Source organism: Lycium barbarum, chromosome 7, assembly GCF_019175385.1.
Source record: "Lycium barbarum isolate Lr01 chromosome 7, ASM1917538v2, whole genome shotgun sequence".
In the NCBI taxonomy this organism is placed as follows: domain Eukaryota; kingdom Viridiplantae; phylum Streptophyta; class Magnoliopsida; order Solanales; family Solanaceae; genus Lycium; species Lycium barbarum.
Genome location: NC_083343.1, coordinates 2,754,721 through 2,878,835, shown reverse-complemented (window position 1 = coordinate 2,878,835; position 124,115 = coordinate 2,754,721). Strand labels below are relative to the sequence as shown.

Below are 124,115 nucleotides of genomic sequence, written 5' to 3'. Positions count from 1 at the left end.
AAATCTCAGGACAACGAAGAAATGACGATAAAGATTCATCGTCCGTAATTGGCATCTCACCATAAATTGGTGAACCATCGGCTATAAATGAACTTGGACATCGTCCGGTTATAACCACCGATAGTTCAGGATCATTTACGAACATTTTACTCCTTAAGACGCGTTGCAGACGATCATATTTTAGGGAAATTGGAAACCTTTGCCCTATTTCAGGACCACAGTTGTATCTAACCGAACCTGCTTCATACACAACTTCACCACCCCAAAATAAATACACTTTAACATGAGTTTCCGTCATCTTTTATGAAATATATGAGAGAAAAAATAAAAGTTGAAGGATATGAAACAGATAAGAGAAAAACAATAGATGAAAGATATGAGATGGATAAAAGAAAATTGAAAGACTAAGGATATACCATAAGTAAAGATAGGACAATATTTATAAACGGAGAAAAGTAAAAAATTTCGCAAATTAAGTCACGAAATGTAAAAGATATTATTTTGACAAATATTCAATGCTCGTCTGAAACTGATTGAACCAACAGAAATGAACAAAAAAATAAAATTAAAACCATAGCGATATAGAGAGCAGAAAAACGGTAAAACAAAAGGGGGGGGGGGGGGGGTCGTTATATACCTGCGAAATGGAACAAAACATTTCGTTGGTATATAAACGGGAAAAAAAATATATATATATATATATTCATCCTATTTCATTGGTATATGAATGAAATAATATATATATATATATATATATATATATATATATATATATATATATATATATATATGTATGTATTCCTATTTCGTTTTTATATAAACAAAATGAAAATAAAATTATTTTCCTATTTTTATATATAAACGAAATACAAAAATACGAAATTATTTTTTATCCTATTTCATTTTTTAATACACGAAATGCAAAAAATAAAATAAAATATAATTTCCTATTTCGTTGGTATATCAACGAAATACAAAAAAATATATGTATTTTATCCTATTTCGTTGATCTACCAACGAAATGCAAAAAAAAAAAATTATATATATATATATTTTCCAGTTTCGTTTTTAGATGAACGAAATAAAAAATAAATTCATATTTCGTTTTTTAATAAACGAAATACAAAAAAAAAAAATACTATTTCGTTGATATACCAACGAAATGTAAAAAAAAAAAAAAAATCCAATTTCGTTTTTGTATGAACGAAATAAAAAGAATTCATATTTCGTTTTTTAATAAACGAAATACAATATATATATATACTATTTCGTTGATATACCAACAAAATGCAAAAATATATATATATATATTTGTTACATTTCGCTACAAGTGTAGTGAAATGCAACTAAATATTCCGGCTATGAACAGTGCTAATTGTGGGTATTTTGTTGGATAACCAACGAAATACCCATTGTGGTATAAAAAAAAAAAGGCATCCTATTTTGGGTTATAGCTCCAAAAACAAGCCATTTTGGCTCCGGACTCAAGAAAGTTTATTACTACTTTCTGTTTCTCTCACACTCTCTCTCAGTCTCTCTCTCATTTTTGCTACTTTAATTTATTGCGCTGCTTTTATTTTATAACATGTTATCAGCACGAGACTTTACCTTGAGCACTTATTTTGAAAGATCAAAGTGTTACAATGCTACGGAGAACAAAAATAATGCCAGAAGATATCACAAGTCATGATTTGCTATGCTCCTGCCATTTAAAGAAAAAGATACTAACATATGCATATAAGATTCGTTGGCAACCTGCTGCCTGCAGGTATGATTCTTTAACAATTTATGAATTTTGATTTGTATGTTGTCTTAATCTCTTTCACGCTATTAAAATTTCAAAAGCATTAATTGCTCCTGAAGAGCAATACGTGATAAGACATCAAGAAATATTATGCTATTAACATCACGATCAGAAGTGATGTTATCATGTGTACAGCCATCAGAAGTGGTAATATCATGTCTTCATTAATCACTAGAAGTGATAATATTTTCATAGGCTTGTACTGGCAACAAGTGAAGATATGTTAGAGAAAGATTCTATAAATTGTATGTATGCCTCGATTTGCTCGTGAAGTACCAATATCTTAAAAGAAATTCTAAGCTATCACAATTTGATATGCTTAAGGCCTGCACGTTCAGATGATTGTGTTCCATTTTGAAGAATGAGAACTTTTGATATAAGCTATAAATATAGATTCATTCCCTGAAGTGAATGTGATAATATGTAGTAAAGCCTATAAATATAAACGTGCATTTGATTGTGAAAATATCATGATCCATCTCCAGAAGAGATAGAATAATTGAGAAGAAATATTCTGAATATTATATGCTTTTCTCCCGAAGTACTAAACTCATAATTTTGCTCCACGAGTAGCAAACTTTGAATTCTACTCCAGAAGTAGTAAGCCTATGTATTTTACTCCGGAAGTAGTAAGGCTTTTAATTCTACTCCTGAAATAGTACAACTCTGAAATCTACTCCCGAAGTAGTAGAATTCAGAAATTTACTCCTGAATTAGTCAACCTTTAAACTTTACTCCCGAAGTGGTAAACTTGAAACTTTACTCCCGAAGCAGTAAAACTCTGAAACTTTACTCCTGAAGCAGAAAGAATTACCAAAATATCTGAGAAATACTCTGAAGCAATGTCTTCTTGTGTTTGAGCAAAATAACGAGCTATTGATGAGCGTCGTGTTTCAAGCACATTTAAATAATCAGGTTTCATTCCCCGTAGTGAATGAACAAATACCACAACTTATCTCCTGGAGGGATAAAATACAAGGAATGTAGATGTTATATTTTTGTGGTATGAAATTCAAACATTGCTACACGTACCTGTCGTACGTCGAAACATATTAAAGTATCATTCTAAGGCAAAAGGAAGCAGAGTAGAATGCTTTCTCCTCTAACCACATTAATACATTATGGTTAGTTTTTATTGATTTCCTTGAAGGAAATAACAATTAATGTATCTCTTTATGAAGGATTTGATTATTATGTGTTTGAGCTTAGATACAAAATACTCAGTTAATGATGAATCTCCCTGAAGGAGATGTTTGAAATATTGAAGTTTAAAATTCAATATTTATTTCGTGACACCAGTAGTGTCGAAATTTGCTTTCATGGTACCAGAAGTATTTAAGAAATATTTGGTAATAGAAATTAATGATCAAAGGCTCCAGAAGAGCTAATTATTTATTTACAAGTATCATGACACTAGCAATGTCCAAATAATATCTGATTACGATAAATAAATTGAAGTCTCTTAAAGATGTTATATATGATAATACCCTTCATCGTAGATCTTAATTGGTACGATTAGAACACTGTAGTAGACCTGAAGTTTACTAACAATAAAAATGGTTATCATATTGAGACTACAAATGATCGGAATATTAAATATCTTCAAGTTACTATGGGTAAGAAATACACAAGTGAAATGTTACCCAAGCATGATGAGATCACATACAACGATAAACCAGAAGTTTATTGATATAAAATTTCATGCAATAGTAAACCAGAAGTTTATTAAAAGAAATAGCACTTGTCATGGTAAACTTGAAGTTTGCGGGTACAGATAATTTTATCAGTTGACAAGATCATTTTGATCGTCCTGATTTAAATCTGATGTGCTAATTGAGTATTAAAAACATATTAAAGAACTAGAAGATTCTTCAAGAATTTGTTTGTGTTGCTTGTTCTCATGATAAGTTGATTACACCAGCTAATGTTGGGACTGAATCCCCAAAATTCTGAAAAATATAAAAGGTGAATGTGGGCCCCTTCACCTGCAATGTGATGTCTTAAATAGATGCATCTATGAGACGGTCACATGTATGTTTATTGTCAACTGGCAGTTTGACATTTACGAAGTTGCTTGCTCAAAATGATTGAGTTGGAAGCACAATTTTCAGAATATGTAATCAAGACAATCATCTTGATAATGCTGGTTTATATCTAAGTTGGTTTGGCATTAGATGCCTTCATAATACAGCTAAACCATTGCTTATGAGAACAGAGTTTCAGATGTTGGTCTGAGATATGATATATTGCATACAACAACACTTGTATGTTTCAGATCAATAAATTTTGATAAATTCTCCCCTCATATTTGGTTCAGGGTCAGGAACTAGACATTTCCATCTTTTAGCATTTGATGTGCGGTACATGATTAATGGATACACCATATGCACACAGATGGATTTTCCCAAAGAAAATGGGGACATATGTCACTAAAATAAAGGGGAGAGAATAAGCAGCTAAGAAATATGTTGTGAATTATCATCAGTTTGATCCTCAGATAATTCAAGTCAAATGCTGGAAGCATTTGCTGACCCAACTATTTCATATTTTATCTGCAAAATGCTCCTAATTTCCCTGAAGGACAGAGTCTACAACATGCATGGAGCATAGTAGACCAATCGGTTCCAAATATAATAATCCTTGAAAAAAGGGAGGAGCAAATGATCATAATAAGGAGGCAAAGTGCTCTTGAAGAGCCGACGACATAACATTTCATGAAACCTTATGCGAGGTTCAGGTACCTGAAAATAATGAAGTGATGAGATCTCAGTAAGTTATGTCGAATTGCGAACCGATACAACATGATATCTTGTTGACAATATTTTGATACTATATAGCGCGCAATATTGTATAAGGTTGTGAGGATTTGATTTCTACGTCTCTTAAAGCATGTTGATGTAGAAATAATTACCAAGTAAAATGATGCATCTTGGTAAACGTAATGTTCATTGGGCCAGCAGTCCAAACATCAGAAAATGTCACATTATTTATAATGATGGAAGTTGTCACAGCCTATATGGCTTACTTGACAAAATTTATATGAAAATTTCTGAAGGATTCAAAATGCCTGAAGCATATACAAATTCTTGGGAAACTTGTTTATAATCCTTAAATGGATTAAATGAATTAAGGCTGATGTACTGAAATCGCCTTAATGAATATTTATTGACGAAGGGTACAAATAAGATCATGTTTACCTTTGTCTCTATATGATAATCAGAACCTTTCATATTATTATGCAAGTTGATGACTTGAATATTATTGGAGCTCTTGAAGAGTTTCCAAAAGCACTTGATTATATCTGCTGAAATGGGAAAATTGAAATGGTCCTGAAGTACCATATATTTGTGCAGTTGATGCATTTATATATCTTGCTATAACTACATGCATGATATAATTTACTCCAACATGGAGTTATTGAAATAGATCAACTGCATATTGCAAATGAAAGCCCTGACATGAATGTATTTGTTCTAACCAATATTGTCAAGTGTTTTGGACATACAGGGCATTCATCTGATCGACATAAGAATTCAATCCAGATGTGTTATCTATTTCCATGAAGGATTATTGTCATGACAGTCAAATCATAGAAAGACAACAACAGATTATGAAGCAAGTCATGATGTACTTGTCCTGATTGCAACAATATTATACTGCGATGATGCAACTCTATCTGAGAAAGGAAGATGCAGATCATCAACCAATTCGTCAAATGATCATTTGACAGATCTGATAAAAGCTCTGTCAATCTCAAGATATGATAAGTTGGTATACAAGATTTGTTACATCATCGTCAAGAATTATGTGATGCTTTAATCAGGGGGAGCAAATACGCATTGTACTCTTTTTCCCTTTACCAAGGTTTTGTCCCATTTGGGTTTTCCTGGCAAAGTTTTTAATGAGGCAGCTCTCAAAGCATATTACTAGATATGTGTACTCTTTTTCCTTCATTAGGACTTTTTCCCACGGGTTTTTTTTTCTAATAAGGTTTTAACGAGGCACGTCATCTATTAATGGACATCTAAGGGGGAGTGTTGTAAATAATAGTGGATGCCCATGTAGGGGCCACACCACTGTAGCATGTATATTTCCCCAAGTTACACCACTGTAGTATGTATATTTCCCCAAGTTTTGTAGGCTTATAAATATAGCCTTAGATGGAATATAATAGAGATACCTCAAAAAGGGAAAGAAAGTTTATTACTACTTTCTGTTTCTCTCACACTCTCTCTTATTACTACTTTCTGTTTCTCTCACACTCTCTCTCAGTCTCTCTCTCATTTTTGCTACTTTAATTTATTGCACTGCTTTTATTTTATAACATAGTTATTATTAAAAAAATATCACTAAGCATACATAGTAGGTTTATTTGCAACTTGATTGATACAAAAATAATGTAATCCTAATAATTATCACGAAAAAATAACCAAAATCTGTTTAATAAACCTTATGATAAAAATAACTAAGAGAGATTATAAGTCTATCAGTTTAAGATTACAAAATTGGAACTTTCTTTAATTATAAATTGTCAGAGATTCTAGCTCCCTTTTTTTTTTTTTTTTTTAAGTAATCCTTAATTTTTTTAAAAATTTCCCTCTAGAGACAATAAAATGGTCAAAAAACCACAATTCACATTATAATATCACATAGGTTCTAGGGCTGTTTATCCGGCGGATTGGGCGGATAACTATGTTTAACGGTTTGGCTTAATGGTTATCGGCTTTTAAAAGTACTAATCCGCTAGCCAACCGATAAGATATTGATTGGTTCGGTATCGGGTTAGCAATTATCGGACGGTTATCGGGCGGTGTATCGGTTAAATTACGTAACTACTATTTTTTTTTTTTGCCTTGAAAGACAAACGTTTTATTCATAATTTAACAACTAGGAAGTCAATTAAGCCCCATAGCCACAGGACAGGACTTAACAGTTAAGAATTCACAAGTTTAATCTCAACCCTTCCGATGGTGATCACTTCACCACCTTTCTCTGGAACCACAATTATTGCAATAGTAACTTCCAACACAAAATAATAATAATAATAATAATAATAATAATAATAATTTATGGTTAATGGAAGAGTTTACCAAAGATAATTACTGATGGTTCAAACTTTTCACTTTAGTGCTTTAGCTTTAGATTTTAGTGTTTTAGGTTTACAATACATATTTTATATGTTTAGGGGTAAAAATATAAATATGATAAATTCTTAACGGGTTAACGGTTTGCCCAATAAGAAAATTGTGTAATCCACCCCCGCACCGATAAGCCGTTAACTACAAAATTTTAATTCATTCCCCATCCGCTAATCCGATAGCCCACTACTAATAAGTCAATAAGCTAATTTTACGGTTGGGTTATCGTGGTGGTTCTGTGTGACCTACTCCTCTTTGCTACTTAGTTGGATTTTTTCATTTCGTTTCAACAATGAAAAAAGAAAGAAAGAGAAATTCCAGCTTTTTCCTACTAGATATAATTAACACCTAAAAGAGATTTATGCCAACTACTCCCTTCATCTCAAATTATCTATATTTTTTTTTTAACACACTCCTTAAAAAATAAAAATTAGAATGGATATTTTATTACTTTTCCCTTATTTATGTCTATGTTGTATCTCTCTCTATTAATTATTCACTCTATTTATGTGTCAAAATGGAAGAAAAAAAATTATTTACTTGTTAAACTTCTAAAATGATGAATAATTTAAGATAATCATTTATATTAACTACGACAGATAATTTGAAATTTTATTTTCGTATTTATTTTATTTACTTTTAGTTTCTTTAGGTCGGTTAGGTTAACTTAAAATATACTTTCACATAATTAAATGTCCCCTAAAAATAAGCAAAATGGACCCCACAACCAAAACCTTTAAAAGCCAAGTTTACCATTCTTTCTTCCCCAAAAATAAACCTTTTTGTTTTTTTGAAATTGAAACTCTTTTTTTTTTTTTTCATTCTTGTAAATCCACCGCCCTTCAAGATTTCAATATTTAATGCTTAATTAGTGTCTCCTAATTACTTTTTTCACTCCCTTTAATAGTCTGCAAAAAGGTACCTTCTTTTTTTCTATTTTTGAAATTTTTAGATTAATCAAGAAATGATTATATTGTTGATTTTGGTATTATTCTATACTTTTTTGAGAAATTTTCAAGTATTATATCATGGGTATTTGAGTTTTTGATGTTTATTGGTATTTTTAGACACACATATGGCTTTTTTCTTAATAATTTTTCTACTTTTGCAATTTTTAGATTAATCAAGAACTGATTGTTATGCTGTTTATAATGGTATTATTGTATTTTTTTTTTTTGTGTGTGTGTAATTTGTACATCCAAAACTGGTTATACATCCAAATCAAGAATTAGTCTATATATATATATATATATATATATATATATATATATTTTCTTGAAGTTTTCTATGTTTATATTTAAAAGAAATTGAGTTTATTGTGTATTTAAGGTTTGTTACTGTAATTTTTTAGTCTTTATTTATAGTTGTTAGTTTTACTCTTTTTAGTCTCTTTAACAGTCTGCAAAAAGGTACCTTATTTTTCCTTTTTTTTTTAAAAAAAAATTATATTAATCAAGGACTGATGATTTTGGTATTATTCTATCTTTTTTGGGAAATTATCAAGTATTATATTCTGTATTTGGTTTTTGATGTTTATTTTGGTATTTTTAGACACCCAATATGGCTTGCTTAAATTTTCTAGATTAATCAAGAACTGATTATGCTGTTGATTTTGGTATTATTCTATTATTTGCTAAGTATTATATTATGGGTATTCGAGTTTTTGATGTTTTGCTCATTTGTTTATTGCCATTTGATTGCTACTTATATTTGTTGGGCCGTTGTACTTTGGTTATCTTATTTATCTATAGTAGTTAATGCTCCTTTCTTTCCGGACTGTTCTACCATGACTTTCTCGCTTTTGTTATTCCTTGTTTTGATATTGTTTTCGATATGCTTGGTCATATCTGACCTTTTGTCTTGTTTTCCCCTCTTGTTTTCCTCTCTTGAGCCGAGGGTCTTTCGGAAACAGCCGCCCTACCTTTCAAGGTGGGGGGTTAGGTCTGCGTACACTCTACCCTCCCCAGACCCCACATGGTGGGATTATACTGGGCTTGTTGTTGTTGTTGTTGTTGAGTTTTTGATGTTTATTGGATTTTTAGACACTCATATTTTTTTTTTTTTCAAAAAGGTACCTTCTTTTTTCTATTTTTGTAATTTTTAGATTAATCAAGAACTGATTATGCTGTTGATTTTGGTATTATTCTATTATTTGCTAAGTATTATATTATGGGTATTTGAGTTTTTGATGTTTATTGGATTTTTAGACACATGTTTTTTTGTTTTTTTTTTTTTCCAAAAAGGTACCTTCTTTTTTCTATTTTTGTAATTTTTAGATTAATCAAGAACTGATTATTATGCTGTTTATTTTGGTATTATTGTGTTAAGTATTGTGGTCTGGGTATTTTAGTTTTTGATGTTTATTGGTATTTTTAGACACCCATATGGCTTTTTTCTTAAAAAGTTTCTATTTTTGAAATTTTTAGATAAATCAAGAACTGATTATGCTGTCGATTTTGGTATTATTCTGCTTCTTTTTTTTTTTTTTTTGGGAGTTTTTCATATATGGTCTGAGTTTTCGATGTTTCGTGGTAATTTTTGGATACCTATATGGCTTTCTTGAAGTTTTCTATGTTCATTTTTTCAAAAAAGTTGAGGTTTTGTGTTTTTAAGGGTGTGTTAGGTTACTGTAGCTTTTATTTGTAGTTGTTATGAATTGTATGTGAATTTGAATCATATATTATACATTAAGACGAGGAGAATGTTTTTTGTCTGTGAACCTGTTGGTTATTTGTGGCAGTATTAACCCCCTGTTTGGATGGTGGTTTCCCGTGGTTCATTAATGTATGGTTCTCTATGAAACCATGTTTGTTTTCATTGTTCTTAAAATTATGTGGTATGGTGTTGTAAACCCGTGGTTCATCCCATGGTTATATAACCATGAAAAGTCCCAAGGATTTGGTGATTTTTCCGTGGTTACATATTTCATTTCTCCATTATACCCCACCCTCCACCATCCATCCCACCCCACCCCCACGCTACCACTCACCCCCACCCCACCCTCCACCATCCACCCCACCCTACCACTCACCCCCACCTCACCCCCGCCACTCACTCCCACCACACCTTCACCCTACCACCCACTCACTCCCACCACACCTTCACCCTACCACCCACCCCACCCCCACTCCCAACTACCCCACTCCTCTGCCACCCACCCCAACCACCACCCACTACCCCTCACCACCCCCTAACCCCACCCCACAACCACTCACCCCCACCTACCACCCACTATCCCCACCCTCATCCCCCAACCACCCACTCCTCCACCACCGCCACCCACTACCCCTCACCACCGCCCACCCCCACCTTACCAGTTACCACCCATCCCACAACCACCCACCTCACACCACCCACCCCTCCACCACTCCCACTCACTACCTACTTATTTTTTAAAGTTCCTGTTTTGTTCTTTACCTGAGTTTTATTAATATATATAAACTAATTTCTAATTAAGAGTTAAGGGTATTTCAGTAAACTTGTAAGTAAGTGTAATAATCTGAGAATAGGATTAACTGGTGGATATAGTTAATAGAGACAGCCATATAAGTCCTGTTTGATTCTCATAGGTTTTGATAGTGATCCTTTTTAGATGTAATAAACTAGATGATTTATTGGTTGATATAGTTAATAGAGACCTGTCCTATAAAAATTTGCAATGTTTTTATGCCAACCTTTTGTTTCTTTGTAGCAACAACAACAACAACAACAACATACCCAGTGAAATCCCACAGTGTGTAGCAGTTTTGGTTTTAATAATTGGTAACAGTATTACTTGGTGGGTAATCTAATAAAGGGAAAAACTTAGTGCCTATTATGAACAATTTTTGAGCAATTGATTCATTTATAATCTATGTTTGGACTGTTAGCAATGAATAATATGCATGTGCTGCAGATGCTATTAGGGTTGTTTGGTTGCTGGTTAGAGTTATGCAGGGATTAGTTATCCATGTATTAGTTATTCCACCTTCTACCCTGCATAAAAGAATACATAGATTCCTTCGTAACTTATACATGTATTAGTTGTGCGGGATTGTAAACTGGTAACCAAACACCGTACTTGTTGTGCTGAATTTTATACATAGCAACTAAAATGCTACCAAACATGGTACTAGTTTAATACATGAATAATTCACTTCCTGACCAGCAACCAAACGACCCCTATGGTTTTACATTTCAGCAATATGTGACCTGTTGTTGTGGTTATTGCAGCAGCAAGAAACAAGTCTGTTGTGGATCCATTAAAACTTGGAGGGCTGTTGTTGCTGAGGTGATTGGGGCTTACATTAGCTTTTTCATTGAACGAAGCATTTCAAGTTCATCCAACCATCGAACATGGTTGGCAGCCCTTTAAGTCGGAAATGTAAAATGAAAAGCTCCATATGTAGTGAAGTTAAAGAAAACCAGTTAGAAGGAACACTTCCTACTTCGGTGTTATCTGTTGGGAGATCTAGCAAGAAGGACGCCCAAATTCTAAAGAAGAATTCATCACATGCTTTAAGCACAAAAGCTTTGTGTGGAACAGAAACCGAAAGCACACGCGAGTTGAGTAGCGCTGAGACAAAGAATAGAAGTTCATTTTCCTCTCCTACAATTAGTTCTTCCAAAAAAACTTATACAGAAAAGCAAAAAGGTAAGAGTAAATTTTCTTTCCTCTCATGCAATATACTTTGATAAAGCATGTGTAGTTGACTATAGCTTAGCTCTTGTCAAGCATGACTTTTTATTTTATCAAATTACTTGTTTGTTCATTTCGGCATGAAGGTGTTAGCCTTTAACTACAGATGACATCTTCTCTTTTTTGCTAAAACTCTTTGTGCAGTTACATGAATATATTATCCCTTGAAATCAGCTGAAATTTATAATCATACCATCATTTAGGTGCTAGTGGAGAAACAGAGATATTCCTATAATTCAGTCTTGATTTATGTAAAAGGGGGCAAGATTTAGGTAAAAGGGGAGAAATTGTTATTAGTGAGGGCACTACTATGACTTCTTAGTTTGTTTGACTTCCATATCTTTGGTTGTGAGACCTTATACTATCCGTTTGCTTTCCTCGATCAACAGAGACATTCTTTTTTCTTTTTTGGGATAAGAATGATAAACACAGAGATGTTCCTATAATTCAGTCTTGATTTATGTTTCGTTTTCATCCTCCGAAATGTTCATGTCTGGTGCTAGGCAACATACTCAGAGAAAGTAGAGTTCATATTAAGGGGATACATGAATGATATGGTACTTGAGGGTGTCTCTAAGCATTGATTTGCATTTTTTTTTTCATTATATAAATAATCTATATCCGTCTAACAATTTCACTTGGTGAGTTTACATATACTCATAATTGTTATGATTAAATTGAGAAGGATCTTTTCGTTGAATTTTTTTTTCAAGTATAGAGCAAAACTGGGGATGAAATTATTTGGAGTATTTTGTTCCAACTATTGCTTCAGGAGATTTCTAACATTAATTACTAACTACTGGTGATACAGTCCAAGTCCAGCAAATCAAGCCAAGGTTAAAAAAAGATTTGGAATCAGAAACAGCTAAGACAAGCCAAGTGAAAGATATGCCTGCTCCTAGAAGACCACCCTTGCCTGTACCTAAGAAAATCAAGAAGATTTCAGCTCCGCCTCAGGTCCTAAAGGAAATAACGCCCATCAAGACTTCTATCCATCAATCACCAGAAACAGCTAGACATACAAAGACACAGAGCAAAGCTCCCGTCCTTCAATCCAAATCTCAAAAGGCTCCAACTTCACAGCTTCCACAGAAAAGGATCCTCAACCAGAGTTCTGTAAGGCAATCTGAGCCATCTAAACAATATGTTAGAAGGTCTGGGACCCAGAAAACATCGGTTCCTCCCCAGGCTTTGGCGGGAAAGACAAGGATTCCGGCCTCCATCGGGAAGTCTAAAACATCCACAAGTACCAAGGAGCCTTCAAGAATTAGAGAGACATACTTAGGACATGAAGAGCCCAAGCCCGTTCATCATATTGTGTGGGAAGGTATGTCCAAGATTTTCTCTCGTCATCTGTACTTGTAAATGTTCAAGTCAGTGTTTGTAAAGAGGTTTTTAGAGACCACCATCTAGGATAGGAAAAAGCTTAATTTTATTCTTAAGCAAACTAGAGGCGGAGCCAAGATTTTTAATTAAGGGGTTCTTGACTATAGTCGTTTTTGCTTACTGGGTTCTGAATAGATTACTTATACATATTAAATGATTTTTTTAAAATTAATATAGAGCTTGAGCCAAAGTTATTGTGTTCTGCCGAACCCGTAAATACTACATTGGCTCCGCCCCTGAAGCAAACAGGATTAGCAGGCTTTTTACAGAATTCTAAGCAATCCTAAAGCTATTGATTGTTAGACATCCTATACACAGTCATACTATAGATTATGTGGCAAAGTTGATTTGCTTGGTTTTTCTGGGATGTGCACAACGAACAATATGATTTCAATTACATGAATCCTTGTGCTGCACCATGTTAATTTGCTGCTTTAGTGCAAATTCTGTTTTCTGCTTTAGTGCAACTTCTGACCAATAATTTGTAAATTGCAGGTCCAGAAGAAACATTTCATTCCTCTGGAATCATTTGTCCGCTATGCGAAAATGATATCTCTGACATGCCTGATGAATATGAAGATGAATATTATGACGATATTGAGCCTTCAGTTTTCCCGAGTGTTGCTATTTTGCCATGTGGACATTCTTTCCACGCCGAATGCTTGGAACGCATTACCCCTGAAGAGAACTCTAGTGATCCTCCATGCTTTTTTTGTCTCAGTTGCATGTCTTGAGCCTCAATCAATTTGTTGAGGGTATTCTTGAATCAGCTTGAAGTAATTTTGCCAAGTGTACAGATCCCTTATAGTTTAAAATCAGCTGCTCATTTTGTTCTCATTTTTTGTCAATATATAAATAGAAACATTCTACAGGCTAAATTTTCAACATTATTTGTGAGATTTTATATGCTTATTGAAAAGTTTTCAGTGCTTCAGTTTTGGCATGAGTTCTTACTTTCTTCATTTCCTATTAACCATGGTTTTTGTTTTGTACTTCTAGAGTTTTTATGACACCCAAAATCTGGTGTAATGTGTGGCTATTGACAGTATAGTTGTATATAGTGATGAGGTTATTTGTTAAAAGTCATGTAAGTAGTGTACAAGCCTTGCAAAATAGAGTTCTTTTAAGGATTAAGAGTAGATCAGTGGGAGAATCTTGAGTTTGGTTAGGTCATTTTGATGACTTCCCTGTTTGTTTAGGTCGTTTTGATGATTTCCCTGCTAAAAGTGTTGCTCTTTAGGAGAGTATAATGGCAACACTCCAAGCAGTTAGGAGTTTTCTTCTAACAATTCTTTATTTGGAATTTACTCTTATTAACAATCCCTTAATTGATATGTCAACAGATTTCCGATATGGAGCATAGATATATACGTGAAAATCTACAAACATTTCAACAGAACTGAAGTTCGAATCCATAATTTTGGAAGCACAATGAGTTCGATGCTAAGAACTTTAAAGGTTGAATATATCAAATTTAAATCTTGGATCAATTTTGTGGATGGAGAAAGTCATTGATATTTGATATTAAGGTATCAAGATGATCGAAGGAGGAGGAAGATATACAAAGAGGTCCTTTGATGTAGAGCAATATGGATTATTTCCATAATTGGCATTACAGGGTCATGAAACACAAATTCATGATTATCGGAGTTTTTCCTATGCATAGATTTTTTGAACTTCGGTCGGCAGCTCTGATTGGCCTAAAATTTGGTGGGTCCATCATAAACGGTCTGATGACCAATACCCATAGCTTCGCTACAACTAACTTCGTTTTTGGTTTTTGAGGTCATGAAGCACGAGATAGGGGTAAGGTCTGTGTACACTTTACCCTCCCTAGATCCCACACTTGTGGGATTTCCCTGGGTACGTTGTTTGTTGTTTGTTTTTGAAGCACGAATTCATGATTATCATAGTTTTTTATGTATTAGTACATAGGTTTTTCGAAATTTGGTCGACAGAATCCTATTGGCCTGAAATTTGATGCGTCTATCAAAAACACCCTAGTGACCTATATTCATTGCTTCGCCACGACTAACGCTTTTTCTTTTTGGCATTTCGGGTCATGAAACATGAAATCATGATTATCAAAGTTTCTCACGTGTATTAGTACATAGATTTTCCAGTATTTGGTCTACGAACTCCGATTGGCTTGAACTGTAGTAGAACTTAGATGTGCAATTATTCATCTACATGGGAACTTTCAAAGCTATCAATTGTTTTATTACTAGTATTGATTGGAATAAACGTGATATTAAAGGAGGATATACTAGAACTGACATTAGGTTATATAACAGTGCAAAAAATTGTTCTGACATGAATCAAACAATGCAGCACTCCATTTATTTCTTACGTTCTACTACTAATTATTAGTTGCAACGTAATTGCATATTCACAAAACGAGTTTCAACAAGTAAAAGTACTTTTATACACTTAAAGCTCATCAACTGCTTTAATCAACTAACACAGATAGGTTGCTGATCTAATCATTCTCAAAGTAAAGAAATCAAATTCTCCAACGACTATGATAAAAGGGTAGGAGGTTATATTTCACGTATTCAAATAATAACTAAAACTTTTCAGAACAAACATCCCAATGGGAACTTATCCCTAAACTGGGACAATGACAATAATTTATATTAATTGACCTAACCCATGTACAACAATATAATGTTGTGCTCTTCAGCCAAAGGTGAAAAACATAAATCTTACAACTATGACACAGTTATGAAGACAAATTTTCACCAATCATCAAAAGAATCTTCAAATCCCAGTTTTTCTCCATGTATAATGTCCTCCGAATCCAAAGGAATGCGCCTCCAACTGATTTCCTGGGAGCACTTTAGTACATTTTTCAACAAAAGAATCGCTATCTGGCCTGGTTTTCGTCATCTTCAGCAATGTCGAATAGGAACTTTGGAAGGGATGCAATACGAGGAAGATGAAGGAGCAAGTCGCCAAAGGAGTCTCTCCTTGGAATACTTTGTGCCGGCTTACCACCATCAAAATCCTTGGTGTTCTCTTCGTCATTTCCCTTGCTGCTCTCGCATGCAGAAGAGCTACAAGCATCGTTAGATTGAACAGGTTTTTGCAGATGATTTTCTCCACTAGGATCCTGCAAGAGGCAGCACAGAGAGTTGACTTTCTTCATGAGAGATTTCTCGTCTGAAGCAGTTGTATATTGAGTGTCGCTCAGCCACATCTGTGCAATGTCCTCCAACATGCCCTTGCACTCTAAGGCGTCATCAGACTGCAAACTTCCAGAATTAATCTGTTCTGAGATGCAGCTTTCAATGTGGCTAACAAGGTCTGTCATAGACATTGATGGATGAAGTCCTGGCACCTTCAACTGCTCCAAGTTCCGCATCCCGTGGGAATCATATCCTACGCTGTTTGCATTCTCCCCAACAGTACATGTATCCATCACTGAAGATCAGAAGAATAATCATCAGGGACATATGGCATAACAGCTTCCGTCACACAGAAAATCTACTAATGTACATTAAGTGTAAAAACAACCTAGTATCCAAATACTTAGTACCCTAACTTCAACTTCTTCCATTGGAGAATCTCACACGCACCGGTTGACATTTTTGAAGGGTCCGAGCAACAGCATAACATGGAATGCTAGCTATCTAATTTCATTTGTTATCTAAACCTCTTTTTTTTTTTTTTTTTTTAAATCAGGTAAAAGTGTTAAATAAGCCTCTGTTTAGCAAACATGTGCAACTTTGGATCAATCCAGTCCAAGAAGTTACAAATTGTAGGGAAATGTCAACATCAACAAATTATAAAAGGCACATGCATTGTCACCTATCTTATTTTATTTGATTGTCTAATACCTCGCAACTTCTGATCAATCCTGACCCAGAAATTACAAATTGTAGGAATGACAAAGAAATTTTAAACATAATCTTACAATTCATGAACTTAAAGATCAAAGTAGAATGTCACACGATCTCAAAAACCAGTATTCAATCAGAAAGATAAATTTATATCCATGTTTAAAGCAACAGATTATCTTACCCATCTCTCAGAAATTAGACAAAGATATGAACAGAGGAAAAGAAGATGGCACAAGTAGTCCATGAAGAAAAACTACATAGAGAGGTGGAGAAAAATGGGTCTGAAGATGGAAATGGAATGGGCATCAAACGTTATAGGGGTGGAGGAAAGGAGTTATGGAAGCCCAGGCGCACAACTAATTATCAAATGCATGCATGTAAAATAACCAGTATATAGAACATATATACCAGATTACTAGGCAATAGAATGGTTAGGATAGATGCGCATTGTACAAAGCTTAAATTGTGGTAACGACACTTCAAGCATGATTCTGACAAATGCATCACATTACCACTAACATAAAAAACAGTTTGTTAGCTTTAAGGTCTTTTCCCGCACTTTTTCATGATTGCTATACATTTTCCTCAGAATGATGGCTACCAAGGTTGTAGCTTAGAATAAACAATCTACACCTGGAATAATAAGAACAGATAGGAAGAACTATTTACCTGAGATTGTAGAAGGGTAATCCCTAGCCAAACGTGCAGAGGCTGCACCAAGGAGATCAGGTTGTTCAAAAGACACTGACGACGACTGCGCAGCAGCAGGTGATCCTGCATCTTGGATGCTTGATAGTGGGGAACCCTTACCAGAATCAACAGAATCTAAGCCATGGGCATTCAATTCGTCAAGATTTTCAAACACGGTAGCTTTTTTATCAAAATACGGAGATTCCAAAGCTAATTCAGGCTGTTGGCTCAGAAGGTTGAGTCGCACGTCACATTGGATCAATTTTTCATAATGCTTATTCAAGACACCAGGTGCACACTGTAGAAAGTGTTGCCTGTACAGATCAAAAAAGTTATCACCAACAGCATTAGAAGCTAAACTACTGAACAGTGGTATACATAAGATGATTCAGTTATTCAATGTTTGGGGGATTTTTAAGGTGGGGAGCACACCCCATTGCTGATCTGGTTCCTCGATATATTGGGCCTAACAGGGCAATATTCAATCCCGTTTTGGATGAGGAGCAGCTGTTGCGATAACCCTACCCTACAGATTATGCAGAAACGTTACCCCTTCTCTCAGCCACTCCACTTTCAATTAGATTCAATATTATTATTAAAGATAATTATAGTATAACCGTCAAGAAAAATAATATTGGTCTATTACAATCTTACATGTAATTCTAGGAAAGAACAGTAAATGTTATCAAATATAAGTATAACTTGAATCGTGCAATGCACTGTCCTACGAAACTGTTTCAGCAGTGTGAAAGTTTCTTAGGATTAAACAAGCCTTCCTCTATCAAAAGGAGCAGGACCAAAAAAATTTAAATAAAGAGAGTAGGTATGGTGAAGTGATAATAACACTAACTATTGGTATTGAAATAATGACGACATAGTTGAGTATAATTATAGGTGTAGGAAATGTGGTCATTCATTGGAGACAAGTGCACTATGACTAATCTCCTGTGCATGATACTTGCCACATTCTAGACAAAAGTTGAGGACACTTGCCAAAATCAAGATAAGTGTCCAATGACTAATCCACAAGCTAACGTTCTTTTGACATTTGTCCAATAACCAATTAATTTGAAATATTTTACCTTATCAACAATTCCTACATATTTCAAAAGAATTTCGGGTTAAGGGTCAAAAACACACCTCCAGTATCACTTTTTTTTGAGTTTCCTACCTAAACTATCACCAATTAATTTGCAAAACACACCTCAACTATCAGTTGTTCATTTCCTACTTCATTTCCTACTGAACTATCACCAACTAGTTTGCAAAACACATCTCAAAATTGATAGTTAAGGTATGTTTTGCAAACTAGTTGGTGATAGTTCAGGTAGGAAAAGCGAATAACTGATAGTTGAGGTGTGTTTTGCAAACTAATTGGTGATAGTTTAGGTAGGAAACTCAAAAAGAGGTGTGTTTTTTACCATTATCTCAAGAGTTTTTCAAATCAAAGGATAAGACTTGTCAGATTTGTATGGTCCAAATGCAATCAATTTGGACTATGAACCAAACATTGACCAATAAGATATGCGTATATCCCTTGTATACAGCTAGTTTGGCCATGTGTATGAATGAAAATACCTTTACTTGATAAATAAAAAATTGAGTAAAAAATTATGGATGAAATATAATATTTTTATGAACCAATAATTCTTATTGTAAGTCGGAGATTTCATCAATCACATTTTGAGCCCCAAAATTTTGTTGTTTGACGCAGTTTTGCGCGAATCAGCCATGGACATGCCTCATCATTCATGTGAGCTCCACAGACTTGGACAAATCTCATAGGAGTGGCACCACTACACTCTCATATAGTGCTTTAAATACACTGAATTCATTAAGAGTTATAACTCATCTTCTCAATTAATAGCAGTCTCATCTTTTAGTACTTCAGTATCAATATCGACTTGTTTACCCATACAAACCTACTTCATGGGATTTCCAATCACATACGTCAGGTTACCAGCTCTATTGACATCTTGTTGGCATTAACCCCATTTCTTTCGAGGTTTGAAGAATTAATTTTCTTTGCATAGGTTTTTTTATAAGGTAAAGTTCTATTAGTAAAGTACCGAGATGGTACAAAATAGTACATGACTGAGCATCCCATAACCAGACAAATCTACATATTCCCACCCAACAGATGCAAGAAATCCAAGTATTTATCCATACTCTCTATTGTGCTACATTTACACCAGAAATAAAAATTTCCATTAAGTTTACTTCTGATACTTTTGCAGTTATATGATTTATTCATAGTAATAATAGTAATTGTTGCTTGACAATCACAATGTATGGTGGTTTTGTTATTTGAATTTTAGTGTTCCTGCTCCCTCTGTTAGACAAAGGCTGTTTAATCCCAGGAAACAACGCTGAAATAGCTTCTTAGGACAATGCATTGAGCAACCTTTTTTTTTTTTTTCCCAAATCCCAGTAGAGATATAAAACACTAGGTGTTTTCTTCCCATCTATCTAAGCCTTGGTGGCCAGAGTTACCCGAAACATGTGTTGGTGGAAGGTAGCTACCCTATGGAATTAGTCAAGGTGTGCGCAAGCTATACTGGACACCACGGTTATAAAAAAAAATGCATTGCACAACTCAAGCCATACTTATATTTACTCATAAATAAATTAACATTTATTGTTCCATTTTCCCCTTGTATTACTCCATCGAACCTACCCTCTTCCATAACTTGCTCGTTCCATTACTTAAATTTTATTGCTCCTGCTCCCTCTGATTAAGGGAGTGTTTAATCCTGGGGAAACTTTTTTCCCTTGGATAAATAATCTAGAAGGTCCGATCCCAAAACCCAAAGAAAGATTGCCCACATGGAGATGGTCTAACTTGATGAAAATATTTTTGAAGGTGGTTAGTACACACGTATCCAGCATGTGAATAAAACAACAAGATAAGACAAAATAATAATGGTCATTTCTTAACAGAAAGAAAAGATTATTTACCTATTCAAGCTAGCCTGGCCTTCAGTGAAATCTGAAGTCGCTTGCCATAGAGTATGCTTTCTGGGTTGTGGATTTGTCTCCCTGAAGAAGAGGGGCTGTCGAGACAGCTGAATCACAGAAAACCATAAGCTACAGACTGAAGATAACACTACAAATTCTGACGTAACAAAAGAAGAACTAATGCCAGTATAATATTCTTTCAAACATTAACAATGTTCAATTCACAGGATGAAGTATTTTTGCCTCGAAAGGTTCTTTTATAGGACATTATCAAAAATTCTTTTGTAGGAAAAAGAAGTATTCAGTATGGTGAAATTTGATCTTTTACTTATCTATTTGATGATGGTAATAAAAACACTTAAAATTAGGCACTTAAGAAATTAGTTTGGAGAGAGCACCCAAGGGGTGGCCTAGTGGTCAATGAAGTGTTGAAAATCATGAGGTCTATTTCAAAAAAAAAAAAAAAAAAAGGTTGGAGACTTAGCCTTACCACAATAGTCAAACTGCCTGTACCATTCTCTGGACAGTTCGCCTTCAGCCCCATGATATCTGACCACTGAATCTCAATTTTACTCTTGAGCCCACCATCAAGAATTTCCCAAACAAGCTTATGCTTGGCAAAGTAACACTTTGCCACCAAATCACCTTCATATCTAGATGCATACTAAAACGAAATAAAAAATTAGCCAAAAGCAAATTATTCACGGATATTCAGATTACAGCACAGAAAGTTCATGGCAATTACTTCCCAAGACCCTATCCGTAGGAGTGAGCCCGAAAAATTTGACGCCTTCAGCTTGTCAGTTGCTACTGAAGTGGCTGTACCCCTTGTTTCCTTATTGCTTACAGCAGTAGGGTTTTCAGGTGCTGAAGGTGCAATGGAGGAAGCATTGTTTTGCGACAGCCTCATCTGGATTAAATCTAACAAAGATGGACTCTTTCTCAATCTCAGTCCTAAAGGACTTGGCTCATCAAGTGGATTGTATTCTGGGGGAGGAACGGGAAATTCATCATTTCCAATATCCCACTGTTAAAAAAGCAGGAGATGAAGTTAGGTAGCTGAAAAATTGGAGCCCCTCAGTCACAAGTTCAATGCAGATAAAAACAAGTACAAAATAATATCCAGGAGACCACCTTTGCAACACCTGAAAACAAACTTAAAGGGTCGCGAAAACTTGGAAAAACAACTTCATAAAAAGACAAGGACTTCTTTATCCCCGTAGAGCTAAATTATGCTGCATGTACCATAAAGCTAAGGCCTTATTCTCGATTCAAATACTAGACATCATGAAAGAGTGGAGTATGGTTACTCATATGAGCTTCCACTGTTGGCCTCCTACAAGCAAGAACTTATGTATCTCAACAAGACATTAATATCTGTTCCAGTATTCCAGAAATGTTGGAACCCCTTTGGCCACTTGCTTATTTATTAATGGTTGCTTCACACATCGGATAATAGTGGAACCTCTTCCCTCTTTTTCCGAAGCCAAAAAGACTTTGACAGTAAAGTATGAAATCATATTCTCCCCTCATCTAAAACATAATAACTCCACAAAAACAAAGAGTGAAATAATAACTAAATTCTTAACCAAATACCTATGAGCTATCCTTTAAAAGTCATTGCTTCCAAGATTAGATCCTGAAAATCACGTCTTTCAATGCTAGTACTCAAATAAAGTACTTTCAGCTTGTTCTTTGCAAAAGATATCCTTCTGATTTGGTGAAATATCAAAAGATGACTGTCAATAAAAGAGTCTCCTCTTTTTTCGTCTGTGTGGTGAGGGCAATGCATATTGCTAAAAGAATCTAAAAAAGGTCATACTAATATGAACCGACAATATCCTAAACCAAAAACCAACCAACTCTCTTCGTAATACAGTTGAATTTCAATCTTATAACAACTAATTGATTACTCATGCACTCCAGACAGATCAATTCAAAAACATCCAATAAATTGTATCAGCTCTCTCTGAACTATTAAAAAACCATCACAGCCATTTCCTCACCTAAAATCACTTTCTTCTACCAGAAAAACAAAATTGACACTTCCAAATCAAATGACAAGAATACACAATAACACCAAACAACAACAACATACCCAGTGAAATCCCACAAAGTGGGGTCAGGGGAGGGTAGAATGTACGCAGACCTTACCCTTACCTTGGGAGGCAGAGAGGCTGTTTCCAGTGGACCCTTGGCACAAGGACAAGCAATTTAAAGCATTATAAAAAGTCATGGCAAAATATTATAAAAGCATGATAAAGATACCTGAAAAAAAGGAGTCGTAACTACCACAAATTAATACAAGAAACAACAAATAGTGTCAAAAACACCAAACAACAATAAACTAAAAAAAAAATTATTTTATAAACTCAAAACCGACCAACTCTGTCTTCATTAAATAGTTGAACTTCAATCAAATAACAACTAATTCCTCATGCACTCCAAGATAATCAACCCAAAAACATTCCAATTAGTTTTACCAGCTCTTTGAACTTTACAAAAACCACAAGAACCATTTCCTCACCTACGCTTTCTTCCACCAGAAAAATAAAATCGACACTTCCAAGTCAAATGATAAGAATACACAATAACACCAAAAAAAAAAAAACTTTTCTTTTCTATGTTATAAACTCAAAAGCAACGTCCTATTAGTTGCCATGTTTTATTTGCTGTCGTATTTCCTCTGTCTTAACTACTTTGCTCTACTGAACTCGAGCTGAAGGTCTACCAAAAACTTCCTCTCTACCTCCACGAGATAGGGGTAAGGTCTGCGTACACTCTACCCTCCCCATACCTCACTTATGGGATAACACTACATATGTTGTTGTTGTTGTAAAACCAACATACTCAGTGTTCATTAAACAGTTGACTTCAATCAAATTACTACTCCCTCCGTCCCCAAAAAACTGTCTTAGTTTGACTTAACACGTAGTTGAAGAAATATGTGGTTCAAAACAAGTCTTACATATTTGTATCATCTCAGTTAAATTATTAATTATTTTTAAATACAGAAATGTACCAATCTTTTTAGGACGAACTAATAAGAAAAGTAAGAGAGAGTACTATTTTTTTGTAATGACAAGGAAACCCACAAACACTACCTTTCGAGTACACACATGATAAACCCCACTCCTCTACAATAGCCCACAAATCACATAGAAGAGATAATAACCTTCACTAAGTAAGAGCCTGTTTGGACGCGCTTATGCTTCGCAGCTTATAAGCTAAAAAAAAAAAAAAAAATTGGGTAGTCTAATTTTATTTTATTTTGGCTCAGCGTATAAACTGCTTTAGATAAGCTAAGTCAAATGGGCCCAATTATTTTTTTAATTTATTTTAAGCACAAAATGACTTTTAAGCTGGTCAGTCAAACACTCAAAAAAGCTAAAAACAGCTTATAAGCAACTTATAAGCCAATCCAAACGGGCTCTAAGCCCCGTGCAAGGACTTCAACCAAGAAAGCAAATCCCCTACTTTCGTTGGCAGGGAGTTTCGAACCTAAAACCTCCGTTATAAAAACCTCATGCTCAACCAACTTAGCCATCCTTGCCGGTATTACTACTAATTCTATTTTATAACTAAGAATACTTTCAATCATTTAGTGAAACATTTACAAAAAAAAAAAAAAAAAAAAAAAAAAAACCTGATTAAGGTTGGAAGAACACTTGGAACGTTTAGTAAGAGGAGCATGTTCATCTTCAAGAGAATCTTCAACTTCAAATTTTACCCCAAACGATTTCATCATCAACTCTATCATTAAAATTTGAAAAAAAAAAAAAATGGAATTGGTTGAAGAGAAATTGAGAATTAAAAGGATACTGATAAATTTGATATCAGCGCCTAGGATTTATTGGATTTGATTTTTTAATTTTGTAAAGTGTTAAGAATCCAAAAAACCCTAGGAGCATATAAAATTTGGGATTCTTTCTTTTCTTATTGAAAAAATGTGGAAATGTTATTTATTTTTTGACGTATATATAATAAAGAAAGTTTAAGTCCAATAATTGACTCAAACGTGAGAAATTGACTATTCTACCCTTTTCGTACCTTTAGGATTATTATTATAATTATCCCGGAATTTAATTTTGTGACTAATTTATTTTTATACGGGAGGTGAGATAAAATAATTTCAAGGTTAATGGAATAAGGTGTGATATCCCACCATGAAGTTTGGGCGTAATTTTATATTTCGTTCGGTAGAAGGTATAAATTAATCTCAGGATAAATTTTATACCTTCTACCTAATATTGTACGAAATTAATCTCAAAGTTAGTGTTGAGATATCTCATCTTATACTGTGTACCAACGACCCCTACCAACTCAACTAAGCAAGGGTGGGCATAGTTTGATCGAACCTGAAATCTAAATTGAAATCTGAACTTTTTAGAGATTTGGTTTGGATTTTTGGATTATGGATTGAATTTAGGAATTTATTTGTAAAATTTATGAATTGTGGATTGGATATCGGATTTAGTACTATTGATTTTTAGATATCCGAAATTTCGATTTTTTTATGCCCTATAATCTTATTTGTAAAATTTATGGATATGGATTTTGGATTTGATATCGGATTTAGTACTGCTGATTTTTGGATATCCGAAATTTTTATGTTTTATAATCTTATATTCAGCCCTACTTATATCATATGTGTCCAATACTAATAAATCCAATTTTCAAAGATCTGATAGATTAGAACCCTTATAGTATTAAGTTAAATAAGAAAAAAATATTAAGTGAATTGAGGTTGTTGATCGAGTATTGTAACGGGAAATCCATTATACATTTTGTGCATGCACACAAAATAATAAGTACATGCTATACAAGTCTTTTATAGAAGATTCACGACTGAAATATGTCAATAAATAATAAGTATGTATGTGACGTATGTTCATTGAAAGTTCAATATGTCTACAAGATGAATGTGGAAAAAAATTCAAATGTGGCGTGCAAGCATACAATTAGACAAAGATTAAATGATCATGTTCAATAAAACGTGCTAAAAATACACATAAGATAGAATCTCATAAAGTTTATATAGACCAAAAGAGAAATTAAATATGGTACAAAGAAAGAAACAAATATATACGTCTTAGAGAACATTTTTTTTTTTTTTATCAGAGATTTGTTAAAACAAATTATTTTATGTAATATTGGATTGATGTGCATAAATAAAGTGATATGGACAGTAAAACATTCATTTAGGGAAAAGGGTAAAAAATATTCCTCTACTTTGAGAAAAAGGTTAAAAATATCCTTCCAACTAATTTTGGGTTAAAAATATCCCTCCCGTCATTAAAGTTTTCAAATATACCCCTCTCTTAATGAAAATTCCCCAAAATAACCCTATTTCATTTTTAAACCCGCTTCGTTACTTAACCCGACCCAACTAAATAATAACTTATACTATCCCCTCATTCCCCTCCAATTCTCTCAAAGAAATGAAATCGGGGTTATTATTAGTTGGGTCGACGTAAATAATGGAACGGGTTTAAAACATAAAATCGGCTTATTTTGAAAAAATTGGGAATTTCCGTTAAAAGAGGGGTATATTTAAAAACTTTAATGGCAGGAGGAATATTTTTTTACCCAAAATTAATTCGAAAGATATTTTTAGCCCGTTCCCCGGTATTTTTGACCCTTTTCCCTTCATTTTATGGTATACTATTAATGGGCATTCTTGTAACTTCACAGCCTATTAAATATGCACGTGACAGGTTGGCTTAAAAGTTGGAACTAGTAGGTGGGGTCCATACTCTTTACATCAGACGGGTAATGATTAGTTGGAAACGACACGTGTCATCTGATGGTGAAGTTACTTCTCTTACTTGGTTTTCTCTACTACTTTTCACGTTTTTTTCCTTCTTTTTTCATGTAAAAGAAAAGTGTCAAATTCGCCTTTGCTATCAAATATTGAATAATGTTGTCTTTCCTTATAATTTGAGTCTAATTTTATCTTTAAGTATTATTACAAATTTTACTTTTGCCGTTGTTTCTAGCCCTTAAATTACATTGGATGTGTTGTGTTTGTTGTTTGCCCTTATTTCTTGCGGAGTTATAACATAAAATATAACGTGTAATTTAAAATTATAACTTAAAGTAAAGAAGTAATTTTGATCCCTTTTTCTTGAAATATTTTGATACGTCGCATCATTAATTTTACGTTGGGGTTTTATCATTACAACAAATATGAGACAGATTTGCTTACGGTAATGAAGGTTTATTTACTTATTTAAAACTTAGCACTTGTTTTATTAATGACTCCCGGACTATGATATTCATGAATGAAGTCCATCCGACAGAATTAGCACTTCTTAGATCAGGCTACACCTCTCCACCAGAGCTGGGTGCCTTGGATGCGCTAGCGAATGGCACAAAGGGGATTAGTTGCCTCAATTTCTTAGTTTGGTATATTACACCTCGTGTTCATGATATCTATGTTTAAGTGTGCCCCGGATACAAAATCAAAGCACTAAAATATGACGAAGGGTAAACTTGACAGTATCAAATTATATATGATAACCTCATTAAAATGCGTTATTTTTTCAATTTTTCTTTCCACATCACTTTCTTTTGGGGGTTGAATTGACAGTTAGTGACCATTGTGGCATTGTTATTGTTCTTTTTCAATTACGTTTTCATTTGAAGAAAGAAGTGTATGGACCCAACTAATGAGACTTTATGAATTAGATCTTTAATTTTAATTTTTATATATATGGAGTCAATATGTATAAAGATAAAGAATAGATAAGAGTCATAATTTTTAAAAAGGCACTATCCAATAATCCAAAGTAAGCGTTTGGATCATTTGGAAAATGACGTAGCACACTAAAAATTTTAAAAAATGAATAGGAGAAAGATAATGTTAATTCCAAAAGTGTTTTTTATGGCTCCGCAATTTAAATTAAATTGTTGATAGTATCATAATGATTGTTGAAGCATTACGACAAGGAAAACACTAAAATAAGCAATTAACAAGGAGGGTTCAAGACAGCAAATTTCTAATGTCAGTGAAAATAACTTTTTTTTTAATTAATAACTAAGAAACTCCTTAGGATAAGGATAAATAATTCCGGAATTATATTTGAGATGAATTTATTCCACATTTGGTTGGGATAAAATGACGGTATAACTAATTCTGGGATTACAGTGTTATTTTATTCCTGTGGGAGGGTGTGATAAATAATCCTGGGATAAATTATCCCGAGATAACTTGTTTCCAACCAAACGACCCCTAAAGGTGTAAGGTGTGAAACTCGAATGTTCAAACCCATAACGTGCACCTAACAGCCTTAAATAAACAATTAACAAGAAGCGGACAAGTAAATGAATTTACATTATCAGTGAAAATAACTGTGGGCCAGCAACACACGATCCGAAACTCGGCGCATTCAAACCCGCGACGTGAGCTAACGGCCCTAACTCACATATCACGTGTTACACTCTTGTCACTAGACCTAAGCCCTTGACCAAATATAACCTAAATCCTTATCTTTATAGTAAACATCTTGCACAAGCATAATCGCAATCTATGTATAACAGAATAGTCTATCATAAAAGGCAAGTTAAGAAAACAGAATCTCACTTGCACAAAAAACTTACAAATGATCATTATAATTAGTTGATTCTGAAGAGTTTCTAGTGAACATACAAGGGAAAAAGAAACAAAGTGTACTGGTGCTTAACAGGTCTAAAGAAAAATCATTAGTACAAGAATTTGGGATGGATTTAAGTTGGAAAAGGGTATGAAGCAATGGTGTTCTTCATCCTTCACTCAAAAAGAGAGAACCTCAGTCAGGCTCCACGACTTGATGAAGAGTCTGTTTTTTCATCTTAGTTTCTAATCCTATCTCACCTAGTATGTCTACACATTCATCTCAACATCCTCATTTTCGCTACTTTCATCTTCTAATCGTGCGAGTTTTTGACCGGGCAACACTCTCTGCCCCGCCCATACAACATATAGTTTGGTCTAAAAACTACTTTCTAAAATTTACCTTTAAGTCTTGGTGGCACATTCTTATCACACAAGACACCATATGCCAATCTACATTTCATCCACCCCGAGCCAATACGATGTGTAACATCATCACCAATCTCCTCATTTACTTGGATTATTATAAGGATAATTCTGATCTGTTTTCATAAAGTAGTTGACATGTGGAATATACATTTTATATGTCAAACCTATTATTAATGACAAGGGCAAATAGAGATGATTTGCTGCTAACAACATTCACATCAATGGACCCAAAACATAACGAAGGATAAAATTATTCAAATTTCGAATACTTTTCCCTCATAAAATATGTGATTTTTTCAAAAAAAAATCTATCACTTTCTTTTTAGGGGATGAAATTGACATTTAGTGACTTTGTTCCTTTTGCAATTGTTTTGTTCTTTTTAAATTATTTTTTTCATTTGAATAAGGGAAGTATATGGACTTAAAAAACAAAAAAACAAAAAAAAATCACACTTTCAACTAATGGGATTTTATGAATAGATTCTCCTTTCTTTAATTTTATCTAAATGTAGTCAATATATATAAAGATGAAGAATAGATAAGAGTCAAAATTATTAAAAGGCACTATCCAAAATAAGCATTTGGATAATTTGGAAGATGATGCAGCATATCTAAAAACTTCTAAAAAATGAATAGTGGAAAGATTATATTAACTCCAAAAATGTTTTTTATGGCTCCCCAATTTAAATTAAATTGTTGGTAATCTCATGATTGTTGGCGCATCACTATAAGGAAAACACTAAAATAAGCAATTAGCAAGGAGGGGAGAGGAATAGTAACTCACCTATTGTCACATATTAAATTATAATGATAGTGTAAAATTTATGCCTTTTTTAAAAAATTAGTAATCGAGAAATCCCCGAGGCGCAGCGCCATACGGTTCAAAACTTGAAGGATTCAAACCCGACCCTAACTCATACATCACATGTTACGCTCTTACAACTAGAACAAAGTCCTTGAGCCAAATATAACATATGATGCTCAGACTTTCTAAAAGAGTTGGTGCTTGTGTTGTATCCTCCAAAAATGTATAACTTTTGGAGGAACCGACACGCACCAAACAACATTTTTGAAGAGTTCAAACGACATAAAATAGAACTTAAATCCTTATCTCTATATGGTAATATCCTGCACAAGCATAATCACAATCTATGAATGACCAAAAATAGTCTTATCATACAAGGCAAGTTCAGAAAATAGAAGCTCACTTGCACAAAAAACTTAATAAATGATCATTATAAGTTGATGCTTGAAGAGTTTCTAGTAAACTTACAAGGGAAAAAGAAACAGAATTTACTGGTGCTTAACAGATCCTAATAACTTGAAAAAATCATTAGTACAAAGAACTTCAGGTGGATGAAAGTTGGAAAAGTGTATAAAGCAATGGTGCTTCTTCATCCTTTACACAAAAAGAGAGAACCCCTTCGAGCTCTGGCAACTTGATGAAGAGTCTGTAGCTAACTGCATCTTGACCTAGTTGGCCCGGTTTACCTTCAAGTACGGCAATGCACCGATTACATTGTTGTAGTCACTGCGGTCAACTTGTACCTGTGTACACAAATATCATATGATGAGTCATCTGTCTTTGAAAGCGTAGAAAATCTTACAGCAAAAGTTAGAAAGTTCGATTTGCCAGAAAATAGACACGTTTCCTTCTTCCTTTTTAGGCTTTAAGTTGTAAGTATCTGTTTATCTTCTATTTTCTTAAATCAGCACTGATTTTATCCTGCACTAAGAATAGCCTTTCAAGTTTCCAGAGAAATCAAATGTATGATTGATCTTGCCTACTCAAAGAGTACGTGATACAATTAGTTTTAGAAAGGTAGCATGGCACACATATAAGAGGTCCACCCGCTAGTTGCTAAACTCAACTAAGCCTTAGAAAAAGTACTGTTGGTCAAAGAAAAATCTATCACGAAAAAAGCAAATGCACACCAAAAAAGGACAAAAAAGACTAACAAAAAGATAAATGATAAAAAAGACTCAAGGGAGCTAGATTTGGTTGTTGAGTAATCCATGCATCAATTTGTGGCCAAGAAGCATCTATAGCACGATTTCTCGTAGTATATGATAAGAGGCCCCAATAATATTAAGCAAAAGCCGAGTATCATCCATGGAGGAAATTCCATAGGCACACAGATTAAAAAGGACAAGAAAGATATTACAAAGCGGAGGGAAGGAAAGAAAATGTGTAAGCTCTCTTCCTAAAATTCCATTAGCACGAACTTTATTGAGGGTTCAAAACAGATATAAAGATCTCACTTTGGACGGTGGTAAAAGTTAAGAAGTTGGTCAAAACCATAATCAATCTCCTCAATTCCACAAAGTGGCTCCCACAATTTCGAAAATATGAAAGAAGTCCTTGCTGGCTGATTTTCATTTCTGCAACTAATGTATCCTCGCGTAAACTGTCATCCATTCACATAGAAGAATAGCAAGACAGCACACAGAAGAAAGGAACGTTACCAGAACAAAGAGGGCAGAAGATGAAACCTGTCATCAAACTATCGGAAAATCTTACTCTGAAAATTACCTTTGACTAAGACATCTAGAAAGTTCTGGTGCATACAAATATAATGATTTATAATCATAATCCTCTAACTCTTTCTGTCCCTCTGTGTATTTGTGCAAGTGTATTAGCGCACACATATCATCTAGATTACAACTATAGCAACACCATTTGAGATGTGGTGTTAGCAGAGAAAGATAGCACAATGATACACCAGTGGAAGATTATGTTAAAAGAGCTAATAAAGGAGGAGATGTTGCATAGGGAACTGCAAATCAAGCAGCTGCTCTATCTTAATATTCATCAGATAAATGTTGACAACAATACGGCAAACGGAAAAAGGTGTTACTAAATGGTCAGGATATTTATCTAAAACAAGTTGTTTTGTTAGATATACGTAGAAACTAGAGGTATAAGGGTGCCAAGAGACTTCTTTGCCATTTGTCCTAAAAAGTGAGATACATCATTATTACACAATTCCTGTATACAGTGGACAACCATTACACTACATCAAAGACACCAAAGCGACCACCCACCATGGGTGTTGCGTTTAAAGAAAAAAAATAAGACACCAAAAGCGTGTGCTAGATCACAGGTGTTCACAAGCATAATTGGACCATTGTGTTGGAATAGACAGACGTACAGGGCATTTCTAGAGAACGGGGCTGCTATAAATAAAAAACTTGTACTTTATATGTCAAGCACATTCACAGGAACTGGACCAAATATCATGCAATCATGGGATCGAGATTTATTTGAATTAAAGGGAATCAATCTACGAACTGTTTGGAGTTATCTTAACATCAAGCATCTAAAAAATGTGTAAATGACTTTCTAACTTCTTCAGTAATAAATATTTTAATTACCAGTAAACCAGCAGTAGATATTTGCACACAAGAATTCTTTCTGAGATATTTCACATGCTTTAGCATCTCTTTTCATTATCTTATCGATACAATATAAATATGTAGTATCTTCCCAAATTCATTGATCAGTACTACAATATTTGATAAATTTTTAATTTAAGTAAGGATTTACAACAGAATTTATGAGTCTCAGAGACAGAGGTCAAACCGTTTTCGAGAGTCTATTCTTCCTCTTGGTATTCTTCTTCCCAAGCAAATGCTGCTTCCCAGCTCTCCTCCTCATTATCTTCCCAGTACCTGACACCTTAAACCTTTTTGCTGAAGCCTAAAATTTCCAAGATTATCACAAATTCAAACACCCAAATCAGCAATCTCCACAGAAAACCTCCACGCATATCACAAACCAAACACACACACACACAAAAAAAAAAAAAAAACAAGACAAAACTAGTGAGAAAAATGCAATCTTTACTTTGTAGGTCTTCATGTTGTACCCTTTGGCACACACTACAGTTAAGGGCTATGGGTTGAAATTTTCAACATTATCACAAATTCAAACACCCAAATCACAATTCTCACAGAAAACCTCCACAAATATCAAAACCAAACAAACACACACACATGAAAATGGTGAGAAACATGCAAACTTTAACTTGTGTATCTTCATTTTGTACCCTTTGGCACACACCCAAATCATAATTCCCATAGAAAACCTCCACATACATCAAGTACAAATACACACACAACAAAAAGAAAAATAGTGAAAAGAATGCAAACTTTACTTTGTGGGTTGGTACACACTACACTACTACAGTTAAGGGTTGTTGATTGAAATTTTCAAGATTATCACAAATTCAAACACCCAAATCACAATTCTCACAGAAAACCTCCACAAATATCAAAACCAAACACACACACACATGAAAATGGTGAGAAAAATACAAACTTTAACTTGTGTATCTTCATTTTGTACCTTTTGGCACACACCCAAATCATAATTCTCACAGAAAATCTCCCCATACAACAAAACCAAACACACACACGCACAAAAACAAGACAATAATAGTAAGAAAAAAGCAAACTTTACTTTGTGGGTCTTCATTTTGTACCCTTTGACACACACTATAGTAACGACGCGACCACACAAAATCAGTTGTTACATTAAATGGGACAATTTGTCCGTTACCAAACTATAACTTAACGATACGATACAATAAAATTTAAGTACAATCAAAACAAACATTGTATTTAAAGTAACAATACAAGATAAAATTCCAGCACCCAAATCAAAATTTCCACAGAAAAACCCCACATATCAAAACTCAAACACACACACACACACACACACAAAAAAACAAGACAAAAATAGTGAGAAAAATGCAATCTTTACTTGGTAGGTCATCATTTTGTACCCTTTGACACACACTATAGTAACGACGCGACCACACAAAACCAGTTGTTACATTAAATGGGACAATTTGTCCATTACCTAACTATAACTTAACGATACGATACAATAAAATTTAAGTACAATCAAAACAAACATTGTATTTAAAGTAACAATACAAGATAAAATTCCAGCACCCAAATCACAATTTCCACAGAAAAACCCCACATATCAAAACTCAAACACACACACACACAAACAAGACAAAAATAGTGAGAAAAATGCAATCTTTACTTTGTAGGTCATCATTTTGTACCCTTTGATACACACTACAGTTAAAGGGTTGTTGATTAAAATTTCCAAGATTATCACAAATTCAAACACCCCAATCACAATCCCCACAGAAAACCTCCACAAATATCAAAACCAAATACACACACAACAAAAATAGTGAATTTTTTTTTAGAAAATTTACTTTGTGGGTCTTCATTTTGTACCCTTTATGGCAAACTACACTCAATGTCTTTGAATTTCCATTAGTGGGTGTTGCAGCAAAAGAGACTTTGTTCAAGACAATTGGGGCAAACATTGATATGTTTCTTGAAGAACTGAGATTAAGTGAAGTTTTCTTGGTAATTGATGGAATGGTAATTGAAGTAAGGCAAGTAAAACCAGTTGTTTTTCTAGGGGAAAAGTTTAGAACAGATGAGAATAATGAAGTTGATAATGAAGTAGCCATTGTTAGTGTCATTGAGGTTTTTTTCTTTTTTTCTTTTTCTGAAGAGGCTAAAGAGTAGTATGTATATGGATAATGTGAGGATTGAAAAGGGCTCCTTCTATCCTCTTGTGGTATTTTTTTCTAAAGTTTTATGGACCTCAATTTAACTTATGGAAATATTAAAACCACCCTTCTTGTTTATAAAAATAAAAATACACTTGACTCTTATGTCTAGCAATAATATACGGCGTTTTGCTTTTAAAAAAGGAAAAAAGGGTTAAAAATACCTCTCTATTTTGGGAAAAGAGCTAAAAATATCCTTCATTACAAATTTGGATAAAAAATACCCCTCCCGTCATTAAAATTTTAAGTATACCCCTGTCAAAAATAACCTGATTTTCATTAAGATAGGGGTATATTTGAAAACTTTAATGACGGGAGAAGTATTTTTTACACGGAAGATATTTTTAGTTCTTTTCCCAAAGTAGAGGGGCATTTTTTACCCTTTTCCCTTTACGAAATTACACTTGACTGTAGGGATCGTTTGTTTCGCGAGTTAAAATATCTCAAGATTATAGTTAAACGATTATAATTTTTGAACTAATTTATCCTAGGGAGATGCGGTTAATCTCAGACTTAATCCTGAATGAATTTATACCGTCAACTAAACACAGTATAAATTTAATCCCACACTTAATTTTGAATCTGCGTACCAATCGACCCTATTGCTTTTGAAAATTTGATTGGATTGTCTAAATAAATAAGTAGTCATTAGATTAACTGATTAAGAAATAATCTGTTATGAAATATTAAATGTGGATGTCCATCACTCTAGAAATAAATTCTCACTTCCACTACACAAATATAATGTCTCTTCCATTATCTTCCACCATCTTAATGGTTCTTTCATTATCTTCCACCATTTTAATGGTTCTTCCATTATCTCATATTTTGAATGACATGTTTATTGTTACCCTTTTATATGCCTCTATGCACCACTATAAATAGAGGCATAGGGATTACACTTGAATAACACTTGAAATATATTGAGATGAATAAGAAAGCTCCCATCTCTTGTCTCTCTTTATCTCTTTATTGGTCTTGCTTCATCTTTTGATATATTGTACTAACTCTTTAGAATGATTTTATAACATAATCATTATTATTGTTGAGTTGATACGTATCTTTAAATTTAAAAAGTACTTCATATAACAAAGACACCTTATTAATAAAATTGAATAGTAAAATAATTCAACCTAGCAGAAGCTAAAGAAAAGTAGTTCTAGTTCATACTTATTGGTTGGTTTGAATATTTCATTCAACGTTTGCTACATGTCATTAGTTCAATTAATTCTTCAAGTTACGTCATGGTAAGATTAACCACCAAGGGATGTAGACGTGTAGTGAGATGGTTGTTATCCTTTCACCCTTAATTAGAGGTTTCTGGTTCAAGCTCTGAAGTAGAGAGTGTCTTTATTTTATGAAACTTGCGCGATATGTCTAAATTAGTCAGAGTTACTGACAGAAAGCACTTTCCTATATAAATTAGTGGCACCCATGGTTGCTTCATTTTCTTCTCGAGGACAGAACATGGCCAGTCCTGGAATCTTGAAGCCTGACATTATTGGTCCTGGTGTTAACATTCTTGCTGCTTGGTCTACTTCTGTTGAGAATAACACCAACACAAAATCTACCTTCAATATTATTTTCGGTAATATCGGCACCTCTATGTCTTGTCCTCACCTTAGTGGAATAGCTGCATTTGCTAAAAAGTGCACACCCCACTTGGTCTCCTGCAGCTATCAAGTCGGCAATCATGACAACGGCTGATACAGTAAACCTCGCCAACAATCCCATTCTAGATGAAAGGCTTCTTTCGGCAAATATCTTTGCGGTTGGTGCAGGACATGTCAATCCGTCAAGAACAAGTGATCCGGGACTAATTTTGATACCCCATTCAAGAGCTACTTACCTTATTTGTGTGGTTTGAATTACACAAATCAAGAGGTTTGGAACCTTCTACAATGCAAGGTGAATTGCTCGGAAGTGAATGAGTATTCCTGAAGAACAACTAAATTATCCTTCATTTTCCATCACACTCGGAGCGAATTCTCAAACATATACAAGAACAGTGACTAACGTCGGGAAGGATAAATCATTTTACAGTGCGGAGATAGTTTCACCACCAGGAGTTTCCGTGACTGTTAAGCCCTCTACTCTAAAATTCTCCAAGTTGAACTAGAAGTTAACATACCAATTGACCTTTTCTAAAACAACCAACAACTCAAACAGTGATGTCGTTCAAGGATTCTTGAAATGGACTAGTTATAGGCACTCTGTCCAATTGCAGTTGTGCAAGTCTAGAAAAGCTATAAGAATATTGAATTTCTAGTTTCTTTTATTTCTAATGATTGTTCCTTGTACAATAAATATGTATGGATGAGGCTCCCCTCCACTTTTTGTTGCTTAAAAATCAAAGGGAAAAAGCTCATATATGTCATCGAATAAATGACTCGTTCATGTCACTCGTTAATAGTTGGGTCTATTTATGTGATCGCCGTGACCGAAATGGCACATTCATGCCACTTATCATTAATAGCTCAAATGTTTGGTTTTAAAATACCAGAATTGGATACATGGCCTCCAATTAAAGGTCCGCGTCATGAATCGGTACCACCAAATTCCTTCACATTGGGAGTTGCCTCTACAAGAATCACTAGAGCCTCTACAAGAATCACTAAAGAATTATCTGGTATCTGTATTGGCCGAAGGTAGCAGGTAATTATTGAACTGCACGCAAACTTATCTAGACACTACCATCATAAAAAGAACATTAGAAGATAGACATTTGACAGAAGTGTCATGAAAAATGAAGAGTAGTCAGGCTCTTTAAAGATGTATTAGGGTGCACACAAGTTGGCCGAACACCGCGGTTATCAGGGGTGGAGTGTGTAACACCTCGTACCTTTAACCTAAGCTTTGCCCATGATCCTAGACTTAGAAAATCAGATAAAGAATGTGGGAATTGGAATTTCCCTGTTCAGTTGTAAGATGGGGGTTTACGCCCACGAATAGTGACCGTATTTTAGTATACGGGTCGTATTTCAAAACGTAAACTGGTACCAAAAATTTCTGAGCATTCTGGAATTTGGCATTTAGATGTTACATTGTTAAATACGGACCGTATTTCAGAATACGGTCCGTCTTTAAAAACGTATTTAGAATTTGAGAAAACTTCCTTGATGAAAGTTGTAAAGCTTTGAAATACCTTTCCAATGGCATATTATGGGGGTCAAACGGACATCTGTGCAAAGAGTTATGGCCATTTTACTGAAGAGACGCAGTGCAGTCCATACGGAATACGGACTGTATTCAAAATACGGCAAGTATTTAACTGGGTGTAAAATTCAATTTTCCAGAACAGTATATATTCGTCCATATTAGTTCAAAGCATTATTTTTCATTCCTTCAAGCCCTAGAACGATCTCCTACCCTCTTCCATCATCAAGAACACCAAGGTAAGTCTACTCTAATTATTCCAAGTCAATTTTAATACATATCCTTGTAATCTAAACAAAAAATCATCATTCCTAAACTAGGGTTTTCAAGAAAACCCATCTCAAGGTTCAAGAATTCAAGATTTTGGAAATCCTCTTCAAAGTTAGAGTCTTTAATTCAAGTTTGGAACATTACCAGGTATGTAGAGTTACTATCTACGTGTGGTAACATCATTGTTTCTTCCCCACGCCTCATAATCCATAAATTATGATTCTCTACTAAAACTAGAGTTTCTATACCATGCTCATAATAACCCTAGGTCCATGTCCATGATTATATTATGTATGAATTGTTATAATTCCATCATTGAGTTCTTAATATTTCTTTATGATTATTGAGAATCCGTCTGTAATCCATGAAAACCCATATCTTGTATTCCCTGGGTTCTTGCATGCATGTTTTTAAATAAAAATGTTTATTTCATGAATATTCTACATGTCTACAAGTTTTCATGCAATTGTATTATATAACTATGTTCATGCCATGACTCAAGATACATACATGCTAAATACAAGTTATTTCATGAAATCATGATTACAAGACAAGTACAAGTTAATTCACGAAAATCATGGGCTTCTTAGCCAATTATATCATATTCATGTTTTTGGGAGTTGCACGAATTACCGAGAAGGCTCAGATAACCTGAAACTACGTAGCCACCGTAGGACAAGGATCGCTCCGCCCAGTTTTGACGATTCCTTAATTTCACACTGAATGGATCCATCAGGCACGTTACCACCTTATGCCCTGGCAAGGTATGGGGGCTCTGCTGGTCCGGCAAGATACTAGACTCCACGTACCCACTTGGTGATATCATGTTGTCGGTTTATGAAATGCTCTCCCTACTTATCATGTTTTACTTATGTTATATATATGTATCCATGCTCATGCTCATGCTCATGTTCATATCCAGGTTTTCAGTTTCAGTTTTTATCATGTTATTCCATGTCCCATGTTATTTCTTTCAGTTGCCTTACATACCAGTACATTCAATGTGCTGACGTCCCCTTTTATTGCCCGGGAGCCTGCATTTCACGATGCAGGTACGGATTTACAAGACGACGCCTCTGCTCATTAAGATCTGCACGTACCAGCTTATTGGTGAGCCCCATCTCATTTGGGGTTTAGACATTGTCTTTCTTTAAATAGTTTTGCATCTAAAAGTATGCTGGGGGCCTTGTCCCAGCAAGTATGTTACGTGTTTCAGACTCATGTTAGAGGTTTCATAAACAAGACAAGTGTCATGTTAGACTTCCAGAGTTGGTTAGCCGACTTGGCTCATTTATGATATTGTCCGCATTCATGACTTAACCAAGTACTTATGTTTAATATTATGACTTACTATGTTTTATAAAAGCTCATCATGCACTTCACGTTATATTTCCGCTTATATATGTCTCATGATAATTCAGCAAGCCATGTGATTCGCTCGGTCACATGCAGTCAGACACCGAGTGCCGTGTTACGCCCAGGTCATGATTCGGGACGTGACAAAACTTAGTATCAAAACCTAGGTTCAAGTGTCTTTAGGGAGTCTATGAAACCGTGTCCAGTGGGATCACTTTTATATGTGTGAGGGCCCCATAAATTGAATGCTGCTTGTTTAATTGACTGCTGTATCACTATCTTAGCGGTTGCCTCAACAACTATGTATTATGCCAAAATTCAACATTATGTAAGAACCCGAAGAGAAATAGATAATATTATCAATTCCTGTTCTACAAAATGCCTAAATTGCATTGTAAATCTTTAAGATTTGCCAACATTTTTCCTTTACAGAAACACACTTGCTCATAATTAACAGATGGCCAACACTAAAGGGCTTAACCATACAGCAAACTCAAAATACAAGGAAGATAGCCCACAATATAGCTAAAGTTCTCAACTTCACAAGCAGCAGTCATTCAAAGCCCTCAGCTTCATAAGCAGCATTCAAGACCTTGTCAAGATGGCTATGGACTCCCACTCCAAACTACAAACAATGTCCTGCAAAGTTCTTGATGTTAAATAAGCACAGAGATGAATTCATAGGCGTTCGGACAATATTTGCCGCAAAAAGGAAAGCAAAAAATATTTGGAGTTGCAGTCGAAAAGACTATTTGAAAGTTGAAATGGTGTTTGGACAATATTTGGTTGAGGTTGGAAAAAGAAAAAGTAATTGAGGTTTGAGTAAAAAAGAGTATTTGAAAGTTGAAATGGTGTTTGGACATGAATTTCACTTGAAAGAAGTTTGAAGTTTTGGGAACCATTACATCTCTCACTGAAATACTCTCAAACAAGTTTTCAGATATTCTTTCACCATTATTTAAAATACTGAACTTCAATATTTGCAGATAATGAAGTACTATTATTTGCGACCAAACATCTTGAAATGATGCTCTTAGAAGGCGTAACAACATCAAAGTTAAGGTTTCACATACTGATGGGTTTTGTCGATCAATGTCAAAGCTGTTGATGGCACAAGGTTCAGCAAGAAGCTCGACGGGTTCTTCACCTGGGGCAAACCAAGACGAACCAAGCCATCATAAACAACAAAAAAAAAAAAAAAAAAGGAAAAGAAGGTCTAGATGTGTTCTATACCTTGTTCAATTACAGCAAGAATGCCATCCTCTGAGCAAATCATGGCAGGAAGAACACGTGATTCTGAGATGTTTCGATAGTTGGATGAAGTAGTATAGTTGTCATACTGGACCTCCCAAACATCACTTTCTGCTGGTGAAAGAGTGGACAAATCACTGGTTCCAACACCAGAAAGCATTATAGGCTGCTGTTGCCAGCGAAGATCCCATGCAAACACAGTACCAGAAGAACCTCCTGCCTTCAAACACAATACAATTAGAATAGTGAAACTGGAAACGACCTTGCAAGTCGAAGAAGCAAAGCATCCAAGATTCTCAGACATAAACCAGAAAAATAACCATTCCTTAGTAGTTTACATGGTCCTTTTGCTTCTAACGGTTTCCAATTCATTCCCCTCACATCCCCAACTCCATCTACCCCACCTCCAAACAAGAACAAAGGAAATATAAAAAGGAAAAAATTCAATTAATTGGTCCCTTGGGTTTTCGTCTTCAGCTGATTTCTTTGAAATGAACTGCATATAAGAAGTTTTTAAAAGGCAGGCCCTCAGAAGTCAGATCAATCACGAGTTAAATAAAATAACATTGTCATGCAAGACATCTTTATGGTTATGCTTTTAGCTACAAAATTTTATGAGAGAAATATTTTGCTAGCCTGGTTATGATGAAGAACAGCATTGATGCACTGCTAGTCAGTGTTTCAGCTTATATTTCCCTCACTCCTTATACATGTTCCAACCATATTGTAAGTGGTACTATGTTCAATTTTATTAGGAACAGAAAGTCCAGGAAGTCACAAGCTTCCTTATCTAAATTACCACACTGTTCTTTTCTAGTTATAAGTTCGCCTCCTGCCAGCTAATAAAACGGAAAATGAAGTTTTGTGGTTCGGCGTGTTCAGGGAGGCAACGAGGGGTGGCCAAGATGTCAAACAGCTGGAGTGACAACCTTGGAAACAGCGGTTCTAATCACAACAGATGCGACATTAGTGAATTCTTCCCGTCCACCCAAGTCTTGATAGGCAGAGTTACTAGGTACCTCTATTGATGAGAACTAACAGGTACCCACTTGACTAGTCTAGCTAAGCGCAAGTTGCATGGACAGCACTTCTATCAAAAAGAAAAGAAAAGAAAAGATAGGGAAGAAGGGTTGAGAAACACTGTCAGTTAAGAGAAGGCAGGAATAGCAGCTTACAAGACAAGTGTGCTTTCTTGATGGATGAATATCAATCGAATGTACAATGCCAGAAGTAATTCCATGAGTCCTGCAGTGTCGCCAAACACATTTTCAATAAAAGGAGCTTACACAATACATAATAGCATTCTTGGCCTTTTAAAGGATGAATGTCATAGAATCACAAAGAAACACTTTTCCATGGAACAACAATCACAAACTCCAAATTAATCCTCCCATCTTCACCAAAAATACCATTACCAATTCGCTTTAAAATGCGAAACAGGTCCACCAGGGCGCCGTTGATCCCACCATTGAAGTCCAAACCCCAATCCACCACTCACAAACTCCACGGGCGACGCCCATTTCACCGCGCTATACGAAACCAATCCATTCCCATAAATAACATTCCTACCCTTCAACAAAATTCACCAAATTAATCCTCCCATCTTCACCAGCAATCACAAACTCCAACCTATTTTCACTCACATCAATCCCATTAACTAAGATTTAGACCTATAGGTGGGAACTGAGGTGCCATTCTAATTTGTTGTACAACGCCAGTGCCTTTACATAAAATTCAGTTCTTGTTATCAAAATCAATAAAAGGAATGCAAAAATGAACAACCAATAATAAACAATGGATATACATTCATGAACATTCAGTCAAAAAGCTCTGACAAATAACTCGGATATCAATATACACAACAAATAAATAGCAATGCAGCTAAAAAAACCATTACCAATTCGCTTTAAACTGCGAAACAGGTTCACCCGGACGTCGTTGATCCTACAATTGAAGTCCAAAACCCAATCCACCACTCACAAACTCCACGGGCGACGCCCACTTCACCGCACCATATGATACCAATCCATTCCCATCAAAAACATTCCTACAACTCAACCCCCCAATAACAAAACTCACCATATTAACCCTCCCATCTTCCCCAACACTCACAAACTCCAACCCATTTTCACTCACATCAATCCCATTAACCCGACCCGAATGAAACCCCACCTTTTCGGGCACGGAATCAACAAATTCCAACGACCCATTAACTAAATCAGCTGTATAAAGCAGTAAAGAACCCGAAAATGTGGAAGCAGCAACAAGGGGTTTATTGGGGTGGTTATTCAGTTACTTCATTACTTATCAAATATTCCTCAACTAAGAATTATATCAAACTCAATCAAAGAAATGCAAAAATGAACCACAACCGATATATCATGGATATACATTTATATACATTCAAGATTCCACCAAAAAACTTGGACAAATAACTCGGATATCAAAACACACAACAAATAAATAGCAATGCAGCTAAAAAAAACCATTACCAATTCTCTTTAAACTGCGAAACAGGTCCACCAGGGCGCCGTTGATCCCACCATTGAAGTCCAAACCCCAATCCACCACTCACAAACTCCACGGGAGACGCCCATTTCACCGCCCCATACGAAACCAAACCATTCCCATAAAAAACCTTCCTATAACTCAACTTCCCTTCAACAAAACTCACCAAATTAACCCTCCCATCTTCACCAACAATCACAAACTCCAACCCATTTTCACTCACATCAATCCCATTAACTAAGATTTAGACATATAGGTGGTAACTGAGGTGCCATTCTAATTTGTTGTAAAACGCTAGTGCCTTTACATAAAGTTCAGTTCTTGTTATCAAAATCAATCAAAGGAACGCAAAAATGAACCACAAACAACAGCATGGATATACATTCATAAACATTCAACCAAAAAGCTCAGACAAATAACTCAATATCAATATACAATTATACACAACATATAAATAGCAATGTAGCAAAAAATCTCATTACCAATTCGCTTTAAACTGCGAAACAGGCCCACCGGGACGTCGTTGATCCCACCACTTAAGTCCAAACCCCAATCCACCACTCACAAACTCCACGGGCGACGCCCATTTCACCGCGCCATACGAAACCAATCCATTCCCATCAGGGGCGGATCCACCCTAAAGGGTGGGTAGATTAATAATTTTTTTATATACTTATGTTGTAATTTGCTTAAATTAGGTTAAATATTTGATCCTGCCACCCCAAGTCTTAAATTAGACAAAGGTGCCACGGCTGGCAGACACAAGTTTGAATCTATCTTGAACATTTTCCGACTCTCGTTTTTCTTTGTGCTTTTTACTTCTTTTGTACCAGTAATTCCCTTTTCGGCTCTCCCAATTTTCTATTTATCTTTTTATTATTTATATTGTCTTTCCTCTTTTCTACTATTTTATCCGTGATCTCTAGCGAGAACACACAACTAGAAACTTCAAATCCCTTAAATTAAGCATTTCTCTTAATCTCAAATTTGTGAGTATTTAAATCAAAAAACTTGGGTCTCAATGGGAATTTTGGATTAAGATCAAAATTCATTTTTTTTTTTATAATTTCTTTATTACTCCCTCCGTCCATGTTTACTTGTCTATGTTTGACTTAGGACACTCTTTATAAGCAACAAAAAAAATGAGAAATGAATTGGAGTACTTAATAATAAGGGTAAAATAGGTATAAAATGGTAAATTATGTCTTGGTTTTTCAAACTATATAACTTACAAGTAAAAGTGGACATATATTTTTAGTATAATGGACAAATAAAAATGGATGGAGGAGTGTAGCTATTCTATAATTGTTAAATTCAATTTAAATCACTTTACTAGTTAAATTTTGATGGAAATTTCGTAAGCACTGCTTAAAAAAAACATGAAATTTATGATTTATTTTTGAGAACTTGTAGTTTATCTAATTCTACATTTACTTATGGGGTGTATTTACCTATTGAAGAGTTTTTCTATTATTTTTCTTATTTTGATCGGTGTAATTCCCTTATTGAAGATGTTATTTTACTTTTGCAAATTCATTTTTTAATATACATAAGAGATGCAAGTTCCTTGGTGAAAATGTTGATTTTACTTTTGTTGTTAATGGGTGTGATTCCTTGTTTAAGATGCTAATTATGTTCGTTTCTTGATTTTTGAGATGTAATTTCATATTTGCAAATAAAAAAAAGCCTATTATGTTGACCCGAATAAACTAAAAAGAGATAAACCTGACCCAAATACACGTTCCTAACAAGATGTACATTGAAGAAAATTGTGGCACCCGCCACCTTCAAATTCTAGATCCGCCTCTGATTCCCATCAAAAACTCTCTTATAACTCAACTTCCCTTCAACAAAACTCACACAATTAATCCTCCCATCTTCACCAACACTCACAAACTCCAACCCATTTTCACTCACATCAATCCCACTAACCTGACCCGAATGAAACCCCGCCTTTTCCCCCTTTTCGGGCACGGAATCGACAAACCAACGACCCATAAACTAAATCAGCTGTATAAAGCAATAAAGAACCTGAAAAAGTGGAAGCAACAATAAGGGGTTTATTGGGTTTTGTGAAGTTTTTAGTGAAGTGATTCTTGATGGGGTTGTTAGTGATGATTGAAATGTGAGTTCTTGATTTGAAGTGTTTACTTCACTGCTTATCAAATATTCCTCAACTAAGAATTATATCAAACTCAATCAAAGAAATGCAAAAATGAACCACAACCAATATACCATGGATATAAATTTATATACATTCATATACATTCAAGATTCAACCAAAAAGCTCAAGCAAATAACTCATTATCCAAATATACAAAAAATGAACAACATTACAGCAAAAAATCTCATTACCAATTCGCTTTAAACTGCGAAACAGATCCACCGGGCCATCTTTGATCCCACCATTGAAGTCCAAACCCCAATCCACCAGTCACAAACTCCACAGGCGACGCCCATTTCACCGCCCCATACGAAACCAAACCATTCCCATCAAAAACCTTCCTATAACTCAACTTCCCTTCAACAAAACTCACCATACTAATCCTCCAATCTTCACCAACACTCACAAAATCCAACCCATTTTCACTCACATCAATCCCATTAACCCCACCCGAATGAAACCCCTCCTTTCCAGGCACTACCGAATCGACAAATTCCAACAACCCATTAACCAAATCAGCTGTATAAAGCAGTAAAGAACCCGAAAACATGGAAGCTGCAATAAGGGGTTTATTGGGTTTTTTCAGTTACTTCATTACTTATCAAATATCCCTCAACTAAGAATTATATCAAAGAACAAAAATGAACTACAACCGATATACCATGGATATACATTCAAGATTCAACCAAAAAACTTGGACAAATAACTCGGATATCAAAACACACAACAAATAAATAGCAATGCAGCTAAAAAAAAGCCATTACCAATTCGCTTTAAACTGTGAAACAGGTCCACCAGGGCGCCGTTAATCCCACCATTGAAGTCCAAACCCCAATCCACCACTCACAAACTCCACGGGAGACGCCCATTTCACCGCCCCATACGAAACCAAACCATTCCCATAAAAAACCTTCCTATAACCCAACTTCCCTTCAACAAAACTCACCAAATTAACCCTCCCATCTTCACCAACAATCACAAACTCCAACCCATTTTCACTCACATCAATCCCATTAACTAAGATTTAGACATATAGGTGGTAACTGAGGTGCCATTCTAATTTGTTGTAAAACGCTAGTGCCTTTACATAAAGTTCAGTTCTTGTTATCAAAATCAATCAAAGGAACGCAAAAATGAACCCCAAACAACACCATGGATATACATTCATAAACATTCAACCAAAAAGCTCAGACAAATAACTCAATATCAATATACGCAACATATAAATAGCAATGTAGCCAAAAATCTCATTACCAATTCGCTTTAAACTGCGAAACAGGTCCACCAGGGCGCCGTTGATCCCACCATTGAAGTCCAAACCCCAATCCACCACTCACAAACTCCACGGGAGACGCCCATTTCACCGCGCCATACGAAACCAATCCATTCCCATAAAAAACCTTCCTATAACTCAACTTCCCTTCAACAAAACTCACCAAATTAACCCTCCCATCTTCACCAACAATCACAAACTCCAACCCATTTTCACTCACATCAATCCCATTAACGAAGATTTAGACATATAGGTGGTAACTGAGGTGTCATTCTAATTTGTTGTAAAACGCTAGTGCCTTTACATAAAGTTCAGTTCTTGTTATCAAAATCAATCAAAGGAACGCAAAAATGAACCACAAACAACACCATGGATATACATTCATAAAAATTCAACCAAAAAGCTCAGACAAATAACTCGGATATCAATATACACAACAAATAAATAGCAATGCAGCTTAAAAAAAACCAGTACCAATTCGCTTTAAACTGCGAAACAGGCCCACCGGGACGTCGTTGATCCCACCATTGAAGTCCAAATCCCAATCCACCACTCACAAACTCCACGGGCGACGCCCATTTCACCGCGCCATACGAAACCAATCCATTCCCATCAAAAACTCTCTTATAACTCAACTTCCCATCAACAAAACTCACCAAATTAACCCTCCCATCTTCTCCAACACTCACAAAATCCACCCCATTTTCACTCACATCAATCCCATTAACCCCACCCGAATGAAACCCCTCCTTTCCAGGCACTACCGAATAGACAAATTCCAACAACCCATTAACCAAATCAGCTGTATAAAGCAGTAAAGAACCCGAAAACGTGGAAGCAGCAACAAGGGGTTTATTGGGGTGGTTATTCAGTTACTTCATTACTTATCAAAAATCCCTCAACTAAGAATTATATCAAACTCAATCAAAGAACAAAAATGAACTACAACCGATATACCATGGATATACATTCAAGATTCAACCAAAAAGCTCAGACAAATAACTCGGATATCAATATACACAACAAATAAATAGCAATGCAGCTTAAAAAAAACCAGTACCAATTCGCTTTAAACTGCGAAACAGGCCCACCGGGACGTCGTTGATCCCACCATTGAAGTCCAAACCCCAATCCACCACTCACAAACTCCACGGGAGACGCCCATTTCACCGCGCCATACGAAACCAATCCATTCCCATAAAAAACCTTCCTATAACTCAACTTCCCTTCAACAAAACTCACCAAATTAACCCTCCCATCTTCACCAACAATCACAAACTCCAACCCATTTTCACTCACATCAATCCCATTAACGAAGATTTAGACATATAGGTGGTAACTGAGGTGCCATTCTAATTTGTTGTAAAACGCTAGTGCCTTTACATAAAGTTCAGTTCTTGTTATCAAAATCAATCAAAGGAACGCAAAAATGAACCACAAACAACACCATGGATATACATTCATAAAAATTCAACCAAAAAGCTCAGACAAATAACTCGGATATCAATATACACAACAAATAAATAGCAATGCAGCTTAAAAAAAACCAGTACCAATTCGCTTTAAACTGCGAAACAGGCCCACCGGGACGTCGTTGATCCCACCATTGAAGTCCAAATCCCAATCCACCACTCACAAACTCCACGGGCGACGCCCATTTCACCGCGCCATACGAAACCAATCCATTCCCATCAAAAACTCTCTTATAACTCAACTTCCCATCAACAAAACTCACCAAATTAACCCTCCCATCTTCTCCAACACTCACAAAATCCACCCCATTTTCACTCACATCAATCCCACTAACCCGACCCGAATGAAACCCCGCCTTTTCGGGCACGGAATCGATAAATTCCAACGACCCATTAACCAAATCAGCTGTATAAAGCAGTAAAGAACCTGAAAAAGTGGAAGCAACAATAAGGGGTTTATTGGGGTTTTGTGAAGTCTTTAGTGAAGTGATTCTTGATGGGGTTGTTAGTGATGTTTGAAATGTGAGTTCTTGATTTGAAGTGTAGTTTAGGATTTGCAGTGAAGAAGTTGAGGATTCTTGATTGAATGATGAGAGGATTATGTGATGTTGAAAAGCTGAGAGTTGTGGAAGCCAACGAAGAGAATCAATGTAGTTGTTTTGTGGGAAATGGTGGATTTGGACACCCATTGTTGTGTGAGGGTTTTTGCTTCCAGGGTTTTAGCAAAGTAAGGACTATTTTGGTGTAATTTTCTCATTTTGTAGTTACTTTTTGAGAGAAAATGACAAAATTGTCCCTTATTATTTATAGTAAGTAGGTTGAAAATAGCTTGTTAAGTAACAGGTTTTTTGGCGAGTGGTCTGGGAGGTTAGAGTGTATGCAGATCATACCCCTACCCTGACTACCCTGAGAGGTAGAGATGTTGTTTCAGATAGATCGTGGGGTCAAGATTTAATTGAACTGTGAAAATAAAGAATATTTAACGGGAACTCATATTTGGAAGTACAAATTTTGTAGTTTTATGTTATTTTTTATCTATTTCGAGTCTCTGGTGTAACTTTTTGAAGTGCAATTTGTGTTATTTTTGATCTGTTTGTTTGTGTCTCGTGTAGTTATTTATGTTGCGATTTCTTGTATTTTGACAAAAAAAATTGTAGTGTTTCTAGTTAATTTTGCTTTTCCATGGTTCCTATTAAATTTAACAATTAAAGTTTGATAAATATTTGACGGACACCGAAAGTGCTCACTTATGACAAACTTAAAGGACCAACAAAAAACATGGAAGCAGCAATATATAAAACGTGGAAGCAGCAATACATAAGGGGTTTAGTGAGTTTTTAAATGAAGTGATTCTTGATGGTGTTGTGAGTGATGATTGAAATTTGAGTTCTTGATTTAAAGTGTGGTTGAGAATTTATAGTGAAGAAGATGAGGATTCTTGATTGAAAGATGAGAGAATTATACGATGTTGGAAAGCAACGAAGGGAAAACAACGTGGTTGTTTTGAGGCAAACGATGGACTTGGAGATTTTGAGAAGCCATTGTTCCGAGGATTTATGCTTTTGAGGGGTTTAGCAAAAAGTGAGGACTAGAAGGTGAAGTGTTGGTGTGTTTTTGCTGCATTACTATTTGACTAGAAGGAAAAAAGAAAATGAAAACTAATGTATTAACTTTTTTTTTCTTCTTCAATTTGTCTTCTCTTTTTATACGTTGGAGTGGACACGAAATTTAGAATGATTTTTCTTAAACTTATGATACAAAATATCATTCGGAAATAATCTTTCTGCCATCACAAGGTTAGGATAAGGTATGCCTACACTCTATCCTTCTCATACCTCACCTAATGAGATTGTACTTCGTATGTTGTTGTTGTTGATAATATAAAATTTAATATGATATGATAATTTTATAAATTATATTATCCTAATTTTATAACCATAAATTATATTATTTGGATAAAATAAAAAAATCTAAAGTTAAATAGTTTTTAAATGGGATAAGGCATTATTACCCTTTTGAACTATACCCGAAATTGCTACGACACACCTTACCTTTCCCTGGGTCCTATTACCCTCCTAAACTTATTTAAAACCGAATAATTACCCCTACAAACACTGATGCTCACTCTCATATGGAAGAGATACATACACTCTCCTTACCACATGTGTATTTATTTGTTTTCTTTTTCTTTTCTTTTTTTAATTTTTTCAGCTTACGTGTCAATTTTTTTTAAAAAACTGATTTTTATTTTAAAAAATTATTTTTAAAACCCTTTTTTTTTTAAAATGAAAATTTGTTTTTTTTTAAAACCCTTTAAAAAAAACTGAAAATATGGATTTAAAAAATGATTTTTAAAACCCTTTTTTTTAAAAAAATTGAAAGTTTGATTTCTTTTAAAACCCATTTATTTATTTTTAAAAAATAAAACTGAAAACATGAATGTTTTTAAAATATGGATTTGTTAAAAATATGGAAAACTTGATTATTTTTTTAAAATGTCTTAAAAAATTCTTGATTTTCATGATTTCATTTTCTTAGGACAATTTTATTTTTCAAATAAAATCCGGAAAAAGTGTTATTCTTGTCAAAATGTGAAAAAACTGAATTTTTATAATATTTTGAAAAAATTAATTATTTTTTTAAAATGTGAAAAACCCGTTTTTTAAAACTAAATTTGGAAAACTAGATTTATTTTCATATTTTAAGAAAATACATATTTTTAAGAAAAAAATTAAGTTTTTCCTTTTTTTTTATGTTTATGAGAGAGTGAAACACACTCACCTTGCCACGTCAGCATTTAGGGGGGTAATTATTCCGTTTTAAATAAGTTTAGAGGGGTAATAGGACCCAGGGAAAGGTAAGGTGTGTCGTAGTAACTTCGAGTATAGTTCAGGGGGTGATAGTGCCTTATCCCTTTTTAAATGTATAAAGTTTCATTTTTAAAAATAGATTAAAAAAATTTATCATGTAAAATAGGATAAAGAGTATTCTATATTAAAGACCGAGAAAAGAAAGGAGGAAGGGAAGAAAAAGAGAACAATAATAATTGAATTCACATTTTGATTAGGGAAGGTTCATGATTTTTTTGACTAGCAAATCATCGAGAATCCTAAAGAATTAGGAAAAGAATATGTGTTTGCTTCTAACTCCTTGAAGGTTGATTGACGTTTCTGTTCTCTTGATTGTGAACTTGGAGCTTTTCCTTTCAACTTTTACTTAGTGTAAATCTTGATACAAATACTCCAACCATCACGTATTCTTTAATTTGGATATATCATACGAAAAAGGAAATGGCCCTAACGAACAGAAAATGACTTGATACATATATAGGGTACAAAATAAATTATTACATTCAGGTAAGCTAAACGGGAAAAGAAAAAAGAAAATATAGTTCTTGAAAATGAATGCAAAATTGGAAGAACTAGGTGAGTTGGTTTGGTAAAGTTACAACTGGGCATGTTTTATGGGCTAAGGTATTGTCACCCAATAATGGGCTTTTTAAAAGAAGCCTCAACTAAACAAGAAAAGAAGCTTTCTGGTTCTATTTCAACCAGACCCCTAACCAGATAGTCCCACATCGACTAAAAGCTGAAACTCTCTTCCGTTTATATTGCAAAACCTTAACACCTGTGTTTGTCCCTTCGGGGACATCTGATAAAATTGGAATGATACAGAGAAGATTAGTACGGCTCCTGTGTAAGGATGACATGACATGCACAAATCAAGAAATGGTCTAAAATTCATGTTTTTTGATCTGGCCTCTCCTTTGAAGTTGTATTTTTTTATTGCATTCTTCATTTGGGTAAAATTTGGCATGCAGATTTTAAGTAGACTACTAGAAAGGGTCGCCTGGCGCACGAAATTACTAGAAAGGGTTGTCTGGCGGCGCACGATATCATCTCGTGTTCACTTAGGGTTCCAGTAATGAGAAAATTGTCCCTTGTGTTATTTTTTTATTTTTTTTATAGTAGGATGACACACACAAATCGAGAAATGGTCCAAATTTTTTTGACAATTAAACGTGTTTTTTGATCTGGCCTCTCCTTTGAAGTTGTATTTTTTTATCTGCATTCTCCATTTGGGTAAAATTTGGCATGCAGATTTAGAGTAGAATACTAGAAAGGGTCGCCTGGCGCACGAAATTACTAGAAAGGGTTGTCTGGCGGCGCACGATATCATCTCGTGTTCACTCAGGGTTCCAGTAATGACAAAATTGTCCCTTGTTTTATTTTTTTATAGTAGGTTGAAAATAGTTTGTTAAGTATCACTTGAGCAGTTTTTATGGTAAGTGGAGTCTGGAGAGGGTAGAGTATGAAAATTGGCTTCGATAGACCGTCGAGTCAAGATTTAATTCGAACTGTGAAAATAAAGAATATTTAACGGGGAACTCACATTTGGAAGTACAAAATTTGCAGTTTTTACATTATTTTTTATCTATTATAAGAGTCTGGCGTAACTTTTTTAGGTGCAATTTATGTTATTTTTGATCTATTATTTGTGTCCGGTGTAATTATTTATGTTGTGGTTTCAGGTATTTTGACAAAATTTTTGTAGTGTTTCTAGTTAGGTTTGCTTTTCCGTGGTTCCTGTTAAATTTAACAATCAGAATTTGGTAAATATTTGACAGACACCGAAAGTGCTCACCTATGGCAAACTCAAAGGACCAACAAAAAACGTGGAAGCAACAATATATAAAGGGTTTATTGGGGGGTTTTGTGAAGTTTTTAATGAAGTGATTCTTGATGAGGTTGTTAATGATGATTGAAATGTCAGTTCTTGATTTGAAGTGTAGTTTAGGATTTGTAGTGAAGAAGTTGAGGATTCTTGATTTAATGATGGGAGGATTATGTGATGTTGGAAAGCCGAGAGTTGTGGAAGCCAACGTAGGGAATCAATGTAGTTGTTTTGTGGGAAATGGAGGATTTGGAGATTTTGAGAAGCCATTGTTGTGTGAGGGTTGTTGAAAATCTTACGGAAAATACTTAATCACGAACACTATAAGGAAATCTTGCAAGCTTGAGGCATGTCCGAAGACACTGTCCTTAAGGATATTTCACCCAGTATGAGTGTATCTCCAGGATTCAACAAGCTCTTCTAGTATAAAACTAGGAGCCAGAATGTAACAAAGATTTATCTCAAAAAGAAAACTCAGCACAATATAATTTGAGAAGAAGAATTTCTCTTGATTTTTGTGTATCTTCAAAGGAAAAGAATTGACATTATATAGAAGTAAGATTCATAGGAACATTCTGATAGTTGCAATTGTTAATAACGTCTCTTATAGAATAGTAGTAATTGTAGAAGACAATTACAATTCAATATCCTTCATGGCTGAAAATCAATGCTGATAACGGTAGGAATTTTATTAAAATTATGACTAATCAAGGCTAGGTATTCAACCACAATAAATACCATTAACAAGACTTTAATAGAATGAACCTAGACAACAATTTTGAGTATTTCTTTTTGAGATATTTAATTATTTTTTCAACAAGGGTTTATGCTTTTGATGGGTTTATTAGAGCTGTAGAGAGTTTGGGACTACAATATATATAACTCTATGGAGAAGGTGAGGTTTTTTGCTGCATTACTACTATTTGAATAGAAGGGAAAAAATGAACATTATATTGGTCGTGTTTGTTTGGGTATGGAATTTAGAAAGGAGTTTTTTTTTTTCCAGAAAAACAGTTATGATACTCCCTCCATTCCATAATAAGTGACTCTTTTAGCTCATGCACACCCTTTAAGAAATTGCTCACTCCTAGAAAATTAGGAGTATTTTTACCAACTTACCCTTAATTATATTTTAAGTTAACATTGGGTATTGAGTAGTTGGTAATTAAAACTTTAGTTGGATGAACAATTAATGAGGGGTATCATTAAATCTTCAACTAACAAAGCTTAATGACTTCAATGAATTTTTTTGAGTATGTACAGTTAATAGATGAAACTTTAGAACAAAAATTACAAGGTGTAAAAATTTCAATAATAAATCTAGATTATGAATGAGAATTTAAAATGACTCTTCAAAATTTATTTTCATGGAGTGACTACTACTTGTTTTGATATATAGGAGAAGAGTTATGCTAGCATGATACTACGTATAATGTGAACACCATTTCATTTGACATAAAATATTGTGCTTATATAATTAAATGCCTAGAAAAAGAAAATGTAATTAATGAATCTTGATTATTTAAACAAGTGCAAATTTGAAAGAATCTGTCCAAAATATTCTTGAAATCCTAAAACGTCACTTATTTTGAAACAAAATAAAAATCCTAAAAGATCACTTAGTAGGGAATGGAGGGAGTATTAAATTTGAATATGATATTTTTGTGGTTTTTAGTGTCAGTACTTTTATTTCTTCAATATTTTCATTATAGCTTTTTACTCTTTCACTTTTCTTAAACTTGTTTTGAAAATAATTTTCTCGAGCGACGGTCTATCGAAAGTAGCTTCTCTACCCTCGCAAGGTAGTGGTAAGATCTCTGTACACCTCACCCCTCCCCAAATTCCACTTGTGGAACTATACTGACTATGTTGTTGATATTTTTTTGGTTATAAAATTATATCACTAATAATAAAATAAAATTATATCACTAATAATAAAATAAAATGTTTATAATTAAATTATTTTTAATATATATAAAGGTATCGCTTCTTTTCAGACAGATTTAAAAATGTGTCATGTAAAATAGAATAGAGAGTTTCAAATCTAAAAAGACAATGGCTATTTTAAAACAAGATCGAAAAGTGGGGCTATTATTTGTTATGGTACTCAATAAATATCTTAATACGTGCTTAAAAAAAAAAGTCAATCCGGTGCACAAAAATAATACGTATAAAAAAATATAAAAATAATTTATTAAATTCACGTGAATTTATAGGTTTAAGCTGGATGAGCCTCTATACCTAATTGAAAATAAAAAAATAAAAAAGGAAATATAGTGCTTGAAAATGAATGTAAATTGGTGAATTAGTTTGGTAAAGTTACAACTACAGATTTTACGGGCTAAGGTAGTATTGTCATCCAATAGTAGCCCATCTCGTAATTGGGCTTTTAAGAAGCCTCAACTAAACAAGAAAAGAAAAAGCTTTCCGGTTCTATTCCAACTAAGCACCTAACTAGATAGTCCCACATCGACCAAAAGCTGAAATTCTGTTCAGTTTATATGGCGGAACCTCAACACATGTGCTTGTCCCTTCGGGGACATCTGATAAAATTGGAATGATACAGACAAGATTAGCATGGCTCCTGCGCAAGGATGATACGCGCAACTTGAGAAATGGTTCAAATTTTTTTGACAATTAAATCTGCGTTTTTTGATCTGGCCTCTCCTTTGAAGTTGTATTTTTTTTATCTGCATTCTCCGTTCGGGTAAAATTTGGCATGCAGATTTAAAGCAGATTACTAGAAAGGGTTATCTGGCGGCGCACGACCATCACGTGCCTGCACCTCCAAAGGTGTAATGTAGGCAGTCTATCGTGACGTAAGTATTAGTGCCTGATTTCGTGGCTTGAACTCGTGACCTATAGTTAATGAAAATAATTTTATCATTGCTCTACGATGCATCCCCTGTTCACACGGTAAAATTAGTTTTACTGATTTTTCTAACGAAGAGATCTCATTTCACATATATTGTAACTGTGAAAATAAAGAATATATAACGGGAACTCATAATTGAAAGTACGAAATTTGTAGTTTTAGGTTTTTTATTTTATCTATTTCAAGTGTCTGGTAATTTTATGAGGTACGATAGAAATTAGGAAAACGGAGTATTATTAAAGGAAAGTGATTCGAACTTTTTGTTTCTAGTTAAGAGCATCATCGGAATGAAACGGCGGAGCGAAGAAAAGAAGTCAGAATTAATTGAAATTTGTACATTATTATTAACCCTATAACAATTAAATCGTTGTTAGTCACGGTATAAACAATTCCTCTACAAATAATATGAAATTGGTCATATTATCGTATGAGTTTTTGAAATTAAAATTTAGAATTGATTCAAATTCGTCACTTGCAACTTTAAGAGATAATAGAAATATGAAAAACGGATTGTATAACTCTATGGAGAAGGTGAGGTTTTTGGTGTAATTTTCTCATTTTGTCTTTTACATTTTTGAGAAAATGTCAAGATTGTCCCTTAATTTTATAGTAGGTTGAAAATAGTTCGTTAAGTATCACTCAAGCAGTTTTTATGGTAAGTGAGATCTGAAGAGGGTAGAGTGTGAAAATTGGCTCCGATAGATCGTCGGGTCAAGATTTAATTGGAACCATGAAAATAAAGAATATTTAATGGGGACCTCACATTTGGAAGTACAAAATTTGTAGTTTTACATTTATTTTTATTTTTATCTATTATAAGAGTCTTGGCGTAACTTTTTTAGGTGTAATTTATGTTATTTTTGATCTGTTTGTTTGTGTATGGCGTAGTTATTTATGTTGCGGTTTCTGGTGTTTTGACGAAAATTTTGTAGTGTTTCTAGTTAATTTTTCTTTTTCATAGTTCCTGATAAATTTAACAATCAGAGTTTGGTAAATATTTGACGGACACCGAAAGTGCTCACTTATGGCAAACTTAAAGGACCAACAAAAACGTGGAAGCATCAATATATAAGGGGTTTAGTGAGGTTTTTAATGAAGTGATTCTTGATGGGGTTGTTAGTGATGATTGAAATTTGAGTTCTTGATTTGAAGTGTGGTTGAGAATTTGTAGTGAAGAAGTTGAGGATTCTTGATTGAAAGATGAGAGGATTATGTGATTTTGGAAAGCTAAGAGTTGAGGAAGCCAATGAAGGGAAACAATGTAGTTGTTTTGAGGCAAACGATGGATTTGGAGATTTTGAGAAGCCATTGTTCCGAGGATTTATGCTTTTGAGGGGTTTAGCAAAGAGCGAGGACTAGAAGGTGAGGTGTTGGTGTATTTTTGCTCCATTACTATTTGACTAGAAGGAAAAAGAAAATGAAAACTAATGTATTAACTTTCTTTCTTTCTTTTCTTCAATTTGTCTTCTCTTTTTGTGCGTTGGAGTGGACGCGAAATTTAGAATGATTTTAAAAAAAAGTTATAATACAAAATATCATTCGGAAATAATTTTTATGTCATCACAAGGTAAGGATAAAGTTTGCCTACACTCTATCCTTCTCATACCTCACCTTATGAGATTTTACTTCGTATGTTGTTGTTGTTGATAATATAAAATATAATATGATAAGATAATTTTATAATTATAAATATATTATCCTAATTTTATAATTATTAATTATATTATTAGGATAAAATAAAAAAAATCTAAAGTTAAATAGTTTTTAAATATATAAAAATTTCATTTTTTTAAAATAGATTAAAAAACTGTATCATGTAAAATAGGATAAAGAGTATTCTATATGAAGATTGAGAAAAGAAAGGAGGAGGGGAAGAAAAAGAGAACAATAATAATTGAATTCACATTTTGATTCGGGAATGTTCATGACTATTTTGACTAGCAAATCATCGAGAATCATAAAGAATTAGGAAAAGAGTATCTGTTTGCTTCTAACTCGTTGAAGGTTGACTGACGTTTCTCTTCTCTTGATTGTGGACTTGAGCTTTTCCTTTCAACTTTTACTTTGTGTGAATCTTGATACAAATACTCCAACCATCACGTATTCTTTAATTTGGATATATTATATGAAAAAAGAAATGCCACTATAGTACAAAAAATGACTTAGATACAGATATAGGGTACAAACAAATTATTACATTCAGTGAGCTTGTAGGTTACAAGCTATATCGACCTCTATATAATTGAAACAGGAAAAGAAAAAAGAAAATATAATCCTTGAAAATGAATGCAAATTTGGAAGAACTAGGTGAGTTGGTTTGGTAAAGTTACAACTGGGCAGAGTTTATGGGAATTTGGCACTGCGTGATAACTTCCACACATAATTGGCATATATTAGCCAAGTTATTAGAATCTGGCAGAAAACAGCCCATATACACGTTTTTGGTCAAAAATATTAGCACATCATGACCAAAAACTTCTTCAGTTAAAATAGCTTCTCTCTCCTATCTTCTCATTCTCTCTCCTACCTCTTATAGGATATTTCTCAATCTCTTAGCAGTATACCCGTGTATACATAAAATTGTATACATATTATTTCAGTGTACATAAAATTAGTATACATATTATTCCATGTATACAGTAGACCCATGTATACATAAAATTGTATACATATTATGTCAGTGTACATAAAATTAGTATACATATTATTCCATGTATACAATAGACCCATGCGTATACTAATTTTATGTATACATATTATTCCATATGTATCTATTGGTTTGTATACACGTATGTACATTAGTATAATGAATAATATACATAATGAGTTCTACACAAATTAAGGTATAAAGGAAAGGTATGAAGTTAAAGACAACTTTTATTGATATGAAAAAATTTCAATGATGCTGCAAAAACATGAAATAAGGAAAACAAAATATTTGATTTCCTAATTTTAGGGATATCTAACATGAAATAAAGGGAAAAAATAATTAGACTATTTTAACTAATACTTACTCCAAAGAAAAAGGAAAAACATGAATAACTAGATCCCTAGTTTTAGGAATATCCAGTAACCAAATAAGAAAAAAAAAATTGAATCCTAATTTTAAGGATACAATAACGTGAAATAAGAAAGGCATTCTCCCTATTTTGCTCAGGCAAAATATACGGATGAAACATTTTGGCCACGTTGTGCCTATTTTTTTAGGCTTAAATTTTGCTAAACACTTTTGGGTTAAAAGTATGCCAATCTTATGTAAGAGCCTGTTTGGATGGACTTATGCCTATAAGCTGTTTGCAGCTTATAAGCTAAAAAAATAAGTTGGGGTAGTCTAACTTATTTTTTTTGGCTTATAAGCTATTTTCAGCTTATAAGCTGCTTTAGATAAGCTAAGTCAAATGGGCCCAATTATTTTTTTGAGCTTATTTTAAGCACAAAATGACTTTAAGCTGGCCAGTCAAACACTCAAAAAAGTTGAAAACAGCTTATAAGCAACTTATAAGTCAATCCCAACGGGCTCTAAGTCTTTTACTTACATGTCAATTCCCCAGATTTTATGGGATAAGGTATTGCCATCCAATAGTAGCCCATTTCGTAATGGGCTTTTTTTTTTTTTTAGAAAAAAGAAGCCTCAACTAAACAAGAAAAGAAGCTTTCTGGTTCTATTTCAACGAGGCCCCTAACTAGATAGTCCCACATCGACCAAAAGCTGAAACTCTCTACAGTTTATATAGCAAAACCTTAACACATGAGTTTGTCCCTTCGGGGACATCTGATAAAATTGGAATGATACAGAGAAGATTAGCATGGTCCCTGTGCAAGGATGACACGCACAAATAAATTGAGAAAATGGTCTGAATGTTTTGACAATTAAATCCGCCTTTTTTGGTCTGCCCTTTCTTTTAAAGTTGTATTTTTTTTATTTGCATTCTCCATTTGGGTAAAATTTGGCATCCAGATTTAAAGTAGATTACTCGAAAGGGTTGTTTGGCGGCGCATGTTATCATCGCGTGCCCTCACCTCTAAAGGTGTAATGTAGGCGGTCTACTCTGATATGAGTACTAGTGCCTGATTTTATGGCTTGAACTCGTGACCTATAGTTAATGAAAATAATTTTATCATTGCTCTATGATGCATCCTGCGTTCACACGATAAAAGTAGTTTTACTGGGTTTTTTTTTCTACGAAGAGCTCTCATTTCACATATATTGTTAGTATGAAAATAGTTACCAATTGAAACAATTTCAGAAATATGTGAACATGAACAATAGTTAATTCCCAAGATATTCCCTTATTGGCTCAAGGAAAGAGAGATGAAAGATAGCTTGGGAAGTACAAGGCTGTTTCTCTGTTGAACGCTCATATACATCTTTTCTTTACATTTAATTCCCGAGATGATCATCTAAATTTATGGAATTGCCTCCAAATATCATTTTATTTCTTTTAGGATAACAAAATCACTCATCTATCACAATTTTCCTCAAAATATGTTAAACATCTCAAAAGTCTTCTTTTTTCCTAGTTGGCATGCCACGTCATTAATTTTTTTAATAATAGACATATTTAACTCATCAAACCCATTTAACCAAACTCATATTTTATACCTAATCAAATATGATCCAGTTTATTTTTTCAATTTAAAAAAGTCACGTGGCTTATTATGATTGGCCGCATATATTATTTAATTTAAAAATTAAATCCACTCATTTTTTAAATCCAAATTCACTGACCCGTTTCTTTTTAACCTAAATTTTAATTAGATATAATTTTTTCCTTTACTAGATAGTTACTTTGTTTCTTCTTCTTTCGTTTCCAAGCATACAGTAATTATTAGTATAAGATTTTTTGTTCCAATGCGATAGAAGATGTATATACTTAATTATGTGTACCCAAATAGTAGTTACTACTTTGTTTCTTGTTCTTTTTTTTCTAAATGTATAGGCTACCGTAATTATAGTAAAAGATTATTATTTTTTCAATGCAATAGAAAATGTACGAAAAAACTGCCAAATTTTGTGTGTAATTTCAACAATCTTTTTAACAAATATCTATCAGATTAAATGGCTAAGAGGGTTTTGGAAAAAATATGATATTTAAAAATATTTGAAATTAAATAGAAAGATAAAATTATTTAAATTCAAATATAAATTTGAAGGTAATATATTTGAATTGAGATAAAAGAATCTTAATTTGAAAAAGCGGCTTAATAGAAAGTATGGTTTAATTCAATTGCTTTTTAATTGGGTCATATTTGATTGAGTATTAAATATGAATTTGATTAAATGAGTTTGATGAGTTTAATAGGTATATTATTCAAACAATTGACTTCAATGACATGGCATGCTAACTAGGAGAGAAGGAGGCTTTTGAGGTTTTTGGTATATTTTGAGAAAAATAGTGATAGTTGAGTGATTTTGTTGTTCTAAAAGAAATAAAAGTGATATTTGAAGTCAATTCCCTAAACTTGGGTGATCATTTAGGGAATTAACTCTATTTGATTTTACTAATTCATCTCATCATCCTTCTACCTTTAAACCAAAGTTCGGGTTCAAGTTCTAAAAATAAAAATTAAATTGATGACTCTTATTAGCGTCCCACATTGGTGTGGGGTGCATTAATTTGCTTTCTTTAATGATGTTGGACAATCTTTACCTTATGAGGTAGTTTTATGAGGTTTAGATCACCTATTTTCAAAATTATTGTAATTTCTGTAGATTAACAGAGTGTTTGGATTGACTTTTTGCAAGTAGCTTATAAGCAGCGGCAGAGCCAGGAGTTTTACTAAGGGGGTTCAAAAATATAAAAGAGTAACAAACGAGGAAGCCAAGGGGGTTCAACATATACTATTTATACATAAAAAAATACTTTTAACCTTGTGTATATATGGTAATTTTTTGCCGAAGGGGGTTCGGGTGAACACCCTGACCACCACTTGGCTCCGCCCTTGCTTATAAGCTAAAAGTCATAAGTTGGGAAGACCCAATTTTTGAATTTTGGCTTATTTTTCTACTTTTTTGGTCTAAAAGTAAGTATTTAAAAATACTTTTTATCTTTTTCAAATATTACAAAAAAATAAAATAGAGCTTAAAAGTCAATAAGCACTTCAAATAAGTCAATCCAAACGCCCACTAAAAGTGGTTTGTAAAGCTACAAAGTGTGTTTTCCTACTAGCCCAAGTTTTTCATGCTGGTATAGTCCACAAGCAGCCCATTTCGTAATGGGCGTTTTTTTTTTTTTTTTTTAAAGGAAGCATCAACTAAACAAGAAAAGAAGCTTTCTGGTTCTATTTCAACGAAACGCCTAACTAGATAGTCCCACATCGACTAAAAGCTGAAACTCTCTTTCGTTTATATGGCAAAACCTTAACACATGTGTTTGTCCCTTTGGGGACATCCGATAAAATTGGAACGATACAGAGAAGATTAGCATGGCCCCTGCGCAAGGATGACACGCACAAATCGAGAAATGGTCCAAATTTTTTTGTGGTTTATACAGACCAAATTCAAGTGTTATACGGTGTTGGAAATTGATCTTCTATGTATAATCTAAAAAATAATGAAGGCATGAAGGCTTTGTTATTTTTCAGTCTTAGCTGCACACAGAAGTTCCATGCATGCAAACTGCTAATGATGCACCATTTCATTTATTTTCGTGCGATTATGCTGATTCTGTTCATTTTTGCAGTTACATGCATGTATCTTTAGTACCGTAGCTTCATCAGATATTAGGTTTTTTTTTTTTTTTTTTTTTGTGTGTGTGTGTGTGTGTGAGAGAGAGAGAGAGAGAGAGACTAATCTAATGTAGCAGTGTTTCCATGAATGATATATCTTGATTGTCTTTAAGCACTGAAACTATTAATAGACGCGAAGGCGGATATATAATTTAATTCTATGGGTTCAGTAAAGTCGAATCAACTCAACGTTTGTAAGATTTTCAAACTTCAAATAGCTAGCTAATTACTTTCTGTATGTTTTAATTTCTAATTTAATGGCTCAAAAAAAGTTCTTAAATATTGTACAATTAAAATTTTATATTTTTCACATAGATCGTGCTAAGTATTTTGGGATAAACGCACGTTCCCTGAGACAAGTATAATTAAAAGGGGAAAAGGAAAAAGAAATATAATGCTAGAAAATGAATGCAAAATTGGAAGAACTGGGCAGATTTTATGGACTAAGTTAATGTCATCCAACAGTAGCCCATTTTGTAATGGGCTTTTGAAACAAGTCTCAACTAAACAAGAAAAGAAGAGGCTTTCCAGTTCTATTCCAATGAGTTCCCCTAACTAGATAGTCCCACATCGACTAAAAACTGAAACTTTCTTCATTTCATATAGTGAAACCTTGACACCTTGGTCTGTCCCTTTGGGGACATCTGGTAAAATTGGAACGATACAGAAAAGATTAGCATGGCCTTGCGCAAGGATGACACGCACAAATCAAGAAATGGTCTAAATATTTTTGATAATCCAATCCGCCATTTTTTTTTATCGCTGCTTATCCCTTTAAAGTTTTTTTATTTTTATTTCTGCTTCTCTGAAGTTTTTTTTTTCTTAATCACATTCTCCATTTAGGTAAAATTTAGCATGCAAATTTAGAGTAGATTACTAAAAAGGGACGCCCGGCGGACGAATCATGTCGTGTTCACGACTTTACATAGGTTCCAGTAAGGGCCGCACGTATAATATAGGCGGTTTATCCTGATATAAGTATTAATATTTGATTTCATGGCTTGAACTCGTGACTTATAAGTCACGCGGAAATAATTTTATCATTGCTCCACGATGCATCCCGAGTTCACGCGGTGAAATCAGTTCTATTGTTTTTTTTTTTTTTCTAAGAAGGCTCTCACTTCACATATTGTTATTATCAAAATACTTACCAGCTGAAACAATCTAGAATATTCCCTTATTAGCTCAACGAAAGAGAAATATGAAAGATAGCTTGGGAAGTACAAGTGACAAAATTTGAATTGTTGATGGAACTGAGGTTGCTACTGGCTAGAAAGTTCAAGTGGATTTTCTGTTAGTAAAGCACAAGGCTTTTTTTTTTTCATCCGATTTTCAGTATTTTCTTTGTGGCCCGAAAGTAGGATTTGTTCTGGAAAATCTCCCACTTTGGAGGGTAAATGCTCCTTATTCCATTCCAGAGCTCGAATCCAAGTCCTTACACCACAAACTTTGGTGATAACGATAAGGCTTTAGCTCTACAGTGTTCTGTTGAACTTTCATTAATTAATCCATCTCACCATACCTCCACCTTTAAACAAAAATTCAGAATGGAAAAATTCCTAGTAAGGAGCCACTTCTTCCCTTACTTAGGCATACGGGGTGAATTCAGATTAGTCGAGCCATTGAGTTTAGATCTTTTCTTTACATTTGATTGTATTACTCCATCGCACCATCTCTAGATTTATATTAGAAATGGTCCAAATTTGTTTGACAATCCAATCCGCCATTTTTTTTTATCTCTGCTTCTCCCTTTGAAGTTTTTTATTTTTATTTCTGCTTCTCTAAAGTTTTTTTTCTTAATCACATTCTTCATTTGGGTAAAATTTAGCATGCAAATTTAGAGTAGATTACTAAAAAGGGACACCCAACGGACGAATCATGTCGTGTTCACGACTTCACATAGGTTCCAGTAAGGGCCGCACATATAATATAGGCGGTTTATCTTGACGTAAGTATTAATATTTGATTTCATGGCTTGAACTCGTGACTTATAAGTCATGTGGAAATAATTTTATCATTACTCCACGATGCATCCCGCGTTCACGCGGTGAAATCAGTTCTACTGATTTTTTTTTTCTAAGAAGGCTCTCACTTCACATATTGTTATTATCAAAATACTTACCAGCTGAAAAAATTTAGAATATTCCCTTATTAGCTCAACGAAAGAGAAATATGAAAGATAGCTTGGGAATTACAAGTGACAAAATTTGAATTGTTGATGGAACTGAGGTTGCTACTGGCTAGAAAGTTCAAGTGGATTTTCTGTTAGTAAAGCACAAGGCTTTTTTTTTCATCATCTGGTTTTCAGTATTTTCTTTGTGGCCCGAAATTAGGATTTGTTTTGGAAAATCTCCCACTTTGGAGGGTAAATGCTCCTTATTCCATTCTAGAGCTCGAATCCAAGTCCTTACACCACAAACTTTGGTGATAACGATAAGGCTTTAGCTCTGCAGTGTTCTGTTGAACTGACATATAGATCTTTTCTTTACCTTTAATTCATTAATTAATCCATCTCACCATACCTCTACCTTTAAACAAAATTCAGAATGGACAAATTCCTAGTGAGGAGCCACTTCTTCCCTTACTTAGGCATACGAGGTGAATTCAGATTTGTCGAGCCATTGAGTTTATATCTTTTCTTTACATTTGATTGTATTACTCCATCACACCATCTCTCTAGATTTATATTGGATTTAGAACCCAGTTATTATCACGTGAGCTCGTCATTTTAAAATTCAAAACTTATAAAAGTTTAAATTCTGACTTTGCAACTTAATATATATGTAACATATATTAAAAAATATTAAATTCACGTGCATTTATAAGTCATAAGCTAGATGAGCCTTTGTACCTAATTGAAAAGGAAAAAATAAAAAGGAAATATAGTGCTTGAAAATGAATTGGTTTGGTAAAGCTACAACTTACAACTGGAGATTTTATGGGCTAAGGTTTTGTCATCTAACGGCAGCCCATTCCATAATGGGCTTTTGAGAGAAGCCTCAACTATAAACAAGAAAAGAAGAGGCTTTCTGGTTCTATTCCAACGAGGCACCTAACTAGATAGTCCCATATCGACCAAAACCTGAAACTCTCTTCAGTTTATATAGAGAAACCTTAACCACTGCGTTTGTCCCTTTGGGGACATCCGATAAAATTGGAACGATACAGAGAAGATTAGCATGGCCCCTGTGCAAGGATGACACGCACAAATCGAGAAATGGTCCAAATTTTTTTGACAATTAAATACCCCCATTTTTTTTTCCTGTGTTTATGGTCACAATGTTTCTCTTTTTCTCCATTCCACATTTTTTATCTGGGCTCTCCATTTGAAGGCGTTATGGTTTATACAGACCAAAGGGTTATATGGTGTTGGAAATTAATCTTCTGTTTATATTCTCAAAATTAATGAAAGCATAAAGGCTTTGTTATTTACCAGTATTAGCTGCAAACATAAAACCCCATGCATGCAACTGCTAATGATGCACCAATATTTCATTTGATGACATTTCAATTCTTTTCGTACGACTATGCTGAATTCTGTTCATTTTTTACAGTGAGTACATATGTCATTTTAGTACCCTAGCTTCATTAGGTATTAAGTTGTTTATTTTTTGTGTGACTAATCTAAGGTAGCTGTGATTGCATGAATGGTATATCTTGATTGTCTTTAATGTACTGAAACTAGTAATAGATAATCAATGGATCAAGGTATAACTTGTGTGAGTTAAGTGTACGTCACAAATTTGAATGTTATCGTAAACAAAAGCCTGGTATTTAAGTGCGCCATTGACCCTCGAGAATTTCCCGATTGTTAGAAGAAAAAAAAAAGGATCAAGGTTATAACTGCATATAATGCTCTATTTCTTAAATAGGGTAAAACTTGGCAATGGTTGATGGAACTGAAGTTGCTATACTGGCCAGAAAGATCAAGTGGATTTTCTGTTAGTAAAGGACAAAGCTTTATTTCGTTTTTTTTTTTGTTTTTTGGTTTCTCACCTCATGTTTGGTATCCGCTTTGGGATCGGATTAATTTGAGTCGGAAATAGGCCCAGTTCAGTGGGTAAAAATCTCCCTAACAATTCCGTTCCATTCCCAACAGTCGAACCCAAACTTCTGATTGAGGATGGAGAGTACTTAGACATTCCAACACAATCTTTGATCAAATCTTTTCTTTACATTTGGTTCTTTTAGTCCATGGCACCAATCACCATCCCTCCACTTTAAACAAAGGTTTGGGTTCGAGTCCTAAAAACATAGAAACCCCTAGTAATTAGGAGTTGCTTAATTCTCCTATTACATAGTCTTACGTGCATGGTGAATTTAAATTAATCGAGCCAGTGAATTTAGATCTTTACATCTGATCTTATTAATCCATCGCATCATTCCTCTACCTTTAAACAAAGGTTTAGATCTGAATCCTAAAAATGGAGTAACTCCTAGTAAGGACCGTTTCCTCCTTTACTACTCCAACATGGTCACATTAGTCGAGCCAGTAAATTTTAATACCAGATGCATGAACAAAAAAAATTATAGGACGTGCCAATTCTAACCTATTCAATTGGTAGTTGATCGAGTTTTGTAAAAATAATATAATCTAATAAAGAACTATATCCCTGAGATTTTGCTCTGAGCTAGGTTTAGATTCCATCAACCATTTTCTTAACTTAGGAATCTTGCAGCTTTCTAAGTAATTTATTCTACTTCCTCAGTCTTAAATATTATGGTATTTATTTTCATCTTTGGAATCTCTTGATACTCAATGTTGATGCTAAAAATAGAAATACCAGTAGGTAAATTTAACCTTTTTTACTCCAGACAATTTGGCACGCCCAAGTACCCAACACTCAACTACACATTACTTTTGTCAAACGAATTTTTAGAGTGAAACAAATGGGTTGTTTACAAAGTTGATTTACGTAAATTTATTTTTTAGGTCATCATTTAGATTTTGTCGCGCAAATATAACTTTTCGAATAAGTTATAATCGGGTCTAATGTTTACTCATATATTGCTCTACTTTTCAAAGAAAACATTAGACTGTCTTCTAATATTTATAATAACTTACAAATATTTTAGACCGTTATCTGATACTTTCTCATAAGACTTTTAATTTGCTAAAAATGATCTTTAGACTTCATTTATCTTATTATATGTTGTTATTATTGTTTATTATTATTGTTCTCTTAACACCTTTTCTTGAGCCGAGGGTCTATCGGAAATAGCCTCTCTACGTCCCAAGATAAGGATAAGGTCTGCGTATGCTCTACTCTCCCCTTACGCCACTTGGTAGAATTATACGGGGTATGTTGTTGTTGTTTATCTAAAGAGTCCATCAACAGGATTAAACAGAGGATATAACCAAACAGTTGTCCCAACTCCCAAAAAGGGACAGCCGACGAAAAATTTCATGTTTACAAAATTTTGCCACCATCCTTTCTCTTGGATTGTGGACCTGGTTACTAGTGGAGTAGGGAGTTCTGATAGTAAGAGGAGGAAAAAAGGCAAAGCATGTAATAGTTGGAATTAAATATGCGATCTAAAGTAAATTTTGAGTCAAATTTGCCACAACGATAGAAATTTACTCTATGTTAAGGATATTCAATAGTTTATATATAAAAATTTCTATTTTTACCCAATTTGTATTGTATAACTTTTCAACTAAAAAGATCTAATAAGACATCCTTCTATAAGATATATCATCCTACATTAATTGCTTTGCCAAAAAGTTTGCACACAAACATACACACATATAATAGATTGATACTGCTTAAAAACTAATGTAAATTAAAGTAATTAATATCAATTTAGAACAAGAAGTAAATCATTAGAACCATTATAGTTTCAGATCTAAACTTACATAAAAGTTGATCTACATTTAGATAATACTCCCTCCGTTTCATAATAAGTAGCGTTTTTATCTTTTCATTTTGTTTCAAAATAAGTGGTGTTTCACTAAATTAAGAAGACATTAATTTTTTTTCTTCCAATTTTACCCTTATTTAACTAAGTAGAGTTTTACATAACCAACTAACCAAGAAACCATTAAAGAGTAGTATTTCTTTTTCAAGCCATTTAATAAGGATAAGTTAGTAAAAACACCTCTTATTTTCTAAAAATAAGTAATTTTCTTAAGGGGTATGCCCAAAGTAAAAAGACCACTTATATTATGAATCTTAAGTAGTTGCAATAATAGATCGACACTTTGTACCAAACAATCCATTTCATGTATCTAATTTCTACTTCCTCCGTTTACTTTTACTTGTCCACTATTCTAAAAATAGATTTCACTTTTACTTGTCACTTTTAGCATATCAAGACAAGACGATTTAATTTTTCCTGTTTTACCCATAGCATTAAGTACTCACTTCAAATTATTTTTCAAATCCAATAAAAATATGCACCAATTAATATGGGTACATTGGTAAATTATGCACTTCATTTATTATTTCTTAAGAGATGTTGATAGTAAAAGTGGATAAGTAAAAGTTAACAGAGGGAGTACTATCAGTTCTATAGCCATTCTTGTCGATCTGTTTGTAGCTTGTGTTCCTGTCAGGCTCCTTGGATTAGTTAATTATTCACAAGTGATATTAAAGCTTTTAACATTAGAGTTTTTTCAGGTGATTGGATTGGCATTTATGACCACAAATTTGAGTAGTTTAACTTTTTAAATCAACTTTACTTCATATAACATGTGATTGCCGTAAATGAGTTATAACATTTGGCACTTCATATATACACCTGTATTATAGTCAAACTCTTGTTGTGAACTTGAAGTTCCCACATCGCTCGCACACGGGATTGTGTGCGTGCTTATAAGCAGGGCCTGAAGCCTTTACTTATAGACGCGTTTTAAAGCCGTGAGGTGCGTCAAAGCGGACAATATCTACAAGCTGTTTATAACACGTTATCAGCACGATGCTCGCGATGGGAGGGTGTGTTGTGAACTTGAAGTTCCCACATCGCTCGCACACGGGATTGTGTGCGTGCTTATAAGCAGGGCCTGAAGCCTTTACTTATAGACGCGTTTTAAAGCCGTGAGGTGCGTCAAAGCGGACAATATCTACAAGCTGTTTATAACACGTTATCAGCACGATGCTCGCGATGGGAGGGTGTGTTGTGAACTTGAAGTTCCCACATCGCTCGCACACGGGATTGCGTGCGTGCTTATAAGCAGGGCCTGAAGCCTTTACTTATAGACGCGTTTTAAAGCCGTGAGGTGCGCCAAAGCGGACAATATCTACAAGCTGTTTATAACACGTTATCAGTACGATGCTCGTGATGGGAGGGTGTGTTGTGAACTTGAAGTTCCCACATCGCTCGCACACGGGATTGTGTGCGTGCTTATAAGCAGGGCCTGAAGCCTTTACTTGTAGACGCGTTTTAAAGTCGTGAGGTGCGCCAAAGCGGACAATATCTACAAGCTACCTTCGAGGCTTGTAAAGTATTTGCTCGAGATGACAGAGTCTCGTGCTGATAACGTGTTATAAAATGCTTGTAGATATTGTCCGCTTTGGCGCACCTCACGGCTTTAAAACGCGTCTAAAAGTAAAGGCTTCAGGCCCAGCTTATAAGCACGCACACAATCCCGTGTGCGAGCGATGTGGGAACTTCAAATTCACAACACACCCTCCCATCGCGAGCATCGTGCTGATAACGTGTTATAAAATAAAACTATGAAGTAAATACACAGAAGAAATATGTAGAGAGAATATGCAGAGAGATATCAAATTATATTACTTCTGCTCTTTCAACATTGCATCTGTGCATCCTATTTATAGGAGCAACATACAAAGGAGATATTTTGGGATATTTCTAACTTAATGGATATTCACTAATTTGGGATATTTGTAACACTCCCCCTTGGATGTCCATTAATAGATGATGTACCTCGTTAAAACTTTATTAAAAAAAAACCCTGTGGGAAAAAGTCCTAATGAAGGAAAAAGAGTGCACATATCTAGAAATACGCTTTGAGAGCTGCCTCATTAAAAACCTTACCAAGAAAACCCAATGGGACAAAACTTGGTTAAGGAAAAAAGAGTACAACGCGTATTTCACTCCCCCTGACGAAGACCAAGATTCAGATGTCGGAGTCTTCGCATTCCAATCTTGAACATCATCTTCTCAAGAGTTGAAGTTGGCAAAGATTTAGTGAACAAATCTGCAGGATTGTCACTTGAACGGATTTGTTGCATATCAATATCACCATTCTTCTGGAGATCATGTGTGAAAAATAACTTTGGTGAAATGTGCTTTGTTCTATCTCCTTTTATGAAACCTCCTTTTAATTGAGCTATGCATGCATCATTATTTTCATATAATACTGTGGGTATTTTTGTATCACACTTCAAGCCACATCTTTCTCTGATGAAATGTATCACTGATCTCAACCACACACATTCTCTACTTGCTTCATGAATAGCGATTATCTCAGCATGATTTGAAGAAGTAGCAACAATGGACTGCTTGGTCGATCGCCATGATATAGCAGTACCTCCGCATGTAAACAGATAGCCCGTTTAAGATCGAGCTTTATGTGGATCAGATAAATAACCTGCATCTGCATAACCAACAAGATATGTACTACCTTTGTTAGTATAAAACAGACCCATATCGCTAGTTCCCTTCAGATATCGCAATATATGCTTAATCCCGTTCCAATGCCTCCGTGTAGGAGAAGAGCTATATCTTGCTAGCAAATTAACAGAAAATGCTATGTCAGGTCTTGTAGCATTAGCAAGATACATAAGTGCACCTATTGCACTAAGATATGGTACTTCAGGACCAAGTAGCTCTTCGTTTTCTTCCTGAGGTCGGAACGGATCTTTGCTCACTTCAAGTGAGCGAACAACCATATGAGTACTTAAAGAATGCGCATTGTCCATGTAAAACCGATTTAAAACTTTCTCAGTATAGGCAGATTGATGGATAAAGATCCCTTTTGCGAAATGTTCAATTTGCAGACCAAGACAGAGTTTTGTCTTTCCGAGATTTTTCATCTCAAATTCTTTCTTCAAATATTCAATCGCCTTTTGGAGCTCTTCTGGAGTTCCAATGAGGTTTATGTCATCAACATAAACATCAAGTATAATGAACCCTGATTTTGTTTTCTTAATAAAAACACATGGACAAATGACATCATTTATATATCCTTCATTTATCAAGTACTCACTTAGGCGATTATACCACATACACCCTTATTGTTTTAAACCATATAATGATCTTTGTAATCTGATTGAATACATTTCCCGAGACTTTAAACCAAATGCTTCAGGAATTTTCATATAAATTTCATTATCAAGTGAACCATAAAGATAAGTTGTAACCACATCCATAAGATGTATTTCAAGGGTTTCATAGACAGCTAAACCCATGAGGTATCGAAATGTTATAGCATCCATAACTGGTGAATATGTTTCTTCATAGTCGACGTCGGGTCTTTGAGAGAATCCTTGTGCAACAAGGCGTGCTTTGTATCGCACAATTTCATTTCTCTCATTTCTTTTCCGTACAAAGACCCATTTGTGACCAACTGGTTTTACACCATTAGGCGTTTGGACTACAGGTCCAAAAACCTCACGTTTAGCAAGTGAATTCAATTCTGATTGAATTACTTCTTGCCATTTTGGCCAATCATATCTTCGTCGACATTCTCCGACAGATTGAGGTTCCTGATCCTTACTGCCTTTTATAATATTTAGTGCAACATTATATGCAAAAACACTATTCACCATAATTTTCGAACGATATAGTTCTTCACTCACTGAAGTCTCGGGTTTGCTGATTTCTTCAGGAATATCAGAATTAATCAGATCTTGAATCTCTTCATGAGATCCTTTCATAGTGTCATTCTGATCATTGTTTGTATTTCTTTTTCTTGGATTTTTATCCTTGGAGCCCAATGGCCTACCACGCTTCAGGCGTGGATGAGATTCAGAGGCTATGACACTAGTAGATTGTCCCTATGGAACATCAATTCGAATAGGCACATTCTCTGCAAGGATATGCGACTTAGTTATTCTTTTCAAATCAGTAAATCCGTCTGGCATTTGATTTGCTATTTTCTGTAAGTGGATGATCTTCTGGATCGCCTGCTCACATATAGGGGTACGTGGATCAAAATGAGATAGTGATGGAACTCTCCACACAATTTCTCTTTTTATTTCTTTTCTTTCTCCCCCTAATTGTGGAAAATTTGTTTCATCAAATTGACAATCTGCAAATCGGGCAGTGAATAAATCTCCCGTCAATGGCTCAAGATAGCGAATAATGGAGGGTGATTCAAACCCAACATATATTCCTAACCTTCTTTGGGGGCCCATCTTAGTGCGTTGTGGTGGTGCTACAGGCACATATACAGCACAGCCAAAGATTCGGAGATGAGCAATATTTGGTTCATGACCAAATACTAATTGTGACGGGGAGTATTTATTATAATGAGTCGGTCTAAGACGAACAAGAGATGCTGCATGTAAAATAGCATGACCCCAGACGGTTGTAGGCAACCGTGTTTTCATAAGTAATGGTCTTGCTATCAATTGCACACGCTTAATAAATGATTCAGCAAGGCCATTTTGGGTATGAACATGTGCTACAGGATGTTCAACCTTTATCCCAACTGATAAACAATAATCATCAAAAGCTTGGGATGTAAATTCTCTAGCATTATCAAGACGTATAGCCTTTATACGATAATCTGGGAAGTGTGCCCTTAAGCGTATTATTTGTGCCAATAATTTCGTAAACGCCAGGTTGCGAGACGATATGAGGCACACATGAGACCATCTCGAAGACGCATCTATTAGAACCATAAAATATCTGAATGACCCACAAGATGGGTGAATATGTCCACATATATCCCCATGTATACGATCTAGAAAAGCAGGGGATTCAATGTCAACTTTCATTGGTGATGGCTTGGTTATCAATTTTCCCTGATGACAAGCGACACATGAAAATTCACTACTTTCAAGAATCTTCAGGTTCTTAAGTGGATGCCCTTTAGAATTTTCAATAATTCGTCTCATCATTATTGATCCAGGATGACCCATTCGGTCATGCCAAAGCACAAAAGTTCCTGAATCGTTAAACTTCTGGTTTACGATTGAGTGTGCTTCCATTGTACTAATTTCTGCATAGTACAGGCCAGAAGACAAAGTTGGTAATTTCTCCAAAACATATTTTTTTTGGCCGGAGACATTCTTTGTAATGATAAGATATTCATCATTTGTTTCATTTAATGTCTCAACGTGATACCCATTACGGCGGATATCTTTGAAACTCAACAAGTTTCTTGGGGATCTAGAAGAGAATAATGCATCTTCTATAACAAGTTTCTTCCCCTTAGGTAGAAATATATTAGCTCTTCCGGAGCCCTTAATTAATTTCGAATTGCCAGAAATTGTATTAATATTTCCCCTTTTTCTACGCAAGTGAGAAAAATATTTCTCATCTTTGAATATAGCATGCGTTGTTCCACTATCAATCACACAAATATCTTCATGATTGGTCATTGATCCAAATAATATTTGAGGATTTTCCATATATTCTTCAAAACGAAAGAATAGGCAAAGTAAACATCGAAGTAGATATTTTGATTAGACAAAGTATTACACACACTTTATTACATATATATGGAAACATAACCACAATAGCTAATACAAATGACATGTATGAAATATCTAAGTTAATACAGAGTCATCACCGATCAGATGATCTATTTTCCCTTCAGGGAGTTCAAAGAAATCTGCCACATCTAGATGCATGGGCTCAACATTATCTTCAGAAATAAAATTTGCTTCGGCATCATTTTCTGCCCTTTTGAGGGAGGCTTGATATAGCTCAACAAGGTGCTTTGGCGTACGACAGGTACGTGACCAGTGCCCTTTTCCTCCACATCGGAAGCAATTATTTTCTGAATTTTTCTTTTGCACAACTTCATGCTTTTCATCCTTCCTTTTACACTGCTGGTGGTGAAGGGTATTATATGGTGCAAAACGAGAATCATGATTAAAATTCCTTCCTCGACCACGACCATGACCACGACTGGGGCCACGACCTCTTCCACGCCTAGAATGGCGAAAATTTGCCTCATTCACTTCAGGGAATGGGGCAGTACCAGTGGGGCAGTACCAGTGGGTCAGCTTTCATGATTTTTCATCAGTAATTCATTATGTTGTTCAACCACTAGAAGATGTGAGATTAGATCAGAATATTTCTTGAACTTCATCTCTCGGTATTGCTGCTGCAGGAGCATACTCGAGGCAGGAAAAGTGGAGAATGTTTTCTCCAGCATATCATCATCAGTAATATTTTCACCACATAATTTCAGTTGAGAAATAATTTTAAACATTGTAGAATTATATGCCTTAACAGATTTAAAATCTTGGAACCTTAAATGGAGCCAATCAAAACGTGCTTGTGGAAGTATGGCCATCTTCAGGTGATCATATCTATCTTTCAGGTCATTCCACAGCGTAAGAGGATTTTTAACCGTCAGATATTCCATTTTTAAATTCTCATCAAGATGATGGCGGAGGAATATCATTGCCTTAGCACGGTTTTGGTTTGATGCCTCATTTTTATCTTTGATGGTGTCTTCCAGACCCATCGCATTAAGGTGAATCTCGGCATCAAGAATCCACGACATATAGCTATTGTCGGATATATCTAAGGCTACAAATTCACGTCTAGAAAGATTTGCCATTAGTAATGGAAAACAAAGAAATCAATACCTTCGAGGCTTGTAAAGTATTTGCTCGAGATGACAGAGTCTCGTGCTGATAACGTGTTATAAAATGCTTGTAGATATTGTCCGCTTTGGCGCACCTCACGGCTTTAAAACGCGTCTAAAAGTAAAGGCTTCAGGCCCAGCTTATAAGCACGCACACAATCCCGTGTGCGAGCGATGTGGGAACTTCAAGTTCACAACACACCCTCCCATCGCGAGCATCGTGCTGATAACGTGTTATAAACAACTTGTAGATATTGTCCGCTTTGGCGCACCTCATGGCTTTAAAACGCGTCTAAAAGTAAAGGCTTCATGCCCAGCTTATAAGCACGCACACAATCCCGTGTGCGAGCGATGTGGGAACTTCAAGTTCACAACAACTCTCAATATCTTCTCTATGATTTTTTTTTCTAATATTATCAGTATATAATATGGTAGCTACTACTCTTTTCTTTCAGACTGCTTTCTCATGATTTTTTCCTCCACTTTTATTAGTTTCATTTTCATACTGCTTTGAACAACTTGTTCTTATCTGACTTTTTTTCATCATATTTTCTCTTGAGCCGAGGGTATTTCGGAAACAACCTCCCTACCTTCCGAGGTAGGAGTAAGGTCTGCGTACACTTTATCCTCCCCAGATCCCACATGTGGAGTTTACCTAGGTATGTTGTTATTGTGGTTGTATTATCTAACATACTGTACCATATACCTTACCATTTTTTCTGGTTATTAATCAATTTTATAAGATATTAGTTACTTGCAATTACTTTTTAACTATCAGGATTTTTTCTATTTTTTGGGCTCGAACCCAAAATCTGTGATTAAGGTTGAAAGAATCTTATTCATCTCACCACAATCATTAGTGGTCTTACCAATTTTAGTTGATAAACAACAGAGCTCGAATAAGAAATAACGGTATTAAAAAAAAAAAAAAACTAAAATGTAGTAGCCTATAATCAAATCTATGACTTAAAACATTTTTTGAATCTCCTTTGCTGCTACACTAAAAGTTTCCCTTATCTTAACTGAATCCAATAGTCAACATGACATAAAATTTTAAAATAAAATTTCACTTATATACGCATTCAGTTGACCAACCTTGGCTAACTTCTGTTATTGATCTCTTGTCGACTACGTTATAACTGGTTTTTTAAAGTTAAATTTAGATTTCTATTTTCTTCTGAATCAACTTTATATTTCTATTCTTTTTCGTTTGTTTCTGTATATTTACTTTTATCCTAACCAATTTGTCTTTATGGTGTAATATTACGTAATTTTCTTTCACTTATTAGATTGGCCATAGGTGGCTTAAATGCCAGGCTAAGGTAGTTGTCTTGTTTGGGATTACAAAGCAACATAATTATGATTGTTGCTTTTAAATAACATAATTTATTGCTTCAATTTTTTTAGAGTGATCATTGTTTTACTTCTCTTAGAAAATAGAAATTTGGGTGTTTATGAACGTGACGCCTAATCATAAAATGAATCTTCTCCCACTTGAAACAACAGTATATTTGCTTAACAAGATTTTAATAAAAAAATGATTAGAAGATTTTAGAGCAAATTGTTATGAAAAAATGAGAGATTTTTTATTTATAACCCGGGAACTATATTTTGTTAAACTTAAGCATTTTTAAGTATATTTCTTTTCTTATTCTGAACTGCACCATCAAATATTGTGGTGGATGGTAAGTATTCCTCTATTCTTAATTACCAAAAGTCTTGGGTGTGAGTTCTGAAAATAAAGCTGTCTTCGATAGGGAGCGTTTTATCTCTCAAAGAGTGTGTATGTGTCCCTCCAGAGAGATAAATCGCAAACGGACTTTATTTTCTAAATTATATTTGTTATGTGAGACATGAAAAACAATAAGGTGGAAACTAATAAGTGTTGAAAATTAAGTCTAGCTTCTTAAATAATAATAATACCGTATAAAATAGGAGAGAAGTGTATTACTTCCAATTATGCTCTAAGGAATCTCATAATATGCTCCAACGAATCTTAAGCAAAAGTCAGCAGAGCACTTTTTTTTTAATTAACTAGTAAAATTCAATTAATGTCCATACTCAAACAAATATTATTCAAGAAAACAAAAAAAATGCGTTATATATTTTTATTTAACCATTCAATATTCAAAATAACTAACTCAATTAATTTGAATTCGTACTGGGTAGGGGGCGAAGGCCACTCAGATGGTTTAATATTCCTTATCGAAAAATTCTGCATTTTCTGACTCGATCCTGAAATTTTCTATTAACGGTAAAAGGATTTCAACCATTTATGCATTGATCCATTTTTTAAGATTTAGCCATGACTATTTAAATCATTTGCATGTGGATCCACCAACTTCGTTTTACCAAGAATATTCAAAATAAACACATCACTCAAATTCCATTTCTCACCTTCCCTCAGCTTAAAATTTTCATTTTTTGAATATGGCTCACACCAAAATGAACCACCATTTTTTTTAACTCACAAAATAAACCAAAATAGAATCATTGGAATTTTTTAAAGTTTTCTTATATAAATGATTTTGTCTTAACTTAAAATATTGAAAGATATATAGTATTGTTGCCCATAATCTTGTACGCACGACCCCCGAGTTTCTTTCCTCTTATCTTACGTGATTCAAATAATTAAGAATTAATGACAATATGCCCATAAACCGTGTTCCTTTGAATTGTAAATACTTAAAATTTAGTTAAATAACTTGAAAGATACACAGAGGAATTTTAATAAGAAATGGTGACACTTAATTAAGGATACACTTAAATTAACTTTTTTTTGGATTTAAGTTATACACACACTGACAATATAGAAATACTTATATCATCAGTTAATTTAACGTGTTATAACAAATTAGGCATCATTTTTATCGGGTTGTAAATTATTGTTTATAATAGAGATTTACATATAAGTACCTTATAAATGAACTGATCTATGGTGTTTTTTTTACAATGACAACACCTAAAACTTAAACGCAGACTTTGTTTATATCTATTTTTATATTATTGTAAATCAAGACCTGAATTAGTAAATTTACTTCCAACAAACCACGTCCCTCTTTTATTACTCCTTCTGTCCCAATTTATGTGATACAGTTTAAATTTCGAGAGTCAAACTTCTTTATTTGACCGTGAAGTCACACAAACAATCTTTAAGTTCTTTGAAAAATAATTTACATATTTAGAGGTACGTTGTTGTTGTAGAAACTACTTAAACAGAATTATAAGTCACAATAATTAACAATTTAAAATATTTAAAGGGCATAAGAATAAATCGTGGTGTACAATGAAGTTTTTGTCATTGCTGATTCTTTTGAGATTTAATTAACAATTTTAAATATTTAAAAGGGCATACGAATAAATCACGATCAAAATAAAGAAGTTTGACACTCGAAATTCAAATGGTAAACACCGGGAAAAATTAAACAAATACAATTGAACTAATCAAAAATCACTTTAAAAAGTAATAATAATTAGAGGCTTCACGTCATTTGCTACTATAAATATTCCTATGCCACAGCTAGCTTTCAATAACTTCACATCATTTCATTACTACTACAAAATAAAATAAAGATAGCATTTCTTTTCATTACACAAATATTCATTCATTCATTCAAAGTTTTCCGGCGAACATTCGCCGGAAAAAAATGAAACGAAGAGGAAAGAAGAATGTTTTGAGACATAGAGATGGTGAACGAGTTGATTCAACAGATCAAGAAAATAATATAATTACTAGAAAAAATCATGATGATCAAGAATTATTATTGGATAGAAGAAATAAATTGGTGAAATATGAAGCATTACCTGAATATCTTCAGGATAATGAATTTATAAGAGATTATTATCGTTGTGAATGGCCTTTGAAGGATATTGTTCTTAGCTTGTTTTCATGGCACAATGAGACACTCAATATTTGGACGTAAGTTTTTTTTTTTTTTTTTTTTTTTGGCATTTTGAGATTCAAATACTCTCTCAGTCTCAATTTATGTATAACTTTTAGATTTCAAGGTTCAATTTTTTTTTTGGCCATAATTTCATATTTTTTGCATTTATAAAAAAAAATGACTTTTTCTGTTTTTGGCAACTTTTTAATTCCAAAATTTTTCACTTGACATGTTTAACATCACAAAATTTAAAAATATTTTGGTATATTTTATATATCTTTAATTTAAGACAAGTGAATGGCTTTGAAGGCTATTTGCTCTCAGATGATTTTCATGGCACAATGAAACACTCAATATTTGGACGTAAGGAAACAAATTTTTGGTATTTTGAGATTGAATTTTTTTTTTTTTTTTTTTTTCTGATTTGTTTGGATTCTTTTTGGGAAAAACCATGCTCTATGTTTAATGGGAGAAAATGTTTACGTCACGTAGTCATATTTTGAATTTGTTATCCTATTTAGCCCATATTTTTTTTCCTGATTTGTTTAGATTTGTGGGAAAATTACGCTCTATGTCTACAGGGACAAAAATTTACGCCACGTAGCCCGTATTTTGAGTTTATTACCTGGTTTAGCCCATATTTGTATATAAACACCTTTCATACACTATTATACACTTTACTTTTCACATAGGTATAAGTATAACTGTTGTATTCCCTCCGTCCCAATTTATGTGGCACAGTTGGAATTTCGAGAAACAACCAAGTTTTTCTTTGACTGAAATTTCTTTATATGCCCTTTAAATATTTTAAGTTGCTAGCTAATTCTTGTGATTTATAGTAATTTTTACACAGTTTCCAAATATATAAATTTTATTTCAGAAAAACTTAAAGCTCCTATGTCTGAATTCACGGAGTTTGAATCTCGAAATTTTAACTGTGCCACATTTGGGACGGGGGACTATAATAATGTATAAACTCAAAATATGGTTACGTGGAGTAATATTTTATGTTGGGCTGTATATTTTTGAAAATTTCCTTTTTTTTTTTTTTTTTTTTGTTAGGCATTTGGGAGGATTTGTGATATTTGTGACGTTGACGGTGATGAGCTTAACGGAGAAGACAACAACAGTGGAGAATTTGTTTGCTGGCGTATTTAGGTCAGTTGAAGTAATTTTGAGACTGTTTGTGTCTATTTTTGTAATTTTGCTTGTTTAAAATGGATTATTAATTAAATAATGATAATACAGAACGACAGGTCATGGACAGTGGATGAATATGAAGAAAAATGGCTCAGCTGATTCTTTTCCGGTGAGTTTTCCGTTCAGTAAAAATTTATTCGCACCCGATATTTACAGTGTCAATAGATGCATGATATGTGTTCACATAATACTTAATGATGATTACTTAATTATACTTCGACGTCCCAATTTCTATGACCCTTTGTTTTTTGGTAAGTATAAAAAGAACGACACACTATATTTAGCAATAATTTAACTTTAAATTTACCTTTTTAACTTTAAATTTACCTTTTTATCCTAATTAAATGATTTTAAAACAAATTTCTATAATTTGTTTTAGATGACAAATTTCAAAAGTCTTCATTTATTTTTAAACTGCATGTCTGGTCAAAAACCTCCATATAAAATTGGACGGAGGGGGCACTATATTATCTTACTAAATAATTTAATTATAATAAACTTATAGAGTATAATTTGACGTGAACACACAGGTAAGAATAAATATTTAACTTTTATTTTCTATGTACAAAGCTCGAAAAGTTAGGAGGGTTGTAGGTCTCACGGTTTATTAGGATCTTTTATTACTAAGAAATGATATTTTATCACTCCATATTTTCCATTTTACGTGGTAATTTAAAAAAAAATTGTTTTAAATAGAATGATTTTCCCTTCGTTTTACTTTATAATGTTGCCACATAAATTGGAACATGGGGCAATACATTGGGAAAATAACATGTCTATTTGGAGAAAATATTTACCTGAAATAACCCATATTTCTAATATTATCTGAAATAGCTCTTTTATACATTATTATACACTTTTATACAAGGTTTATACATTGTCTAAGTAAGCGTATAATGTTGTATATCGTATGTATAAACATTGTTGCAAAAAAAAAGTTGGTTATACGGATGTAAATTAAAAATATAGCTACATGGATGTAATATTTTATGCTGGATTTTATATTATTGAAATTATCCCTAGTATGTTTCTATATTCAAAAAAATTAACTCTAACTTCCTTATTTTACCCTTAACACATGATTTCATAATCACATAAGTGTTTATTTTAGACCACAAATTCTCAAAAATAAACATTCTTCAATTTTATATTTAGTCAAACACCTTTAAATAACATAAGGTGAAGAATCTACATTTTGTTGCAATTTTTAAGTGATTAGCGCCAGAGTAATTTAGGAGTTCTTTGAGCTGTATCTCACATGCACTCGGTTTGTTTTTTATATTGTTGTCTATTTTAGTATCTCTTTACAATTGAGTTTCATTTTGTTTAGGATAAAATGGATGCAAATGGGATTTCTTTAATATTTGTTGAAACTTAGTGATTTTTCGACATATCTATGCACATGTTTATGTTACGTGTCGAAAATACTAAATTCAATTGAACACATAAAATCCGCCTCTGCTTTTAGCTTATCCGACGATTTTGAGCTGCAAAACAAGAACAACATCTCATATAGCTTGATCTTTGATTGCAGGATTCTTATGCTAGGCAGATGTCAAATCCATCATTTCTAGACATAAATGGAGATGGTTATGAAGTTGCTATTTGGCCTTGGTTTATTTTCTTAGGAGGAGCTATGTGTTGTTTGATTTTCAGCACTCTTTCCCACCTATTTGCTTGTCACTCACTTAGATATAACCTCTTCTTCTGGAGACTAGATTATGCTGGCATTTCACTCATGATAGTCTGTTCTTTCTTTTGCCCCATTTACTATATCTTCTGTAATCAACCATACTGGTGTCTCTTTTACCTATCCACCATTACTATATTTGGTGTACTTGCCATTATCACCCTCCTCTCCCCGGCTCTCTCCTCCGGTCGTTTTAGGTCCTTTAGGGCTACTCTCTTTCTTGCTATGGGTTTCTCAGGACTGATCCCAGCTACACATGCACTTTTCCTCCACTTTGGTCATCCACAAGTACTTGTGGCTCTAGGGTATGAGATAATCATGGGGATTTTGTATGCTATCGGAGCGGTATTTTACATGACAAGATTTCCAGAAAGATGCAAACCTGGTGCATTTGACCTTGTAGGACACAGCCATCAAATCTTCCATGCATTCGTCGTTGCAGCAGCACTTGTGCATTGTGTTGCTTCCCTCCTTATTATGGATTGGCGACGAGGATGGCCACCCTGCAATGCAGGTACGCTCGGGTAGACATGGCTGCAAAGGGGATTGAAACTTCAACATTCTTCTTATACAATTAGGAGTTAGGTTAATGCTTGTACTCCAGCATTTGTACATAATAATTTTTGTACCTTGTGATGTTATTGGAAGTTTCAATTACCCATTATTCCATTGATTCTTTTGAAGTGTCTAAATCCATGAGATGAAGTTCAGGTTTACAGATTTATCACTTATTATCTTCTCAAACTCTTGAGAGGGAGCCTTGGAGCAATGGTAACGTTGTCTCTTTGTGACCTATGAACGCAGGATGCTTCAGGGCTGCCCTTTTAACTCTATAGAGGAGTGAGAGATTATAAGCTCAAGGACAGCATTGGATTATGAAAATCATACTTGATTATGTAAACACTAGATTATCACATAATTCATAAAAAATGACTAGCTTCAAGGAAGCAACAATTAGATGTTACCTCTAAAATGGCCGCTCTTTTATACGACAATGGCGTTATTTTTTATGTAATAAACGGATTTAATAAATAGTACAGATCAAATCAGGTAAAATATTTGTAGAAGTAAAAATGGCAAATGCAAAGCTCGGAAAACAAGTTAGACGAGTAGATCTCAAGAAGCCAACGAGTTGCATTCAAACAGGATGGTAAGATAAATTACAAAATCCATGAAGCAGCCTTTACTATACAAAAAGTTCTGCACTAAACTATGAAGCATCACTTATCAGATGACAGTAATCAGCATCCAAACCTGGTTATTGCAAAAGTATGTGACGAGAAAACAATCAATCTTGAACTCAACTTTAGAAGATGATTTGCTTCCCGTGCACCGTTGTTCATCTCAAATGTATCATCTGACAAACTCGAAAGAGTTACAATCTTTTGCATCTTCCGTTCGAGCCCACAAAATTGAAGAGAAAAGCGGAATGTAACACATACATGGATGGACTCAGTTCCCTTAGGATCCAATATAATTATTTTTCTCCGTGCAGCAACCTATGGTTGTGCTAATAAAAAATCCAACCAATTTGCTTCAACCAAGTGAAAGTGTACCAGGAAGTCAGCGCATTACTTGGTTTTGATCATCATCGGACATCTAAGCAGGAAAATAGCTCTGCAATTCAGATTCTGGCCTTAAGGGATCCCCAGTCAGCTGTAAAGTAAAGACACACAAAACCAATTGACGAAGAGAAGTTCACTGCTTTAAACACGAATGTAGTAGCTATTCAAATTGCTACCTCAGCAACCTCATTTTCACCGTCACTATAATCTCCCCAACGCTTGGTTCCGTTCACCTCAAGAACGACAGTACTGCATGCTTCTTGTGAAGCAGTAGTCTCATCAGATAGTGCAGGTGTATCTCCAGACTTTTCTCCATTCACACATTGTGATCCCTCATCATCTTTAGGCATGTCAGAATGTAGTTTTTTTTCCACATCTTCTTCCTGACCCTGCATGATCTGCTTACTTCCCATCTCTACAGTTTCAGCTTCAGTCCCATCTGCCACCGCTGTGTCGTGATTTTCAGAATCACCTTCCACAGTTACAGCTGAAGGGGATTCTCCTGCCTCAACCGGAGATACTGGAAGTCCGTTTTCAGTCACTGGAGAACCATCTGGTGATGTTGGATATCCATTTGGCGAAACAGGCATAACATTTGGTGAAGCCATGTAACCATTTGGAGCAACCGGAAAGCCATTTGGAACCCATGGTTGGCCAGGGACAAACTCAGCAGCATGTGGGTTCATGATTCTAGGATTAGGTTCACCATTGATAAAAGCAGGAGGCTTGTTTCGTGGAACTCGATTTCCAGACCTACCATAGCCACCTGAGAGGCGTGGACCATACGGAACTCGTGCTGTTGCTGACTGATGCGGTGATCTACGAACAGGATTCACAGGAAGCATAGGAGGGATATTCACAGGAGAGGGCAATATTCCTCCATGCTCCTTGAAAACTGGTGCCGGGATCGTACCGAAAACTGGAACAGGCGATGGATTAAATGGAGGTGCAGCTGCTGAAAGTTTCTTGGTTGCTTCTTTTCCAGTCTCAGAATCACCTTGCTGGTCTGATTCAGTAGTCACAGAACTAGTATTGCTGGCATTATCTTTATCATCATTTTTCTCTGTCACTAAATCAGCAGCAGGTTCAAGATCAGAAGAGGTGTCCAGGCTGTTATCAGCTTTGCTTTCTGGCACATCGACTTTGGAAATAGCATTTGAATCACTGGAAGAACCATCATTTTGGATCCCCGTAACCGAGCTATTTGCAGAGTCTCCTCCTTTGTTTTTGGAAGCAGTCTTTACTTCTGAATCTGTGACAACATTTCCTTCTTTCTCCCCAGAAGCGTCAGCCTTTGTCCCCTCCGAAGATTCGGCTGATACGAGTCCTTTCTCTTCACTTTGTTGAGGGTCATTATTTTCACCAGAATCATTATGTTTCTTCTCTTCTCTGACTTTCTGAACCTTTTCTCCATCACCGGTTCTCGCTGTTGTCGGCTGAGTTGAATCAGTCGCCACAGTCTCCTTGTGTTCTGAACTACCATCCTTTGGCAATTGCTCTGCCACTGCTTTCACAATGGTACCAGGTGGAGCTAAAGCAACTTCTTTGTAAGAAAATAGTTTTCCAGCTGCCTGAACGCTGATTGAGCTGACAATTGAATTAGTTTTCACAGCTTGTTCCGTTTGAGCAGGGCTTGCGGGTCCCGATTTGGGACTAAAACTAGCACTCTTCACAAACTTCTTTGAAGCAGGAGATAGCCCAGACGATGCAGTAGATTCATTAATTGGAGTCAATCTTGGAGATGAAAAATTATTCGTTTTACCTCGAGCTCTTGGTAAATGGGAAGCATTCGGGAAGTTGGTGTTAAGTTTAGCAAGGTTAGGTTTTCTAGAACTAGAAAGCTTATTACGCCCCATTGTTGAACGGCCTTTGGGTAAAGCCTCTTGCCATCCTTCCTCCGAGGTATCCTCTTGTATCACGTCGTCATTTTTCTCCAATAGTGTCTGTTCTACCAAAACGTGAGCAGATTGCTTAGGTGTGGGTTCGGCAATCTTCAATTCTGATTTGTCGTCTAATTCTGACTTGTTCTCTTTATCACTAGAGTTCTCCACAACAGGACTAGTTGGAGAAAGAAGTTCATCCTTCTCAAATTCATCGGAAGCTATTCCCCCATTTTGCCCTGCCTTGCCTTTAACCTGTTTGAGAAATTAGGAAATTTGGACAGGATACTTCAGTAAAGCGAACTAAGGGTGTGTGTGGTAGGAAAGAAAATGTTTTCCAGGAAAATAAGTGCTTTTGTTACTAACTTTCTTTTGTTTGGTAAGCAAACAGAAATATTGTCTCAAAAGCATTTGTATATAATCGAGGCAAACACTATGGTGGGTGAGTGTGGGGGTGATGGGGAGTGGGGAGGTGACAATCAGTATGGAATGCCACTCATGGAACTTATTTTCCCTATTTTCACTAGGGAAGTCATTTTTAAGGAACATGTTTTCTTAGAGAAAATGCTTTCTCTTGACCAATCAACATGGAAAAATTAGAAAATGCTTTGAGTTCGGAAAGCAAATGACAGAAGTCAAAACTCAAACCTTTGCACGAGCTTGCTTCTTTTGCGCTTCTCTAGCCTTCATCTCAGCATCTGGAGCTATGTAATCCAACAAGTCCGAGACACTAAGTATATCAATGAGGAAAACAAAATTTGATTAGCATATGTAAGGTTTCGCATATTTCTTAGCCTGGTTCTTCCTAAGAGTAACCAGAAAAAGTGTAAAAGTAAGGAACAGGAAGATTATTTTAAAAAAAAAACAAATTTATGTAGTGATTTTTTCCCTACAACTATAACTAAATATTAAATGTAAGATTAGGAAAAGAAGAAAAGAATAGAGGGTAAGAATATTACTACCTTAGATGGCCTTTGCTTGAGATAGAGGCGTCGGGCTTGGGGGTACCATTTCGTGCAGCTTCTTGCTGCTCAAGTGCTTTAGACTCGAAATACTCAAGCCATGCCGCAGCATCCTGCAGAAAATTCTGAATAAGATTGACACGAGGTCCATCACCGAGAACAAACTGAATGACCAGATTTTCAAACTAATTTATACCTGAGTACGCAAGTCATCGGGTCCAAGTTTAGCTTGCAGTATCTGAAGTGTAGTTTGTTCATGCTGAACGCTTAAGGAATATGCTTCCATTAAAGAAAGCGCAATTGCAATAGCATGATAGCTGGCAGCAGTCTGGAGAAAACAAACATTTCGGTTTTAAAAAACAAAAAGAGAACGCCAACTGGCCGATTTACTAGACACTCAAATACTTTAGAACGAGAGAGAGAGAATTTACTTGAATGTGGTCAGCTCCAAGAAGTCTCTGGTTACACTTAAGAGCCTCGTGAAGGTACCTAAGTGCAACATGGACATTTCCGAGACCTTCTTCCATCATTGCAACGTTTATATATGTTGCAGCAGTATTTGGATGAGAAGGTCCACAAGTAAGATGCAAAAGATAGAGGGCACGATTGACATACCTGAATAGAGAAAATTAGTTATCAGTTTTGGCCTTAATACCTTGCAAAAGATGATGCAAGGTATTAATCATGAAAAGTACACAAACACAAAGACGGTATAGTTGTAGCCATTATTTGTCTAATATCAGTTTCAGTTCTTTGTTTTCACAACATGGTTCTAGCCTCATGCTCAATGAATAACTCTACAAACCTCTTCTAATAACTAACATTAAATAGAATCAGGAAAGTAAACTCAAAGCAGACAAGTAACAGGCCGTGCTTCATCTGTACTTCCATTTTCCCTTCTTTTATGTTATTAACCTCTTTTATCTGATAAGCCTCGGGGTCTTCCACTGGAACACCAGGATAAAATACACGAGATTGTTTCCAGTATAAATAGCAAAACGAATTTCCATAACAGAGTAAGAGTTATATATTCTATTATGTGATTTAAAAGTCAGCGGGGGAATGGAAGAAGATCTGCAAGAGAAACGGTTTCTATTGGCAAGAAAGTCTGCAACAACCAAGTACGGTTTCTATTGGCAAGAAAGTCTGCAACAAACAAGTAATAGCCTGTTCGGCCAATCTTTTGAAAAGCTAAAGGTACTTCTACAAAAAACAACTTTTAATTTGTAACAAGAGTTGTAAAAACACACAAAAAAAAAACACTTATTTTAAAGAATGCCGGCGTTTGGCCAAGCTTCTGGTGAAGAAATAAGTGTTGTTGCAAAGTAGCAGAAGCCGAAAATGTAGCTTCTCCAAAATAAAATAAGAACTTGTGAATTTTTAGGGACAAGATTAGCTTACCAAAAATTAATGTTTACCAAATTAATAGTAGTATTAACTTCCTTTTTCGTTGTTCAACACTTAAAAAGCACTTTTTGAAAATATTAGCCAAACACAAATTACTAACAAAAGCACTTCTCAAATGATTTTTCCAAACACAAACTACTACTCTCACAAAGCACTTTCGATGAGAAGTACTTCTCAAAAAAAACTGATTTTGGCAACTTGGCCAAACAGGCTATAAGACTGAGAGCAACAACAGTTGATTTATTCTGTTTAAGTTGATGAATAAGAGAAGCTATTCAAAAACCTGATAAATCTGAAGGGATGTTCCATCACACTAGAGTAGAAGGCAAGCAATGAAAACTAAACAAAAAATCACAAAAAGAGAGAGGTGCAGGTACTTTAATGCCAACTCTGTGTGTTGAAGTCGGTAGTAGAAAACTGCTAAATCTCCATAACTCTTCATTGTATCTGGGTGATCAAGTCCAAGCTCTCTTTCATTAATATCCAAAGCTTTTTGTTGATAAATAGTAGCCTGATATGAGGAAACATTACAGATATAAGAAAGAAAATCATGATTAGTACATGTTAAAGGAAACTATAAGAAAGTTAGCGCTGCATCCAGCGAAATAAATATGGCCAGAAAAGGCAGCATGCCGAACTCTCTGCTTTTAAAGAATTCACTGACCAAAATATGTCTTACATATATAAACATTTTATGCTGGTCTAATACACAAGTAGCAACCAATTACTGTTAAAAATTCTCACATAACATAAACAGGCTAGCTTTTCACTTATTTAGGCAGTTCGAACAAGATACCAGCATATTAACAAAGTTATAAAGCCATTTTAGAATCTAAAATATAAACTTATACCTGATTAAAATCACCAGTGTGGTAGAGTACCACAGCTAATAGACTGTATGCACCCGCTGTCATTCGATGGTAAGGACCACAGACAGACACGAGTTTTGAGAGTGCCTTCAAAATCAAAACAAATCTCAGTTTGAGACCTTGAATGATAATCTAGACGTGCCATTGAACAACAAAAAAATGGTTACCTTAGTTCCATAGTTTACAGCATCCTCCAGTTTGCCTTTATCCAGGGAAGTTTTGGATGATTCCAGCAGTGTACGTCCATCCGCTGATGAGCATGCAACATGCTGTTGAGCATATCCACAATTGTCAAAACTTTCTTAGGTTCTCTTAATAATTCACATTTTGCTTCTGATATTTGGAAACTAGTGTGCATACCTTGTATACGGGGACCATACTTATGATATCCGTCTTCTTGAAAGGAAATGGAGAGTCTATATCGTAGTCTTTTGGAACAAGCTCAAGTCCTACCTGAAATTAGTACGGATAAGGAGGATAAGACTTACTAAGGACTAGGGGTAGCAAAATTAGCCCATGAAAAGATAACCCGTCTGCTCCGTTTTAGCCCAACCCATACATAGCCCAAATTGACCCATGGAAACCATGTCAAACAACAACAACAACAACAACAACAACATACCCAGTGTAATCCCACAAAGTGGGGTCTGGGGAGGGTAGAGTGCACGCAGACCTTACCTCTACTTGCCAGGCTGTTTCCGATAGACCCTCGGCTCAAAATATTTTCAAAATAGATATTTTTTAATTTGATATGTTATATATAGCCATGATAAAGATAAAAATAGTTTTATTAGGTACTTAAAAATTATACAAGAACAAATGAACAAATTAAAACTTAGTAAGAGTTGGGTTATGACCAGCCTTTTAGCCCATTTTAGCCCAACCCATTTCAGCCCAAGTAACTTTTGGGCGGGTCATTTATTAACTCAACCCATTTATTTTTTTTGATTAGCCCCGGGTGTCCGAGTCTCTTTGAGCCCCGACTAATCCCGGGGGTGCATCCCCCTAAATCCAGCCCAACCGCCCATTTGACACCCCTACTAAGGACAAATAATCAATTTCTTAGCATTCGAATTTTTATACCTTATGGCAAAGACCTCGAAGAATGGCAAATTTTCTAAGATCCTCCCGACTTTCATCCTTCCACTGCCACCCGAACCTCTTAGAAAGAAAAGTTTCTATCCACTTCCATTTCAAGTCATCATCTGAATCACCATTTTCTGCGGAGGGCGTCCCGAGCAATACATTTAAACAAGAAGCTATTGATGCAGCCACATTAGCAATATTATCAACTGCTGCCACAACAGCCTGCAGTATGTGTTTGTAAGCTCTAACAACCATCTCGTGAATACAAAGAGATTGAACGTGAGGAAGTTTGTCTGCAAGTTCCACCTGACATCAGAAGAAAATAGTTAAAATAAAGTAGTGTTAAATATTGAGTTTAGACATTAAAATAAAAATAAGACGTTGAGCTGCACGATTTTTACCAAGAAGACATCAATAAGACTAACAGTTCTACTTCCACTCCCCTTCCCTTCCCTTAACTCTCTTTCTACCAACTGAGCATCATGTATAATAACAGAATGGCGACCAAACAATATTATAAGAAAATGCTGAATAATGGGTCATGAAGGGTGTTCAGAAAACCCAACAAAGGCTTTTTACAAAGGTGTAACAAAGACTTTCCTAGTCTATAAAAATTCAGAATTACAGGAACCAAGCCTAAAAGTATGTAGAAGAGAGAACCAAATACTCAAAATTCAGAAACTTAGAGAACAAGCATTATAAAGTAGCCTTCTCACTGATTTAAAAGAGTCAATAGGAAAGAATTTAAACTGAAACAAGGAGTACGGAAAGTTGGTAGAATCTCTTTGGAAGCACACTTGGTTATTTCTCTCTTGAAATCGAGCTTTATTCATTGAAGATCCTCAGGAAGGATAAACCTAGAAGAATCAGAGTTTGCAATTCTGCTCACGAGAAATATTAAAGAGTATTGCAAATGCTGTTATGAGGCAGATTAATCGAAGTTGTCTCAAAAGACCTACAAACTCTCAGAATCAATGTGCAAAATTAACTAATACAAATTTAATGGAAGCAAAGACCCATATAGACGATACCAACTAGTTGGAAGCCTAGTTATTCTGAACACAAACATTAGGTCTTAATGTTTGTCATGCGGCCTTTTTATTCTATACTAGCCTGCATCTTGTGGGCTATATGGATTGAGAGAAATAGAAGATGTTTTAATAACATTGCCAAACCCACCCAGAAAATCAAGTTTAACTATATGCTTTTGCTTTATTAACACTGACATTCATGATTTATTGCGCTAATAAGGCCTGAAGCAATTACCACACGTCCCAAGGAGCACATTTGCAAACCCCTGGTGTGCATGAAATCTGTTAGTGTCCTTCCATCGACGGGTGAAAGCTCCAGTGACCCAAAATCAGCAACCTTTCAAATATTCCAGCCAGCAAGAGTTAGTTCAATTTCAAGAAGCAGTAGAGACATGCAAAGTATATAGAGGCACTTACCAGTTTTGGTAGGGCAGTATCAGCATAGTATTTATGTGCCATACTGATCAACTCATCGGGTGACTGCCAAAACAGACAGAACCAGAATACGATTTAAGAACTGGACATGATGATTGAGCATGACAGATTTATCTTACATGTGGCTCTCGGGGCTATTGTTTCCATACATTGCAGCCATGAAACTAATAGTCTGTTTGCCCAAGCTTCTAAGAAGCCAAAAGTATCTTTTTTTGTTAAAGAGAAGTGCTTATTTCAGAGATTTGAGGTGTTTGGCCCAGCTTTTAGAGAGAAATAAATATGTGCTATTGAGTAGTAGCAGAAGTTGGTTTTCAAAAGCCGGTTTTTCCCGAAAGCACTTTTAAAACCTTGACCAAGCACAAATCGCTGCTCTAATACTGGCAAAAATAATTTTTGAAATTGATGAGCTAAACACAAACTGCTACTGTCCAAAAATACTTTTTCGAGAAGCACTTCCGACAAAAAGCAATTTTCAAAATAAGTAGATTCTGGAAGCTTGACCAAGCAGGCTATAAACTTGCAAGGACTGAGTACTAGTATGAAAGCCAGCAAACACACCTTAAGGTGAAGACCAGTTTCTGATTCTTTTAGGCGCAGATATGCTGCTTCAGGTAGAACCTTTTTCCAAAGCATCTCCATTTCCTCGTCTTGTTTCTCTAGTTCTTTCTTGTCACTTGACGGAACTTCATTCCCTGAACTGGCTTTGCTGCTCTTATCATCTGATTTCTTCTTAATATCCTTTAGCAGGCCACCGTTCTTCCCAAGACCCTTTACTGCTGGCTCCACTTTAGCTTCATCAGTTTTTTTAGACTCAACTTTCCCGGACGCCTGATTTTGCAAATGTTGCACCCAACATGCACCCAGCTCCCATCTAATAGATTTCACCTGTTTACTGTCTTCTTCCTGTAACTTCTGCAAGCTTTCACCAAGCACCTGTCTTACTAAGGACTTAGCAGCCAGAACGTCTTCGACATCTGCACCGTGAAATTTATGTACTTGGCTAGGTGTCTGAGGTGTTGATGACTTGTGCAATAGCATTCTCAAGCTGCATAAGATGAAGAAAACGGTTAGTAGAATGAAGGGCAGCCCGGTGCACTAAGTTTCTGCTATGCGCGGGGTCCGGGGAAGGGCTGGACCAACAAGGGTCTATTGTAAAAACAGTTAGTAGAATAGTTCAAGAAAATCAAAAACAATTCACTAAGGTAGGTACATATATTAATCTTAGTGTCATCTGATTCTGGCCAACTCTACTGACCTGTTAACATTTAACGCGTTTGCACCTCCCTCCGCCTGGTCATCTATTTCAATATCCTGAGGAATGGGTTTTGTCCCCCAGTTCACCTCGGCTGCAACTTTTACGATAGCTGTGTAGCCACAGTGTCTAACCACCACTACACCCAAGGTGAAAGTGTCCTGCGACGAAACGTAACACCATAAGATATGAACTGCTTCAACAAATAACAAAATCAGCTTGCAGATTATTGAAGTGCGTGACCATCTCATCTAAAAGCTTAAGTTGTTAAAGAGAGCACAATTTTATTTATACAATCATATTCTCAACATGCCCCTCATGTACGGGCCTGATTCTTTTTTTTTTTCATGGGCCAAGCACGTGAAAATTCTTTTTATTAATGGGTGGCGTTGAGATCTGATCCTAGGACCTCTACCTGCTCTGGTACCATATTGAAGTGTGTGACCATCTCATTTAAAACCTTAAGATGTTAGAGAGAGAAGATTTATTTACATAATTATATTCTCAACAAAATGATGAAAAATAAACATATTTATATTCAAACATACATGAACAGTTGCACTCTCATCTGCAGTTATGCCTTTCAGTAAGTTTCTCTTTGCAAGCTCCTCCAGGGACATGCCTAGCACCTGAATGCCGTCATTTTTGTTGTCCAATTTCTTGCTCGCATCTGACATGTCTTTATTCACACTGATAAGAAGATCTCCAATCTTTTCCTCGTATGAATTTGTTCCACCCTGGCTGTTGTCCACTAGATGTTTTATGGCAGCAACTGCTTTGATAACTGATACATCGACGAATAGACTGTGAAGTAGAAACGCTTTCCTATCTCGAATTTGCCTTTCTTCCGCCGTTTTACAAGGCATTGCTGCCAGAATCGCAAATTCCTTTGCCCACGGCCGGTGATCATGCTTACCGTTTCTTCCTTGTCCACCTCCATTTCCTCCCCAATTCTCATCTTCCATGGGAAGTGGAGGAAAAGTAGCTGGATTGTCAGCAACAAAAGGAGGGACAACCCATGTGTTCGCTCGAAAACCATAAGGAAGATTCCCAAACTGTAATAAAAGGTAACCATTCTTTAGCATTCATTGTTTGCATATTCTTGAACACGACTTTCAAAATGAAAGGAAGAAAGAAAAAGAAAATGTTTTTATAATGTTGACACGTGGCAAAAAATTTGAATTTATATTTTTTTCAATAGATCCGTTAGCTGAAATTGGAAATAAGGGAAAATTGAGCCCTTTTGGTAACGGCAGGGTCAAACAGCCCAACTATTATCTGAAATGTGCTCCTCGGCAAAAAGTACAGGGGCAATTTTGGCCCTTATCTGTAGACAAATATTTTTTTTGGTCGATATCCGTAGACAAATATTACTAACCTTATTATGCTCAGTGAATCCTTTCATGAGAGCCTTGTATGCCTGGAACAAACAAACAAACAATTAACAAAGAAATGGCATATATGGTCAATTCACCACTACATACTGGATCTCCGTGGACCGATAAATGATAAGAGTTTGACAAAACATATTCTTACTCACAGCATCAAAAACTCGACTTAATTGTTGCAATAATCCAACCAAAGAGTGACTCAAAAGAGAACGTTTTCCAGCAGGATAGAAACCTGTCCTAGAAGCAACAATTGTTGTCGGCTTGCCACTGCAAATCCGAACCTGTAATGTATTTCAAGAACCATTAATCAAACTACCATATGACATTAACTGTTTATTATGAGTTTCAGCACTTCTATCCAAACATGTAACTGCTTATTTACAAAATCAGTTTTAGCACTTAACAGTTGACACTTATCAGCTAGTATTTTCAATCAGCTAACCCAAACGAGTTCTTTTGCAACAAATAAATATTAAAACAAAGAAAGCTCACATCAATTTGGAAAAAATCATCTTCCGTTTTATCCTCAAGGAATGGTCGACTTGATCTCCTAATATCTGCACATCCAAACAAATGATTAGCAGATAAGAAAACTTTTTTTAAGGAAAATAACTGATTTTTATACATGTTGTTCTTAAATAAAATTGCAGCAACAGGTAAAGATAAAATTGCAGCCATGAATAGCCTCTTAAGATTCTTTCCCCTGCATTTCCAGCTTCACTAAATTGGATTAATCATTGCTTTAACAATTTCAAAAGACAATGAAAATTAACAAACTTAAGGACCCGTTTGGCCATAGAAATTATTCATTTCGTCCGGAATAATTTTCACTTTATTTGAAAATCAGTGTTTTGCTATGAAAATTCCAAATCCAACTTGAAGTTGTATTTCAAATTTGGAAAACAACTTATAACCTGTTTTCACTTTTTTCCAACTCACTTTTCACTTTTGAAGTTGTATTCAAATACATTCAAACATGAACATTATCCAAATATTATTACAAAATGTATAACCAAACACAACTCCATCTTCAACTGCAACTTCAAAATTTCCAAATAAAGTGAAAAAGATTGGTTTTTATGGCCAAACGCCTACTTAAGATAACTAAAGAATAAATAAAACTGCAGCTATGAGTAAAAATAAAATTGCCTCTGAAAGTTCTTTCCCATGCAAAGACTGATCTTTTACACATTAAATAAAATTGCAGCTATGAGTAAAAATAAAAAATTGTAGCCATGAAAAGCCTCTAAAAGTTTTTTCCCATGCATTTCCACCTCCAATAAATTGAATTTTAATCAAATAGAAAAATACATCCAACATAAACTTAATAATGAAAATTAATAAACTTAGTTACATGATTGCCAAAAAAAATTACTCCCTCCGTCCCAATTTATGTGATACTCTTTTCCTTTTCGTCAATGTCTAAAAGAATTATACATTTCTATATTTAGTAACAATTTGACTTTAATATCCCCATTTTACTTCTAATGAAATGCTCCCACTGTTTCATTTTACTTGGCCCCTATACAAAAAATAGAATTTTCTTTTTACTTGTCCATTTTAGCAAATCAAGAGAATTTTATTACTTTTTTCCCATACTACCCTTAGTATTAGATAACTACATTACATACCATAGTCAAATTTAGAGTTCCAAAGCGTCATTAATAAAGTTAATTTAGTAAAATACACCCCAAATAAAAAAATTCTTTAAGCAATGTGTCAAGTCAACATGGGCAAAGTAAAATGAAACAGAAGGAGCAATTTATATTCACACAAATATCTATAATTTATTTTAGACCATAAATTTCAAAAATAATCTATTCATATTTAAATTTCGTGCCCAGTTAAATAGGCATAATACATAAACATGCCCTTAAAATTGATGTGCCTACTTGTGTACACCCAAAGTTGAAGGGCATACTCGCCAGCTAAGGTCAAGTTTAGAAACAGGATATAGCAACGCAAATATTTATGTTTTAGAGCCCGTTTGGATTGGCTTATAAGTTGCTTATAAGCTGTTTTCAGCTTTTTTGAGTATTTAGTTGGCCAACTTAAAGTCATTTTATGCTTAAAATAAGCTCAAAAAAATAATTGGGCCCATTTGACTTAACTTATCTCAAGCAGCTTATAAGCCAAAAAAAAAAAAAAAGTTAGACTAACCAACTTATTTTTTTAGTTACTTATACACATAAGCCCATCCAAACAGCATCTTATTTTAGACCGTGAGTTTCGAAAGTCTTTATATCATTATTAAATTTCGTGCACAGTCAAACACCTTCGTATAAATTAGGACAAAGTGAGTGACGAATAAAATAAAATAAAATAAAATAAAACTCACATTGTATTGGAGGAGTGAGATGTCCAAAAGAGAAGAACTCATAAAACTGTCCCAACCGTGGCGGTGGACACATCATCGCCGGATCACCTTTCTCCGCTGCATCAACACCATCAGCGCCGCCGCACGCGGCGGTGACATCTGTCTTCGCCGGTTTTTTCGGCGAACCGGATTTTTTCGGTTTGCCTGATTTTGTTGTTTCCGGTTGTGCATTTTCTGAACCGGGTTCGGTACCGGTTCGACCGGTTGGTTTAGGTGAAGATGAAGATGAACTGTTGAAAGATGTGGTGCATGCAACTATGTCGAGTAGTCGCCTAATGTGAGCTACTGATTGTTCTTCTGTATACTCCTCTGCACCACAAAAAAAAAAAACAAAAAAAAAAGTTTAATTAACTAATTAATCTTAATACTATATTAAAAAAGTTAAAAAGATTATATGATGGCTAATGGCCGGGGCGGAGGCAAGATTTTTACCAAGGAGGTTTGAAATACGAAGGAGTAAACACGTGAAAATTAACGGATGTTAAATGGGGTAGGGCGGCGAAGGACAAGATTAATCTTAGGGGTCGTTTGGTTTAAGGTATAAGCTGAGTTATCCCAGCACTAATTTTTATATCATATTTGGTATAAGGTATAAAATAGTGTTGGGATAAATTTATACCTTGTATTAAACATGATATAAAAATTAGTGTTGGATAACCCAACTTATACCTTCTTAACTCACTTATACTGGGATTATTTATAAAATAATCCCAATAGATGGGATAAATTAGTTCCGGGATTATAATCCCGGGACTAATGAGTCCTTAAACCAAACGACCCCTTAATGTGCAAAATTTTAACTTATGTCCCGTTTAATATTTCTTCCTTCTTTTGTCCCGCTCCATCGAGTCTTCAAAAATAAAAAATCGCATTTTTTTCTTTTCACTTTGTAATTTTTTACTTTATTTTAAATTTGTTGCTTTTTTTTTCTTTTGAATTAGTACCCTTTTTAATCAATGTTATCTTTGAAAATCATGTAGGTTCTTGAATGGGAACTGGTTCTTTCGGTAAAAAATTACACTATATACGCATGGTCAATATTATTTTACATATATAGAGAGAGAAGGTGTTGGATCTCTTAATTTTTTCATATTTTAATTTTTTATATTTTTGAACCCTCTTAGTAGAAAATTTGGCTCTGCCATTGGCTAGTAATAGTGATTGTGGAGCGTTGGTTGGTAATAGTAGTTATGGGTAATTGCTACGGTGATAGTCGTTAAAAGTAGTGGTCGGCAATGGTGGTTATTTGTTGTAACTGATAACTAGTGGTGGTGGCAACTAATAATGATGGTTGGGATATATGATAGGTTGATGATGATAATTGTTAGTGGTAATGATGATAGTTGTGATAATCATGATTAGTAACTGCTAGCGATAATTATAAATGGCGGCTAGTAATATGACTATGAAATTAGCAGAGCCAGAGAGGTAATGATTGTGATTTAGAATGGCAGTTGTGAGTGTTAAATGGTTGTAATTTATATTAGTGGGTGGTGATGCCTAACGGTGAAAGTGGATAGGATTGTGGTAAAACAACTTGTTTGCATAACAAATAACATCTTAATTATTTAGACCTATTAAATAACTGTTTAAGAAAATGTCTTAATGATTAAAATATTAAAATTGAGACCTAAAATAAAGATTTAATGAATTAAATTCAAACTTCCATTAAGCGCAAATAAAATTATAGTGATTTATAATGAGTGAAGTCTAGTGATTTACTATTATAATAAGATAACTTTATGGTTGTTCTGCTTTAGTGCACTAACTTTAATTACTATAATTTAATAGCAAATAATTTTGTGAAAACTATTTTAAAGATCCTAATATGGAAATCTATGACAGTCTTGTTTGATTTAATTTTTTTTCTAACCATCAAATGTTATGGTAGAGTGACAAATATTTTTTCATTAATAAATTAAAAAAATTATGTTCGAATCCTAAAATGAAATTATCTTTAATACAAAGCGTTTGTACGTTTCTCGATGCGAATTCAAATTAGTGGTCCGTCAAATATAAATATCAAACACAATGTCAAAAAAAGAAAAAAGAAAAATGAAAAAGGCAAGTTTTCCATGACTTCTAAGGGGTCGTGGGCAATTATGTGGTGCGAAAAGGACTAGGGAAGATCACGTGATCTTCTTAATTAATGCATATAAGGTGGGACCAAGCGCATAGAGAAAAGTACCTTCAACTAGGCTGAGATGGCATGGTTTCAGCAACACAATCTCCACTGTATCTTTTAGCCTTGTTCCTCTCACCTGTCCCATTCCAAAATCCACAAATTAATAATTATAAAAAAATGTCACTTTTTTATTTTCCGACAGTATAAAGTATTCTTGTACTAATATCAGTAAGAATATAATTTTTTTTTTATATATTTTTAAAAATTATAATGATGATGTGAATTGAACTTAAGTGAGAAAAATGATCAATAAAAATTTATCTAGCCGATCCAACTTATTTAGGAGGAAGGCATGGTAATTATTGTTGCATGTTAAATAAAACAAAACAAATGCGTTATTGTATTGATTTAGAGGACACAATTACATTAACAAACTTAATTCTAATTTAGATGCTAATTACATTAATAATTTTCCTCTGACAGGAGTATTAACTAGCCATCAATTGAAGCTAATTACACAAATCTTTTTTTTTTAATGGTGTTAAATAATTCGATATTCGTAATTCATGACTGATTTAAATTCGCGCTGAAAAAGCCTACTAAGGGATAAAGCACTTCCTAAATTAAATGATTAATAGATTGTTTGACCAAGTTTTTAGGAAGCTAAGATGCTTATTTTTCTTTACCAAAAAAAAAAAGCTTATTTTAGAAAGTTGAGGTATTTGGATAAACATTTAAGGGAAAAAAAAAGTGTTTTTAAGCGTAGCAGAAGCTGTTCTTCAAAAGTTAAAAAAGTAGTTTTTTTGCATAAACACTTGTGGAACCTTGGTCACGCACAAATGCTCTAATATTTGCCAAAGTATTTGTCAAATTGATTAACCAAACATGAATTGTTACTCTCCGAAAGTACTTTTTTTGAAAAGCATTTCTAACAAAAAAAATTTTCAAAATAAACTGATTTTAGTAATTTGATCAAACAAACTACTCCCTCTGTTTCAATTTATGTGAACCTATTTCCTTATTAGTCCGTACGAAAAAGTATGACCTCTTTCTATATTTGTAAACAATTTACCTTTATGCAATTATTATAACCAAATAAAATATATGTGACTCATTTAACACTATAAGTTTAAAAGTCTTCTCTTCTTTCTTAAATACCGTATCCAGTCAAATAGGTTCACATAAATTGAAATAGAGGAAATATAAATTACCAACATAACTTTTATTTTTATCTTTTTGCATTTTTCTTTTCAATTTTATCAAAGAATGAATAATTTTCTGAAAAATGGAGGATGAAAAGGACATTCTTATAACATGTATTTAAGAGTACAATGTACAAAAAAGGTTTAAATGTTACCTCATGTGACAAGGAGTAATTGGTCATGTGACATGTCTCCACATTGACGGCTAATAGCTTTCTCACATCTAAAATCTTGTCCGTTGATATCCCCTATAAGTCAACGACTGTAATTGACCATAATGATATACGCGCACCAGCTGATTATTACTTCTCTTCTTAATTAATAAATTAATAGCCGGTTTGGCCACGCTTATTTCTCTCGAAAAGAACTTATTTTCTCAAAAAAAAAAATTACTTAAAAAAGTGAGATATTTGGCCAAGTTTTTGAAAGAATATAAGTGTTTTTGAAGAGTAGTAGAAACAGTTTTTCAGAAGCCAAAAACACTTTTGAGAAAATACATTTAGAAGTATTTTTTAAAAGTTTAGTCAAACACTAATTGCTGCTTAAAAGTGTTTTTAAAATAATTGGTCAAATACAATCTGCTTCTCATCAAAAGTATTTTTTTAAAAAATACTTAAAAAAAAATAATCAAAATACGCTAATTTTAAAAGCTTTGTCAAACAGGCTAGAACTGTCACTATTTAACTTTACCTTAAGCATCACTTGTGAGTCTTCAGGTGTTTCCACCGTTATCTCTATAACATTTGGTAGAACTGCAATTCAAAAATTAACACCAAAAAATTAATATTTACAGGAAAATGCAAAAAAATACAAATAAATAGCATAAGTCACTTTGTATAACCAATGACTTATTTTGGGGATTTAGTTGTATTAAACAATTAATTTAATAACGGTTATCATATTTTGTAAATTATCAGTACATAGACTTGAAAACTCTTGTTTCTGTTGACATGCTTAAGAAATATCGAATACCATGCTAGTGACCATGATATGTAATTCGGTTAATTATTTCATGAACTTATTATAAAATGCATAAGGAAAATATTTTTGGAGAAAATGTAATCCAGGGGTTGATATACTTTTGTTCTCATAAGATAAGATAACATGAATAATTTAAAATTCTTTTATTGTATACATTATCAGTTCAAATCTAATTGAATAAACATTGTTGTTATTGCGTAATCTACCTTAGTTTAGTGGTATATCACTTCGAAGTGTAATTAACTCGATAAGCTCGTTAGGAAATAATAAAATTATGTACGTCCAAGATAATTCATATAAGTATAGGAAGCAGTCCAACCAAATTTAAAGAAACCAATTGTATTTCAATCATTAATACGATATATTTGAGAATTCTAATAGAAATTATGATGGAATCGACAGAAAACATAACTCAATTATAAACTTAAGTAAGTTATTAAACATGAAAAAATAATATTTACGATATTGAAGTGAGTTTTAAGAAAAAGACAAGCACTACAACACTATGCATATAACTACAAAATCTTGGTTACGAATTCAAACATCGTGGCTAGTACCTAATAACAGCCACCAAAATTCGAATTGTCTAAATCGATTCAAGAAAAAGAATGAGGGGGAAAAGATGGTGAGACTTAGAACAAATAGTATTTGAAATGAGTAACATTTTGATAGATAAGAAAAAAATAAACAAATGGAAAAATCCATGAAAATCTATTAAAGATGATAAGAAAAAGATAAGGTGGGATATAGCACAAGTACCTTTCTCTTCTTTCTTCTTCTTCTCTCCCTTAGCTTTGTGTGGCTTAGCTTTTCCAGCTTTGGGAGCCATTTTTTCTCTCTTCTTTAAACTTCAACAATATGTTGGCAATAAAGAACTTCAAATTCTTCTACTTTTTCTTGGCAATAAAGTATTTCAAATTCCCATATATTTACATGAGAATTAAGACTTAAAATTCATATTCATATTCATATGTATCATGAAAATGTTGCTAAGTCTTGGAAGTAGAAGAGAGACTTGAAAGAAGCTAAGATAAGAAGAATGAAATGAAACAAAGAAAGATAAGGGGAAAGAATATATATAATAATAAGACTAAGAGTATTTTCTTTTTATTTGCTTTGTAGTAGTTCTTGTGAGTATATTATCTAAGAGGATATAAGAAAATAGAGAGCTATAGAAGAAATAAGAGGGGGTTTTATTTTTATTTGTTGTTGTTGGGGATAGGATAAGGTAATACGATCTCCAACCCATAGCCTAAGAGCATTTAGCCCTTTTGTTGTTTGTACATATGTGTGTGTATATCAGAAAAGAAAGAATGTGAGGCTGGCAATTTCAGACCTCTCGTTTCTCTTCCATTCTTTCTTGATCTCTTTTTCATCTTGCCATTTAAAGTCTTTTATTGTTTTTGTAAACCCCTTAGGTGTGATGGGATGCTTTGAGTTCTTTTATTTTTACTTGGAGGTCTCAGGCTCGAGTTTTAAATTTATTATTTATAGAAAGTGCTTTACTCTCTTGGTGGGTCTATCCGATGTGAATCCGAATTGGTCGGACGAGTGGACTGCCGATATCAGATGGATAAATAAAAAAAAAAGCTAGGAATTTATTTTTTGTCATTAAATGGGACTAGCGCTTTACTCACTTACTCACTTGTCGAGTTTGAGCCTTGATAATGAATAACATGCTTTACCCGCTGGCGGAACCACAATAGAGTTATTGGGTAAGCATGCTTTACCCGGTGATGGAGCTACAATATAGTTATGAGTTCGGCAGAATTCATTAAATTCAATCAAAACCTGTATTTTTTTCATGAAGTTTACTTAATATGTATAATTAATTTATCCAAAACTTAAAAAGTGATTTTTTTTTATTATTATTCCTAACTTAAAATCTTGAAAGTGCCTCTAGTCCTTTCCCCTCTTAGAGGAAATTAAATTGATCAACAGGACTAACATATCAGATGGTTAAAACAAAAAACAAAAAAATACTAGGGGTTTATTTGTTTTTTTGGTCATTAGTGGACCAGAAGCAGCTGTAACTCAAGAAAAGTTAAAATACTTGTTAATCATCTTCAAACGATTTGACCTTTTGTTTTCAAAGAAGTTAGTGGAAGACAGAAACACTTGGCATTAGTTTAGAAGACAAGAGGTTTATTTGAAATAGTAAATTTTCAAGGTTTAATTTAATGCCACGTATATAAATTTGGTTCTGAATATGCATTAACAAGTTAGGACCAATAATTACACAAAGCTATCTGTCAAAATATATATACACCGTTAATCCATCATCCCTTTGCTCAATTATTTTGACTTCTCTGAACTTGAGTATACATTTATTAGGGCAAAAAGCACCAGAGGCTTTCAAAGTACTTAACAGTCTTAATTAATTCATTACGTTGTTCTTAATCACCTCCAAAGTGCTTAATTTATTCTGGAATTATTTAAACGATATAACATTTTTAAAATTATAAAAAAAAATTAAAAATTATTTCTTAGTTTCGTGTCCAATCAAATATATTCACATAAAATAAAAAGGAGAGAGTAGTTATTTTCCTTCAAATTAAGGGTAAATTACACTAAACACAGTTTACTATAAAAATCCTACACTTGCATCACCTATGAGGTATATCCGTAAATAAGTATATTAAAATATAATTATTAAAATATAAATTAGAAACTATAAACAACACGTTCTTACGAAGTTATACGAAATTTCAAAACGAAGATTAATTTTTTAATAAGACTTTGAGTACAGAAAAGAATAAATATGGTTTAAAATATGCATCTTTTGAAAGTCATAAATAGAAAATAAACATAAATTATTTAATAAGATATATAAATAGAAAATGAACACTTTATACGCAAGTTATTCGTAATTTTTTTAATTATAATATTTATTAAATATAATTTCTCTTTTTTTAATTCCGCTTCAAAATTATCTTAAATATACTTAGTTAGATAATGTTTTATTTATGTAAAATTTTCATTATATAAAAGGATATTCTAGGGATTGTAAGTGTAGAATTTTCATAATACGAGAGGTGTAAGTGTAGAATTTTCATAACATAAAGGGCGTAAGTATTTAATTTTCCTTATTCCCATGACTAGAACTACAGCTAGAGTATACTTTAAATGGAAGTCACTTGCGCATAACCATTACAAACTCAACACTGATGGATCATGCTTTGGGGGAGTGATCAGGGACTATCATGGTCAATGGGTGATAGAATACATGAAAGGGCTGCCCCATACTACAAATAATCTTGCTGAACTAACCAGTTTTATGCGGGAACTTAAACTAGCTGTGGAGCATAATTTAAAACTAATTGAAATCAACACTGATTTGACAGAGGTAATAATTATGATAAATAATGAACATCTCCCTTATAACAATATTATCTCTGAATGCATCTCCTTAATGGCGCTGGGCCATCTGGTACCAAGGCATGAATACCGGGAGCTAAATGAGCTAGCTGACCTGCTGGCAAAGGAAAGAGCAAGGCTACAACTTTTTGAGGAGCCCGGGCTCTACTCTAGTCCCCCCCCCCCCCCTTTTCTTTCGTCTATAATGCGTATTTTGATGATGTAATGGGCACTGTTTTTTACAAACTTATTTCGTTTTGTAATGATCCGTTAATGGGTGTTAACCCAAGACAAGCAACAGGCAATGCAGCCCTAACTAGTATGTAATTAGCGGATATATTTTATATATAAGAAGTATCCGATTGATTAAAAAAATTATTTAATTTTAAAATATAGAAGGTCTATTCGTAACTGAGTCATAATATAAAAGTATTTAGTGTCATCAACCCTAAAATTAATTTGTTGTTGAGTCGCTTGACGATACGGATTTCCCTTCAAACGCATTGGTCTTTAATTTTTGCCCCTCATATCTGTGGACTGAGGTCTTTCATTTTTGTCCATGCTGCTCATTTAATGATAACATGTAGACCTGTTTCGCTCGGCATAAGTTCTGTAACATTTATCTTCGGAAACTGAACATTTGCTTCACTCGGCATAAATTCTGTAGGAATTAAGTTATACGTGTTGTAGTTCATCAGAATTTATTGTAGTGTTCAGAATTTGGAGTTATGTCTTTTGGGGCATATGTTCTTTATCTTTTTTCGTGCCTGTTTTTGCGGACTTTAATGTGTTTTTTGGTCATTTTTATGTTGAGTTTTGAAAATTTTGCCATATCTAACATAATTTATGGGAAGAAAATATAAATTTATGCCAAGCGAAAACTAACTAATGCCGCACAAAAAATATTGAAGGGCAAAAGTTAAAGACTACAAATTTGAGGGGCAAACATTAAAGACCACTCCAAAATAGGGGCATTTGTGTGAATGACTCAATGTAAATCATGGCTCCTAGTTGGGGTAAACATTTCATGCTGCGGCCTATTTTGACGTCGTCATTTAAGTGGTAGTCAGTATTCTAATTTTTGTGCACAAAATAGCCAGTATGAAACTTCAAACTTGTATGCAAAATTCAGAATAGAATGCTCTCCTCTTCTTCCTCCTCTTATATGGATGAATAAACCATCAAAGTTAGATATAACATGCCAAGCCAAATTTCGAACAAAAATATCTGAAGTTCTTTACTACCAATCAAATTTTAGACTCTTTTATCTGAAGTTGGGTACTGTACTGTCAAACCAAATTTCAAACAAAAGTATCTAAAATTTAGGACTACTAAGCCAATCTTCAAATAAAAATTTTGTCTGAATTAGGTTGAAGTTTGTAAGTTTAGATATAATATTTTTCAACTTTAGTCATGGGCGGACCCACCTTCGGCCAAGGGTGGTCAGGTGTACACCCTTCGTCGGAAAATTACGCTGTGTACATAGGTTAAATGTTAGCTACTATGAGTATATATTTAATTTTGCACACCCTTAACACAAGTGAGAAGAAAATTTGCACACCCTTCGCCAAATTTCTGGCTCCGCCACTGTCTTTAGTCCCGCGGGTTTAAACTTGATTTTGAAATGGTTAAAATTACAAAAGATAAAAGTACCAAATTCGGCTATGGCTTAAATAGTGGTTCTTAAATCGACTATTTGTGTCCTTCGCCCTAGTTTGGTCATGACAAATTTGCCGACTTCTTGTGTGTTAAATATTTTTTAGACAGAAATAAATTACAAAAAAAAAACCCTTGATATACCAGGCTAATTCTAGTTTTGCCATAAAAAAAATTTAATCTCACTTTTAATTGTCGGAAGAAATTATAAATATAAATGTACTCTCAAAACTATGATTTGACGACTCAAAAGAAAAACGAAAAGAAGTATATGACCCCATTTGAGTACAAGCACCAAACCAACCAATTAGAAGTACAGACCTACAAAAGTAAATTGATTTCTTGTTTTTGTTTTTGTTTTTTGGTTTTTGCCTTTTGTTTTATGCTTTTGGCATGAAAAACATACTGTTTTCTTTTACAAAATTTCCCTTTTCTGTTTATTATTATTTTTAATCCATCCACTATTTTACTAGATCACATTACTATTTTACTAGATCACATTGCATTGTCCAATGTTGTATTAAATATGCTGAAGTAATATATAACTTCATAGTAATAGATGAAGTCGTTCAACAGCACAATTTCTTCTATTTGAACAAATTGTGACCTTATTTATACACCAAAAAGTTCATTGCCCCAATAAATATAATACTCCCTTGTTCCCTTGATCAATTTACATTTTGCACTCCTTTAAAAATAGTGCTTATTTTATAATGTTACTCTTTATAACACAACTTGAACTCTGGAGTCCAAAGGGTTCAAGTTGAGTAGGACCAAGACAGAGTACTTGGAGTGCAAGTTCAGTGATATAGTACATGAGGCTGCCGTGGAAGTGAAGCTTGACACCCAGGTCATACAGAAGAAAGATAGTTTCAAGTATCTTGGGTCTATTATACAAGGAAGTGGGGAGATTGATGATGACGTCACACATCGTATTGGTGCGGGATGGATGAAATGGAGGCTTGCCTCCGGAGTGTTGTGTGATAAGAAGGTGCCACCGAAACTCAAAGGCAAGTTCTACAAAGTGGTGGTTAGACCAGCTATGTTGTATGGGGCGGAGTGTTGGCCAGTCAAGAAATCGCATGTTCAGAAGATGAAAGTGGCGGAAATGAGAATGCTGCGGTGGATGTGTGGGCACACTAGGAGTGATAGGATTAGGAATGAAGTCATCCGAGACAAGGTTGGAATAGACTCAGTGGAAGACAAGATGCGAGAAGCGAGGCTGAGATGGTTTGGGCATGTGATGCGGAGAGATGAAAATGCCCCAGTGCGGAGGTGCGAGAGCTTGGCCAGCGACGGTTTCAGAAGAGGTAGAGGTAGGCCGAAGAAGTATTGGTGGGAAGTGATTAGACAGGACATGGAGCATTCCCTGCTTACGGAGGACATGATCTTAGATAGGAGAGTATGGAGGACTCATATTAGGGTAGAAGGATAGTAGGTAGTCGCGTTTATCCTCCCTTAAGAGTAATTATGTTGTTCTATAGTTTCTTGTATCTTGATTTCTGCGAATATCTGTTGGTTTCGAATGACTTATTTACTTTCATTGTTTCATTTTCATAGTTATCTATAGCAGTTGATACTCCTTTTACCATGACGTTCTTGCTTTGTTATTTCTTGTTATTTCTTGCTTTCATATTGTTTTCGATACGCTTGACCATATCTAACCTTTTGTCTTTTCCTCTTTTTTTCTCCTCTCTTGAGCCGAGGGTCTTTCGGAAACAGCCGCCCTACCTTTCAAGGTGGGGGTTAGGTCTGCGTACACTCTACCCTCCCCAGACCCCACACAGTGGGATTATACTGGGCTTGTTGTTGTACTTTTAATAATATAATTATGCTTAAATATTTAAATTTAATTAGTAGTACTCCGATAAATCTAGGAAACGATTATTTATTGATATAATAAGGAAAAAATTGAAAAAATAATTGATCTTTTTTATTTGTTAGAATAGACAAGTAAAAATAAAAAAAATATTTATTTTGTTAGAATAGATATTTATTTTTTATTGATATAATAAGGAAAAAATTGAAAAAATAATTGATCTTTTTTATTTGTTAGAATAGACAAGTAAAAATAAAAAAAATATTTAATATACTGGACAAGTAAAAGAAAACAGAGAGGATAAAATATATCATAATTTTAAGTCTGAATGAATAAATTCTAGTACCGTAAGTTCAGGACACAAACTTTAAAGAAAACAAGCGTAGTTGAATAAATATATTTATGATTATTAAATTTATTTATTAAGGAATAAGGGGGGCGCAAAAACTTTAAAGACAAATTATGAACATACGTCTTCATGTTGAAATTGTATTCGTTACATTAATGAAAGGAAACAGTCTCACATTTAATTTCATAATTGATTCAAGATTTATTTAGCCCAAGTATTATTCTTTGAGCAGGTTATCAATTTACTAATTAATTCACTTTAACCTGTCCAAATTCAATTTATTTGACACGCGTGTAACATTGAAAGACCATTTAGGTGTACATTATGTACTAGTGTACAAAGCTAATAACTGAACAATTTGGGCAATGTTTTTGACATCGACAAAGTATGACATCGACAAAGAAAAATGTGGAAGAAAGTTTTTTGTTTTAGAAGAAAACAATTACCAATACATACCCAATAGAATTGGATTCTCCTACTTAATACTTACCTAAAAAATCGATCTTGATATGAATTTCATCACTATTACATATTTTTTTTTAAAATACAAAATATTGCGTGAAAATTTAATTCAAAATAGGAAAAATTATTTGGCATAGCTATCTCTAAGAGGTAATTATTGATAATAACTACCTTTTAATTTATTTATATTTTATAGCTACAATGATTTTGTAAATTATCATTCGTAGCTATACCAAATATATTAGATTTATGGCTCATATTTCTCCCTCACCTCTCTCTCTCTCTGGGGTCACCTCTCTATCTCTTCTTCCTCACTTCTCTCTTCGTCCCCCCCCCCCCCCCCCCCCCTCTCTCTTCTTAGATCTGCTTCTAGCCACCACCCCTCCACTACTGGCGCCACTGCGACAACCACCATTTCCGGCGGCAATCTCCAGATTTGCTTCTCTCTCTGTTTCCTCTCTTTTCTCAGATCTGCTTCTAACCGCCACCGCGACAATCTCCGTTCCCTCTCTCTTCTCAATTTCGTGTTCTTCAGTCCAAAACCAGAGAAAAAAGTGAGAAACTTAAAGAAAGGTTGAGGAAACTAGAAGAAGCTTCAGAGATGAAAGCTTATCAGATCTGGACGGATACCGGAATTCATGGCTTCTTCTCCTTATTGTTTCTTAGATCTTAGTGTATTTAAATGTATTGGTTTTTTTTCTCTATATATGCATATGTTGTATATTAGATCTTGTTGGATAGAGAGCAAAGAAAATAGTGAAAAATAATGAAAGAAAGAAAGAAAGCTTCAGAACTGATTTCTTTTATTTCTAATTAACTTGAATACTGATAACAAAATATGCCTACATAATATATAGGCTAAGAGATAAACAAATGCTCCTAAAATCTAGGCACTGTAACCCACTACAACACTAAATCAGCGACACTAATTAAACTTGAGTGGATATAGGAAACTACTTTACAGAATCCTAGAGACTGGTTCTTCCAAACTACCCATATCTCAATTTATTCTGTCCTACAGTTTTGAATCACACTTCAACATTCCTTCTTGATTCAAAACTGCAGACACCAAACAATCCTCTGAAATAGCAGAACTTCTCCTTTGATAAAGGCTTTGTTAATACATCAGCCTGTTGCTCGTGTGTGCTGCAATATTCCAGCGATATCTCCTCTTTTGCTACCAAATCACGGATAAAATGATAACGAATATCAATATGCTTTGTCATGTTATGGAATATCGCGTTCTTTGTCATGGAGATAGTTGCTTTATTGTCACACAATATCTCCGTTGCTCCCTTCTGCTCTTGTTAAAGATCTGTTAACACTCTCCTTAGCCATACGGCTTGACACGCTGCTGAGGTTGCTGCAATATACTCAACTTCTGAGGTTGATAATGTTGTTGTAGCTTGCTTCTTTGAACTCCAAGTCACTACACCTGAACCTAAAGTGAAAACATTCACTGAAACACTTCGTCTATCGTCCAACGAACTTGCCCAGTCACTATCTGTGTACCCGCACAATTTGAAATTAGAGGTATTTGAGTACCAAATACCAAAGTCCAAAGTTCCAGCAATGTACCGCAAGACTCTCTTCGCTTCTCCATAATGAGTCTTTGAAGATTGTTGCATAAACCTAGAAATAACACCAACAGAAAATGCAATATCGGGTCTAGTATGCGTCAAATATATTAGACCTCCAACTAAGCTTCTGAACCTTCTTAGATCTGCCAACTCTTCATCATTTACCTGCTGCAATTTTTCATTGATATTCATTGGTGTAGCCGCAGGCTTGCAATTAAGCAACCCAAATTTATTGAGAAGGTCTCTGGCATATTTCCTTTGTGAAAGAAATATTCCATCTTCGGTTTGATGGACTTCAAGGCTAAGAAAATAATGTAATAAACCCATATCCGAAATCTCAAACTCATTCATCATTTGAGACTTAAACTCATCCAGAAGAGCATTAGAAGAGCTAGTGTAAATGATATCATCAACATAAAGGCAAACAATTATGAAATCATTACCTTCCTTCTTCACAAGGTGGGTTCATTCTCACTTCTCCTGTATTCTTTTTTCTGAAAATAACCATCAATCTTGCTGTACCACGCTTGAGGTGCTTGCTTCAAGCCATACAATGCCTTTTTCAACTTGTACACCTTCGTTTCATTGCCTTTCTTTATGAAACCTTCAGGTTGTGATACATAGACTTCTTCTTGTAAGTCTCCACTGAGGAATGCCGACTTGACATTAAATTGATAAAATGGATTGCAATTGTGCAGCCAATGCTAGAACCAGCCTCACTGTTTGAAACCTACCTACCGGAGAAAATGTTTCTTCAAAATCAACACCATATTGTCGTGCATAGCCTTTTGCCACAAGACGAGCTTTGTGCTTTTGTAGGCTTCCATCTGCAACAAACTTTGTCTTGAACACCCATTTCAAGACAATTGGATTTTTTCCGTCTGGTAACTCCATCATTTCCCATGTTCCATTCTTTTTAATGGATTTCATTTCTTCCACCATCGCCTTCTGCCATTCTTCATTTTCAGCTGCTTCTTCATAATTTATGGGATCTGAAGCAGCAAGAGCAAATTGACAAGTCGCAGAAATATTATTAGCATACTTTAGATTTGGATTTTTAGGCCTCGTTGATCTTCTTAATGGAATAATCTCATCTGAAGACTGTTCATAAGTTTCTGAAATTGGCGAATGTGGTGACGCCGGGGTTAATTCTTTTCCTTCATCTTCAGTGATTTCAAGAGGGATAGGAATCTCTTATTGCGCCAGCTTTTTACTCCAATCCCAGCTTGTATTTTCATCAAATATTACATCCCTTCTTACTGAGATCTTGCCATTAAGAGGGTTATATAATCTATATGCTTTGGATTGAGTACAATAGCCAAGAAAAATGCATTTTTTCAGATTTTTCATCAAGCTTTTGACGAGCTAGTGAATTTACCAAAGCATAAGAAACACATCCAAAAACCCGTAAATGACTTACATTTGATCTCCTACCATGCCAAGCTTCATAAGGAGTTTTATCCATATCAGCCTTTGTTGGTGAAAGATTCAGCAAGTAAACAGATGATGTCACAGTTTCTGCCCAGAACTTATTTGAGAGTTCCTTTGCTTGTAACATGCTTCTTGCCATCTCCACAATGGTTCGGTTCTTCCGTTCAGGGACATCATTCTGCTCCAGACTATAAGGAGTTGTTAACTCCCTATGGATGCCATTTTTTTCACAAAACGAATTAACTTCGTTGGACACGAACTCTCCTTCTCTATCTGTGCGAAGAACTTTGATATTGCAACTACTTTGGTTCTCCACCAAAGCCTTAAATTTCTAAAACTTTTCAAAAGTTTCTGACTTGTTCTCCAGAAAGTACACCCAACTCATACGACTATAATCGTTAGTAAACAACAAGAAATAATGACTCCCACCTAAGGACTTAGTCTACATAGGACCATATAAGTGAGCATTTATTAATTCTAAACATTTAGAAGCTCTCCATGCTTTTCCAACAGGAAAAGATTTCCTAGTTTGTTTGCCATAAATGCACCCTTCACACAAATCAAGAGAGCTAATTTTCGGTAGTCCAAGAACCATACCTTTATCGCTTAGCAATTTCAGGCCTTTTATGTTGAGATGCCCGTACCTCAAATGCCATAACTTCAAGTCATCCTTTGCACTTGCAGCAAGAGCAAAATTTTCCATATTAAAAACATCCAATGGAAACATCTTGTTTGGCGTCATGCTGATACGAACCTTTTTGCCTGACTTTTTGTTTGTAATGACACAAGCATCGTCATCAAACCAAAGAGAACATCCACTACACATTAGTTGTCTAACGCTCAACAAATAGTATCCTAAATCAGGTACAAATTGAACGTTTTCCAGCAGTTTTACTTTTCCGTGGCTAGTATCGGCACCCACCGTGCCTTTTCCTTCAATCTGCATCTTTTTTGTGTTGCCAAGCTGCACCTTTATCTTTTGCTTCTCATCAAGCTCTTGGAACAAGGATTTGACGCCTGTCATATGATTAGAACAACCGCTATCCACAAACCATAAATCACTTGGCTTATGGTCGGTATCAATGCAAGCTATAAAAAAATAATTTTCTTCCTCATTTTTTGCAGCTGCAAAATTCATTTGCTGGTCTTTATACCAGCAATCAGCCTTTATATGCCCGTATCGATGGTGTCACGCCTCGAACCATGGCCTGGGCGTAACACGGCACTCGGTGCCTGACTGCATGTGACCGAGCGAACCACATGGCTTGCTGAACCATCATGAGGCATACATGAGCGAAAATATAACGTGAAGTGCATGATGAGATTTTATAAAATATAGTAAGTCATAATATTAAACATAAATACTTGATTAAGTCATGAATGCGGACAATATCATAAGTGAGCCAAACCGGCTAACCAACTCTGGAAGTCTAACATGACACTTGTCTTGTCTATGAAACCTCTAACATAAGTCTAAAAAACACGTAACATACTTGCTGGGACAAGGCCCCGAGCATACCTTTAGATGCAAAACTAGATAAAGAAAGATAATGCCTAAACCCCGAATGAGATGGGGTTCACCAATAAGCTGGTACGTGAAGATCCTAATAAGCAGAGGCGTCATCCTGTAAATCCGTACCTGTATCGTGAAATGCAGGCCCCTGGGCAATAAAAGGGGACATCAGCACATTGAATGTACTGGTATGTAAAGCAACTGAAAGAAATAACATGGGACATGGAATAACATGATAAGAACTGAAACTGAAAACCTGGACATGAACATGAGCATGAGCATGAGCATGGGTATATATATATATATATATATATATATATATATATATATATATATATATATATATATATATATATATATATGTATATATGATATAAGCAAAACATGATAAGTAGGGAGAGCATTTCATAAACTGACATGTGATATCACCACGTGGGTACGTGGAGTCTGGTACCTCGCCGGACCAGCAGAGCCCTCATACTTTGCCAGGGTATAATGTGGTAACGTGCCTGATGGATCCATTCAGTGTAAAATTAAGGTATCTTCCTAACTGGGCGGAGCGATCCTTGTCCTACGGTGGCTACGTAGTTTCAGGCTATCTGAGCCTTCTCGGTAATTCGTGCAACTCCCAAAAACATGAACATAATATAGTTGGCTAAGAAGCCCATGATTTTCGTGAAATAACTTGTAATCATGATTTCACGAAGTAACTTGTAACATAGCTTGTATCATGGTTTCATGAGGTAACTTGTAGCATGGTTTCATGAAATAACTTGTATTTAGCATGTATATTTCTTGTATCATGGCATGAAAGTAATTATATGATTTAATTGCATGAAAACTTGTAGACATATAGGATATTCATGAAATAATCATTCTTAGTCAAAAACATACATGCAAGAACCCATGAAATACAAAATATGAGTTTTCATGGATTACGGACAGATTCTCAATAATCATAATGAGTATCAAGAACACAATGATAGAATAATATCAATTCAAACATAATATAGTCATAGACATGGACCTAGGGTTATCATGAGCATAGTATATAATAGAAACCCTAGTTTTGTAAAGTTTCATACTTTATGGATTAGGAGCCGTGGCGAAGAACAATGATGTTCCCACATATAGATAGTAACTCTACATACCTGGTAATGCTCCAAACTTGAATTAAAGACTTCAACTTTGAAGAAGATTTCCAAAATCTTGAATCTTAAACCTTGAGATGGGTTTTCTTGAAAACCCTAGGTTAGGAATGATGATTCTTGTTTAGATTACAAGGATATATATTAGAATAGACTTGGAATGATTATAATAGGCTTACCTTTGTGTTCTTGATGAGGGGAGAGAATAGAAGGTCGTTCTAGGGCTTGGGGGTGTGAAGAATGAAGTGAAAAAGCTTTAAAACGAAGTTTTAAAATTGCTGTCGAACCCATTTTACGCCCTATTTTACGGCCCATAAAATTTTTACGGACCGTATATCCCACCGTAAATCAATTACAGTGATTTGGTCTTTCTGGACCAATTTTACGGCCTAAATATACGGCCCGTATATTCAACCGTAAATCGGCAGAACACTGTTTTAGTAAAACGGGCATAACTTTTTGTACAGATGTCTGTTTGACCTCCATAATATACCGTTGGAAAGGTATTTCAAATATCTACAACTTTCAAGAAGGAAATTTTCCCAAATTCCTTACATATTTTTCCGTATACTCATTTTAATTGAGACATGGTGCAAACTCACTTGAAAACACGCTCCGTAGGGTAGCTTCCGACTTTCCTTTGCTCAAGGACTCTTCTCATGTCTTGATTGGGTTTCAAACACCATCTATACACTACTAAAATTGGGTTCATTATACCCCCGTCTTATGAGTCAAATCTTAGTCCGAATGCACGAGGTGTTACAGATGGCAATGATGACATTGAATGCCATTCTTTGTGTTACTTTGCTCATTGGACTGCCTGTACCCATCATTCCTTCCTCTGCCTCTTCCATAACCATGACCATAACCTCAACCACCGGGAAATCCTCCCCTTCCTCGGCTTCTACTTGCTGGACCTTTATTTTCTCCATATCTAGTGGTTGTGTCTTTCACTTGGAATGCCTTCTCGTCGTTCTTCTCTGAAGATCGATTGATTCTCGCCTCATGAGCTTGAAGAGACCCCATCAGTTCATCAAAGGAAAAACTTGATAAATCCTTAGACTCTTCTATAGCAGCAACTACGTGATCAAATTTTGGAGTGCTTCGCAATACCTTTTCCACAATGGTCTGGTCTGTAACCTTCTCGCCGTAGGATCGCATTTGACTGACAATTGCCATTGCTCTCGACAAAAAATCATCAATGGATTCTCCACTTTTCATCATCAAGGTTCAAAGTCACGCCGAAGTGATTGCAGTCTCGCCACAATGACCTTTGAATCACCTTGAAACTCTTTTTGTAGAATGGACCAAGCTTGTTTTGATGTGGTCGTTGCGATCATCCGTGAAAAGACGCTATCATGAACAGCCTGCTGGATAATCACCAGCGCCTTAGCATCTTTTTTCTTGTTGTCTCGCAGCCTATTTTCTTCATCAGGATCGACAAATCCACGTTCTACCAAGTCCCAAAGATCTTGAGATCTGAGTAGAGTTTTCATACGAATACTCCAGAATTCGTAGCTTTCTCCCTTGAAGACGGGAATGAGTGGCTGTGCCACAACCAATGCGTTGCCGTTACTTGCCATTGCTCGGATACCAAAACTGTTGGATAGAGAGCAGAGAAAATAGTGAAAAAATAAAGAAAGAAAGAAAGCTTCAGAACTGATTTCTTTTATTTCTAATCAACTTGAATACTGATAACAAAATATGCCTACATAATATATAGGCTAAGAGGTAAACAAATACTCCTAAAATCTAGGCCCCGTAACCCACTACAACACTAAATCAGCAACACTAATTAAACTTGAGTAAATATAGGAAACTACTTAACAGAATCCTAAAGACTAGTTCTTCCAAACTACCCATATCTCAATTTATTCTGTCCTACAGTTTTGAATCACACTTCAACAGATCTGAGTGTATTCGTTATTGTGTTCTCTATATACATAGTTTTTTCAGATCAAAACGAGATGTATTCGACTGTATGTGTTATTTGAATGATCTATATACATATATGTTGTATACAATTTTTTCGAGTAAATACAGTGTATTTGAAATTTGCATCTGCAATTTATTGAAATACATTCAACTTTGCGAGGCCGGTGGCGACCTTGCTGATCGGAGCTCAAATACATTCAAATACAGACAAAACAAAAGGATATATCAATATATAAATACAATAAAATACACAACTCCGTCCGTGTATTTAAATGCACTAGAATACAATCATTTTGAATACATGTGTATTCAGAGAAATTAAGGTTACATGTATTCAAATAAAGTCAAATACACGTGACATCAGATAAGGTTGGATACAACTGAACAGTATATTTAAATACACTCAAATACAGTGAATTTTCTATAAAATAGCTATGAGTTGTAAATTGATAAAAGATAGCTACTAATTGTTAACAACCCTTAAAAGATAGTTATTTTTATAAGTTGCCCTTAAATATATAGCAGATTTTCTATAATGAGATTAGTTTCGTTTATATGACCACACTTGGTAGGGAAAATCGAAATGACGCATTATCAAGCAAAATATTTATCAACTCATGTGTATGGTAAACATTTACGTGTAACTGATTTTTAAATTATCCGATAGCGTAGAAAAGTTACTCAATTTAATATATATATATATATAAGTAAATCTCATTTTAAAACTCAAAAATGAAAGGCTATATTCGGTCGAGACATAGAATTTCCTTTTTGGCGTTTGGTCTATTTTACATGGTGAATTTACAAGCAAAATGCAGTGAGTTGCAAAGAGTTCTAACTGACAATGTTTCCACATTTTGTGCATAACGTCAAGAACAACATTTTGTAGCTCATAACTGAATACGTGTCCCAATCCAAACAACAAGAATCGTAATCGGCACTTATTTTTTAAAATAAATACTTTTTGAAAAAAATAAGCATTTGATCTCCCAAAAACTTGGCCCAACATACTATTAGCCAGCATCTTAGCATTACCACTTTAGCAAGGCCTCGTTGGCACACTCTTGGTTTTCTTGTGTTCTTGATGCAAATAAACTTCACTGAGGAAGAGTTACCCATACAATTTCAATGATAGTAAAAAAAAATACTCCCTCCCCAATTTATGTGGAGTCTTTGATTTGATACGGAGTTTAAAAAAGAATAAAGATTTTTGAAACTTGTGGTAAAAATGAGACGTGATAGATAATTGTTTAGCTGTAAATCTTTTCCTTAAGAGTAAAATGGGTACTTTAAGTTAAATTGTTACTAAATATAAAAAATGTCATTCTTTTTTTGACTGACTAAAAAATAAAGAGTGTCATGGACGGATGGAATATTAGATAATATTATTTATAATTATGTACATTTATTTTACTGAAAAGGGCCAAATATACCCCTGTTCTATTAGAAATGGTTTAAATATACCCTCATCATACTTTTGTTCCAAACATACTCCACATTTTATACTTTAACACTAATATACCCTTATTTTTAATGGAATGACACATGCCAGCTCAAAAATACCCGCCCCAGTTGTTTTACCCACTACTAGACTGAATTTCATTATGCGACCCAATTCCAAAGCAAAGGAATTCACCCGTATTTCCAACTATCACCTCGGCATCGTTGGCCTCGGCTTCGGCTGTCGTCTGTTTACGAATGATTCGAGATACTTTTTAATTAATAATTGCACGGGTGTCTTTAACATTACTGCAAGTAATTGACAAATAAAAATTAAACTATGAAAAACTGCTTATTATTTACAACTTAGAATATACGTCGGAACAATAATGCTTTTTAGTTATTGAATTCCAAAGTTCGTGATAAATAGAGCTTCTTGTGTATAATTGTAGTAAAAGAAATACGGTTAGAAAAATGTAAATACTAAAGAATCTACTTAAAAAAAGAAATAGTATTTGAAACATTTTGGTGTATTCTTACGTGTTGTTTCCTCCAAAATTTTGAAGAAGAATTCCTATCAATTTCTTTTTATAATTTACTTATTTAAAAATAGATTTTTTTAGAAAAGCAGCACACGTAAATTGATAACCGAATTTTATTTGAAATAGGATTAGAAACCTATTCTACTTCAACTCTTCATCCTAATATGTCACGACCCAACTCGTGGGTCGAGCAGGCACCCACACTAACCCCCCTGGTGGGTGAACCCTTCCCCTAGCTACCTCAATTTGATACAACGTGCGGAATAATAATATGTAAACACACTCCAACAGTTTAAGTATTAAAACTAATGCGGAAGAAATACTTTTATTATAAGAAATTCCCAAAAATTGGTCTAGACTTGTACAAGAGCTTCTAAGAAGTTTACAATTTGAAGTAAATAACAGAGTCAAACTGGATACGACTTCTGTTTAAGGATAAGGAACAACAAAAATCTAAGAAGAGACTCTGGGTTGCAAGATCTCAAATAGCTCACCCAAAAGCCTCTGACGAATGCCTCAAAATGGTTGAGAGACTCCGAACATCACCTGAAAACAACTCTACACTCCACAAGGAGTGTAGCAAGAGTAGTATGAGCACAACACAAGGCTCGTAGGTATCATAGACTGACAATGGTTAGTTCACGCATATAAATAAGAAGCAACTAACAAGTAAGCAGATAAGTAATCAAACACAGTCACAACTCCAGCAAATATGGAAGTCTTGCAGTAGCGATAGTCACAAGGGATTTTAATATCTCAGGTTATAAGCCTAGGTGGAAATCTCTAAACCTCGAGTCCATCAAGCCTCTAAAATAAATACTTACCAACAACAATAACTCAATAATTCACCAGTCAAGAATCAATCAGAGAATGTACCATGCAATGACATGAATAACAATTCAAATGGAGAGCAATGTAATGCCGTGTTATGCAATGCAGTAGTCACCTCTCACGCTCCACTCTCATACACACATGCTATGGCAATGCCTCATAGTCATGATCCATGGGGGACCCGCGAAGTCCATGTACCTCGGAGGCTATCAATTACTCTCAATCTCCGGCAAAGACCTCAGAGTCTCTCAATCACTCTCAATCTCCGGCAAAGACCTCAAAGTCTCTCAATCACTCACCTCACCATCAGGACAACATAAGAGTAATATGGAAGCTTGTCATGCATGATATCGGTCTCAACAATATCATCAATATGCAATCAACAAGTACAAGTCATATTATTGTCCACGGTTCAATCATAAATATTACCCTTCCCTTTCATGAGATGAGTGAGCTAGTATGTGACAGAGATACAACTACGTGATAATCACATCAAATAACACACGGAATATGAGATGCATGCCTCGCATGAAATCAACCTCAATCATAGGTTCCACAGATTCATACAATGAAATGCAATTCAATATTCAATTTCTCAGTAATAACCTTCCTCTTCCATATGACAAGTGAGATAACAAGAGAGAGAAAGAGAGACAATTATATCAAGTGCATGAAATCACAACCATGCCGACAATCCCACATAACGATATCCCAATAACGGCGACAAGCCCACATAACAGTATCACAATAATGGCGACAAGCCCACATAACAGTATCACAATAATGGCGACAAGCCCACATAACAGCTCAGAATACCAGCCTAGATGGAATTCAGATCCACACCATGCCCCAAGGCCTATCATGCTTTCCCCGTCAATCACTACTATCTACATACGTTTCACTAACCGGAGTCTAGACATAAAGTAAGTTGTAACCTACCTCGAAGCCGAACAGGAGCCACGAACCTTTAAGCTAACGCCTTTCCTTTCTGGGGCGTTTCCGAACGATGAAAGTCTATAAAATATGAATTCTACGTTAAAACACGAATACATGGACACCCATATTTCCATAGTTTTACTCAGAACCCAAAAATGGACTCAAAATAGCCAAACCTGAGCCCCGAGGGCAAAACTGTAATTTGTTAAAAAAATCTAGTTTAATATAGTCAAAATATTACTCTACGAGTTTAAACGAGTCCAATGATACCCATATTATTATACTTTAATTCGGAACCCAAAAATGGACCCCAAAAGATGCCCGAGCCCATAAGGGCGAAACTGGAATTTTATTGAAAAGTCATTTTACCCATAATCTAAGGGTCCTGTATTCAAAAAATTAGTCAATTTCATCCACAAATGAACTCTCAAATCATAAATTCTCATTTCTTAAGACTTGGGCTCAAAACCTTCAATTACCCCAAAATCTTAGCATAGGATTATAATCTCGCTTTCCACGACTCAAATACCATGAACTTGAAGGTTTACATATAATCCAATACCCTAATGTTAAATTACATAACCCAGTATACCAAAATTGAAGTGCAACATGATAAGCAAATGAAAGTTCTCAAAATCGGAAGATCTACACTTTTCCCTTTCTAGTTTTCATAACCTATCTTACAGAAGAAGTTAAATAATTTAATCTTTACATCATTTCATTTGAATTATGTTCTCAGCCATATAATTCCTATCTTACCTCTATATCATGTTAGTTGTATATTAATATCACCAACTTGTAATAACCTCTAATAAGCTATTGTAAAGCTAAGGATAACCACATAACTACTTAATTAGCAACTAGCCAGCACCATATTAGTTGAGAATATGCTACCTAAACAAGGAGATGGCATGTAATTAACATAACTTCTTAATAATGTCTTGAAAGAACATGCTTTATTCTCTGCAATCAATAGAATCGGGAAACCAGTAGCATAAACACCCAACATTTACATGACTCCATTAACACTTCCTCCTTTTCTCATTATTATCTAATGATTATCTCAAATCGATCATAACTTCATTATTAGTCCATTACCTTCATAATCATTACCAACATCATCTCTAACATGACCATTATTACCTAATCACTAAGCACATAGAATTAATTATATTACACCAAAAACAAATTTTCAGATGAGACTTACCTGATGCCCTTAAACTTTTTATACGAAAATCCCTTCCGTTATAGCCTTCTCCTTTTCTTTTCTTTTGCAAGCCAAATGTAAATATATCATTTTGGTACCCTAGGCCACTAATATGTATGGGTCATAAGAAGTAGGCCTGGCCCGATGACTTATCATAATACTTTCCTCAATTCACTTACTCACGTAATTACTTTGTGTACTTTAAAAATTTACTCACTCCGTCAAATACTATATTTACCAACTTATATTCTAAATGTTTGCAAATAATATTCCTATGAATAAACTATTCACAAACATTAAATAAATATATTCCAAAAATTACTCATCAATTAAATAACCGTGTCATCCATCCCACAAGTCAAGAATACTGTTTAAGGCTACGGAAAGGGTATTTTAGCGAGGAAGAGTCCAAAAGTGCTAAACGACCAAACGGGTCGTTACATAATATGGAGTATTTTCAATTATGTCCTTTCTTGTGAGTTTTTGTGAAAGAATATTTTGGTCAACCAATATTTATGTTCGTGCTTTTATTTTTGGTTGAATCCAAAGTCCTAAATTTTAGGAAAATGGTAATATTACAATTTTATCCCATATGAAATAATTGTTTAGAGAAATTTCAACTTAAAAGGGTATAAAAGTCGTTTAATAATTGAAGGATATTTTGGTCAACCAACATTTATATTCATGCTTTTAAAATAATATATAGATAGATAGATATACATACACACATACAAATACACACACACATATATTAGTGTCACTTGGCCCGTGCTAAGCCCGAGCCCAATACTAAAATTAAAATTAAATTTATAATTATTTTTTATTTTTTACTCGCTCTTTTTGACATTAGGTTATTGAAGGAGCAGTACTTTGCCATTTTCTACAAAATCTTAAAAACTAAATCATAATATAATAATATTTGAAAGTTAAAGAAGAATTTCCTTTTATTTTCAAATAAATTCATGACATTAGAGCTCTTCTCTTTTTTATTTCATTGAAGGCTTTTGGGAACATAGTGTCCAATAATCCAAATTGAACTTTATCATATATTGGATTAATTTTACTCCTTTTTTCCTGAATTAAATCAATATTGACTAACCAAATATTGCAAAAAGATATTTGAGTGTCCAAGAAATGCTGACATGATTTTCAACCTCAAATAAATAAAGAAACTATGACTTGAATAGTGGATAAGTGACGCTATATTTAATTGAAAATTAACTAATGTGTTACAAAGCAACAGTCTGTTGATGAAGCTAATAATTTGTTTGCAAATATTTTTATTCTTTATTTTCCTTTATCGCACTGCGTATTACAATATCTATTGTTGAAATTCAACATCAAATAGACCAGTTCATTCTTTTTGCGAAACATTCCAAGAAAACAAAAAAACAAATGTGACGATCGATTTTAAGCTAAAATTAATAAACAACACAAAATTATATTCATTTATTTTATTAGCTATCCTAAATTCACTACTTTCAATAGCAAGCTCACGATATAAGAGCTCAATAAATTATTCATAGTAATGCTAAATTTTAAAATCTTTTAGAGAAATGCCAAAAACAATATTGTTAGTAGAATCTATATTTTTTGAGCTTAAGATAGGAGAATAAGATCTATAAATAGACTTGTAAATATCTATATTAGTGATACCCATCTCAGAAGACGGAATCATTAAGCAATGAATACACACAATGTCTGATGTGTCTAAGTAGATTTATATAGCATAGTGTAATATCTTTTTTGATTTCATTTTTTTGTTAAGGAAAAAAGTGTTCCTTCCTTCTCATTTTATGTGAAGGTATTATTCTTTGGGTAATCCGACTATTTTTCTATTTTTTTTAAAATATTTTAAATTACTAACTATGTGGACTTTTAGTACTTTTGAATCATTATAATAAAATTTATATATTTGAAAACTAGCAAAAGAATTTATAAATAATTGCACTCCTACTTGAATTATTATATTTTTGTAAGATTTTTTTTTGTTGATTTTAACTTATCAGTAAAATAAAAAAGCATTACATATTTATTTTACCACGTAGAAAATTAGTGATTAAACACCAATACATGCAACACAAAAGAGTTGGTGCGGGGAGGTCTGGGTGGGGGGGGGGGGTGTGGAGATATTGAATTAGAGTCTTGCAAAATATTTCAAAAGTATTTTTTTTCTTATTTACCAAATTATGTGATGACAATAAAGTAATATTAAACTAAATTAAGGGCAACATAAAAGAGAAATAAGACAAACTCTTAAAGTTAGAACAACACATGTCATCTATAAAAGTAGCTCTAGGAAATTACAAAAATAACCATGTGAGGACTACCAAAAAACTCCTTATTCTTGCTTTTATATAGAGAGAGACACACACATACATACTGATAATATATACACATTTAAATTGATCTATGATAATATATAGTAATTCTCAGTAGCAAGTTTGATACATTAACTTGGAAGATCGAGCGAGAACTTGCTATAATACATTAAATTGTATCAATGTATTAAATACCAATCTTTCTTTTGGGTTTCCCCTGGTATTTAGAATCCACATTGTACACGATTAAATTTGGATTCGCGGCACACAGTCCCACAGCGAGGGTAAAACACAGCCTAATAAAGGTAACTCCATACCTAGAGCTCAAACCCGACTACCCGAGACCTTGGTTAAGTAGTTTTGGAAAGAGTTGTAAAGGACAATCAGAGGCTTTGATATTTGTAGACACAAATTGAATCTGCATGAATTTGTTCATTTAGAAATGAACTTCCAAATTTTGTGCTTACATGTATTATGCTCAGACACACGGGGGAACAAAAGGAGGATAGAAACCTTTCAGTCCTCAGTTTTTTTAGAGAAAGAAAATATCACAAAGAGACACAAAGGCACTATAAAAAATGCTGCAATTTTCAGTAAAACTTCATTCTCATTTGAGATCACTCCAATTCTTGACCAATCTCCACTATACCTGAAATATTAAGTAAAAATTATGTGGGAAGACAAAAGAAAAAAAGAAAAAAAGGACTTTGTTGCAGCAGCTTGAAATGTATTTTTGTTCCTTTTATTTTAGTCATTTTTTGGCTTAACCACCCGGTATGTGAAACACATTGATATGACTAATTCGAATTCGTGTTGCGTAGGGAGAATTATCATTAGGGAAAACGCTCCCTACTAAGGGTTTTTTTATTCACTACCAGAAAATCGCTAATTTATGATGGATGTCCTGTCGGAAATTGGCTCGTTGGTAAGGGATTTCCAATGAAAAGATCGTCGGAAACCTTACTGACCAGCCAAATTCTAAATTCTAACGAATTTCATCAGAAATTAGCAATTTTCTGCAAGTAATTCCCAGAACTCAAAATTGAAACATCAGTCTCACTCACACTGCACCCCTTTGTAGTGAAATGTATTCTAAATGTAGATTATATAAAAATAAAGTTTAAACATTAGGAAAATTTACCCTGCATCAATGAACCCCAGAGCAAAGATTCCAACAGCAGCTTGAGCAAGAAAATTTCTAGGAATTTTCAGAGAGAAAATTGAGATTTCTTGGACTTCTGTATTCTCAGAAAATTCTCTCTTTTTTGCAAATGAAATTGTTGCATGTTTAGTACATCTTGTATTTCTATATTTCAGAAAGAGATATGAAAAATTAGCGGAAGAACAAGTAGCAAGGTTTTGTGTGATCAACATTTTCTTATCACATCAAAAAATAAAATTGGCACAAAGTTATCCTATCTATCTACATCTCCCTGTATGTGTGGCTATTATTCACCACTTATCAAAAAAGTGTTGAATAGAAAAGACAGACAAATCTAGTCATAAAATAATACTAGTATAATTAAACGGCCTTTTCAATTGAATTCTTGTAGACAAATATTTTCTGTTGAACTTGAGTACATTCCAACGGCTCAAGGCCTATAAGAAGAGTCAAAGTCCTAAATAATTAGGGGTATGAATATCACTAACAAAGTTCGCAAAAAT

The 124,115-nt window shown here is 34.4% G+C and overlaps 8 protein-coding genes, 4 non-coding genes and 2 pseudogenes across 17 annotated transcripts; 9 read left to right on the top strand and 5 right to left on the bottom strand.

The window, feature by feature from the left end:
- Positions 1-7,705: 7,705 nt before the first annotated feature.
- LOC132602911 (uncharacterized) lies at positions 7,706-13,937 on the top strand. Of its 4 annotated transcripts, none has more exons than XM_060315721.1 (4): positions 7,706-7,860; positions 11,155-11,575; positions 12,432-12,947; positions 13,502-13,937. In XM_060315721.1, exons 2-4 carry the CDS (start codon positions 11,278-11,280, stop codon positions 13,738-13,740), a joined length of 1,053 nt encoding a protein of 350 aa, XP_060171704.1. In that variant the 5' UTR covers positions 7,706-7,860; positions 11,155-11,277; the 3' UTR covers positions 13,741-13,937. The 4 variants fall into 4 exon arrangements, with proteins under 4 accessions (XP_060171704.1, XP_060171707.1, XP_060171706.1 ...); XM_060315724.1 differs by having other exon boundaries at positions 7,739-7,860; positions 11,158-11,575; XM_060315723.1 differs by lacking the exon at positions 7,706-7,860 and adding an exon at positions 8,403-8,557.
- A 1,589-nt stretch (positions 13,938-15,526) lies between these two features.
- Positions 15,527-24,451, bottom strand: LOC132602910 (uncharacterized). Its single transcript, XM_060315720.1, has 6 exons — positions 24,143-24,451; positions 21,242-21,523; positions 20,987-21,160; positions 20,497-20,603; positions 17,518-17,852; positions 15,527-16,429 (listed from the first exon to the last, which is right to left on the bottom strand). Exons 1-6 carry the CDS (start codon positions 24,254-24,256, stop codon positions 15,873-15,875), a joined length of 1,569 nt encoding a protein of 522 aa, XP_060171703.1. The 5' UTR covers positions 24,257-24,451; the 3' UTR covers positions 15,527-15,872.
- A 5,256-nt stretch (positions 24,452-29,707) lies between these two features.
- LOC132602909 (large ribosomal subunit protein bL35c) lies at positions 29,708-34,117 on the bottom strand. The gene is made up of 3 exons (XM_060315718.1): positions 33,757-34,117; positions 32,103-32,219; positions 29,708-30,067 (listed from the first exon to the last, which is right to left on the bottom strand). The coding sequence occupies exons 1-3, from the start codon at positions 34,030-34,032 to the stop codon at positions 29,993-29,995; spliced, it is 468 nt and encodes a 155-aa protein (XP_060171701.1). The 5' UTR covers positions 34,033-34,117; the 3' UTR covers positions 29,708-29,992.
- Positions 34,118-35,556: 1,439 nt separating this feature from the next.
- Positions 35,557-35,989, top strand: LOC132602759 (subtilisin-like protease). Its single transcript, XM_060315532.1, has 2 exons — positions 35,557-35,710; positions 35,799-35,989. Exons 1-2 carry the CDS (start codon positions 35,557-35,559, stop codon positions 35,987-35,989), a joined length of 345 nt encoding a protein of 114 aa, XP_060171515.1.
- A 3,239-nt stretch (positions 35,990-39,228) lies between these two features.
- Positions 39,229-48,314, bottom strand: LOC132602908 (nuclear pore complex protein NUP43). The gene is made up of 5 exons (XM_060315717.1): positions 47,654-48,314; positions 41,331-41,400; positions 40,138-40,375; positions 39,978-40,051; positions 39,229-39,543 (listed from the first exon to the last, which is right to left on the bottom strand). Exons 1-5 carry the CDS (start codon positions 48,259-48,261, stop codon positions 39,490-39,492), a joined length of 1,044 nt encoding a protein of 347 aa, XP_060171700.1. The 5' UTR covers positions 48,262-48,314; the 3' UTR covers positions 39,229-39,489.
- Positions 48,315-51,207: 2,893 nt separating this feature from the next.
- LOC132604702 (U6 spliceosomal RNA) lies at positions 51,208-51,322 on the top strand (annotated as a pseudogene).
- Positions 51,323-54,773: 3,451 nt separating this feature from the next.
- LOC132604685 (U6 spliceosomal RNA) lies at positions 54,774-54,876 on the top strand. Its single transcript, XR_009568799.1, has one exon. It is a non-coding gene; the product is annotated as a U6 spliceosomal RNA (small nuclear RNA).
- Positions 54,877-58,877: 4,001 nt separating this feature from the next.
- Positions 58,878-58,986, top strand: LOC132604694 (U6 spliceosomal RNA; annotated as a pseudogene).
- A 2,511-nt stretch (positions 58,987-61,497) lies between these two features.
- LOC132604679 (U6 spliceosomal RNA) lies at positions 61,498-61,600 on the top strand. Its single transcript, XR_009568793.1, has one exon. It is a non-coding gene; the product is annotated as a U6 spliceosomal RNA (small nuclear RNA).
- Positions 61,601-62,478: 878 nt separating this feature from the next.
- LOC132604690 (U6 spliceosomal RNA) lies at positions 62,479-62,580 on the top strand. The gene has a single exon (XR_009568803.1). It is a non-coding gene; the product is annotated as a U6 spliceosomal RNA (small nuclear RNA).
- Positions 62,581-64,979: 2,399 nt separating this feature from the next.
- Positions 64,980-65,082, top strand: LOC132604682 (U6 spliceosomal RNA). The gene has a single exon (XR_009568796.1). It is a non-coding gene; the product is annotated as a U6 spliceosomal RNA (small nuclear RNA).
- Positions 65,083-78,118: 13,036 nt separating this feature from the next.
- On the top strand, positions 78,119-82,329 carry LOC132602907 (heptahelical transmembrane protein 2-like). The gene is made up of 4 exons (XM_060315716.1): positions 78,119-78,505; positions 79,533-79,628; positions 79,719-79,779; positions 81,205-82,329. Exons 1-4 carry the CDS (start codon positions 78,234-78,236, stop codon positions 81,886-81,888), a joined length of 1,113 nt encoding a protein of 370 aa, XP_060171699.1. The 5' UTR covers positions 78,119-78,233; the 3' UTR covers positions 81,889-82,329.
- Positions 82,330-82,474: 145 nt separating this feature from the next.
- LOC132602905 (protein REDUCED CHLOROPLAST COVERAGE 2) lies at positions 82,475-101,317 on the bottom strand. Of its 3 annotated transcripts, none has more exons than XM_060315713.1 (23): positions 100,683-101,317; positions 99,633-99,694; positions 99,098-99,190; positions 97,804-97,876; positions 95,577-95,924; positions 93,731-93,795; positions 93,388-93,519; positions 93,226-93,267; positions 92,396-92,902; positions 91,851-92,008; positions 91,154-91,640; positions 90,578-90,640; positions 90,396-90,497; positions 89,127-89,435; positions 88,404-88,496; positions 88,211-88,312; positions 88,026-88,130; positions 87,552-87,685; positions 86,199-86,382; positions 85,964-86,095; positions 85,768-85,892; positions 85,454-85,535; positions 82,475-85,060 (listed from the first exon to the last, which is right to left on the bottom strand). In XM_060315713.1, exons 1-23 carry the CDS (start codon positions 100,750-100,752, stop codon positions 83,090-83,092), a joined length of 5,439 nt encoding a protein of 1,812 aa, XP_060171696.1. In that variant the 5' UTR covers positions 100,753-101,317; the 3' UTR covers positions 82,475-83,089. The 3 variants fall into 3 exon arrangements, with proteins under 3 accessions (XP_060171696.1, XP_060171697.1, XP_060171698.1); XM_060315714.1 differs by having other exon boundaries at positions 85,768-85,880; positions 100,683-101,316; XM_060315715.1 differs by lacking the exon at positions 100,683-101,317 and having other exon boundaries at positions 99,098-99,204; positions 99,633-99,673.
- Positions 101,318-122,524: 21,207 nt separating this feature from the next.
- LOC132602053 (uncharacterized) lies at positions 122,525-123,928 on the bottom strand. Its single transcript, XM_060315075.1, has 2 exons — positions 123,592-123,928; positions 122,525-123,099 (listed from the first exon to the last, which is right to left on the bottom strand). Exons 1-2 carry the CDS (start codon positions 123,822-123,824, stop codon positions 122,967-122,969), a joined length of 366 nt encoding a protein of 121 aa, XP_060171058.1. The 5' UTR covers positions 123,825-123,928; the 3' UTR covers positions 122,525-122,966.
- Positions 123,929-124,115: the final 187 nt, after the last annotated feature.

Coding starts and splice junctions, on each gene's coding strand:
- LOC132602910 (XM_060315720.1), bottom strand. CDS start 24,256: ATGATAGAGTTGATGATGAAATCGTTTGGGGTAAAATTTGAAGTTGAA. Junction 21,524..24,142: donor GTTCTTCCAACCTTAATCAG/GTTTTTTTTTTT, acceptor CTTTTTTAACAG/TGGGATATTGGAAATGATGA. Junction 17,853..20,496: donor GGCCAGGCTAGCTTGAATAG/GTAAATAATCTT, acceptor TGATCTGTACAG/GCAACACTTTCTACAGTGTG.
- LOC132602907 (XM_060315716.1), top strand. CDS start 78,234: ATGAAACGAAGAGGAAAGAAGAATGTTTTGAGACATAGAGATGGTGAA. Junction 78,506..79,532: donor GAGACACTCAATATTTGGAC/GTAAGTTTTTTT, acceptor TTTTTTTGTTAG/GCATTTGGGAGGATTTGTGA. Junction 79,780..81,204: donor GCTCAGCTGATTCTTTTCCG/GTGAGTTTTCCG, acceptor CTTTGATTGCAG/GATTCTTATGCTAGGCAGAT.
- LOC132602759 (XM_060315532.1), top strand. CDS start 35,557: ATGGTTGCTTCATTTTCTTCTCGAGGACAGAACATGGCCAGTCCTGGA. Junction 35,711..35,798: donor TACCTTCAATATTATTTTCG/GTAATATCGGCA, acceptor GGTCTCCTGCAG/CTATCAAGTCGGCAATCATG.
- LOC132602905 (XM_060315713.1), bottom strand. CDS start 100,752: ATGGCTCCCAAAGCTGGAAAAGCTAAGCCACACAAAGCTAAGGGAGAG. Junction 99,191..99,632: donor ACTCACAAGTGATGCTTAAG/GTAAAGTTAAAT, acceptor GTTGACTTATAG/GGGATATCAACGGACAAGAT. Junction 88,313..88,403: donor GTATGGTCCCCGTATACAAG/GTATGCACACTA, acceptor TATGCTCAACAG/CATGTTGCATGCTCATCAGC.
- LOC132602053 (XM_060315075.1), bottom strand. CDS start 123,824: ATGTTGATCACACAAAACCTTGCTACTTGTTCTTCCGCTAATTTTTCA. Junction 123,100..123,591: donor CTGGGGTTCATTGATGCAGG/GTAAATTTTCCT, acceptor TTAATATTTCAG/GTATAGTGGAGATTGGTCAA.
- LOC132602908 (XM_060315717.1), bottom strand. CDS start 48,261: ATGGGTGTCCAAATCCACCATTTCCCACAAAACAACTACATTGATTCT. Junction 40,376..41,330: donor CAAGAAAGCACACTTGTCTT/GTAAGCTGCTAT, acceptor TTGTGTTTGAAG/GCAGGAGGTTCTTCTGGTAC. Junction 40,052..40,137: donor TCTTGCTGTAATTGAACAAG/GTATAGAACACA, acceptor GGTTTGCCCCAG/GTGAAGAACCCGTCGAGCTT.
- LOC132602909 (XM_060315718.1), bottom strand. CDS start 34,032: ATGACACTAACAATGGCTACTTCATTATCAACTTCATTATTCTCATCT. Junction 32,220..33,756: donor ACAAAATGAAGACCCACAAA/GTAAATTTTCTA, acceptor TGGAAATTTTAG/GCTTCAGCAAAAAGGTTTAA. Junction 30,068..32,102: donor AGAATAGACTCTCGAAAACG/GTTTGACCTCTG, acceptor TTGTGTACACAG/GTACAAGTTGACCGCAGTGA.
- LOC132602911 (XM_060315721.1), top strand. CDS start 11,278: ATGGTTGGCAGCCCTTTAAGTCGGAAATGTAAAATGAAAAGCTCCATA. Junction 11,576..12,431: donor TTATACAGAAAAGCAAAAAG/GTAAGAGTAAAT, acceptor CTGGTGATACAG/TCCAAGTCCAGCAAATCAAG. Junction 12,948..13,501: donor TCATCATATTGTGTGGGAAG/GTATGTCCAAGA, acceptor TGTAAATTGCAG/GTCCAGAAGAAACATTTCAT.